At 40.4% G+C, this 111,988-nt stretch overlaps 3 protein-coding genes across 6 annotated transcripts; 1 reads left to right on the forward strand and 2 right to left on the reverse strand.

Moving 5' to 3' along the window:
* Positions 1-4,194: 4,194 nt before the first annotated feature.
* Positions 4,195-31,614, reverse strand: LOC124131531 (ubiquitin-conjugating enzyme E2 Q2-like). 2 transcript variants are annotated; one of them, XM_048398172.1, is made up of 12 exons: positions 31,324-31,614; positions 25,631-25,735; positions 17,113-17,214; positions 16,488-16,573; positions 15,934-16,030; positions 13,727-13,814; positions 13,306-13,366; positions 12,263-12,353; positions 11,090-11,197; positions 10,205-10,300; positions 8,044-8,110; positions 4,195-7,442 (listed from the first exon to the last, which is right to left on the reverse strand). In XM_048398172.1, the coding sequence occupies exons 1-12, from the start codon at positions 31,483-31,485 to the stop codon at positions 7,411-7,413; spliced, it is 1,095 nt and encodes a 364-aa protein (XP_048254129.1). In that variant the 5' UTR covers positions 31,486-31,614; the 3' UTR covers positions 4,195-7,410. The 2 variants fall into 2 exon arrangements, with proteins under 2 accessions (XP_048254129.1, XP_048254122.1); XM_048398165.1 differs by having other exon boundaries at positions 15,934-16,033.
* Positions 31,615-41,481: 9,867 nt separating this feature from the next.
* On the forward strand, positions 41,482-49,238 carry LOC124131530. 3 transcript variants are annotated; one of them, XM_046494830.2, is made up of 7 exons: positions 41,483-41,657; positions 42,074-42,144; positions 45,450-46,730; positions 47,250-47,402; positions 48,305-48,382; positions 48,794-48,889; positions 49,057-49,238. In XM_046494830.2, the coding sequence occupies exons 2-7, from the start codon at positions 42,105-42,107 to the stop codon at positions 49,086-49,088; spliced, it is 1,680 nt and encodes a 559-aa protein (XP_046350786.1). In that variant the 5' UTR covers positions 41,483-41,657; positions 42,074-42,104; the 3' UTR covers positions 49,089-49,238. The 3 variants fall into 3 exon arrangements, with proteins under 3 accessions (XP_048254145.1, XP_046350786.1, XP_046350787.1); XM_046494831.2 differs by lacking the exon at positions 42,074-42,144; XM_048398188.1 differs by lacking the exons at positions 48,305-48,382; positions 48,794-48,889; positions 49,057-49,238 and having other exon boundaries at positions 41,482-41,657; positions 45,450-46,762.
* Positions 49,239-61,555: 12,317 nt separating this feature from the next.
* Positions 61,556-75,158, reverse strand: LOC124131529 (steroid 17-alpha-hydroxylase/17,20 lyase-like). Its single transcript, XM_046494829.2, has 6 exons — positions 73,937-75,158; positions 69,320-69,532; positions 67,749-67,884; positions 64,421-64,683; positions 63,481-63,608; positions 61,556-62,867 (listed from the first exon to the last, which is right to left on the reverse strand). The coding sequence occupies exons 1-6, from the start codon at positions 74,483-74,485 to the stop codon at positions 62,648-62,650; spliced, it is 1,509 nt and encodes a 502-aa protein (XP_046350785.1). The 5' UTR covers positions 74,486-75,158; the 3' UTR covers positions 61,556-62,647.
* Between the last annotated feature and the right edge of the window lie 36,830 nt (positions 75,159-111,988).

Genomic DNA, 111,988 nt, shown 5'->3' on the forward strand with positions numbered 1-111,988 from the left:
AACTAGATTATTTCAATGCCGCCTTCAATATAGCTGAAATATTGCTCATTGCGGCGTTAAATCTAAAGGTCACGAGACCATCCTTCCTAATTTTTGTACCTTTTAATCCATATTCGTGCCTGTATAAGGTAACAAGGCAATTTTTATTCCACACAATCCTTAATTCTTTGCTTTGTGTTGTGCTCAGAAAAAAAGGATAAAACTCTCTTTGCTCATCCATTATCGGCGGAGTGCACAAGAAATCGGAATACAACATTGTTTCATATGTACAGACAAGACTTTAGAGTGTATGAACACATGTAATAGCGAAGTTCACTGTGTCTGATCTTCGATCAAGTATCTTAAATATAATAATTATTAAAGCACTGTCGGAAATGCTAGAAAAATGTTTTTCTGTATTCCCAAAATGTACTTTTACAGGTAAAATGATGATAAACTTAGAAAATCATCGTGTGTTGTCATGCATGTATGAACCGGCCTATAACCTGAGGTAATTACCGAACACCCGCCCCAAAGTTATGACCTCACACCGACCCGTGCATTCTCACAGGTGCAAATGTCACAGAGTTAGGGGTGGTCTCAACATAGTGCCGTTTGTGCTTAATTGATTTTTTTTTTTTGTTGTTGTTTAACGCCGCACTCAGCAATATTCCATCTATATGACAGCGGTCTGTAAATAATCCAGTCTGGACCAGACAATCCAGTGATTAATATCATGAGCATCGATCCACGCAATTGGGATTGATGACATGCATCAACCAAGTCAGCGAGCCTGACCACCCGATCCCGTTAGTCGCCTTTTACGACAAGTCACCTTTTGCGGCAAGTATGGGTTGCTGAAGACCTTTTCTACCCCGGAATCTTCACGGGTCTGTGCTTAATTGACATGAGCAATTTAGGATATGTACTGCATTATATTTGCTTGGGAACATGATGGAATAGTTAAGAGCTATGAAACGGGATGAGTATTGGAAGGTTGCGGTTTTGGAATCAAGAAGTATTTGTTGTTCTACAGATGGTTTCTTGGGGTAGCATTTATTTCCGCTGATGACGTATGTGAATCTGTACTTTTGAATGTCTTGTTATATCTTAGCCAAGATAGGCACAACAGGGTTAAGCTCACAATATCTGATAAGCGTACGTTAGACAACATGACCATGTTGTGCCGCCAGCACATATGTCTTGTACTTTACTGGTTTCTTATTCAGACGAATTTTCTCCAGGAGTTTAACTATCGTTTTATATGGTCTGAAGTCGACGATGTCATATATTCCTGTATGGTCGCCTTCAGACGACTCATGGTTGGGGCGACAGTCTCTGATTCCTGGACGTTATATTAACCGGCGTTATCCATGACAATGACACTTACGGTGTTTAAAATGGACAATAGCTGAAGTTCCATCCAGTCTATGAACACATCACCTCCTAGAACTTCCTTATGAAAATCACCGGTTTTCCTTTTCGCCTCGGAAACTAGCACACATTCATCGATTAGCCCCATATTATGGCTTTCGGCGTGAAAACAATGACACGATTACCTTTATCTGATGGTACCATGGGTGTTTTTTGTCCATTTGCCGATAGCCACATGTAGTCAGTGGAATGATTCAAGGTACATTATCTGGATGCCCTGACTGTGATAGTTATGAATGGTCCGGAGATAATGTGACCTCATGGACAGGATGGAATATTTTCCCCGGAAGACTGCTCGGTCATCGCCATGCGCAGTGTATCGAAATCTCATCTCTTGGAGAGCAAGTCAATGTAGTCCGGGAAACATTAATTGTATATTTAATTTCCTCCCAAATTCTGCTACAAGTAAGGGTTGCCTTCTGCTCACAAAGGCGTGTACACTATACGCCTAATCACCCTATATCAAAGTTGCCCAATACCCTTTTACTTCCCAGTTTGTTTTATGAGACCACCCCATATACCTGTTTTGTTTTATTTATCATACCGTAGACTTCATGGTATGAATTGAAAACCCCATAGCTTGGGCAGTCAGTTAATTCACCCTATCTAAATTAATAAATGGTTTCCCCTTTATCTCTCTTAAGTATAAAGAACGTGTATACATTTCCCAGCACAGACTCCATGTCGTGTAAAATGGCTATGCATGCAAGTGTAATGTAACTTGCTTCATGGGAGCAATGTTAACAAAACAAACGCAGCGTCATTTTGTCATTTTAGAAGATGCACATCTAGAATTTTCTCCAAATGATTTTTGTGAGTTGATTAGATGTTTATGAAGACTACATTATTATCATTATAACGGAGTCACGTGCGCATATTTCTATAGTCCGTTTCAGACTGCCATCATTGGACTTCCTGTTTTCGTTCGAATTTGTCTCCTGTAAAGTTGTCGATAGAACTCCTTGTGACTGAAATACTTCAAACCGCTGGTAGGTCGATCGATAGTTACTCGATATTTCTATAACAGTAGTCTGTGAGAAATAATCATCTTTTGCAACAGTCAAAAATCAATTTTCTAGCATTTCCGACAGTACTTTAGAATTAGAATTTTGTTGGTTCATATAGTAGTGTTTGTTTATTGTTTAACGCCACACTCAGCAATAGTCCAGCTATATGACGGCGGTCTGTAAATAATCCAGTCTGGACCAGACAATCCAGTGATTGACATCATGAGCATTGATCCACGCAATTGGGATCGATGACATGCATCAATCAAGTCAGCGAGCCTGACCACCCGATCCCGTTAGTCGCCTCTTATGACAAACACAGTCGACTTTTACGGCAAGCATGGGTTGCTAAAGACCTATTCTACCCCGGATCGTCACGGGTGTCATATAGTAGTGAATATTAACTATAAAAAAAGAGTCCTATAAAGGGCCGCGTTATGTCCTCAGAAAAAATGATTAAATTTGAAATTAATACGCACAAGATGTCCCTTCATAACTCAGTCTTAAAAGGTGTCTCTTAGATAAGCTAACTTCAGCACATGCACAAAGTAACATAACACTGATCAATTAATTTCTGAGAAAGCTTGTCCCTATTTCACGCAGTATGCACAAAGTTGAAAAGCACGGAGCAAGGCCAATAACTTTGTAAAAAATGAATTTACACCAGTTTTTCAAAACATTTGAGATCAAGGCCAGTAACATCAGTGTGTAAAATTTCATTTCTCTACTTTGAGAAGCGGACGGACGGACGGACGGACGAACTCCGTTCCTATGTCCCCCGCCGCACTTCGTGGTGGGGAACAATAAGTTTCACAAAAGGGACAGTGGTAGCTGAGGTATGCTATTAAAACAAATATGAAATAATAATGCATGAATCTATATGAACTTCACCTGGACTTGACTTGATTGATATTGTGAACAACGATCCACATCGTTGTATCAGCCAAGACACGGAGCGTGCCACCCGATCCATTTGGTCGCCTCGTACGATCGGCATAACTTGCTGGGATCTATCCTAACCCGGAAACACCACGGGTGTCAATTGTAAGTGCAACCAAGTACCTTGTTGGATTCAACAAGAGGTGAGGTGAGGTGAAATGGGGTTTAACGTCGCGTCCAAGATTATTGCACTTATATAGCGACGTGCATGTACGTGTGTGTGTTTGTGTGGCTGCTTGTACTAGTCCGGACTGATGCCGATTTATAGTGCTAGCCCACTGAGATACCATGCCGCAGTTTAACATGAATACCCAACTCAGACACAGTATACTGACTCCGAGCCGACCAGTCCTTGTTTTAGCCCCTTAATGCCGAGCGCCAGACAGGGTAACAACAAGTACCATCTTTTAACGTCTTTTGGTATGACGCGGCCGGGGATCGAACCCCGGACCTTCGGCTCTCCGGGCGGACGCTCTACCATTAGACCACGGAAGCGGTCCTTAGATAACAAATAATCAGATAAAGATCACAGTTTGGATATACTGCACATAAAGTGGGGTGAAAACCTTCTTTGTGTGTTGTTCGAGGAGCAAACTATCGACTTTGTACCCATTTCATCATTACTTGTCGAAATGTGCCCTATGTCCAGTAAACACAAACGACTATTAGATCATTACGACAGTATGTGATTAATGTAAACCCGATTCCAGACATACACAAGGAAAGGTTCTACATACATGTTATGACCAGTTGTATAGTTAACGAAACTTAAGGTAAATTCTCAAGTTACATCACGAGAAAGCGTGACTATTTTTTAGCTAGTTCAACAACTATGAAAGTGACTATAATTTATTCAATATTCTCAAATCAGTCACGAATCAAAACTCGCAACACAATCTTGATTGTTTCATGTATGTACAACAAACAATGGTACAATGGTAATGCACACCTGCTTCCACTGAAAACGTTAATCACGTCATAGTTGTACACTCTCTCCCAAATACACCACACCCAGCAACACAGAACTCCGAGACACGCATAGCACAAATATAGCTGCGGTTACCAATTGAAAGCATTGAAAAAGGATTCCACATTGGATAGCGCCCTCCTCGAAAACACCAGGTTCCAATCTAGAATCCCCTTTCAACGTTCACATTCTGAGATAAAGTATACCTATTCAGAGGTAAGGGATCGGTATGAATATTCATAAATAATGTAATATTTGTAGCCAGTCAGATATGTAGATGGGGGCTGTAAATCCTACTGCGCATTTGGCAGATGTTTCTAAGGACGATCTGTAACTCACAGCAGTTGAAAAACAGACATTAAACGAGGGGATACGGTAACCGCAGCTCAACACAAAAATAGTTCCTGAAGTCCCTGTCAATTTCATACATGTTGTGCAGCCTGGTTCCATGGGTATGCTGCGGTGGCGCCACACCGTCAGTATTGCCAGTGCGACATACACAGGGAAGCAGGTTGGCATGTTGTGATATGTCACCCCTGCCATTACACCTGAAAGCGTAGCCATCATTCGTACTTTTTTCAATATTGTTCGAAATATTAATGATGGAATCATATCAGGATGTTTATTTAGTTTAAGTACCTGCACTTCGCGTTTAGCCCGGGAGTGTCACAATACTTTTCCCAATGATTGTCACTGTTAGTCTCTCATATAGACCCGAAGTGTAGCTTAGTTTTAGGAATGCAAAGTAACCTAACATATTTACCAGCCCTTGTTGGGATAACATAGGGACACCCCTTTAAAAAGTCTGAAATTCAACTGAACCACAGGATACCTTGAATACAAGACAACCACACTCAACAAGTTGGCCAGTGCAAAGATGTATCCCTGAATTTGGCATGAAGATATTCTCTCGACTCCTTTCTATTATACATTAAAAAACATTTTCATTAAAAAAATAAATAAACAAAATGTTAAGTCTCTATTAAATGGTCTCTGGAGTCTAATACGGTAAGTATTGTTATATCGACTCCTCATGGCTGAACCATGTGAACGCTCTTGAAGATAAGAATTAAAAGTTGTGGATCATTGTCGGATGTTAATCAGTCACATCTAGCTCAGATTAACTTAATTAACTTGTGCTGTTACAGGACTTTTGTCGATGATTTTGGCAATGAAAAAGACTTGATGTAAAGTACACTCCATTTTGACAGATCCTACAACACTAATGAATGTCGGACAGTATAATTCAAGCTTAATATTTCTCCATAGTCTGGTTCTTGTGTCTGTCTAGACGGCTAAGTACTAAGTGAATGTGTCTTTGATGTTGCTGGCTACCTAATTCCATGCTGAATTAGATTATTTGTACTTGAATCTGCGAAAACCTAGCCCCAGAACACAGACCAGACAGAGAATCAGCAGATTCAGTCTACTGTGCAACCATGTTTTTCAATACCATTCATTCCAATTACCAACTGCTGACTTTACACATGACAGGTTTCCAGTAATAGCCTCACTTTGCACATATCAGGTTTGGTAATATCCTCGCTTTGCACCACAGGTTGGGGTCATATCCTCGCTTTGCACCACAGGTTGGGGTCATATCCCCGATCTGCACAAAAGGTTAGGGTCATATCCTCGATCTGCACCACAGGTTGGGGTCATATCCTCGATCTGCACCACAGGTTGGGGACATATCCTCGATCTGCACCACAGGTTGGGGACATATCCTCGATCTGCACAACAGGTTGGGTACCAAATCCTCAGTTTGGGTCATATCCTCGCTTTATACATGACAAGATTCGCCATCACATCATTCTGACTGGTCCTAGTATTGTTATCCCATTCCATTAACTTGTTAACTGTGGTTACGAACCTTGGTCAAGGTCAAGGTTGAAACCATGGAAACACAAACAATGAATGGTTAAACATATACAGAAGTTTACTTGATGATGATGATGATGACATGTTCAGAGTACAATATTTGTTATTTGTACATAATTATAATTGTGTGAGAATCTCCTCTAAAAGCATGTACTGAGGGAGTGAAGTCCCACGAGATGGTCAAACGGCATCGTCCATGACGTCTGTTTAATCCCTCACACCACATACACTACAAAATAATCCCAGAATCCCTGTGTAAGAGTTGCATATAACGCCTGTACACACTTGCTGAGATGCAACTGTCTGCCACGTGCTGTATATGCAATCAGATAGCTATGGCTAGAGAACACCTCCAAAGCTGTTTCAATATGGGGTCGGTCATCACTGACCTCTTGTCCGGATTGTAGAGACTGCTGTCTGTGTCTGGAGACATTGCTAGTTCCAAGGAACTTGTGAACACTTTGTCGAGGCAGATCATGATCAACCAACATCAAACTTTGTAAATGTTGAATAACACTCATAAATAAACAGAAAGATCTCAGGATAACCCACATAGCACAATTCTGATTGCTTCAACAGTTGTAAATATGTCCTTCTCTACCCATTCTCGTTATCAACAGATCGGCTAGACGCTGTTGAACTGTACCTTCTCAAACCTGCAATTGTTTTCTTTTGGGGGGAGGGCCTAGAACAAGAAACTAATCATCAAAACAAAATGACACTGATTACCGAGGCAACAAAAAGAAAATTCTACAAAATGCAATGATGAAATTTGGATAATAAAGACAAAATGAAATTGCAGTGAGAAAAGGCTGCAGCATTATTGTCGATGTGAACAGAGTACCAGTTGAAAGCATCCTATTGCAAAAAGTATCCATGGTATACAGACAGAAAATGAACTAAAGCATACAAAGTGTGAACTATGAACAAAGAAGGACCAGGCTGATCCTATGCAGTTGTGGCATCTAAGGGTTATTCAGTATGACTGCCTGATCATGGGAGCAGTCTCCCAACGTTGGGCTGAAGTCCAATCTGATGCTGCAGGAAGAGCTCAGTACATCTGGAAGTTGTCAGACAGCTTGCATTAATCCCCAATAGCACAACATGTGTATATTGTTTATTATGTGTCATCATTAAGTCCTCTCTTATCAAGTTGATGACATCGCAATAACAGCAAAGCACTTGTGAGTGAAGCATCGTCACCTAGCCGTCTTCTTTCGGTGGTGTAAACCAACCTGCAAAGAAAGAATGCCTTATGAAAAGGATCAATAAGTGTTGAATACTTTCATGCTTATGCCGAGCTGCTTTTTAAGGCAGGAGAAGGTATTACCATGAACCCATCCAAACACTGTTGGGTGAAAAAATTTCGTAAGGTAAATTTCAAACAAAGTCACACTTCACGTTCGGACATGACCTTAATGGGATGTCATCAGATCTTCGTGTAGTGGTAGCGAACCATAAGATCTGATTTCAATGAGATTGATAGTTTCCTTGGAATGGCACTCAAAAAGTCCCTTCCCATACCAATCTGTGCTGAATAATGAACAGCAAAAAAAAAAGAAAGTTAGGGATCATGAAAATATTTCGTAGTGGATATCCCCCAAAATAATGACCTACATTTTTTGTCCAGTACACTTTAGGAATTTCTTCATAAGGCCATCATTAATCAGTAGATGTTCATCCCTGCTGCCTACCCAAATCCCTGCCTCACATCATCTTTTAGTCCATGAGACAAAGAAAATGACTATGAAGGTTCCCTTCTTTGATGAAACACACCATACACAGTCCTACCAGACATTCAGTCTTTTTGTGGATCACATCCTGACATATACATACCATTTTTTTCATGTATCTGTACAAGTGATTTGAAAGACTGTTGTGCTCTGGCCAAACTGTACTGGGTCTGTAAGAAACGAAAACAAGAAATCTGTCATTCACATTCAAACTCAGATACAACACTCAAACATGACATTCTGTACTCCGTGTCATTATTGAAGGTCACTTGTATGTACGGCTCAACAAGAAAAGAACTGGTTCTCAGGCAATGGTTTTTGAAAATATAGTGCGGGGACGAGTAATCTTTTGGGGGGGGTGAGGGGTGGGGATGTTCATACTAGAATGTAACCAAATAAACAATGTGTACAATCAACCTCCCTACATAAATGTATTCCTTCAGTTGTAAATTACTGGAATACAGTATTTGACTACAGTTTGACATGGAATATTAAAGGATTTTTTTTTCAAATTTCAAACCGAAAATGAAATGTTGTGGAACTTAATGATGATGCGGGCAGTGCCTGAGAACCAAGACAATTATTTTATTTATCCTTGGGTGTCAAACATGAACATATGCTGCCAACGAGCATCAACAGGTCTGGTTATGTAGACAATGTGAAGAACATCATGTTTATGCTATGTCACTCATGCTTTCATGAAACTGGAAAAATGGCCAATGGCTATTAAAAACAATGAACAATGCAAGGAGGTGACGGAAAAAGCTACCAAAAACACACGTATGAACGCAACCAGTGGGTTTAGCCCATATACATGCAATATGTGACAAGTAAGTCAATGTGGGTATAAAACTGAACTGCATTTTCAGAGTTGGAAATGTGCTGTTTTCTCTTACTATCTGCATGACCCCTCAATCATGAATCGGATATCCCAGTAATTGGTTCTCATGGTATCATGTGCTTGCCTTTTCTTTGAATTTACACTTCATAAGCTTTTTTGTTCATTTGTTTGTTGTTTTATGCCACACTCTGCAATATTCCAGCTATATGGCATAGACCTGTAAATAATTGAGTCTGGACAAGACAATCCAGTGATAGATATTATGAACAACGATCCAGGCCGTCATAAACGAAGTCACCGAATCTGACCAACCGATCCAATTGGTGGCTTCTTATGACCGGTGTAGGTTGCTGGGGAACACTTCTAACCTGGAATCCCCATGGGGTCACATTCTTACTTAGTCAACACTTGATATCTGAAGTGATATCTGTGTCTATTACTGTCAACACTTTGTCATCACACTCCTCTCTCTATGGAGATGTCTTGTCAAAACTTGATGAAGCTGAAAAACTGGCATCATTTAGTTACTTTGACCATTGCACCAGTAACAAAGAGGTGTAACGATATGGTGGGGTTTGGATACAATACATATCCCGTTACTATGAGCGCAATACAGTTAACATGGGTAAGAGACTTGATCGCTAGACCAAAATGACAAAGGCATCTACTTGGTGGGGGTGGGATACAATACATATCCCATTACTATGAGCGCAATAGGGTTAACATGGGTAAGGGACTTGATCGCTAGACCAAAATGACAAAGGCATCTACTTGGTGGGGTTTGGATACAATACATATCCCGTTACTATGAGCGCAATACGGTTAACATGGGTAAGGGACTTGATCGCTAGACCAAAATGACAAAGGCATCTACTTGGTGGGGTTTGGATACAATACATATCCCGTTACTATGAGCGCAATACGGTTAACATGGGTAAGGGACTTGATCGTTAGACCAAAATGACAAAGGCATCTACTTGGTGGGGGTGGGATACAATACATATCCCATTACTATGAGCGCAATACAGTTAACATGGGTAAGAGACTTGATCGCTAGACCAAAATGACAAAGGCATCTACTTGGTGGGGGTGGGATACAATACATATCCCATTACTATGAGCGCAATAGGGTTAACATGGGTAAGGGACTTGATCGCTAGACCAAAATGACAAAGGCATCTACTTGGTGGGGTTTGGATACAATACATATCCCGTTACTATGAGCGCAATACGGTTAACATGGGTAAGGGACTTGATCGTTAGACCAAAATGACAAAGGTATCTACTTGGTGGGGGTGGGATACAATACATATCCTGTTACTATGAGCGCAATACGGTTAGCATGGGTAAGGGACTTGATCGCTAGACCAAAATGACAAAGGCATCTACTTTCACCACTAAGACACTGCAAATGAGGACAAACCTTTGAAGCACTGAACGTAATGCGGGCTTTTCCTTTCACTAAAGTAGCTGAAATCTGCAATATGACGGACTCCAGACTGTATGCACTACTCCAACCCTGAACAAAACAGAAACAATAATGAGTATAGCTCAGACAACATGGTCATTACCTGGAGGCATTCAGTCACTGTTATAATGTGCAAATACATAAAATATAAGAAGACTTGAGATGTAAGTGGCCTGGCACTATATTTCTGATACTGAGGCAGAAAATCAAACACTTGATTTCTCCTGAAACACTGCTTGACCATCAAGTAAAGGGAGATAACTCTAAAAGAAATTGACACCTAATACCTAACATTGAATACAAGGTCTATAAAGCATACATAGCATGGCCATCATTCTTCCCATACTCACTATGTATGACATAGTCATGACATGGATCTATACAGAATCTCCATCTGCCTCATGGAAGTGGTTTCAGGAATCAAGCATTATGTAGATGCACAGATCCACATGTTGAGCTATGTGAGGTGAGGTGAAATTGGGTTTAACGTCGCGTCCAAGATTATTGCACTTATATAGCGACGTGCATGCACGTGTATGTGTGTGTGTGGCTGCTTGTACTAGTCCGGACTGATGCCGATTTATAGTGCTAGCTCACTGAGATACCATGCTGCAGTTTAACATGGATACCCCGCTCAGACACAGTATACTGACTCCGAGCCGACCAGTCCTTGTTTTAGCCCCTTAATGCCGAGCGCCAGACAGGGTAACAACAAGTACAATCTTTTAACGTCTTTTTGTATGACGCGGCCCGGGATCGAACCCTGGACCTTCCGCTCTCCGGGCGGACGCTCTACCACAGGACCACGGAGGCGGTCTTGAGCTATGTCATGGCACCTACCTGTTTTGTAAGAAGCTCCATACATATGGCTCCTCCACCCAATACATAGCCTCCGGATATGACAGGATTCACCACTCTCACAAAAGGAGGATCAAATGGAAAGGAATCCTACAAAGAAATGGTCAACTTCTTGACAGCTGAACAGTGGAGCATTATTCTAATTGGTGATCAAACGTACATTGTTATATTTTGTAAATACATGTATGATCATTTAGTGAATCAAGGTGAAATGGGGATTAACGTTGAGTCGAAGATTATTTCACTTGTACATATATAGTGATGAGCATGCATGTGTATGTGTGGCTGCTTCTAACAGTCTAGACTTGTGCTGTTTTCATTTGGCTAGCCCACTTGGATATCATACTGTAGTTTAACATGAATATCCCACTCCCACACATCATACTGAGCCAGCCTGTTCTTATTCAAGATTCATACAGACATGGAACACTAAAATTCAAGGTTTTTTCAAGGCTGCCAACTGTTTATTTCAAGGCTTTTAGTTGGGTTATTAGCCTTAATCTGTCAATATTTTATTAAATCCAGCAACCTATATACTAGTCGTTAGACCTAAAAAGCAGTATAACCATCACACAATTTCCAACAAGATTTATTTCTCACCTGACAAAAAAAATAATTAAGTTTGTTATGAATTCTTCAGGGTCTTTGGCACACAAATCTATTCACTGTAAATCTCCAGTGAACATCTTTGGTACACATTTTTGGGTGCTTCATACTTTGATTAACAAGCATATGTCATTTTGTACAAATTCAAGAATTTTCAAGGCTTTACAAGGTTGACACTAAAAATCAAAGCTTTTCAAGGGACCTTAAAATTCAAGACCTTTTCAAGAATGTTAATTTTATCCCCTTAATAACAAGTGTTAGGCAGCATAAGTACCATCATCTAACATCTCTTGGAAGCCAGGTTTGAACCACCAACCTGCTTTTGGTGAAGACGCTCTATTTACTACACCACGGAGGCAGCTTAATATCATTTCAATAATGGTGAAAGTGTAAAATGTTGCACTCAGTGACAAATAATTAACTTCACAAACGCCAGTACAAAAGCTCACCTTTATCAGATTATTTTATACTAAAACAGGTATTCATAAGAACAAAAAGGAAAATTTCTGGAGGTAAATTTCAATTATAGCTGTAAATATTCATATTTACTTTGAAAGTAAAACAAAGCTGGATGAAATCCTTCCCCTCCTTCTCCTTGTATGTCTGAAGATCCGAGTGAAGGGGACTGTCTTGATCAACCCTGTGAACATAACACAGTGCCACTGTAGCAGACAGACATCAACAGAGAAGTGGCAACTGCCATTGGAACTGCTCTGTATAGACATTTTCACATTTCATATTTGTTTCATGGATTTCACAAAGGAGGAATGACATCACACATTTACAAGGTCTGCAATAGCAAAAATATCGCCAAAGTGGATAGATGTGGAAAGGGAGGTAACTCTGTTGACTTCTCTCAAACCAACAAGCACATTCCTTACATTTATTTTTAAATTTCATCCCCGTATCCCATACTTTGTAAGTATCATGTCAGCAATGTTTGGACAAAAAAACAAATACTCCAAATTACTCGGCCTTAAACTGTTGTCAATGGCAAGTTAATGACAGCTATTACATCATGCAACGCCTATAAAACATGTACATTGATTATCAATAACTACACAACCATATGTAATTCACTAATTGGTGACAGGAACTTGATGGTAGGTAGTAAATATTGACAACAGAGGGCTGCCAAGACAAATTTCCCTCTCTGTATATAAACAGAGTACCAGCGTACCAAAGTTACAGAAGCTCGCCTTCACACACCTTTTTTCAGAAAACAGCCATAGTGGCCATTTTTTCAAAACAAAACCTAACATTGTAAAGGATGTTAGGAAAGCATTTGAATGCAGCATGTCCAATGGTCCTGTAGGAGAAGCATTGATAGTTCGATGAACAGTTACACCCCTTCTTTCAGTGGCATTTAGAAGTTGGTGTGATGAAGAAAGACAAGTTCTATGGATGAACAACTTCTTTATTACAATTAGTGCGACATGTACATTGCTTGATAAAGGTGTTAGGATCTACACCGAAACGTCGCACTAATTGTAATAAAGAAGTTGTTCATCCATAGAACATGTCTTTCTTCAGTTACATCCCTACAACCAACTACCCACACTTGTAGGATTCTGTAAGGTTCGTTGACTTACTTTTTTAACTTGACACACCATTCATATAGGCAATCATTGACTAGGTCTACTGTATAGATTTCTGAAAGAGATGTAATCCAGTAGTCAGTGTATGTATGACACATTTTTCAATCAAGAGAGAAAGTTGAAAAGTTTGCTTGTTTGTTGTTTAATGCCGCACTATTCCAGCTATATGACGGTCTGTATAAATAATCGAGTCTGGACATTGAAATTGTAGTGATAAGCTCACAGTTACCATTAAAGTACAAACCGTAACATCTTTATAAGAAATTAGTGTTTGAAATTAAGGTGGCCCTCTTGTCTTTGAGGATCACTAACGTTAGGCTTATGACAGGACCCCTTGACTTTCATGTTTAATTTTGAATACTGAATGTATGCTCTAATGATTAAGGTACTGGTAAAGTGAAATACAATATCTTACGTCTTTTAAAGCTTTCAGATTTATATATGTCTCGTAGCTCCTTCATCAGCCTGTCAGTCGCCTGGACTGAACCAGTCACTGATCCCTGCTGAGAATGTAAAACATAATACAATCAGATTCAAAGCAGTCACTATATAGAGAATTTTACTAGTAACTGATCCCTGCATAGAATGTAAAACACCATACAATCAGATTTACAGCATTCAGTAAAAAGAGAATTTCACCAGAAAGAGATCCATCCCTGCATAGAGCGTAAGAGATTTAATTTATCATCCAAAATCATTCTTCCAGCTTTCTCAGTTTGTAAACAGTTGTACTCAGGGTTCTTAGTGTAAAAAGTACTGTTAACCAACTTCAGTAGCAGAGAGATCAGATACAAAGCATTGTGGTTCAACTTCACTGTAGCGATCTCAGTTAGGAGATACCACTTCACATAACCCAAGCAATATCTCCCGTTGAAGCCTGTTTGGGATGATAATTACCGTATTTTCTTGAGTATAGTGTGCACCCATGTATAATGCGCACCCCCCTCAGGGGAGTCAGTATTTTGGAGAGAAAAAATTTGAATGTCAAGTGCAGAAAAAAATTACACCGTAGATCTACCCCTTCAGCGAATTCCAGTCAACAAACGGGTGACGAGAAACTTGGTCAGTACAAATTCGAAATTTGATATAAAAAAAATCACCAGACATGTTTATTTACCGTTTAAATTGTATTTTTGTTCTGCTAGGCATTGTTTTACATCCAGGGATTAAGATTACCTTGTGTATTTTCTCGTAAACTAAGCCGGAAACAGCAATCAGCTGTACACACGTTTTCTTAGAATCTACCGGTGATTCGGTCAAGACACACCCAATGATATAACTTTACAGGATTTTAATGCAAGGATCGGCAAAAATTGTATCTGAAACTTTTTTTTATCAGGAATAATATATCCCAATATTTTGTTAATTTAGCTGCAGCTTTTACTAAACATATTTTAAATAATAATAACGCTAAATGAAGCAGCTGATCGCTATTGCCGGTTATTATTTTTTACATGGAACCAGTCTGACTAGTCACCGTCAAGGGTCCCGCGCACTTGATCGCATGATCGCATGATCGCAAGAACTACGTGTTGACATAGAATCGTCAAACTATAACAAATATGACTTTAAACAAGTCAAAGTATGGCATTTATGATATATGTATCCATTCTCTGTCAACTAATGTTCGTTTCAAGGCGTCAATAGCGGTAATCTGACCGTGGTTGCTAACAGTCAGTTGTGCGATCTTCCGATCGCTTCACACACGATTTCGCCGAAATTAATTAAAACAATATTAAAAGGAATTTTGAATAAAATTAATGAAATAAGTTACATACATAAGTCCAGATATACAAAGAACACTTTTTAGAGTCAGACAGTGTAATTTCATGATTAATTTGCATACTTCAGTATGGATTTGTTGACATGGTATTTCCGGTGTTATGTGCTCACGTTAATATCTTTCCATGGGGGAAAAAAACATCACAACTCATTATTTCGTGTATAATGCGCACCCCCCTTCTACACAGCTGTGTTTTTTGGAAAAAAAGTGTGCAAGTGTGCAAATGAAAAAAATATCAGAAAAGTATCAAACAAAGCATTATTAATGTACCTATTTCTTCCATTTTTGGAAATGGCAGGGAAGACTGTTCTGCTAAGCAAGAAATAACATGTTGTACTGGCCCAAGTTGTTTCTTCCTATAGATATAACATGATTGGATTACAGTTGATGAAGGTTATAGGTTTATCATTCGATGAGCCTGACCAGAGTAATTGCCAAACTGTATTGGGAGATGGGTGAGTGTCTGTTCTCAGTGTGTATTTCAAATAGATCTGGCCTGGACCGCACACCAAGGGCTGACAGTTTAAGCACCAAAACCACACTAGTTATTTGACACAAAATAAAAGCTGTGCGTGTTGGTCAATAGTGGTGATCACCTATTCCAGTAAAGACCTACTTCTGCTGCCTTGTCCAACCAATCCCCAGTTAGGCTATAAACATTTCAGATTTGCTGTTGTTATTGAGTATTTGATGCCCAATCCCATTTAACAATATTTTTAACCAATCACTCCTAGTCATTGACTATCAATTTTCATGCCATATATGGATGAGGTACTGGTGATTTTCCCGTTATGTACATGATGTAGGTCCTAGTCTAGACACTATGAGAGACTAACTACCTTTAGGTAAGACAGACGTTGGTTCTGTTTCAGCCGTTCCAGGACAGCCAGGTTTTCCGTGTCAATTCCATCTATTTCCTCTTTGGCCTTCTGATCACTGCTGGAACAATCATCATCATCATCATCATCATCATCATCACCACCATCATCACCATCACATCATCATCATCATCATCATCACCATCATCACCATCATCATCACCATCACCACCACCACCACTACCATTGCCATGTGAGCAAATATGCCATAGACACAATAACTTATCTTTCTACTAAACAGTCAAACACTGTTGTATCAGAATTAGATGTGTCAAACTTTGGTTGTCTCGAAGTTAAAGCTTGGTCCCTGCTTTCTCTTTCGGTTCTTTGGAGCCTCGGACAACATGAAGTACTTATGTAGGTACTGTCAACGTCAACACAACAGGGTTTGACTGTACATTCCTCAGGCACACAAAAACTTGTCAGTTATAGCCTGGTGCATTCAAACACAGTTTCATTGGATTTATCTCATAGTTGGAATAAATGAAGATCATCCCTTGGTAGTTCTTCCCTACCTTTGAGCATCATCTTCCATGTCATAGTGGAATTCATCTTCATCCTCTTCTTCAGAGCTCTCATGGCGGTCTCGCACTGGTTGTCCCTGAAACAGTGAGTGAGTGAGTTAAATGCCACTTTGAAAGTATTTCAGTTCAATACCATGACTCCTCATGATCACGTGAATGACATACCATCCCATTTGTCATGCATGATTTGGTTGGTTTGTTTTACGCCGCACTCAGCAATATTCCAGCTATATGACAGCGGTCTGTAAATAATTGAGTCTGGACCAGACAATCCAGTGATTGATATCATGAGCATCGATCCACGCAATTGGGATCGATGACATGCATCAACCAAGTCAGTGAGCCTGACCACCTGATCCCGTTAGTCGCCTCTTACGACAAGCATGGGTTGCTGAAGACCTATTCTAACCCGGATCTTAAACAAACAAAAAAATACAACAACAGTAGCTCTTATACGCCTGTAATTTCACTGCAGAGGTTGAGTGTTTTCAGGGTTTCAGATTTCATTACAATCTTTTACACTTTCAAAATAGGGGTATAACCTCTGCACCAGAATCCCCCCTTGGAGATAAACATGAGGTACCGGACAACTTTATGGCTACTCTAAAGGACCTACCCGGTTGACTAAAGCACTGTCAATAAAGGCAATCTCCTCTGGTACAGGGATGTCGTGGAGGGAACAGAGCTCTGTCAGGAGTAGCTTTACCTGTTGTAATATCTGAAACACAACAAACAACTGTACTGTAGTATGCTACAACACTAACAAATGATGAACCATGACTTACAGCATAACATCAACCAGATCCATCTAATCTTGAGGACTAAAGTACTCACGGAAATGGAAAAAAACTGTTTTTCTCAATTTAAAAATCGACACAAAGTGTTACGTCGCTGTAAATACGAAATAACAAAACAACTCGAAAAGTACTAGACTGGATTTGCTAGTTTGATCTCAGTGAACAATACAAAATGTACTTTACAGGAGGTAATTTGTTGTCACTTTCAACATTCAAAAATAAAACTAAGTCCAAATTGACATAGCAGAAACAGACTATAGGCATTATGCACCTCTTCTCACCTGTCGTCAAGGTGTCATAGGTCATGGACATTCACCTTGATCTATTTACACCTGGTTATGCCCTGTTTCACAATAGTCTGTTTTATTCACATTTTTACACACTTTTACTTGTAAAAAGGCATAAAAACCTTTGATACGCTGTATTTGTGCCAAGGCCCAATTAGTACTAATTGAGTTGTTTGAATATTTACATATTTTGTATATTAACTGCATTTATTTAAGATCTGAGGTCGAAAAAACAGGTTTTTTTTCATTTCCGTGAGTACTTTAGTACACATTATTTCACTAGTCCTCCAAGTTTGTAGCCAGTTTGATCGAACGAGATGAAGATGTTTACATTTTCTGACAGTTTTATTCCCTTTCAATTGACGCAAAATTTAAGCACTGGTTCAGAATTATACCCCTCAAATGCTGCTAGTCAATTTGGGCTACCATCATCAGATTTTGACATGTCCTCAACACAACTCAGTAGTCTCTGGCTAGCAACTTGCAGGAAATTTAAAGGCTGCTAATGCTCTCAAGTTATGCATGGTTAGATATGTCTCTTCTGACACAAGTGAAAATGTCACTAAATGACTAATAGGTTTCTCTAAAACTGTAGTAATGCTGCACAGCCCACTAATCCAAAATGTGTCAGTATAGCTGTATTGTACTACACATGACTACCCCTGCATGTCATTGTAATGATAACAAATATCTAACCATGTTAATAAGGGTATCATAATATATCTGAAAAACAACATTTAAACATCTCAAAACATAACATCTCATCTTATGTATCTTATACAAGTTTCAATGTTTGATTGTTTGTTTTCTTTGTTTTTTTTCGTCACACTCAGCAATATTCCAGCTATATGACGGCGGTCTGTAAATAAATTGTGTGATTGTCAGTGATTGACATTATGAGCATTAATCTATATGATGCCAAACGATGACATTGCATCAACCAAGTCGTCGAGCCTGACCACCTGATCCCGTTAGTCGCCTTTTACGGCAAGCATGGGTTGCTGAAGACCTATCTTTACCCCCGATCTTCATGGGTCTTTTTAAATGTAATGGCACAGTCAAACATCAAATATTATGTGAAATGGGTTTTAATGTTGCACTCAAGATTGCTTCACTTCGACAGTGATGTGCATGCATGTGTGTGGCTGCTTGTACTATATTACTATAGCGCCAACCCACTGAGACCTGATACCACAGTTCAACTAGGATACCCTACTCAGACACATATTGCTGACTGAGCCGACCACTCCTTCCTTTCTTAATGCTGAGCACCTGGCAGGGTAACAACAAGTACCACCCTTTAGTAGGATGCAGACAAGGCATCAAACCAATGGCGTTTCACTCTCTGGGCAGACGCTCCATCCACTTCAACAAACGGTCAAACATCAGTTCAAATAACATTGGAAGTGAAACTAATTAGTGTCCTGTCTTTAATGACATTAAATTTGACCATCATGTGTCTACACTGGCACAGTCTCCCTCTAAAGTCAACAACTGACCAACATAAACCAATTGCAAATTCAATGTGGGATTTTCATTTTCTTCACTAACTTGATCAAAACAAGAGACTAAATTAGTGTCCACTACAACACTGACACGGTGTACACCACCATCGTTACAGTGAATCTGACACTCCGGAGCAGTTTCAGTGAGATATTAATACACTTGAATGTTGAATAAAAAAATTCATACAGAGATTAGCACTAGTCTTCCAGCCCATGTCAGTTCTCTTACACACCTGCTGTTTAAGTTATCCTGGGGCTTGCAGGATTTTTCCTCAGTCTTCAGTTTGTATCATATGGATTTCATACAGATTTATCTAGGATTTCAAATAAAGTGCCCTTGGCAGGCAAATTGGGAATTAATTCATCTTGTTTAAAATGGAAAATAAGCCTTTTTAATAAATGAGTCACAATATATCAAAACTACATCAACAAAACTGTACAATAACATTGCAATAATTTAAAAATAAACATTAAAGCCTCTTCCTCTCCTGTTATCAGATATATACAGTTACACTGCATCACTAAGAGGCCATAACATGATTCAAAAGTATATATGAAATGGGGAATTTTCAGTTCAAAATTGGGAATTTTTACAGATATTTGCTCCAGACTTGGGGCTGAATATCTGCCTTTAACCTGTTTCATGCTCAACTTCAAACACTGTTCATGGAACTTTGAACACGGCAAGCTTTCAAAGTAAACTTTCTGACCTTACTATATCAATATGTCCTATCATGTGCTTGCTACTTGACCATGTTGAGTTAGCAAGGGGAGGACAAGTGGTGTCCAGCTGTATAATCTCTCAGTGACAAGGTTCATTCATAGATAAATTCTGCCACAGCAGACATGCCTGTTGGCCCTAGCAAATATCAGTTGGTTGGTTTGATGTTTGACGCCGCACTTAGCAATATTCCAGCTATATGACGACGGCCTGTAAATTACACAATCCTGTGATCGATATTGTGAGCAATAATCCACTCTGTCTGGGTAGAAGGAAACCAAGTCTGACCACCCGAACCATATGGTTGCCTTTATGACCAGCCTTGGTTTGTGGACTTCTGGTAACCCGTAATCCCAAAAGGGAGCAAATATCAGTATTAACTATGATACTTAGTGAGTATTGTTTTAGGTCACTGTCAGCAATATCACAGTAGGGGTTACCAGGAATGGGTTTCACATACATTGTCACAACGCTTTAACCACTAGACTACCACACCGCCCTGAAACAGGGAACACATGATAATCATGAAAACAGAAGGATATGATCCAAATCAACTGGCTCACTAGAAATATGTCTTAAGTAGACAACATCAAAAAAAATATTTTTTCACTCATCTATTCATCACTCTATTGAGTATTTACCAAAATTAGTGAACATCTTAAGATTTAAAAAAAAAATGACATATTGTTTGAGATGTATATAACTGTTCTAAATATATAGGCTTAATAAATAAGCTCGTAAATGTGTTTCAGAAATTAGCTCCTTTGTACGAATGCTGAAAAAACTTCATTGGGTATTTACGCATGTTGTTTTTATACATTTGAGTTTTTCCTTTGATGCATGCTAGTTAATTGAAAGTAACTGGGTTTTGAATATTTTAGGGGGGTATTTTACGCAAATACGCTGCTTATCTGTAGCTCTGATCCTCTCAAATTCAGCATATCCCTCAGGGGATATAAATGAAACATGGGTCATGACAAATGATGAAAACAGTTTGAAATCCTCAACAACTTGTCCACAATCCTTATTTTTTTGGCACCATGGTACAAAATAAAGTATCAAAATATCAAACTCCTTTCTCCTTCATAACAACATTTTCAATCAATGACAGGTCTGAATAATTATTTCAATAATTATTGCCTGTATTGATTTCAGAATAAATTAGCTGATCATGTTCATTTGCCTAACCTGTTACCAGCTTCCATTCTGGACTCAAATGTCAAAATTGTCACAATATAAACATATTGGCATGTTTATGGGCAATAAACTGAAATTGATTGCCAATGGCCTTCGCAATGTCCGATTGTTTATCATCTTGTGACAAACACTATTTAGGTTGCCTATTTACCATGTTAACCATTTACATCTCCTGTCTACGTACCTGGTACATATGTTCCAAATGAAGTGCTGTACAACTGCTGTACTTTCTTGTCTAAAGTGTGCACCCAAGTATAATGCACCCCCCTCTAGGAGATGCAACATTTTGGAAAAAAGGTAGTTTTATGCGCACTCCAAAACTACATTGTATCCCTTCTGGGAACGAGCAGGTGATAAAACTTGATCCATGAAAATGTGAAATTTGCGATAAAACATCACTAGACATTATACAATGATATACAATGAACACTTTTTATAACAAGATAGTGTAATAACAGGAAAGAATTGCATACCTCATGGATTTGTTGACAAGGTATTCCTGGTGTTACATGCTCAGGGTAATGTCTTTGCGGTGGGGGAAAAATATCAAAACTCATATCAAACCCCCCTCTACAAAGCTGTATGTTTTGGGAAAAAAGGTGTGCACTAGAGTAAAACAAGAGTCATCAGAAAGATGACATATCCCCCCTGTAAAGTAACCACAACTAAATGTGCAATTCTGTATGTAATGAGTCAAGAGTTGAATGTTCTTGAAGAAGCATACATTGTTTACCAACAAAAGATCCACCATGGTCGCATCCATATGAAATGGAAAGTAAAACAAGTGTTTCTGTGGGTTTTTTTTATGCAAACAAATGACAAATTTAGAGAAACAACAACTAAACAAGCGTATAGTCTACAAAGTCATCTATATCCCCCGCCCATTTTAACACGTTTTGGTCCCAAACCAGGTAACTGACCCAACATTTCTCTTAGCCCATGTCAAAATAGCAGCAATGGAAATTCTAAAATAAACATTTCTAAAACTCCTGAATATAAAATGGCACCAGTTCAGTATGTGCTTTATATATAGACATGCAATGTTTGGCAAGGAAATATTTACCAGTTTATTTGTTATACTCCATAAGTGAACCCATCCTATATTAAAACTTAAATCCCACTTGTTGCCATGGAAACGTAAAAAATAAAAATTTATAAAATTCCTAAATAGCAAAAGGCACCAATTCAGCATGTGCCTGGTGGACATGCAAAGTTTTGTAAGAAAGTATTTAACAGTTTTTGAGTTATGCTCCTGAAACGAACACCACCCTTATAGAACCTAAGTCCAACTTGTTGCCATTGAAACGTAAAAAATAAAATTTTATAAAATTCCTAAATAGCAAAAGGCACCAGTTCAGCATGAGTCTGATAGATATGCAAAGTTTTGTTAAAAAGTTTTGAATGGGTTTTGAGTTATGCTCCGGAAACGAACTCTACCCTATAGAACCTATGTCCAACTTGTTGCCATGGAAATGTAAAAATAAAAATTTCTAAAATTCCTAAATAGCAAAAGGCACAACTTCACCACTTGAGTGATATAAATGCAAAGTTTGATGAAGAAATTTTTAACAGTTTCGGAGTTCTGCTCCGGAAACAAACATCACTCACAAAGTTAGCCTATGTCCAGCATGCTTTCATCAAAATTGGAAAATAAAAAAATTGGAAAAATTCCAAAATAGCAAAAGGCACAACTTCACCACTTAAGTGATATAAATGCAAAGTTTGATGAAGAAATATTTAATGGTTTTCAAGTCCTGCTCCGTAAACGATTCAAACAGACGGACATGCCCATAGCTCTATCCCCCCACATTATATGCCACGGGGATAAAAAACTACGATATTCTGATTGAAAGAAACTTTCAACTTCAAGATAATGGAAAATATTCTATGAATTGAGAAGTACAAAAAAAGGCTGAAGCTAACCCATCTTCACGAGGTAAGGGAGTTTATTGACAATAAAAGTCCAGTTTCACACTCGAAGAAAGAGGCTGGAATTATGGAGTTATAATTTGGCTGGACTAATGAATCTTTGCATAGTCCAATCAAAATCACTCAACGAAATTGACATTCCGGTTCATAAACTGCTGTGCATGACATGACAAATTAACTATACAGAAAACATCGTTATCATTATCCCCCATAGGCATGATAGGGCACATCAGAATTTTGTTGTTCATATTGTAGTGAATATACACTGAGAAAGGGAGGGCAACTCCAGAACAAAAACATAATGGCATCAGTGGAACTTATCGTGAATAGCCTAATTGCAAGCACTAAAAAAATTATAAAACCCACAGCGAGGAAGTAGGCTGGTTCAGGTGTCACTTGTTAATTGTGGTTTTGTTTTTTTCACCTTTATACCGTGTACAAGTTCCTTTGTCAGGTGTGATACATCTCAATCAGGTAATTATGACAACAATTCTCAAGACAACCCTGCAAAGCTCTTTTTCTAGAAAATCCAAATAGCTTGACAGTTTTGGTACTCTGTTAATATGGGTATAACGTTCCATGGATAATATATGAAAACATTATGTACATATGATCCAGAAATGAACACCACACCATTCCTGACTTTTAAGTTACGCTCTGGTAATGAAAGTAACCTGTATTTGGTTTAAGTCCAACTTGTTACTAAGGAAACAGTAAAAGGCACCAGTTTAGCATGTGTTTGATACATATGCAAAGTTTCATAATAAAATATCAAAGAGTTTCCGGGTTTTGCTCCGGAACAAATACCACATGTTTTTGAGTCCAAGTCCGGTTTGTTGCCATGGAAACATTGTTTTTTGAAATATCCATATGCTGCCTTAAAGGGGAAGTGTACACGCAAAAATCACTTTCTTTCTTTTTCTAAACAAAACGCAATTTTAGAATTAATTAGTATCTGTGTTTGAAAATATACACTCATTTTTTTCACAGTGAACGTAGGAAGCTCACAATAGTGTGAAAATGATATGCCGTTATGAGGCCTTCGTTTTTCGAGCTAAACAGGCCTGAGTTATCCCCCTTAGATTATGACGTAATTGGTGCCAATTCAACTGGGTCCCTGTCTATTCTCAACGCAAAAGATATCAAGTACCAGTTTGCGGTAAAACAACATGGCCTACGACACACTCCGGCGCAGTGGTGACTCAGCATAACACTATGCTGGCTGGCATCTGAGACGCTAGAATCACACACCTGGACCTACACCACGTGAAGCGGCTCTAACAAAGCATGATGACGTCATAATGTTTATCAATTGGCACCAATGACGTCATATTGCAAGGGGCATAAGCCATGATGTTTTTGTTGTGGAAATAGAACACTTGGTAAATGTGAAAAATATAAATCGTTTTAATGCGAAAAATATGTTAATTAATTGTGATATTTTTATATTTTTGTCTATGACACTTCTATGTTAACACTTTTAATGTGGAAAAAGTACAAGAAAAATAGGTTCATTTCCGTGTGAACTTGCCCTTTAAGTGAGTCCCATGTCACATAACCTCTCATAACAGTGATATACCGTATTCGACGTAATAAGCGCCCAGGGCGCTCTCAAAATTAGAAATAGGGGGCTCTTATTAGAATGTTATTTTGGTGAAAAATACAGAGTTGAAAGATAAATTTCGTGGTTTATGCTGACAGCCTGAAATGTTTATGTACGACAGATATATTTTTCCAGAATTAAATGCCCATAATTAAGGATGCATATAACACACGAGTGCGTATTATACGCGAATAAATAAGTCTTGTGTACATTGATCAATCGGAAGGGGTGCTAATTGGGATTGTTCACTAGCCAATATCTTAGCAAATGTCGCCGTGGGCGCTTATTACGTCGAATACGGTATGTCAAGTTACAATAAGCAAGATGTTGCACATGTGCAGCACAGTTCATGTATATGTGATGCCTGTATTCATTCAGTAAGAAAAGATCTGTAAAGACATGCATAGGCAAGCTGAAATAGCTACATTACATTGGCTCAATACACTATGTTATTATACTATTGGGCTATCAAGTTTTTTAATGTGTACTTGTATGCAGGCAACTCAGAAAGTTTGTTTCGTTTTTTGTTTAATGCTGCACTCAGCAATAGTCCAGCTATATGACAGCGGTCTGTAAATAATTGAGTCTGGACCAGACAATCCAGTGATTGACAACATGAGCATCGATCCACGCAATTGGGATCGATGACATGCATCAACCAAGTCAGCGAGCCTGACCACCCGATCATGTTAGTCGCCTCTTGCGACAAGCATAGACACCTTTTACGGCAAGCATGGGTTGCTGAAGACCTATTCTACCCCGGAATCTTCACGGGTCCAACTCAGAGTGAATTGGGTTTTGGTGATTTTGTGAACTCTGACAAAAGCATAAGTCCAAAGGTGGAGTGAAAGAATATTGGTATATAGTAATGTTCCGTACAGTATTATCATGACAACCCCAAGATTATCAAGTAAAGTGAACTAGTGGTCGACATCAGGAGCAACAATGACACACAATCAGCCAGATCAAACACTGTAACCACCTGATCCTCATTTCGTGGCTCTCATGACCATGACGACGTCAAGCATTAGGTACTGAGGGCCTATTCTGCCCCTGAATCCCCAAGTGGGAACCATCATTTCAGTTTCAGCTTACATTGTATTTGTCGGGAGTGGTTTCTGTAAGTCTCTCTATTACAGTGGTGACCACCACTTCCTCTGAATCACTGAACCAGATTGGAGCTGACTGTGGATACGTTTCCTGAAAATAGAAAATAAACTACAGTTTAAAAATGATGTTTTTTATAAACTGATTGACTATCTTGTCACTACTCAAACTTCAGTTCATGAGATTAATAGAAAAAGTATTCGAGTACACAACTTCAAACACAAACAACACAACATAGCAATGTCAGAGATACAACAGTTGCACCTGCAATTAATGAATTATACAGAGAACAGGTACAATGATAAATGATATGTCATCTTTATCATCAAAACACACACTCCCAGTCCCAACAAGCATGAAATACTCATATCTGACAATCTGACCACAACAGCTGCCTGGGACTTGTTCTAATAAGTCAATGACACTGACTCACAAACAGATTACTATGCTGCTAGCTAACTGGTACCTTTAGCCATATTAGTAGGGTTGTGACACAATGAGAAGACACCAGGTAGCAGTAGCCACCATTGGCTACACTGCGTTTTGCATTTGTTACAATTGAATGATTAAAAACAAAAAAGACCACAAAAAAAAAGAAAAAAACATGAAAGTCAATAGCTGACCACTTCATTGCTAAGTGAGGAAATACATATGAACAAATGTTCAGCATGTTACGGAAATGAACCCTTCATTGAAAAGAATTTGTTGTCATGGAAACCAGAAAAATATATAATTTTCAAAATATTCCTAAATACAATGTAGCTAAAGGCACCTGTCTATGGCTAGACTGATCGTTGTGCAGAGTTTGATGAAAGGAATACTGAATGCACAGTTTCATTCACAGGTTGAGCTATGTTCAGGAAACAAAATGTGAGAAGGAAAGAGGGAAGGACAGTACCAAGTACACCATACCCCATGATACCCTGCTCCGAATGTGTGGCTGGGAATAATACATGGAAGCACTTGCCATGAGACATTTTGTTTACTTCATTCAAAGCAAGTTTCATTTCAGTTTTGATGAAACCAGGAAATAATCCCAAAAAATTAATTGTCAACAGTTACAACAGTCACCACCATGATCCTCATCTCAAGACCTAAATAAAATAGTCGACGTTTCTGCAGACTAGAATGCAGCTAGGCCTATTCTTTCAGTCCCACACATCACAGCATGTAGGAAGAACCGCACACTTAGAGACATCCTCATGAAAGCGGCAATTACATGCCCACCACTCAAACCACAAATCAGTGGGTGAACTGTCGCCAACCTGGATGACAACTGTCACATAGACTCACAAACAATCATGTAAAATCTGCTAAATATAAAGTCAGTTAACACCTTCAGTAGAGATATAACAGGCAACAAATACAAATGCCAAACGCATTTCACCTGTAAAAGTAGAAACATAATCTATTTACTAAACTACTCTGAATGTGGGAAACAATATGAATATGTAGGAGAAACGAAATGACACTTCTGAATTCAACTCAAAGAACACTTTGCCGATACCAACCACCAATGGGACCAACCTGTCGCCAAACACTATAATTCTGTGAGACACTCAACCAGAGACCTACACCATCAAATGATACAACAGCTAAAAATGGACCCTGAGTCAGACCAGAGCATGGCTAGACTCTGATCCACTGAACTTAAATGGATTTTTGATCTGAAAACTATCCACCCCGAAGGAATAAAGGATAAGATCTAATCCTGGAATTCCCCATCTTCCCGAGGCAAGAGAGTTAACCGACTTTAAAAGTCCAGTTTCCACCCTGGCCAAACTAGGCTGGAATTACTGGGCTCGATCATAGCGCCACCAGTGGCTATAACCAGTTATGTCCCTCTCCTATGGACCAATCAAATTCCACCTCTCGTATTACTTGCGTTTGCTTCACACAAAATGGTGACACCCAGTCAAGACGATCTGATAGATAATCAAGATCTATATTGTGATAAAACTGGTCTTACATCGCGAAATGCATCAAATCACGTGAGCACCTTGATTAAAAGCATGAAAAGATTTTGAAAATATCTGCTGACAACGAGTTGGTGGTGCACATGTTGTGCAAATCCTGCAGTCGACAAAAAATCTGCACGACAGTTTATTAACCAGATTTCGATTTCGGTGCGCGATTTTGATTGGACTATGCATAGACTCGTTAGTCCAGCCAAAATGTAACTCCATAATACCAGCCTAGTTCGGCAAGGGTGGAAACTGGACTTTTATAGTCAGTTAATTCTCTTGCCTCAGGAAGATGGGAATTCCCCTACCCCTTCATTGTCTATTCTTTTATGCTTGTCGAAACAAGATGTGTCACCTGAAGGGTTAGATATTACTCATAGTAAATATTTTCTCTTAAATAGTGAGTGAGTGAGTATGGTTTTACGCCGCTTTTAGCAATATTCCAGCAAAATGTTGGCGGGGGACACCATAAATGGGCTTCACACATTGTACCCATGTCGGGAATCGAACCCAGGTTTCTGGCGTGATGTGCGAACGCATTAACCACTAGGCTACCCGACCACCGCTTCTCTTAAAAAAATAAATTAAACTATACAACTTTCATTGCAACTCTATCACATCTACTGTGTGCACTATTTTAAGCTCACTGGTGTAACATTTGTCCAATAAACACTTTCGTGTTTATGAAGATAGGTTTCTTCCTTGTTATCACTTGATTATGTTATTATATCTCCTGGTATTCCAAGAATAATTCTGTCCTTTGACCATGAGTATGGTTTTACGCCGCTTTTAGCAATATTCCAGCAATATCACGGCGGGGGACACCAGAAATAGGCTTCACACATTGTACCCATCTGATCTATCATAACATGTTTTGCAGAAGTGAGTGATTTATTCTAAATGCCATCTAGTATTTCAGTTTTAACACAACATGTCCTCTTACTTTGTGGAAGCAAAGCCCAAAGTGATGCAGGTCTTATATGTTACCACTTTAGTAAAACCCATACACATAGGTATGTGGTGAACACGGGTTATAGCTAAAACTGCAACTCAGCAAAACAGCACCAATTTGCGAAAATGTCCCCTCGTCTAAAGCGAAAACGGCACCCTATTTTTTTTTTACCTTGGTACTGAAATACATGGAAAAACAACAACTCATGTAGTCACTTGCAAACACAAATAATTGCGAAATGTTAAAACAAATTTACGTAAGAAACTAGCCTCTACTCCAATTGACTGGGAGGCACAACTAAACTTATTGTGAAAACATCACATGCTTTGATTACCTTTACTCAAATTAACTCAAAATCAATCTGAAACTGAGACTGGCGGAAATGTCAAGATATTGTACTTCAGGTATACCATATACTATATATTTAATATTTATTTTAGTAAGTAGAAAATAAATAGTAATTTTATAGATATTTCATAAATCCCCTTTCTGCCGACAGCCCACATCACAAGAATGTTTCTGCAGAAAACAGACGATGTCCCCGCCCAAGGAAAACATTTATAAACCTACTGGCTGTTAGTGTAACTCGATATCGAGTTTTTGAAATTGTGGTAACACCTCGTAGCAGGTATTACAACGATTGTAACACCTCGCAGGAGGTACACAACGATTGTAACACCTTGCAAGAGGTATACAACGATTGTAACACCTCGCAGGAGGGCTTACAATCATTATTACTTCCGTTCAGATTGTAACATGTTTTGAAATGTAAAATCAAATGACAAATGTTTTCTTTATATTCCCGAGGATTGAACTCTCAACCTTCATATCTGTAGCCCATTGAGTGTACCGCAAGGCTACATAGGTGTTGAAAAGCAGCACTGCTTTTTAGAATGTCCTTTTCCAGATCCGTATGCCAGCAACAGGCTGTACAACGAATGAGCATCAGTCAAAGCAAAATGTGTAATAGTCTCAGCCTACGAGACGCACGTGCAGATTTTGTGCCATTGTGAGACGCATGTGCAGATTTCGCACCTTTGAGAAACCCACATGCTGAGGTCACCGGTTTCACTGAACCGAGTTCACGACTGCAGGCGATATTTCATCTCTGATACAGGTTATACATTTGAGAGTGTTTATGATAGTTATTTCATTAAAAACATTGTGAGGGTTTACAATTACTAGTAATCCCTCGGAGACATGGTTTCTCCTACACATATACCACAGCATAACATAATAACATAACATAGCATGTTAATAAAGCATATATACTACTACATAAATCGTTCTTATCGTTATTAAAAACAGAGGTGCCATTTCTATCTGACAATTTGTAGGCATTTTCGCCAAATGAGGTGCTGTTTTCGCCCGAGAAACCAGTGGTTTTGCTGAGGTGCAGTTTTAGCCTGCACCCGTCCCGTCGACACACACAGATAATGATCGTGGATCACTACAGCTGATCCTGGCACTGTTAACATGGTTTAGGGATGGAACTCCAGCAAATGATCAGGAAAAGACAAACCTCAAACAGTAGCATTGTAAATCAAAACTTTTGTATTGTAAATCTTATATTGCACTAACATACAAATCCAAATTAATAGGTGTATTAAAATTATAAACTATTTAACTCAATAATAATACTGTCTTATCTAAACACAACAAAGGCATTCAAACTAATCATGCTAATGTAAGTTGTGTCCCACGAGGGATATGGCTATATTAGGTATTGTTTTTATCCTTACAATCTGTGCTGAAACTCTCGATTCTACTAGCCCTAACTTGTATAACAGCTATCTCCCAGTATCGTTATTACTAGGTAAAGTATAATATATGGACTAGGGCTCATCGTCAATATTTCAGGGGTTTGTACAAACAACATTCCTCCATCATCCGTCAATACATACAGCTTTTATGTCGACTCTATTTACCACCAGAAATCAAGCAACAGCCTGGTTGGAGCAAACAAGTTTGTGGAAGACATAAAATGCCTGACTCCAGAATTTGTTTATCTTTCCAGAAGAACTATGTCCTAATAATGCTAACCTAGTACTGGTGGTACTAGTAGGGATGTTTCATTGTATCATTTGCTATTTGTATCAAAATACTTTCCTATAATTGGCATCAAATAATATAGACAAGTGCGATCCCTGGTTACCAAATAATGGCACACAATTTTTGGCATTTTGAAACACATAATATTTCAAGGTAAGCATCATACTCTATGCATTGAAAAGAGATGTAACCATATCACGTTACCACTTCTGATGGTTAGAAACATTTCTACATTTCTCCAAGATGATAATGCTTAATGATAGTTTAGATTGATCATTAAGGAACCTTGTGAAACCTTCCACAAAAGATAGAAAACATAAAGGTTCACATGTCTTTTCCTTTAATTTGATTCTATCATGCTGGTGATTTGAGTATGGCATACAACAATAGATTACAGCACGTTTATATCATACAAATTCTAAACAGTCTTACGTGACTCTTACATACTATTAATGTATCGTTATATTTCATGTATTAATAAGTTAATCCTAATATCTAGTTCGGAAAATCGCAGGGCCTTGCTGACATTGTGACAAAGAGGAGTGTTGTCAACTTTACTCATTGCCAGGCTATTGACATCACTTCCGCTTATCATTTCATGCCTAAAACGACAAGGAAACAGACGCAAAAACCGAATTACGTGAATGAAGGATTTGTTGCAACTACTTCTAAGGCATTTCAAAGATGATGGCTCTTTATATGTTTCGTTATACCGTGATATTTGCTTGAATGTCGTAGTGATTCCCATTTCTTCCGATGAATCGACATGACAGTTCATCGAGTGTTGCAGATCGAATCTGAAACCTTTCGTGGTCTTTCGGGAAAGAAGTCTCCAAAAGTTTGATATCCTGTTTCAAGTTCGCTAGACACGCCATTTTCGGTGATAACTGGTACCCTGGTCGGGCACCAGTTTATGTTTATCAATAACAAAACATCCAGAAGGCCTCTCACTTTCCAGAGTTGGTTGCCTTCACATGGTGCGCGCATGCGCAACTAAGGGTCAAGTTAATGTTTGTTTCCACTTCTCGCACTTCCTGTAAGCTATAGCACATTTCTAATTTTATTTTGAGACGAACAAACATAGACGCGAGATATGATTACAGCTGGTCACGATAAAAAAAGAACACGGATGGGAAGATTACGAGTATCTTGTGTTTGTGTACACAATAATTGCCCGATATTTGTGAATATAGCCATAGACTTACCAATGCTTAGGCCCTCACTTACAATCAGAATATGTTCGTTTTGTAATAAAGCCACGTCATATTACTTTTTTTTAAAAATATTTTGATGTGTTCATCATCACCATTAGCACCAGATTTAGACACGGTTTCCATGTTTTCCATCTGTATGAAATCTCCACTTTCACCACTTTACATGTTAGCCGGTGTTCTTATGACGTGTGATTTATACAATTGATAATAATTGTATATGCTTAATTGACTAAGACGACATGTTTTAATCATTTGTGTATCATTACATATACTACGGGAAGTAAATAAATGAAAATAAAAACGCCAGTGCATGATACAGCCTAAAATTTCACCGGGAAATATTTACAGTCAACTAGAATAATCAAGTAACATTTAGTTTGATTGTATAGTATACGGTATGTACTTCCTGGTGACATATGGCTAACATATTCATGATGTCCATGATTTCAAAAGGGGTTTTAGTTGAAAGCAGTGCGTGTGTGTGTGCGTCAGTTCATCCCACCGTCCGTTTATCAGTTTCGAGGGTGCAAACCCCCTTTCGGTACGCCGAATGCCGAGCCTGTTATATTCCGGACGCCGCATTGCAGGTTTTCTTTTTCTTGCAAACGAGTGACTATAATCAATATCATACTGCGTGAACTTCTCAGTCTACTTGATTTGTACCAGCTGTGTACACTGATATGATTCAAGATAATGAATGCCAAGGCAAATTAAGTTGTTTGTCTGACGCCTAGACTAACGGGGAGTTGTCACCATCAGTATCAAAAGGTAGATCCCCTGAACACACGTATATACTGTGTTAGGGTGATATGGAATGTGAACGAAAAGAGTTGCCTCCCTTTGACCAGATGACTTGGGGGACGAACCATTTTGATATTCGAGGAGGTAGGGGGAGGGGTGCAGTTTCTTTTTTCCTACAGTCTGACGCAGAGAATAAAAAAAACTTCAGGGAAAATCGGTATTCGATAAAATCCCAGCCCCACTCCCCCATAATATTCAAATGGTCGACCCCCTTACCCGACGAGTGACCCTAACTTGACTTGTCCAGATCCCACTCCAGTGAGCCCCGGTGTCCAAATAAGACACATATCTTTTATCAAACTCCTGTTAGATTGAATATTCTTAAAAACACTCATTTACAGATGCTTGTGTTTTTTCAGGAAAAAATTCGTGGAAGCTGCAATGTTAGTTTGGCATTCATTACATACGAAATATTTGACATAATCTGCTTCCATAATTTTAATCCCAGTGTATACCATTATCTCCCTTTACGAGAAGCAAATTCTTAAATTGTGTAACGGTCTCTGTCCCCGTTAGATTTTCTGGCAACATATTCCAAAGTTGTGTTGTAGCTGGTATAAATGAATCTGCATAAGCTTTTGTTTTACACTTCACTGTTTAGAGATTAGTTTTATCCCTTAAGTCATAATTTGTGTTTTCCGAAACTATATTAGGAATAAGCCTACAAAGATATTACGGGGAGAAATGGTTATTCATTTTGTAAAATATTACCAGTTTTGAATTATATCTTTTGTCTTTTAATGACTTACAATTTGTTTCATTGTAAATCTTCCGATGACTCGTACCCCGGACACATGTGGTTCTAAGAGCATCTAAGTGTAATTTTTCAATAAGTTAGCTTGTTTATTTTTACAGTTGTCCCAAATATAACAACAATAATAAAAACAATGGTAAAATAAATGATTTATACATAGTTTCAAAGGTAGTTCGGGATAGACGATATTTATAACTTCTTAAACAATTAACCAGAGGCCAACATTTCCTTACAATATCCTCAATGTGCATTTTTCATGTACAATTTCTTTGTAAAGTATTACCTTGGTGCTTATGACTTTGTACATCTTTGATTTCTGTACCATTCATATATAAGTTAGGTTTGCGCCTAGGGTTTACTTTACGGGTAAATTGAATAGATTCAGTATTTTAGGGATTCAATTTAACTTTCCATCTAGCAGCCCATTCTGAAATTCTGTCCAAGTTAGTATTGAGATCACGAGCAGCTATATCAGAATCTTCTATGATATGATACAAAGATGTGTTATCAAGTCTTATATTACTATTTATTCCTTCAACAATGTCATTGATATAGATAATAAACAATAATGGTCCCAGGTCTGAGCCCTGTGGCACACCTGCCAAGACAGCTTTTGGATCTGAGCTATAGCCATTTATAATACCTTCTGATATCGATCTTCTAAGTAACTATCAAACCATCTCAATAAATTTCCACAAATACCATAATGGTGTAACTTATAAATTTTTCCTTTGTGCCAAACGTTATCAAAAGCTTTACTTACGTAACGAAATACAGCCCTAACTTCCTTACCTTCATCTAAAGCCGTTGCCATATAGTCATATAAATATGTCAACTGATTTGAGGTGGAGTTTCCCTGCGTGAATCTTGATTGTAGGTTAGTGAGCACAGTATTATTCCTTAAATAATTGTACACATGTTTAAATATACATTTTCAAATATCTTTGCTGAACAACTTGTGAGCGCAACCGGTCTGTAATTTGTCCATTCATTCACGCTATTCTTCTTATGAATAGGAATGATAAGAGCTTCTTTCCATAGTGATGGGAATATTGCTCGTTTAAGAGAGAAATTGAATAGTTAAGTAAGTATTGGGGCTAAACAGTAAACTGTGTTTTTAAGTACTTTATTTCCAATACAATCAGGGCCAGTTGCCTTTGTGGTGTCCACGGACAGCAGTATATCCCTAACTTCATCTTCCATGAAAATTATATTTACTTATAGATTTTCCACTTATTCTAATTCTTCGCGTGGAAGGTGCATATCAGGATTACATATGCGAGATTGGTCCACAAAGAAGTTATTGAGAGTATTAGCAATATCCATGGAATTTTCATACAACGGGTGGAAATTTGTGTTTTAAGTTTAAGAAATTCCTTTACTACACGCCACCAAGTCTTTGTATCTTGAGAACTATTTATTACAGTATCAATTTAAGATGCATGTGCTTTCTTTGCCTTACGGACATAGTCGATTACTTTATTTCTTAACAGCCTAAGATTTGCCCAATCTCGCTTATCCACCGAAACAGATTCCATTTGATGCAAAAGGCAACATAACGGTGTAATTACAATTACTTGAAGTTGTGAAATTCATGGAAAATATAAAGTAATCATGGCAACATTTCTGCAAGGCAGTTGGCATTTTTGGCGAGTCTGTTACAAAAATGCCAGCTGCTTTGCAGAAATGTTGCCATGGATACCTTATTTGTGAGTGGCTTTCCCGACCTCAGGTGTATGTATTAGAAGATACACAAACTGTGTTTTCAACGCAAAGCTGGGTTACCAGTAGATTTAACATCGCTAAATTGAATTTGGAACCGAGCGGACAGGTGCATAATGTTATAACATTTAGCAGAGGTCACCATCGAGACAAAGGTGTTTAGTGTTACAATAGCAGAAGCCCTCATCGACATACAGGTATTTAATGTTACAATAAAAGAGGTCGCCCTCGACACAAAGGCGTTTAATGTTACAATAACAGATGTCTCCCTCGACACAAAGGTGTTTAATGTTACAATAGCCGAGGCCCTCATCGACATACAGGTATTTAATGTTACAATAGCAGAGGCCTTCATCGACATACAGGTATGTAATGTTACAATAGCAGAGGCCCTCATCGACATACAGGTATTTAATGTTACAATAACAGAGGTCGCCCTCGACACAAAGATGTTTTATGTTGCAATAGCAGAGGCCTTCATCGACACAAAGGTGTTTAATGTTACAATAGCAGAGGCCCTCATCGACATACAGGTATTTAATGTTACAATAACAGAGGTCGCCCTCGACACATAGATGTTTTATGTTGCAATAGCAGAGACCTTCATCGACACAAAGGTATTAAATGTTGCAATAGCAGAGGCCTTCATCGACACAAAGGTATTAAATGTTGCAATAGCAGAGACCTTCATCGACACAAAGGTATTAAATGTTGCAATAGCAGAGACCTTCATCGACACAAAGGTATTAAATGTTGCAATAGCAGAGACCTTCATCGACACAAAGGTATTAAATGTTGCAATAGCAGAGACCTTCATCGACACAAAGGTATTAAATGTTGCAATAGCAGAGACCTTCATCGACACAAAGGTACACCCTCACCCCAACCACCCAAAAAACCGCATAGATTGTTACAATACTTTCAACTGTACATTTCATAGACGGGGAGTATTTCATGTTGGACTAGTGCATGGAAATATAGTTCTTTTTGACTGATGAAGTATCACGAATTTGTTTTATTGCATTTTACCACCGGCAAGCTGAGGGATGTAACTTTCAAGGCCACATTGACGCTTCTCACTCAGTCAGTATTATGTCAGCGAGTGAGGCAACAGTAGCCGCTTGTTTATTGTGGTAACGATAGCAACATGTACTGTTTGGTGCATATTATGTAAAAGGGGAAGGTGGGTGGTTATTGGCAAAGGTGTGTGCGTGGACAACGCGAGTTTGGTCATACCCCAGTTGTTAGACAGCGGAGTAGAGATGGCTTTTTCAAAACATGACAATTACCTGTTGTGGCATTCTGCACAATTAAGATAAAAAAATAAAAAGACGTTTACAGTTAATGGGTAAACAACTGATCTACTCTGATAAAATGGGATTGTATATTGTTTTACTTTATACCCGTATGTATTTAACCAATGAACCATTTGATCATTAACGCCACGTGAATTTGTCAGCTCTCATCTCAGCTTCTTAAGAGAATACTCAATCTAGATGTTTTACGAAAATTGTGCATATATTGTCGGATATATCTTAATTGGTCACAAACATGGCATATTTGCAGAAAGTTGACTGTTGCATCGAAGAGGGGTAAGTCCCAGGTGCATTTTCATCATCACCTCCACAGGAAGAACAAGATCGGACGATTCCACCAAAAGTGGCACTATTGACACATGCCTTCATCATAAATTGAGTTAATAAATTTATTTGTCTGGGCATAATTATTGTAACCTATCTTATTTAACCTCTATAAAAAAAGTACTCAGCACGATATTAATTTATAAAAAGTATATCTAAAATATAAAGTAAATGGTGTTCAAAGCAAAATGAACTTTGAATTAATAACATAAAACATGAGAAACAGTATCAACATCAAATGTGGTTTTATCATTTAATGTACTAGTATCCTATTGATATTGTAGAAACACAGAAGTGAAAATTGTTTTCACTTTTTTTTTAAAACCCACGAGAATAGCATGTTTTAGTACATTTGTGTAGAATGACCCGATCATGAGATTATTTATTCACTGGAGATGCGTCATTAAGACATGTACAGAAATTGGGTTGACGCAAGTAAACGGTTCCAAAGTGCTAAATTATGTACCTTGATGTTGTAATGCATTACCCCTTTTTGGATTATTTATGTGGCTTTTAAGCCTATGAAACACAATGTTTGTTTCTTGTTTCACTCCGCACAATATTTCAGCTATATGACGGCGGTCTGTAAATAATCGAGTCTGGGCCAGACAATCCAGTGATTGACGTCATGAGCATCGATATACGCAAATGGGATACGATGACATCAATCAACTAAGTCAGCGAGCCTGACCACCCGATCCCGTTAGTCGCGTTAGTTACGGGAAGCATGGGTTGCTGAAGACCTATTCTAAACCGGATCTTCATGGGTGTATCTGTTTTTATGTATCTGTTAAATCTGAACTGTACTATGGGCCATATGGCCTTGCATACTGAATAAACTGTCTGCCTGTCAGTCTGTCTGTCTGTCTGTCTGTCTGTCTGTCTGTCTGAAACACAATAAAAATCTTTTCATTTGTTATGATCGATCGACTAATTCATTGGATATTAGTGACAGCCATTGGAACACGATAGCGGTCCAAATGGACACAGAAATGGAAAAGAACGAATACCGAGCAGTCATCAATTTCTTGACTTCAGAGAAAAGTACTCCAAAAGAATATCATGACCGCATGTCACAAGTGTATGTGGATAAGTTCCCTAGCTATCCCACTGTTATACGATGGGCAGCTATGTTTAAGACTGGGAAAACAAGCCTTGATGACCCCAGGTCTGGACGTCCCTCAACTATTATTCATGAACATTTACAGATGAATAAAATATCTGCTCGTTAGGTGACAAAGTTTCTAAACTCCGATCTTAGGGGAAAAATAACTGACATTGCCAGAGAATATTTAGAGCTTATTGAGGAGGAGTTCGTCAAATTTAAAAAGAGATTAGTAACGGGTGGTGAAACATGGGTCTTCCACTATGATTCCGAGTCAAAACGTCAATCCATGGAATGGCTCCATTCAACTTCTCCGGCACCAAAGAAATTCAAGTCTTCAATATCAGTGATGTAAGTTATGACCACTATATTCTGGAATGCAAAGGATGTGATCCTTTTTGATTACTTAGAAAGTCAAAAGACGATGACGGTGCCTACTATACAGATTTGCTTCATCGCCTGACAGATTCTATCAAAGAAAAGCGATGAGGAATGCGGACTGCTGGAGGTCTACTAATTCATGACAATGCCTCTTCTCATACCTCTCGACTTGCAAAGGCTGCTGTGCGACAATGTGGGTTCGAAGAGCTTCCCCACCCTCCATACTCGCCAGACCTGGCATTTCCATCTGTTTCCTAAACTGAAAGAACACCTTTGTGGAAAGCGCTAAGGCGACAACGATGACCTCAAAGCTGCCGTGAATGGGGTTTTCAGGGTGGCTTCAGAAAACTTCTTCGTGACTGGAATTGAAAAGCCTCACTGTCGATATAAGAAGTCCAGTGAAAAGCAGAGAGGTAATGTTGAAAAAACCCAAAACACTTTCACAGTTGTTGGTTTTGTATGTTAGGCTTAGAACTTTTTGACCAGCCCTCGTATGGATAAATCCTGCAAGTGTTAATCCGCTGTCCTTTTGATCTGTATTCAAAGAGAACGCCTAAATGTTAACCTCATTAAAATAATTTCGTAGTTCTTGTTATAGCTTAACAAAGACCTGAGGGCATCCTATTACAGGTCACGTCAGAACGACCTTTTGAAATACAGTAAAGTATGGTTATAACGAACCTCAAAGGGTCTACTAATTTTAGTTCGTTATAACCGTAGCTCGTTATAAGCATATATACAGCATAACTACAGGAAATAGTCGGGACTAAACAAGTAAGTTCGTTATATCCGTCAGTTCGTTATAAGCGTGCTCGTTATAACCGTAGTTTACTGTAACAAGCAAGAAGTCGACATTGGCCAATCAAAACGCATCTTTCTCGAGTATTCCGACTGTCACTTTCCTAATCTGGTAAGCGAGGCTCTGATTGAAAGGTCGTTTTGACGTGATCCGAAATGGGATGTCCTCAGATCTTTGTTTTGCGAGAACAAAGATCTGATTTTTAATGAGACTGTCTAATTGATGTATTATTCCAGACACGGATACGTGATATACTATTAAGAAAGAAACTGAATAGTTTCTTATCAACTACATCTTGGTATCCTTTCCCTTAGTATAAGTTGCTATTTATGTAAGCTTATAGTATCCTGCCACCATCCCAAAATTGAAAATGGTAGTTAGTCGCCTCATACGACAAGGTAGTTGGTCGCCTCATACGACAAGGTAGTTAGTCGCCTCATACGACAAGGTAGTTAGTCGCCTCATACGACAAGGTAGTTAGTCGCCTCATACGACAAGGTAGTTAGTCGCCTCATACGACAAGGTAGTTACCCCTCATACGACAAGGTAGTTAGTCGCTTCATACGACAAGGTAGTTAGTCGGTAGTTAGTCGCCTCATACGACAAGGTAGTTGGTCGCCTCATACGACAAGGTAGTTAGTCGGTAGTTAGTCGCCTCATACGACAAGGTAGTTAGTCGCCTCATACGACAAGGTAGTTAGTCGCCTCATACGACAAGGTAGTTAGTCGCCTCATACGACAAGGTAGTTAGTCGCCTCATACGACAAGGTAGTTAGTCGGTAGTTAGTCGCCTCATACGACAAGGTAGTTAGTCGTCTCATACGACAAGGTAGTTAGTCGCCTCATACGACAAGGTACATGTAGTTAGTCGCCTCATACGACAAGGTAGTTAGTCGCCTCATACGACAAGGTAGTTAGTCGCCTCATACGACAAGGTAGTTAGTCGGTAGTTAGTCGCCTCATACGACAAGGTAGTTAGTCACCTCATACGACAAGGTAGTTGGTCGCCTCATACGACAACGTAGTTGGTCGCCTCATACGACAACGTAGTTAGTCGCCTCATACGACAAGGTAGTTAGTGGCCTCATACGACAAGGTAGTTCGTCGCCTCATACGACAAGCATAGTCGCCATTTACGGAAAGCATGGGTTGCTGAAGACCTATTCAACCATGATTCGTAGTATGGGTATTTAAATATTGATAAAAAAAACCTTCGGATTTGTGAATTTTGTAAAGCAAATTGTGTGTCTGTATTGAAGATGAGTATCATTTTGTGTGTTTTTATCCACAGCATCATCATTACAGAGTTAAATATACTCACCGACAAAAGAAACTCGAATACCATAACGATACATGTTCATTAATATATGAAGAACTACTCACATTCAAGAGATATTAGATTGGTTCGATGCACAAACGAACATACTGGTATGTCGTGTGAACCGCATGAACGCATCACATGTGACGTCACAAATCCATGACTCGAGATACACCATATATGTCTCGTGCAGGATTAGCTGGTAAAGTGTGGAAATCACGTGCAGCATTTCGCGATAAGAATAAAGACACTCTGAGGTAACACTTGACTGATTGTTAGTTTTGTCATTAATTGGTACACATCGGAAACATCTCTTCTTAACGTTCACACTTCTCTATGATTCTATGGTTCGCGATCTTCAGGCGGCGAGTATATGTTGAGCGACTGTATTGGGAATATCCCTCTTATAACACATTTGTCCAGCTGTTACAGTCTAAATCAAAGTTATCTTTACTTATATTTGTCGAGATTTATAAACTGTTCAACGTAATTAATTTCGAGTTATTGTTCAAGTCCAGCCACAAGGCTCTGATATGAATATGTAAATGTAATAATGTTGACGAGGGGTACAATGGGAGCAAGTCGTTCCCTTGAAATAACTTCTTTTCTGGATTGTTTCTTAAACATTTCTGTTGACGGATGACACATTTTATGGATAACAACTTCTTTATTTTACCGTAATGGCGACGTTTCGGTATAGATCCTTACACCGTTGTCAAGCAAGGCTGTATAATGAGTGAGTGAGTGAGTTGGGTTTAACGCCGCTTTTAACAGTATTCCAGTTATATCACGACGTGACAGCTTAATGTGGGAGGAAAGCCCGAAGTGATGCAGGTCTCAGACGTTTACCACTTCGGTGAAACCCACGAGCACGGGTATGGTGCTGACAAACCTAGAAACATAATCGGGGTGAACCGGGATTCGAACCCACAATCATAGGTTTCTGGCGTGCCCAAGGGACGCAACTCTGCACAGCGAATAGCGGCGCCTTAGACGACTTGGCCACCCGTGCCCCCCTGTATAATGAACATTGTACATTCTATATATATATATTGCACATCAACAGACAGTGTGGCTTCACCAATGAGGCTGTGTTCTGCTTGAAAGGATTCACTTCTATTCAAACAGTGTTCACGCGTCCTGTTCGCCCACTTAATACCGACTTGTATAATCACTTGGTTTGTCGGTAACACGTGTTGTAGCTTCCTGCTCTCTTCACCTTCTACTAGGGAGATGTAGACCTTCGTTCTGTATCCATATCACAACAAACGCCTTCCCAGACGAATAAAGACCTTTGAAGGAAAGTGATAAAGGTAGGCTATTGCTAACACCATTTGTAATATTTACTACTCGAAAGAAGTTAAGGACCCTCCGATTCTTTCATATAACAAAAGTTAATCTGTTATGGCATGACTTGTTATCTGTTAATATGTTGGCTGTCGACCCAGTGATGTTCAACTAGCAGTAACGAACACAATCCATATACTTGTCATCTCAAACCATGCATGTTAGGGAACAGGAATATATGTGCAATGTATTTTGTGTGTTGGGGGATACAGATCTTTTTTTCTTTTTTTTGCGTGTGTGTGTGTGTGTGTGTGTGTGTGTGTGTGTGTGTGTGTGTGTGTGTGTGTGTGTGTGTGTGTGTGTGTGTGTGTGTGTGTGTGTGTGTGTGTGTGTGTGTGTGGATACACTACCCAATACTTTATGTATGCCAATAACATTACAGTGTGATAGCTTCTCTGCAAACAACACTCAAGATGAACGTCTCCACAACTGCTCTACTTCTTATGCTGGCAGGTAAGCTACCCGTGTTAAACAAATTATTACTGGTTAGGGACGGGTTATTTATACTTCTTTTGAATTCCATAGCTGACCCTCCAATCCACCCCACAATTATCTTAAAAAATCAAACAACCCGACAAAAAAACACCAAGCAAACACAAAACAAAAAAACAACAAAACTAAGTAAAATACAAAAACAAACAAAAATCACTTTCAGTGAGTACAATCTTTTCAGGACTTATACTTCCTTGCGTTCCCCATGATGTCTAAAACTCTATTTACATTGTTAAGGCTTCATTTCTCATGTAACCATGCCTGCTGACGGATGGAAAGCATATTTGTCTAGTATTTATTTTAATACCAAAGATCCAGCTTCCTTTAAGTTATATGACATTGTGAAAAGGGAAGGTAAATCTCTCAGCTTCTCAAGACGCCTATTCGCTTCAGCGACCTTTAAGATACAAGTTCAAGCGGAACAGAGTGGTGGCTTCAGGCCTCAATGCTCGATGGGATATCGACTTAGCTGATGTATCTAATATAGCCTCGGACAATGACGGTGTGAAATACTTCCTCATAGGAATTAATGTATTTACACGGTTTCTGTGAGTGGAACCCCTAAAAAATACAACACCAGATGCTGTCATTAAGGCCATGAAGAAGATTTTTTCCCATGCTACTTTGCCACAAATTTTACGATCAGACAATGGGCGAGAATTTGATAATAAGAAGCTGAGGTCTTTTTCAAGAAACAAGGGCATCAGTTACTAAGTCACACAGTATGAAACAAAGGATTCTTATGCTGAGAGAGCGATACGGGCCCTCAAGACAACAATGTAGAGATATTTCACGTTCAAACAAACGTATCATTATTTGGATATCTTACAAGACCTCGTCCGGGATAATAACCACAGACCTCACAGATCATTGAATGAACTATCACCCACAGATATTAATCAAACTAATGAAGCTCTGGTATGGAAAGAACAATATATTGATACTTTGACGAGACCAGTAAAATCGAAAGTTGAAATCACACAGAAGTCAATGAAGAAACCCTTCAAGTTTAAAGTGGGTGATCAAGTGAGAGTGTCTCATTTGAGACATACATTTCAAAGAGACTATCAAGAAAAATGGACTGAGGAAATCTTTATTATTAGGAGGCGATACTATAGAGATGGTATAGCCATCTATCAGTTGAAAGATATGGCAGAAGATCCGGTTCAAGGCAGTTTCTATGCAAATGAACTATAGAGAGTAGACACGCCTGCAGACACTGAGTGGAGAGTGGAGAAGGTTTTGAAGACAAGGAAGCGAGCTGGTGTAAAAGAGCTGTTTGTGAAATGGACGGGCTATCCGAAAAGGTTTAACAGTTGGATCCCAGAGACTGATCTTCTGAGTATATAAGAATATTCCTCTTGAGAAAAATGTTCATTTACTCTCCACTCGCTTTGGCGTCCACTTCGTGTCCTGATTGTGAGAAACCGTTTTCTAGGAAAGATGCTATGAAGAGACATTGAAGGAATAAGCATTCACTACCACCACCACCACCACAATTTACTCCACCACCACCACCACAATTTACTCCACCACCACCACCACCACAATTTACTCCACCACCACCACCACAATTTACTCCACCACCACCACCACCACAATTTACTCCACCACCACCACAATTTACTCCACCACCACCACCACAATTTACTCCACCACCACCACCACAATTTACTCCACCACCACCACCACAATTTACTCCACCATCACCACCACAGTTTTCTCCACCACCACCACCACAATTTATTCCTCCACCACCACCACCAACAACAACAACAACACCTAAGGATGCAGAACAGTTCAAGTTTACCATTCCATCCAATGCCATGGTGGTGGGTCTAAGCGGAAGTGGCAAGACTATGTTTGTGTTCAACATTTAACTACAGAATCGCATCAAACCAGTACCCAATAACATTATCTGGTGTTATACGGAGTGGTAGCCTCTGTATCAGATGATCAGTCAACAGTTACCCTATGTGACGTTTGTGAAGGGAATTCCTTACAACCTGCATGAGGATAACTATCTGGATGCTCGGAATAATAATGTGATTGGACTGGATGACCTCATGTCAGAGGCTAAAGATGATAAACGCATCTCCCAACTGTTCACCCGAACCTCTCACCATAAGAATGTCATTATCTTCCTATATGTGTCATTCAAAAGGTGGTACAAGTACAAAAGAAGCAACATAATGTTTTAATAACATAAAGTCCATAGACTCTCAGTAAAGTAAACATTACCTTCCCCAGTTGCAATAAAACTGTGTACTGTGTCAACATTGCTGTGACAATGACACTCCTCCTCTCCTCTGCAACTACACCCTATCCATTCAACTGTTTCAACTACATCAAACTTGTAGCGTTCACTCATCAAGCAGGAGGCTCGTGTTTTATTCACCACATGGGTACAATGTGTGAAACCCATTTCTGGTGTCCCACGCCGTGACATTGCTAAAATATTGCGTAAAACCATACCCACTCACTCACTCACTCGCTTGCTTGATAACGGTGTTATAACCTACACCGAAACGTGGCTTCTAATTGTAATAAGAAGTTGTTCATCCATATATCTTATCCTTATTTAGTACTCCATCTTCTAAATGCCTCTCAAAGAAGGTCTACTGATCAGTGTAATGTGACTATTCATCACACCATGCACAGTTCAACACATACATATTTTTAGCACAAAAAGGATAGTGTTATCAATGCGATAAAACAATCTGGTAAGATTGGTATTACGATCTGGTAAATATGTAAATGTGGTCACCGAACAGGCACTACGTTTAATAAACTACTTCGGCGATGCAATTCCTACAAGCGAAATAAACTAACAGTTTAGAGAGGGGCTTCTGGATGTATTTTTCTGTCAAGGAACAGGGCTGTTACTCGTTTATGTTTTCTTTACAATAGTTGTATGGATCCTTGTGTATATTTCGAACCGCTTTAGATATCCAACGATATGGTCACTTTTATGCGTTAAGATATATTCTCTGACCTTTGAAGGTCGCGATTTGATAAGGCGAAATTATTTTGCTTAACAATCTGTAAATCAAAATTGAATGATTTCAGAAAATTAACCTCTCCCTCCCTCCCCCTCCCCCTCTCCTTCCCCCCTCCCCCTCTCCCCCCCCCCCCCCTCACCCTCCCTTCCCCCCCCCCCCTCCCTCACTCACTCACTCACTCACCATCTTGGGTCCCTATTTTAACCACGGGCAATTCAACAATGTCTGACTGATATAGTGGTAATATAATATAGTTTCTTGCAGGTGCAGTTCAGTGCCTTGAGCTGAAGTATCTGATGATGCTGCCGATGAGTGTGGAGCATGAGTTCCATGTCAAATACTTTGCATCAAAAAGTGTCGATGCTGTGGTTCGGATGCCTGGTTTTAACACCACCCTTTACCCCAACAAACAAGGCGTATTCAGAATAACTGGAAATCAATCTTATCTGGTCGGAGGCAAAGAAAATAAAGCACTCATACTGACTCTTACCACGAATGATGATGTCGTTATTGGACCTTTTGAAGCCACGGTCATGTGCTCCGCCCATTGGGCAGAATACTATGCATATCTGGCTCTGCCAATCTCTGCCCTAGGAACACATTACATCATCTCAACATATACACCAGGAGATGAAGGAAGTGCTCAAATGGTAATTACCGCATCTGAGCACGACACTGATGTGACCATCACATTGGAGTCCTCTAAACCTGTCACAGTTCTTGATAATACTTACAGCAAGGGGCAGATGATTCAGTTTACCTTAAACCAGTACCAGTCCTTGTCCTTTGAGGCAGATTCAGATATTACTGGAACCGTAGTCCGCAGCTCCAAGACTGTAGCAGTGTTTTCTGGGAACTTCAGAGCTCGGTTTCCTTTCGACGCACTTTTCAAAAATATGAGAGACCCAACGTTTGAGCAACTTCCCCCCGTGTCACTGTTAGGTCAAATATATGTGGTTCCCAAAATACCCTTTTGTGTTTACCAAGAAGCTAAATTCATCGCTGCCTATGAAGCCACTGTGCTTCATTTATCAACAGAGGCTGAAAATATCACCCTAGGAGAGACCGATCAGGCCTCATTAGAAGTTAAACAGAGTCTCTATCTTCTGTCCAGCAAACCTGTTCTTGTCACCACAATGTGTCGAGGAAAAACAGGTAATAACCCGACGTCTTTGACATTCGTACCTCCGGTTGAGCGATATAAGAAGCTGTATCCTGTTCCAAGTCCACATGCCAACGAAGTAACACAATACCTGACAATCATTGCCTGCTATGCTGACAAAACTGGATTAATTGTAGACAAGAACCTCCTTTCATTGGAGAAACCTCATTGGGAAAGAATTGGAAACTTTGCCATCACCACTGTGGCTAAGCCCAATGGACAGTACGTCGTTGAAGCAGACTCACCCTTTGCGTTGATGAGCTTGGTGTACGAAACAGGTGTATCGGTCTCCACAAGTCAGCTGTGTTTAGGGTTCGACCTGGAACAAACCCTCGACAGTTTCTGTTCTGTGTCTCTTCCATCACCAAGAGGTACCACTACAGGTAATATGTCGTCCAACCAGACGCGCCTCTGTGTAAGTTGTGCACGTTTACTTTAAGGTTATTTAATTTCAATTGAAAATAGAAAGGCTTTATATTTGTCTCTGTAATGTGAACATATTGCGTTGGGAATGTTGATTGAATATACAATATTATTATTCTAATTTGATATTAAAAAATAGTGATATATGTTTTTCGGCTAGTTACAAAGGCATATGTAGTAAGTCTGGATTAGAAGTAAAATAACTATCATTCTTGCCATACATAACGATTTAGAGGACATTAAACATGATGAAATTCTATAGAAAATGCAGAGCAATGCCATTATGGTCACACCCCTTTAACTTATTCTTCGAATTTGATTTCAGATGTCTGTGTTTTGTATTTTTTCTAAATGCTCATTTCCCTCCAAGAACAAGACATCATATTCGGACTTACCAGAATATCATAACCTTAATTTAAGGTTAACAACGACAACACATGCCTTGATGTATTCAATCTGGTGGTATAAACGCGTTTCAGTACAAGTCAGTTCTTCATACAAGCCCACGACAGAAACGCCAACGAAAGAAACGCCCACGAACGACACGTCAATGACTACATATACTGTTATACCGGTTGTCGTTGCTGCTGTTGCTGTTGTAGCTATTGTCCTTTTGGTTGTCATCATAATCAGTAAGTAAGGGCACCAATCTGTATGATTCATATGTCCTGTATGCGAGGTACAGTGAAACCTTTTACGTCCGGAAACCCCTGGTTCCGGGCGATCTTTCTGGAACGCAATATACTGGATATGGATAACTTTAAACCGTGATTTGTTATTCCGTATCTGTATTCGACGTAATAAGCGCCCCGCTCTAATAAGCGCCCACGGCGATATTTGTTAATATATTGGGTAGTGAACAATCCCAATTAGCACCCCTTCCGACTGATCAATGTACACAAGACTTATTTATTCGTGTGTAATACGCATTCATATGCACCCTCAATTATGGGCAATTAAATTCTGGAAAAATATATCTGTCGTATATAAACATTTCAGGCTGTCAGCATAAACCACTAAATATATCTTTCAACTCTGTTTTTCTTTCACCAAAATACTATTCTAATAAGAGCCCCCTATTTCTAACTTTTGAGGGCGCCCTGGGCGCTTATTACGTCGGATACGGTACTTATTTTTCGAACGATAAAACAGCAAGATAACTGCTCCCTGTTCTCTAATCTATCTTATTGTGGTGAAGCGGAAGGTCCGGGGTTCGATCCCCGGCCGCGTCATACCAAAAGAAGGCTAAAACAAGGACTGATCGGGTCGGAGTCAGTATACTGTGTCTGAGTGGGGCATTCATGTCAAACTGCGGCATGGTATCTCAGTGGGCTAGCACTATAAATCGGCATCAGTCCGGACTAGTACAAACAGCCTGTGTAGATCGGCGCTCGTGATATCAAGCAATGGATTGTCTGGTCCAGACTTGATTATTTACAAACCTCCGCTATATAGCTGGGATATTGCTGAGTATTTATCAGTATGTCTTGTCTTATAATAGACATGCTTTACTAAAATTGTTCGTGCTTTTCAGAAAAGAGAAGCACAAGATCAACTTCCGGTGAAAATCATTTGACAGATTCCCTTTACTCATCCATCTACACCGTTTCACGTACGTATTATCATTGCTTCATCCATGATGTTTGCGCTGCACGTCATCTTATAACAGGGGAAATCAATTTATCAGAAAATAGGCGGCATGCAACCCTCGTGTTCATATAGATATTGACTGTTTGATTGGCATACAAGAAGTTGGTGAGTAAATAAGAAAACACAACTTTCTGGAAAACAACTTCCGGTTTATTGCATTCAGCGACTTTTCGAATCATAGTCTTACAGCGTTATCAGTGAGTGAGTGAGTGAGTGAGTGAGTGAGTGAGTATGGTTTTACACCACTTTTAGCAACATTCCAGCAATATAAAATTATTGTTTGTCTGGATTGCTCATCACAATGTATGCACGCTGCATGCTACTAAATATAATTCTTTATTTTATTTTTTTACATGTCTAATTATGATTTCAGAGCCTGATGACCAATATAATAGTGTACCTGCAGACTCGGGCATTTCCTCAGGAACAAACTCCGAGACCTACATACGCGTTGTTCATTATCCGACAGGTTGGTACTTATGTTTACTAAATGTTTACTGTATTGTTTTGGTATTAGGGGGTTCCCATTAAGCGTCTTGTACAGGCTGGGTTTTGACTAATATTATTATTGCCCTATAACAGTGTTTCCATGTTTTCCACTATGCAAGACTTATATCAACACTCCTTTCTTTCCAGATGGCGTTACAGCTGTGGATGGAAATGTGTAATCTATATATATCTACATCTAAACATGGTGACACACTCTGTGTAGGTGTGTTTGTGTTAGTGTTAGTGTTAGTGTGTGTTAGTGTTAGTGTGTGTTAGTGTGTGTTAGTGTTAGTGTGTGTTAGTGTTAGTGTTAGTGTGTGTTAGTGTTAGTGTTAGTGTGTGTGTTAGTGTGTGTGTGTGTGTGTGTGTGTGTGTGTGTGTGTGTGTGTGTGTGTGTGTGTGTGTGTGTGTGTGTGTGTGTGTGTGTGTGTGTGTGTGTGTGTGTTTGGGGTTTTTGTGTGTGTGTGTGTGTGTGTGTGTGTCTGTGTGTGTGTGTGTGTGTGTGTGTGTGTGTGTGTGTGTGTGTGTCTCTGTGTGTGTCTCTGTGTGTGTCTCTCTGTGCATGGGAAAGCCTCGCCTTGTGTAGGAAGCAAGTGTGTCTCTGAGCGTGTCTGTGTCTGTGTGCATGGAAAAGCTTCGCCATGTGTAGGAAGCAAGCGCGTGTGTTTGTGTGATTAAAAGAACACCATAGACCCCATGCTTCGATTGCACCATGTAGGATCACCCACAGTTTGCCCCAATTGCGAGACAGGAGCGTGAGACACACATTACCTTGTTCTTAAATCCATGGAAAGAATTGAGTGTGCCGAAAGCATTAAAACACGAGCAAGCACCTGTCTCCCGACAGCACTGAAGAATACACCACTTGAAGCCCATTTCTGGTGTCCCTCGCCGTGAATTATGCGTAAAATCATTCTCACTCGCTCACTCATATTGTTTGACAAATCTGTATTTCTTAAATAACTTTGAATATCTCTCAACATATAAAGCCATTTACTAACACAATCTGTTGATGATTTATACGTTATCAGATGCATGTATATAACATTAAAAATACACTGTAAACACGTGTTTAGATCCTAAACGCAAACGTAAACACGTTCCCGCTCCCATAATTTTGACATGTTTAGGTCTTATGTTTAGGATTGTGTTTAACAGCTCAACGTGTTTAGGGTCTCAATGTGTACATGCGCCTTGAAATTCATCGTAGGTAATTTAAAAAAGGGGCTCTTTCTATGTTTTAATTTGCGTTTAATGGGGATACGGAAGTGAGTGTTTGGGGTGTGAGGGTGGATAGGAGCTATATTAACAGCATAAATGGCTTAATTTGGGGGGTGGTAACCAAAGAGAGTTAAGGGCATATCGTAGTAATCAGATATATTTTAAATGTCACCTTCCTGTTTGGGATAAGTACTACTGGTACTACTGTTAAACCTCGTAGGATACGAACCTGGATTATTTTTTTTAATATTTTTTTTTGATTTTTTTTTTTTGGGGGGTAACCAAAGAGAGTTAAGGGTCTATCCTAGTAAACGGATATTGTTTCATTGTCAGCTTCCTGTATGCCACACAGTAACAACACATTTACGAACACAAAGATTTGTCAACCTCAGTGGGATACGAACCTTCAACCTCTCCGTTTGTAGTCCTTCACACTACCCCTTGTGCCACGGAGACTGTTGTCGCCCCAAGCGTCAATTTTCCTCAGCACCATTAGCTAAGCTGTACATATTTATGTTGATATTGTACCATGTTCGTTGTGAGTCCTGGTGGTATGTGTGTTATGCAAGTGCCTGTGAATCTGATTTGCACATCTAATTTCACTATATATCATACTTCTTATCCATATTTGACTAATTGCCAGCTGATACGCACTTTATTGAAACATGTTTAAATTCTAAACATGTTTTAACGTGTTTAAATTCTGAACATGTTTAGATTAATGGGGATGTTGTGTTTAGGTTGGGTAGACCTACGCCCAGGCGTTAGAGTGAGGAGAGGGTTTTGTTTTGTAGAGCTGGGACGGGTCCAGGACGGACGCCTCACAGTCACTATATCTCTGTATTGACCCTGTCGGTCTGTAACATTCCTACCATTGGAAACTTGTGATGTATGGCCACGTCGGTCATGTGTGAGATAATCGAACTGTGATTGGAATACGTTTGTGACCAGGATGAGGATTGTGTCCGATTGGAGGAGTTTCTGCATCACGCTAAGTATTCTCCTCTTTCGCTTTGACAAGGTAGACACAATTTTACGGATAACAACTTCTTTAAAACTGTAAAAAGCGACGTTTCGGTATAGATCCTTATACCGTTGTCAAGCAAGACTGAATGAGGTTGTTGTTGTTGCATTTAGTGTTTAAGAGGTCGCCTTCTGCCTTTTATTATTTTAATAGCATTCAGCAATTATCTTATTTGATGCGGGAAGTGATTTTATAGCCGCTTTTAGCAAGCACATTATACTCTTCTAGTCTTAACATTGTATATAATATTTTTATTTTGTGTTTTATATTTAATAATGTTATATGTTTTAAATGCTTTTAGAGTGTCTCATAAGCCCTAGAGGCTGGATATTGTACTTTTAATGGCAACTTGCTTTTGTTTATAATGTGTGTTATGTACAATATGTGACACTTAAATAAACATTTCTTCATTTCTTCTTCCTAAGCAATTTCGGCTGACCTGTCCCTCTTTGATACTGAATGAGGGTTGTTGTTGTTGTTGCATTAAGTGTTTAAGAGGTCGCCTTCTGCCTAGGCAATTTCGGCTGACCTGTCCCTCTTTGGGACTCCTGTGTGTGAGTAGGGTACGCATATCTATTGTGAGTTTGGTGTTCACATAATTTCTGTTTTTGTATTGATATGATTTCTATTTTCTTATATTGATATGATTTCATTTCTATCCTTGGCTGCTCTGTTTATATACGAATGAGGGACATTGTACAGAATATATATAGTAGGTGGAGGATTAACAGTAACAACAATAGCATACATGATTTGGATAACATGATATCGACAAACTTTGTTTTATTTTCAGTGACTCCAGTGTGTGTTTTATACTCGCCAAAGTCTGCTTTTTAATTCTTAATCGTAGAAAACATCTTTTATATGGATAACTTTTTACTATATCATCTTTATATTATTTATGTATAAATTCTGTGATAATTCGTCTCTCATAATTCTATTGAATGGTTCTGTACATTTTATCTATGTCAGGTTGTATAAAGCTGTTTTATGTATGTACAGGAGTGAGACGTTAATAAACTATTGTCTGTCTGTCTGTCTGTCTGTCTGTGTAAGGGTTGCCAACAGAAGGATAATACCGTCACAACACGATGGACAGAGAACACATAGCTGGAAGCCAATGGGACATGAAGCCAATTAAACAGGATAAGTGATTATTGCTTGATGAGTTCATGGGATGAAATAGACTTTCGCTTTGTCACATATATGTTAGTTTGCCAGATTATGTTTTTCAATTGTGTAAATATTGAGTAATTGTATGCTTCGGTAATAATTAAATATTCTTAATAGTGAAACTGAGATGGGTCGTTCCTTTTTGTTACTTGAGGCACTGTCACCAGCAACAGGAGTGAGTGAGTGAGTTGGGTTTAACGCCGCTTTTAACAGTGATCCAGTTATATCACGGCGTGTCAGCTTAATGTGGCAGGAAAGCCCGAAGTGATGCAGGTCTCAGACGTTTACCACTTCGGTGAAACCGACGAGCACGGGTATGGTGCTTACAAACCTAGAAACATAATCGGGGTGAACCGGGATTCGAACCCACAATAATAGGTTTCTGGCGTGCCCAAGGGACGCAACTCTGCACAGCGAATCGCGGCGCCTTAGACGACTGGGCCATGGCAAGACGCTGTGAGACCATAGCTCATTTCATGTGTTTAGACCAAAATACGTTTAGAAAGAACACACCAAATGTATATTCCGTTCATGATTTAACCATATTAGATCTAAATATGTCTTGTTTGTGTTTACATTATAAACACATATTTCCAGTGTAGTATTGAGAGCTTTGTCGGAAGCCATCACACTATTCTATGAGAAATAAAAGAGGTTTAATTTAGTACTGTACACCATTTCCTTGAGACAACCTGTAACCACCTAGTATGACCTTCGTTTTGCTTTTCACCTGTTTCCATGTGTTCATGACATTTGGTTTATTCTCTTAGCGGATTCTTACAAAAGTTTGCACATCGGTTTTTCGATTCATACCTAAATGAACCGAAAATATTACACAGTCAATGCTTATAATTAAACTCGACAACGAAAACATACAATAGTTTAACCAAAACAGTTGTTTATATCAAAGCAGTCAAAAATGACGAGATTCCAGGTGTAGGAATACACACTGTGGCGTGACATGAATCAGGTGATTGTTTAATTTATGCACATATGCCTACAAAGTCAATAGCCAATCAACGGAGAGTAGAATCAAAACAAAGTTCATTGGACCTGTCAATCAAGGAAAGAGGAGAGACTAGTGACCAATTCAGCTTATCAGAATGCAGGAATTTTCAATGAACCCAAGGAAAATGTAATTATTGTATTATAAACAAAGACCATGAGTCGTTTATTTCTTACATGAGATATCATCATTATGTAGGATTGATGATAAGATGTGCAAGCTTTAAAGATATTTACCCGTGGTTAAATAATGAGGACACCCCCAAAAGAATAAGACTTCAGCAATGTCGGCCAGGTCCAGTTAATGCACAGGTTGGTATTTCCCGCATATTCTATCCTCCAGAAATGACGTTATGTTAGAACAATGCTTTATCGTGAAATAAACCACGCTTCGTTCTTCATTGTTCTTTGCCATTTATCGCGTAGCTATCTTATATAAATTGATATTAACACATAGAAGAAGTTATCACCGCTTACCATATGTTTCGATAAAAAATCTTTTGAAAAATCATATCCTTTTTTTAAAAGTTAATGATCAAACTCATCTTTGGTTGTCACTAAATATGTGGTTACTGGATTTCTGGTTCATCGATCACTTGATTGTCTGGTTTGTTAACAGGTCGACCCAACAGGCAGAAGTATTGTTTGTTTCTTTGTTGTTTAATGCCGTTCTCTTCCAGCCATATCCCAGCTATTTGAAAGTGGTATGTAAATAATCGAATGTGGACCAGACAGTCCATTGATTGACACCACGAGTCTCCATCTACGCAATTGGGATACGATGACATGCATCAACCAAGTCAGCGTGCTTGAACACCCGAACCCGTTAGTCGCCTCTTATAACAAGCTTGGTTGCTGAAGACCAATTGTAACCCGGATCTTCACGGGCAGTTAGACATACTTGTTCTTGGTGTTATTCGTTCAAGGAGATTTGATTGGATTTCTTTTAAAATGTGGTACATACAGTAAATTGGTTACATCATGTTCATATATAAGGTGAAATATTGTATGTAGGTATGCATTTACCTTTGAACTATGTTGTTTAAAAGACTAGGAAGGTCCCACAAGCCATCAAGGCTTGACACTGTATTTATTTGACACTCAAATAATCATATTCTTTTTGTATGTAATTGTTTGTTTATTTTTATAAATACGAAACAGTATGTATTTTTTGTGCCTCATGAGTCGATTTTTGCTGGAAATATACATTTGATAATCACAAATACCTGTATGTGTTTCAGAGGCGGTCGGGTAGCCTAGAGGTTAAAGCGTTCGCTCGTCACGCCGAAGACCCGGGTTCGATTCCCTACATGTGTACAATGTGTGAAATCCATTTCTGGGGTTCCCTGCCATGATATTGCTGGAATATTGCTAAAAGCGGCGTAAAACCACACTCACTCATGAACTGCAGGAGACGATATAATCGTAATGATAGTCGATATAACAACAAGGAAACACCCGTGACCTGCGTCACAAACACACCTTATTTTCCGGGGTATTTTTGTATTTTTCCTTAACGTAATCGTTTTTAAACGAGGAAGAATGGGTAAACTGAACAAATTAAACAGGTGGGCTCTCAAACAGGTGTGCCAAATATTGTTGTCAACATTACAGCCAAGTAGTTCCTCTCTCCATGAGGATATGATCGACAAAGTAGTTGCAGTCCAGTGGATGTGAATACCCCTTTCTCTTGATCGTGTAAAGAGTTATTGAAATTTAGAAGGAAAAACCACGATGAACACAGGTTGTCTCCTTCACTACGTGTTTATCTAATCAAGAGAAACCAGAAATGATAAAGTGTTGCAAGGGTAATCTTCTTCCTTATCTAGTTATATTATATAACGCTATTTTGCATAGTGGTAATTTTCCTGAGGATTGGGCTCGAGGTTTACTTACTCCCCTTCATAAGAAAGGCAGCAAATTTGATGTTAACAATTATAGGGGTATTAAACTTAGTGATGTATTGGGTAAAATATTTACTTTTATTCTTAATAAACGGCTTACTATGTTTTGTGACATTTACGATAAGATACCAGAGTCTCAGGCAGGTTTTAGGGCTGGATACAGCACCATTGATAATATATTTGTGTTGCAAAGTCTAATACAGAAGTACTCATCTAAAGCTAATGGCAGATTTTACTGTTTATTTGTTGATTTTAGAAAAGCCTTTGATTGTGTAAATAGAAAATTGTTGTGGTATGTCATGTTAAATAAGGGTATACATGGAAAGTTATTTTATGTCATTAAAGATATGTATTTAAAAGTGAAATCGGCTGTAAAGTTATCAAATAGCACAGCAACTTGCTTCTTTGAAACGCTAAGTGGTGTACGCCAAGGCTGCACCCTTAGCCCTATATTGTTCTCTTTGCTTATTGTTGAATTAGAATCAACGTTGCACTCCTCCGGCGAGAGGGGAATATTTGTGAGTCAAGAATCTCTAGATATTTTGTTGTTATTATATGCCGATGATTTGTGCATAATTGATGATACTGTAGTTGGTCTCCAACGAAAACTTAATATCCTTAAATCTTTCTGTACTAAATGGGGTTTAGAAGTTAACCATAGTAAGACTGAAATTTTAGTTTTCAGAAATGGTGGAAAACTTAGGAGTACTGAGAAATGGAGGTTTGGAGATGTTAATGTTAATGTATCTACCTATTATAATTATCCAGGTTTGTTATTTTCAAATCGGCTGTGTTGGACGACTGGTATCAACTCTCTTGTTCAGAAGGCAAATAAGGCTCTGTTCGTCGTAAAGAAATTACAGCATTGTTTGAAGAACATACCCGTACATATACTTTTAAAAATATTTGACATTCAAATTAAGCCTGTATTATTATACACTTCAGAAATATGGGGCTATTCAAAAATTGCAGCAATTGAAAAATTTCAGATTAAATTCTGTAAATTTACTATTGGAAATGGAAGTCATGTTACAAATGTTGCTGCCCTTGGCGAATGTGGTAGATATGGCTTATTTATTGATTATCACAAGAGATGTATTAAATATTGGTTGAAATTGTTATCTTTACCCAGTTATAGATACCCTAAGCAATGTTATTTAATGCTGAAATCTTTAGATGAAGTTAATCGCACTACCTGGGTAACTTGTGTCAAAAGACTATTATTCAGTTATGGATTTGGCCACGTGTGGATTTCGCAGGAAGTTGGTAATGAGACCCTCTTTATTAATGCATTTATTCAAAGGTTAAAAGACTGTAACCAACAGGACTGGTATTGTAAAGTTTGTGAAATACGTAAATTATCAATGTATAAGGAATATAAGTCATTGCTAACAGTTGAAAAGTATCTCTGTGAAATCACAAGCCGTCATTATAGACGTATGTTTTGTTTGTTAAGAATTGGCGAGTTGCCATTGATGGAAAATTTAGGTAGAAGATGCGGTATAGTGTACTGTAATAGGCAGTGCAGATATTGTCATTTATAGGAAATTGAAGATGAGTTTCATTTTATGCTTGTCTGCCCATGTTACAGATATTTAAGAAATAAGTATTTACCTATTTATTACTCTTCCAATCCTACCTTATTTAAATATAATACTCTATTATCTTGTAACCGCACTAGTATTGTAACTAATTGTGTTAAGTATATACTGGAAGCACTTGCAATCCGAAATACTGTCACTTAATACCCTCTGTCATCTGCCTCATACTGTATTTTTCAATGAGTATTTGTACGTGGGCCTATGGCCTTTATACTGAAATAAAGAATTGAATATCTAATCAAGTGAAGGAATTAACCACATTAAGACCAGCACATCCATCTGTTCATTTATATTTAATCAAGGTAAAGCGAACACCTCTTTCTCCTCATCTATCAAAGGGTTAATCACGATGAGAGCAACACCCCTTTATCAACATGTACATTGAGATCAAAGTAAAGGGGTACTTATCATTATTATCAGCATATTCTCCTCTACGTGTATTTAAAAATGTTTAGCTCAAAATAACCTTCTCTATACGTGTATTTTTGTCTTGTTAAAATGTTTAACACTTAAAGGTCAACACCTTTTTTACACGTGTAAAGATATCGAAGTAAATAGTTACTCGCATTACGATCAAAAACAGTACAGTCAATAACTCAAGATATTTTACGAAATCGTTAGTGATTTGGAATACGGACAAGAGACGTGCCTTTCATGACGTCTCCTCAGTCCTCATTAGGATGTTATTCTCCTCACAGACGGGCATCAAGAAACCCCTAATATTTAGGAAGAAACGGCAGTAACGATGTGTGACGTCCTAACAGAAGCAGCACTAACGGAGTGTGACGTACTCGCTTCCTTGCAGAAGCAGCACTAACGGAGTGTGACGTACTCGCTTCCTTGCAGAAGCAGCACTAACGGAGTGTGACGTACTCGCTTCCTTGCAGAAGCAGCACTAACGGAGTGTGACGTACTCGCTTCCTTGCAGAAGTAACACTAACGGAGTGTGACGTCCTCGCTGTCTAACAGATGGAGCACTAATGGAGTGTGACGTATTCACTGCCTTGCAGAAGCAACACGTACGGAGTCTGACGTACTCACTGCCTTGCAGAAGCAGCACTAACGGAGTGTGACGTACTCGCTTCCTTGCAGAAGCAGCACGAACGGAGGGAATGTGACGTACTATCTAGCTATCATAAGCAAGTCTAGCGGTGTATGACGTACACGCAAGCTGACAAAAACAGCACTAACGGGTGTGACGTACTGGCTAACTGACGTACGATCTAACGATCATGTGCAAGACTAGCGGTGTATGACGAACACGCTAGCTTACAGAAGAAGTACCAATGAATTGTGACGCACTCGCTAGCTAACAGAAGAAGCACAACCAGGGTATGACGTACTCACACTAGCTGACAGAAGCAGCAAAAAGGGGGGGGGGGGGGGGGGGGGGGGGGGTAATCGCTGGCTAATATAGGCACTACAATCGGAGTGTGACATAATTGCTAGCTAACAGTATAGTGGGGCGGTTAAGGCTAAAATTGTGCACTTTGGGTTAAAAGCACCAAACTTGGCACACTTATACATTGAACCATTCCGAAAAAATTTGGATATAGATCCACCTCAGCAGAGCCCCTCTGGTGGTAGAAAATCCAAGATGGCCGCCAACATGGCTGAACTCTCTAATGGTATCAATATATACTCAATATATCATACTTATCTGATCCATTTATATATATATATATCCATACTAATGCATGCGGAATGAATTGCAGCAGAGCTGTGTATAATTCAAATTTAGTTTCCACGCCCCCTGGTGGTAGAAAATCCGGGATGGCCGCCAGCATGGCTGAAATCTCTAATTATATCAATCTATACTCAACACATCATAGTTATCTGGCCAATTTATACAAATTATCATTGTAATGTATTTAGGAGTAATCACAACAATCCTGTATATAATTCAAACCTCGTATGCAGCACCCCCTGGTGGTCATGGAAATCCAAGATGGCCGCCGACATGGTTGAAATCTCTGATGACTTTGTCTATACTCATTTATCAAAATTATCTGGTCAATTCATTCAATTGATCACAGTTACTTTTTCAGGATCAATTGCAATAATGCTTTATATAATTCAAATCTGGTATGCAGCGCACCCTGGTGATGACAAAAATCCAATTAGGCCTCCAATATGTTTTAGTTTTCAGAAATTGTCCATTTCTACAGCAGATATAGATATCATTTGATATCTTTGGACTAAGGATAATTTGATGATAGTTTTGAAATGATGAAACATTTGAAATCACATTGTATCAATTGATATGTTTTGTCTATGATCTATTCTCGGCATATTATTTTATAAATGGTCTACTGAGAAAGGTTCCAAACAGTTTATATTAGATCACCCCAAAATCACTCATCTGGGAATGGATTCATATCTTAAATCAGGAATGTATGTAAAATAATTATTGACATTATTGACATGAACCTATGACATTAACTTACTTCCTACTGAAGTAGGACCAGGAATATCGGTTCAATGTATGTGTTTACGGTTCTATTATTCACTTACAGTGAACACTTTCCTTCAAAGTATCACATAGCACTGTACTCAAGACAGGCAGTGTAAAGTTTACAAAGGTTTGCAAGACTTCTTTCTGGTGTAGTGTTAGTTTTTAACGCTTCTTTGTGCCTGACCAAGTGTTGTCCACTTGGAATATCTATATATTACTGCATGTCCTCTCCCAACCCCTGACTACAAGATTTGTAGTGTGGGACGTTTGTCAAGCACCTGTCCCAAAATATGCATTGGTGCTGTCTCAGTGCTGACTCTTTGGGTTGAAATGTCAATTGTCTGAGATATTCATGAATAGAGATTTTGCCTTTCATTATCCTTCCAAATAAACCAGTGAGAACGATAAACCGCTCAAGAATCTGCATTGTGTTGTCAGCGATATCTGTTGATGATGGGAAAGCATTGGTGACTTCAGGAAATACTTGACACTTATCCCAAGCATATGAACCGGTGAAGGCATGAAATGGTGACAATGTCTTTTTTTAATACCGTGGGTCTCTAGAAGAAAACTCTCGGCTGTTTCAGTCAATCCAACTGCACCTCCATCTCCTTTCATACGGCTATTGAATTGTTCATGTGTCTGACCTTGTGCCACACAAGAGAATGTCTGCAAATCTGCCTGAGGCAATTCCAGCAGCACAGATTGCAGTTTTCAATCTACTTCCTTTGGGACAGTTTCTGAGAATCCTGAAAGCAACTCTTTCTATATGCAAATCTACCAAACATAATAAGGATGTTCATCACATAAACTGTGCTATATCTGTTCAAATACACCATATTTTACACCATGTTTAATACCAAGTAAACTGGGACTTGTATTTCTCGGTCTCATTGGTGTTTGTGTTGATGAGCTGGTGCACCGAGATTTCATGCTTTGAAGACAAGATGTTCTGAGATACAGTAAACTACGTTTATAACGAACACGCTTATAACGAACTTTGCGGAACTGGTTTTTTGGTCCAAGCCATTTGCTGTATAAATTATGTATATATGTTTATAACGAACTACGGCTACAACGAACTAAAATTAGTGGTCCCTTTGAGTTCGTTATAACCGTAGTTTACTGTAGTTTGGAATGCTTGAAGATTCTTTTTTCATACCTGGTACTACAAATTTCATACTGACTAGAGCTTTCAAAGAGGCAGGTACATACTGTTTATGGCAGCCAGAAGGAAATGTTCCTCTGAAAATTTGTTTCAACTTTAAATTACGTCTGTGGATAAGTGTTGCTAAAAAAATGTCAAATGTTTGTCCACAATATCAGTATCATTTGCTCATTGCAATTATTTTTAATCAAATATGGCTTTACAACATTTTCAAGTAATTTGGGGGTGGGAGAGGGGGTGGTGATGGTCGTGTACGGGAGTGGTGATTGTCACGTGTTGGGGGTAGGAGGGGGGGGGGGGGGGGGGTCGGGATGGTGATGGGTGGGTGTGGGAGTGGTGTTTCATCAATGTTGATGAGCTGGTGCACCGAGATTTCATGCTTTGGCGGCCATCTTGGATTTTCTTCGCCATCAGTGGGCGCTGCATATTAGATTTGAATTATATACAACATTGACGCAATTAACTTTATATAAATGACTAAAATTGACACAATAATGATGATTATGATTAATGAACATAAATTGACGTCATAAGAGATTTTAACCATTTTGGCGGCCATCTTGGATTTTCTACCACCAGGGTGGCGCTGCTGAGGTGGATCTATATCCAGAAATGTTTGGAATGTTTCAATGTATAAGTGTACCAAGTTTGGTGCTTTTAACCCAAAGTGCACAATTTTGACTAAAATCCAGCCTTAACCGCCCCACTAGTAGCAGCACCAGAGTATTGACGTATTGACAGAAGCAACTCCAAGGGTGATTCACATTTGCTAACAGAAGCTGCCTCATTGTCCTTTTTCTTTTTCCATGACAAAATCCCTAAATTATTCACATCTAGAGATCTGCATATAGTATAGTCGAGACATAAATCAAATCGTCTCACGCAGATAAAGTACGCCCAGAGCGTTCATAATCAATGGATTCAAGTTTAGCATTCACCGAAATAGTACGTTGTATAATATTGTTAGTGCGCTGTTTCACCTTCTCATGCCTACATTTCGAAGAGCTCATAAAATATATGATGGTTCCCTTTGGCCGTGAAGAAACTGTCCGCGTACACATGACGGACGTGTTGTTATTCAAAGAAAAGAGGGTCAAGTTTTGTCAATATTTATTGGTACAATAATACAGTCTCATATGAACTAATGCATTGTTTGTGCTTCAAATTGTCGATACATACATGTATATATATTACACTGCTGCCCTTGAGAAACGCATGAAGCATAACGGCAACCCATTCAAAAGGAGGAGTAAATGTGTTGCTTTGATCTGTACTACGTCAGTTATAATTAAAAGGAGGTACCAGCTTAATGTAAGGGGGGGGGGGGGGGGGGGTGGAGGGGGGTGGTAATCGCATAGAGGTGCAAGCCACAGACCTTTACAACTTTGGTGAAACCCCCGATCACGGGTATGGTGTTGACAGACCAAGGATCATAATTGGGGTGAATCTGTGACTCGAACCAATGACCAGCGAATCCTGGCATGGCTAAGGGACGCAATTCAAAGGATATACATGTCTGTACATTCAACTTCAATATATACATATACATATATAAATATTACTTTGTATTTCATCTACGCTAAATCCAATTATCTTCTAAGCAGCTCTTGAGAACTGTAAACATGCAGGTCCTTGTAAGGCATTTGGAAGTGATACACATAAGGAAGAAAAATCAGGGAGTAAGCATGTACTCCGAAACGTTGTGTTCCTCATAATAAAGAAGTTGACATCCATAATTTTTCTTCCTGTAAACATGCAGCGGAGAACTTTACAACTGCCGCTGTTCTACAGCCATGTATATTGCAGTGTGAATGGTTACACCTTTCGTGAGTATAAAGTATTTGGGTACCAAAAGGCATGCTTTACCTCTGATTAATGCATCTCAAAACTATGAACTGATACGATTTACAAAGTAAAAGTGGATCCTTAGACACTGTATCAGCGGGGATGTGCACTCTTGTCGTTGTCTTTCTGTGCCTATTCAAGTCATAGCGACCAAATGGACCTATGGCTGTTTCAATGTCATGAAGTCTTGTTTCACAGGCAATACCAGCAACAACCTCACACCAAGAAGCCCACAAAAGTGTCTTAAGAGTCATTGTCCCAGCACACTTTGTTATTATGTTTCAGCCTCATGTAAAGTTAAGCTTCCGGAGATACTTTCAAATCCCCAGCGCGCCTTTTCAGTTAGTTGACGTTATTTCGTTTCACAACTTTGCAGACGATTTCCGGCAGATGTAAGATGACACCCGGTCGCCATGTTCGTGGATCAGCGGAAGCACCTCGGACTCCCTCTAGTGGTTGGAATTGGAAATTTTGCACCAAGGTTGCGACATACATGAACAAACGGCTTTTCGCAAAGCTCTCGCCTGGACATCGTCTCTTGCCAATACCAAAAGGGATAGATCTGCAAAGAAATATTGAAAGAAGTATTAGTGTGATTGGGGAACGTAGTGTATTCATCCCCGAGAATCTATCATGTCGAATTTGTTGACGATTTACATATATTTAGAATCAATCTATATTTTACGATGACGGGATACCTCTCTGCTTGAAGATCCGACGACACGTTCGTAGAAGGACCATGGACGAACTTTGACCCGCTCAATCAATCTTTGTTGAGCCAATCAGATGTCAGCTTTCTAAAATGATTCGCTTAGCCACCACGATTCTATTTTAGCACAAAAACACGTCACAGAACAGGATATTTAAAATATCCACAACATATGATAGCGCGGCTTTATTTGTTTGCATTTGAAACCTTCCGATTATATTCATTTTCGACATACGGAAATCAGATATACTTTTTTTCAATTCTTCACTCACTCGTACCGGTAGGTTTCCTCAGATCGTCACACACAGAGGTATCGCATCAGAGCAAAATATCTGATCTAAATGAGATTGATTTTGAATAACGGCGGCAAGCATTGCTAACTCATTCTACGCGTCAAGATACATAACTTGGATGATTGTATGCCCTTTTCCTTGGTGATTAATATTAACAGTTAAAGTGATCTTACTTTCTCCTCAAGGGGTGATCTTTGGGCAGCAGCTGGCCAGCAGTGTCCAGAAACCTTTCTGGACGGAAGACCCAGGGGTCCTCGTGCACGCGATAATCATGGTGGATGTTCCACAAGTTGGCTACCAACTACAACATAGACAACACTATGAGCTAAAAGGACAAACACGTCAGCAATATGTGAAAAACATCAGTTACATTGTCAAACTTTCAAATACATGGGCAACAACGTCAGCAATATGTGAACAAGAGTGTGAGTTCATTGGACAACACGTCAGCTACATGGGCATTACTGTCAGCAACATGAGCAACGACGTTAGCTACATGGACAACAACGTAAGCTACATGGACAACAACGTCAGCTACATGGGCAACGTCAACTACATGGACAACAACGTCAGCTACATGGGCAACAAAGTCAGCAACATTGGCATTGGTTAGCTACATGGGCAACGTCAGCTACATGGACAACAAACTCAGCTACATGGGCAAAAACGTCAGCTACATGGGCAACAACGTCAGCTACATGGACAACAACGTCAGCTACATGGGCAACGTCAGCTACATGGACAACAAACTCAGCTACATGGGCAAAAACGTCAGCTACATGTGCAACAGTGTCAGCTATATGAGCAACAACGTCAGCTACAGGGGCAACGCCAGCAACATGGGCAATAACGTCAGCAACATGGGCAATAACGTCGTCAACAACAACAAATGAAGCGATCGCATTGTAATATCAACATTAACGGCAAACAGCCTCTTACTGTACAAATTACAAATTTCATCGTTTTTCAAGTTTATTATGTTAATCAAACGACATCATATATAATCGAATACGGACCATTTCTGGATTTCTTAAGCGCCCATATTGATCGATTCCCTTCAGAAACTTTTATCAATCAAGTGAACAACTGGGTCAGATATAACACTCAACATACCAGGGTGCCCTTGGGTATCGTGTACCCTCGTGTCTCTATGTCCCCGCGGCTGAGGTGGGGGATACTGAAAGGGGTGTGGCTGGTATAGCGCAGGGCTTCAAGAATCACGGCCTCAAGGTAAGGCAGTTTCGGACGATCTTCTAGAGTTACCTCCCTTGAACCGATCTGCGTTCGCAGTTCCTTGTACATGTTCTGTTGTACGTCCTGGTGGTTGATGAGGCAGAGCATTGTACCCAGCAGAGCCCCACGTGTCGTCACGTAGCCTGGCAAGAGAAATACCAGGGGTAAGTAGATAAAAGAATACATGTGGAGGATTCTATTCGAGCAAATGAATGGGTTTGTTTGCTTGTTTTACGCCGCACTCGGCAATATTTATACTCTATTATATGACGGTGGTATGTAAGTAATCGAGTCTGGAGAGAAAATCCAGTGATTGACATCATGAGCATCGATCCACGCAATTGGGATCGATGACATGTATCAACCAAGTCAGACAGCATGACCTACCGATCCAGTCAGCTGCCACTTGCGATAAGCATGTGTTGCTTGGGACTCGAGCAAGTAAGGTATTTGTATTTCACAGAATGCTTGGTATTGATGAAAATTCTGAAAAAAACTACAACCACATGCATTATATCGTCTCCTATCCATAATGAAAATACTCGGGGACCATATTCCACAATGTACATTTTGAGCCGGAATTACACGGAATCAAACGAGCAAGACATACCACGTGGACATCAAGAATGCTTTCACCCTTAGTACCACTTGGGGACTCGAACATGGGACTTTGGCGTGTAGAACGAACGCGCTACCCACAAGGCCATTCCCATCCCCAAACCACTTCTTTATTGTAGATATAATTATGCCTGTTATAAATCGTGATGTTACCTTAAGTTTAAAGCTTTCTGTTTATATAGTTATTTGTATTATACAAGATTTAATTACTACAATGCTGGTTGCTATGATACAGTTACTCGGCAAACTGTTGCAAAAAAACAAACACAAGTCTGTCCTACTGACCCGAAACATATACAGCCCATGAATGTCTATAATAGTTGGCAAGTCTAGATTACTGCAGTTTGAATTTGAACAGAATCTCTGTGCTCCTTTTTATTATATTTTATTAAGATAATTTAACTGGGTTTTTTTCTGAAAATATTTTCATTTCAGCGACTGGATGTCTAACCTAATACATACCTAATCCATACCTTTCACACCAGGGCCCACTTGCACAAAGCGATCTTAGCGCTAAGATGATCGTAACACCCATACTCTAACATAGTCTTAGGGCTAAGATCGCTTTGTGCAACGGGACCCTGGAATATAATGGGACTGTCAGTAATGTATATTCTGTATCAACAGAACAGTCGAGCGTTTTCTTTCATTAACACCAACAGTCATAAGTAGCGCGCCATATTAGGAATTGACAACCGCGTGGGGTTGACATGGCCACGCATGGAGAGCGACCAAGTACGAAGGCAACACGGATGTACTCGATTACACCCCTCCGTTTGAAAGATTCACAAATCAACGCATCCTGTCGGGGGTTCATTGATGTTCGGGAAACTGAGCATCTGAAATTTCAGTATTTTTTCCTGGGCGCCATGTAGAATCGAACTCGGGTCTTCGGGGTGACGATCCACTTTTTTTACCAACTGTCTCTTATTTCAAGTTAGACGGCCATCTTGGTTTCAGTTAACACGCAGTATCGCTTATCTTGACGCCATAGCTCAATGCTTTAAATTCTCGTCAATATTCGCTCTAACCGACCTGGTACCCGGAAAACACCTAAGACTTTGGAGACTTTAAGTCTACTCCTTAGGTTAACACGTACAATTTGGTGGCAATTTGATAAACACACACAATGTGTTTCTCATATATCACAGTTTACCCGTGACGATCCGGGTTAGAATTGGTCTTTAGCAACCCATGCTTGTAAGAGGCGACTAACTGGATCGGATGGTCATTCTCATTGACTTGGTTGATGCATGTCATCGTATTCCAATTGCTCATGATGTCAATCACTGAATTATCTCGTCCAGATTCGTTTATTTATTTTACAGACTATTTCTTTAATAGCTGGAATATTACAGTGCGCGGCGTTGAACAGCAAATAAACATCATGACTTGTTTGGTGAACGGACAAAGTAGAAACTCCTAGATAATTCTTACGAAATAAGTGAAATATGAAGGCAATGACGTCTGATAAGGATTATCAAAAATTAATTTCTTGTTTCTCACGACCCGACCCAAAAATGTATCGCGCCCTATAGTTTTTGTTTTATCTTTAAGCACTATTTTTAAACGATGTTGCAAATTCGTGTTTTTTTCAACGGATTCCACTTTTTGCTCACACCTTTGCACTCATTGTGTGGACTTCCTAGATGTGGACAACATGACATAGGACCCGTCCCTTTATATTTGGACTCAGTGGGTGTGACCAAAAGCCGTCACGATGTACTTTCACAGTCATGTTTACTTTGATAATTAATATTTTCAAACTACACAAAAAATAAAAATAAAATAAAAGCATCCTACAAGAGTCATGATCAACAGTTCTGGCCTGACGCTTGTGATGAAACCTGTTGGACCGAAAACCACCCAGACACTCTTGAATGTTGTCATATAACCCTGGGGGCGATCGGGTAGCCTAGTGGTTAAAGCGTTCGCTCGTCACGCCGAAGACCCGGGTTCGATTCCCGACATGGGTACAATGTGTGACATTGTGCACGAATCCAAATACACGGTTACTTCACCACTTCTTCGAACAAACCAAGGTAAGGTCTTATGAAAACCATTCCACTAAATCATGTTATGTCTACGAATTACATCTTGAAGTAAATTTAAGTTTAAGAATGCTCTTCTGATTACTTATCACAATCGGACGGTCGGGTAGCCTAGTGGTTAAAGCGTTCGCTCGTCACGCCGAAGACCCGGGTTCGATTCCTGACATGGGTACAATGGTGTAAAGCCCATTTCTGGTGTCCCCCGCCGTGATATTGCTTGAATATTGCTAAAAGCGGCGTAAAACCATACCCACTTATATAACCCTGTCTCAGTTTACGCCAATCCTAACATAAACTTCAAACCTCTCTACCCTGTGATCCATAACGCTGGTAGGATATTGTTACTGTGAAGCCAATCAAGCCACCGACCTGGACTGTATTCAAGCATGTAACACCCACAAAATATGCTAATTTGATAGGTTTGAACCAGCTCAACCGTGTTCCTGGTTGTAAATCAACGCAATCCCCGAGCAGGAACAATGAACCTGTTTTGTGAAAAACGTGTTACTTTTAATTGGCCACTTACAGCCCTTCCTTACCTGCGTTGAGAAAATCCAGTATAAAACATTTGATTTGACTGTCGGTGATCCCAGCCTTTTTGCTTCCCTCCCCGCGGGCTTGCTCGGTGAGGACGTTGTATATGAAACCTTGTCCCAGCTCAGCATTGAATTCATTCTGTCAATGAGGGCAAAGAACAGTTTAGTGAACGTGTGGTGACTTTTGTGTGAGTTGGGTTTTACGCCGTTTTGAACAGTTGGTTTGGTTTGTTGTTTTACGCCGCACTCAACAATAATCTGGCGATATGACGGCGGTCTGTAAATAATCGAGTCTGAACCAGACAATCCAGCGATTGATATCATGAGCATCGATCCACGCAATTGGGATCGATTACCTGCATCATTGTCTCGGACGGCTATTTTGCTGTATCATTTTACTCTTAAGTGAGTGGGTGATTTGTGTTTAACGCCGCTTTTAACATTATTCCAGTTATATCGCGGCGTTTTTACTCTTAAACAGACCAGGGTAGAAGTGTTTGCTTAAATAGCAACTGCCATCCGGTGTATTATATACTGGTTGTTTGTTTGTTTGTTTGTTTGTTGTTTAACGCCGTACTCAGCAATAGTCAAGCTGTAATAACGGCGGTCTGTAAATAATCGAGTCTGGACCAGACAATCCAGTTATTGACATCATGAACATCGATCTTCGCAATTGGGATACGATGACATGCATCAACCAAGTCAGCGAGCCTGACCACCCGATCCCGTTACTGGCCTCTTACGACAAGCATAGTCGCCTTTTACGGCAAGCATGAGTTGCTGAAGACCTATTCCACCCCGAATGAACAGTGGTTCTATTATTTCACGACGAGGGGCGGTCGGGTAGCCTAGTGGTTAAAAGCGTTCGCTCGTCCCGCCGAATACCCGGTTTCGATTCCCAACATGGGTGCAATGTGTGAAGCCCATTTCTGGTGTCCCCCGCCGTGATACTCACTCACTCACTATATCACGACGTGTCAGCTTGATGTTTAAGGAAAGCCCGAATTGATGATCTAAGACGTACCACTTTGGCGAAAAACCAAGGGTGTGACCGAATTCATAATCAGAGCGAATCTGGGATTCGAACCCCGGATCATCGGATTCTGTCACGACTAAGGGAAACAACTTCGCAAACAACCAAATACGTGTGACCTATTGAATAACAAATGGGATAATAATTTCTTTTCTTTTTAAAAAAACAGCCAATTATATTAATAACACAAACAAAAAATCATATTTCCTGGTAACATCAGCAAACATGATTGTGATAAGTGAGTGAGTGAGTGAGTATGGTTTTACGCCGCTTTTAGCAATATTCCAGCAATGTCACGGCGGGAGACACCAGAAATGGGCTTCACACATTGTACCCATGTCGGAAATCGAACCTGGGTCTTCGGCGGGACGAGCGAACGCTTTAACCACTAGGCTACCCGACCGTCCGATTGTGATAAGTAATCAGAAGAGCATTCTTAACTTTAATTTTACTACAAGATGAAATTCGTAGACATAACACGATGGTGTTTTCGGTTGTCTTAAAGATATGATTTAGTGGAATGGTTTTCATAAGACCTTACCTTGGTTTGTTCGAAGAAGTGGTGAAGTAACCGTGTCTTGGATTCGTGCACGTCGTCGCAGATGCCTTTGTAATAACCAGGTATGAGGCGGAGGAACGGAAACATCGTCAGCGTCGCGTCCAGTTCATACCGCAGAAGTTTGTTCATGGCGTTGTTGAAATCCAACATGGCGGACAATGACGGCGCCTCGCCCTCGGCACGTCGTCCAATTAACTGAAATCAATAAAGAAATATTCTTTCTCAGAACATGTACCCACTGTGTTGGTTTGCTATATTTGTCTGATTGCCGACACATTTGTATTATTTTATATTGGTATATTGTAAGGATCTCGTTTATCTAAATGTTTTATATCCGTAACACGACGAGAACAATGAAAACAATAATGGATGAGATCTGCCATAAAATTTATTTAAAACAGAGAACACGTGATTTCCAATGAACCAACATTACCTGAACGCGCCAATAGATAGTGTGTAACAAGCGGTTTGTCATATCACGGCTAGACAGCTAGACATCAAGCCCTGAAACATTTTTGTTTGACAACTCAGCCATTTGACTTCAGTGTACATATGTATGTGTGTTGACAGCGCTTTGGGCATGCTTGGTTGCGTGGAAGTTAGCGTCTTATAAGAATTATCTCTCTCTGTCATCACACGTACTCTCATCACCTGTACTCACATCATACGTACTCTCATCATACGTACTCTCATCATGCGTACCCTCATCATACGTACTCTCGCCATACGTACTCTCATACGTACTCTCATCATACATACTCTCACCATACGTTCTCTCATACGTACTCTCATCACACGTCCTCTCATCATACGTACTCTCAGTATACGTACTTTCATCAGACGTACTCTCATCTTGCGTACCCTCATCATACATACCCTCATCATACGTATTCTCATACGTACTCGCATCATACGCACTCTCATCATACGCACCCTCATCATACGCACTCTCGTCATATGTACTCACATCGTACATACTCTAAATAACATACGCCCTCGTCATACGTACTCTCATCATACGCATTCTCATCATACGTACCCTCGTTATGCGTACCCTCATCATACATACTCTCACCATACGTACTCTCATACGTACTCTCATCATACGTACTCTCATCATACGTTCTCTCATCATACGTACTCTCATCAGACGTACCCTCATCATGCGTACCTTCATCATACATACCCTCATCATACGTTATCTCACCATACGTACTCTCATAATACGCACTCTCGTCATGCTCACCCTCATCATGCGCACTCTCGTTATATGTACTCTCATCATACATACTCTCATCACATACGTCCTCGTCATACGTACTGTCAGCATAGTACTCTCATCATACGTACTCACATCATACGTACTCTCATCAGACGTGCCCTCATCATGCGTACCCTCATCATACATACCCTCATCATACGTACTCTCACTATACGTACTCACATCATACGTACCCTCATCATGCGTACCCTCATCATACATAACCTCATCATACGTTCTCTCACCATACGTACTCTCATACGTACTCTCATCATACGCATCCTCATCATACGCACTCTCGTCATATGTACTCTCATCATACATACTCTCATCACAAACGCCCTCGTTATACGTACTCTCATCATACGCACTCTCATCATATGTACCCTCATCATGCGTACCCTCATCATGCGTACTCTCACCATACGTACTCTCATACGTTCACTCATCATACGTTCTCTCATCATACGCACTCTCATCATACGTACCCTCATCATGCGTACCCTCATCATGCGTACTCTCACCATACGTACTCTCATACGTTCACTCATCATACGTTCTCTAATCATACGTACTCTCATCAGACGTACCCTCATCATGCGTACCTTCATGAAACATACCCTCATCATATGTACTCTCATGCGTACTCTCATCATACGCACTCTCATCATACGCACTCTCATCATACGCACCCTCATCATACGCACTCTCGTCATATGTACTCTCATCACACACGTCCTCGTCATACGTACTGTCAGCATAGTACTCTCATCATACGTACTCTCATCAGACGTACACTCATCATGCGTACCCTCATCATGCGTACTCTCACCATACGAACTCTCATACGTACTCTCATCATACGTTCTCTCATCAGACGTGCCCTCATCATGCGTACCCTCATCATACATACCCTCATCATACGTACTCTCACCATACGTACTCACATCATACGTACCCTCATCTTGCGTACCCTCATCATACATAACCTCATCATACGTTCTCTCACCATACGTACTCTCATACGTACTCTCATCATACGCATCCTCATCATACGCACTCTCGTCATATGTACTCTCATCATACATACTCTCATCACAAACGCCCTCGTTATACGTACTCTCATCATGCGCACTCTCATCATATGTACCCTCATCATGCGTACCCTCATCATGCGTACTCTCACCATACGTACTCTCATACGTTCACTCATCATACGTTCTCTAATCATACGTACTCTCATCAGACGTACCCTCATCATGCGTACCTTCATGATACATACCCTCATCATATGTACTCTCATGCGTACTCTCATCATACGCACTCTCATCATACGCACTCTCATCATACGCACCCTCATCATACGTACTGTCAGCATAGTACTCTCATCATACGTACTCTCATCAGACGTACACTCATCATGCGTACCCTCATCATGCGTACTCTCACCATACGAACTCTCATACGTACTCTCATCATACGTTCTCTCATCAGACGTAACCTCATCATGCGTACTTTCATCATACATACCCTCATCATACGTACTCTAATACGTACTCTCAACATATGCACTCTCATCATACGCACCCTCATCATACGCACTCTCGTCTTATGTACTCTCATCATACATACTCTCATCACACACGTCCTCGTCATACGTACTGTCAGCATAGTACCCTCATCATACATTTTCTCATCAGACGTACCCTCATCATACATACCCTCATCATACGTACTCTCACCATACGTACTCTCATACGTACTCTCTTCATACGCATCCTCATTATACGCACTCTCGTCATACGTACTCTCACCAAACGTACTCTCATACGTACACTCATCATACGTTCTCTCATCATACGCACTCTCATCATACGCACTCTCATCATACGTACCCTCATCATGCGTACTCTCACCATACGTACTCTCATACGTACACTCATCATACGTTCTCTAATCATACGTACTCTCATCAGACGTACCCTCATCATGCGTACCTTCATGATACATACCCTCATCATACGTACTCTCATGCGTACTCTCATCATACATTTTCTCATCAGACGTACCCTCATCATACATACCCTCATCATACGTACTCTCATACGTACACTCATCATACGTTCTCTAATCATACGTACTCTCATCAGACGTACCCTCATCATGCGTACCTTCATGATACATACCCTCATCATATGTACTCTCATGCGTACTCTCATCATACGCATCCTCATCATACGCACTCTCGTCATACGTACTCTCATCATGCAAACTCACATCATACGTACTCTCATCATACGTACCTTCACCATGTGTACTCTCACCATACGTACCCTTATCATACGTACTCTCATAATACGACTCTCATCATACATACTCTCACACGTACTCTCATACGTACTCTCATCATACGCACTCTCATCATACGCACCCTCATCATACGCACTCTCGTCATATGCACTCTAATCATACATACTCTCATCACACACGCCCTCGTCATACGTACTGTCAGCATACGTACTCTCATCATACGTACTCTCATTATACATAATCTCACCACACACGCCCTCAATATAGGTACCGTCAGCATACGTACTCTCATCATACGTACCTTCACCATGCGTACTCTCACCATACGTACCCTTATCATACGTACTCTCATCATACGACTCAAATCATACATACTCTCACACGTACTCTCATACGTACTCTCATCATACGCACTCTCATCATACGCACCCTCATCATACGCACTCTCGTCATATGCACTCTAATCATACATACTCTCATCACACACGCCCTCGTCATACGTACTGTCAGCATACGTACTCTCATCATACGTACTCTCATCATACATAATCTCACCACACACGCCCTCAATATAGGTACCGTCAGCATACGTACTCTCATCATACGTACTCTCACCATGCGTAATCTCATCGTACACACTCTCATCACACACGTTCACATTATAATTTAAGCTTTCATGCCTGAAATACAAACTGAAATACTGTCTAAATCCGCTTGCTTATCACAAACACTCCAGGCGCTCGAGTTTACAGTGAAAACGTTCCTGCGTGCCCCTCCACTGATGGTCACCAAGGAGTCGCGATTGCTGGGAAAGGTGTGGGCGGAACAAGTGAGCCGTAGCTGCCTCTTGCTGACCTATTAAAATATTTCCGACTCCATAGGCGCTTTTTTTAGTTGCACATTGAGAACAGAATATAAAATGTTTATTGTTTTGAACGTTGCTGAACTTTAACATAAAACTACAAGCTGACGATGAAATATTCAATATCATCATCGTCGTCGTCATCTATAAGTGAAACAACACTTACCAAGATATGAAGACAGTTCATTAAGGAAGTAGAGAGGACCTTCTCGAGATCCACTTGAGTTTGCTGACCAATCTCATTGACCACATGGTTCATCTCATCCCCGGCGTGTGTCTCATAAGCTTCGACCCCCTCGCCGAACAGGTGGAGCGACGCGTGGAAGAGACGACGCAAACGGGAATGCTCTTGTCCCGCCTGCAGAAACCCCAAGGAACCATTGTCAAAGACAAACTTGGTCGCAAAAGTACCTTGCCTGTCATTCGTCACTTTTTTGTTAACCTCCGAGCTAAACACCTCTTTGACAACGTCGGCATCGTTGAGAAAGACGATGGCTTGACCGGGGAGTTTGAGCGCCAGGATGTCGCCGTATTCCTTAGCCCAGTCGGTGACAGCGACGTGAAGACCCGTCGTCGAGGACGTATTTAGGAGACTTTTAAAGGCTTCTAATGTTGGAGGCCCTGGCAAATGAGTCTTTTTCGATTTCTTCATTCTCCATAATGTTTTCATCAGCAGGATTGCAATACACACAAGCACAGACGTAATAATCTCCATTTCCTAACTTGTACACAACTTGTGGAATGTTAATGTGAGAGGAAATGTGATATATGTCCAAACTTTTGTGTTTCTCAGGAAAGACGTCAAACACAATTATTGACGACAGCAGTCTATTATGAAATATTCCGTGAGCGCGACGTCTTTTCAGAGTCGCGTAACACATAAACCGTCAAAGTGGTTCAGAATGTCACCTTTTTCTGTACAGTTGAAGCCGATGCATATTCATCACTAGCAATAGTCTGCTCCTGAGGACCACGCTTCACTAATCTCACGAGATCTGTGGATTCCGCGTGGGTTAAACGCCGGCTCGCTCAACACTAAACTTTTCCTTCCGAACAGACACCTGTTGACACGGTCTTAATCCACCACAATCCTGCTTCTGTTTGTCAACTGTGTGATGGTGACACCATCAAATCGGGATAACTGTTATAATAGTTCGAGACTCGCATGACCTAGATCGCTAGGTCAGACAGCTTCCGAGGTCAATGTGCTAATATATTACCGACTCATTTTAAACTCGGATCTATGACACACGTGAAGTGCAGCGTACTTAGAAATCAGATGGAGATATTCCTTAATGTTAAGCGGAAGGATATGCGCGTTCGAATCGTCTCAACTGGTTTGCTAATGAGCTCTTGAGCCCGTTTTAACAAGGCACTATGTGCCGCTTGTTTATCTGTTTATGCATATTTTGGAGATGTGGCAAAACCCTGGCTCCTGATTGGTCACGCCCCCTTCATACCTCCAAGTGACGTCACAGATCAAAACAACCTGGGTCGTTTTCTGCGTGGCAGAGAGTGGGGGATTTGGCTCTAAGCCCAAGTAGTGTTCCAGTCGCAGAACGAAAAGACATTAACATCACACGAACCTTGTAGACAGTCTTATCTATAGTTTAACCCAGACTTCACAAATGGTTTGCTCTGAAGGCTTCATCGCCAAGGTGTTCGGTAATAGCATATGCAAGATTACTTTCGTTTTTTTTTTTGCTCTGTCTGTCTGTGTGCGTGCGTGTCGCTATCTGTCTGTTTGTCTGTGCGTGCGTGTCTGTGTGTGTGTCTGTGTGTCTGTGCGAGTGCAGTTGTCCCTGGACAGATTACATCATATATACATGATTTGGATTAACTAAATATTCAGAGACTATATATGCCACATAGACGCACTTCGTGGACAAGATAGATGTACTTTAATTGGGCCATATAGACGCACTTCGTTGGCTAGGTGTACCTACATAAGGTCATATAGACGCACTTTGTTGTCTAGATGTAGATGTACCTACATTAGGTCATATAGACACACTTCGTTGACAAGATGAACCTACATTAAGTCATTTCGACGCACTTTGTTGACAAGTTGTACCTACATCAGTTCATATAGACGCAGGGGCGGTCGGGTAGCCTAGTGGTTAAAGCGTTCGCTCGTCACGCCGAAGACCCGGGTTCGATTCCCGACATGGGTACAATGTGTGAAGCCCATTTCTGGTGTCCCCCGCCGTGATATTGCTTGAATATTGCTAAAAGCGGCGTAAAACCATACTCACTCACTCACTCATATAGACGCAGTTCAGTGACTAGAGTGAGTGAGTTGAGTTTTACGCCGCTTTGGACAGTATTTCAGTTATATCACACCACTCCACACCACACCACACCACACCACACCACACCACACTATACCACCGATGAAAACCTCAACACCACCACCAGTCCTTGTGACTCTCTATGGTCTAAAGGGGCACGGGTGGCCCAGTCGTCTAAGGCGCCGCGATTCGCTGTGCAGAGTTGCACCCTTTGGGCACGCCAGAAATCTATGATTGTTGGTTCGAATCCGGGTTCGCCCCGATTATGTTTCTAGGTTTGTCAGCACCATACCCGTGCTCGTGGGTTTCACCGAAGTGGTAAACGTCTTTGACCTGCATCACTTCGGGCATTCCTCCCACATTAAGCCAACACGCCGTGATATAACTATAATACTGTTAAAGCGGCGTTAAACTCAACTCACTCACTCACTCACTCACTCACTCTATGGTCTAATTCATCTTCATATCAGTACCTGTACCTCCGTGAGAGAGCATCTTCCATAGCTGTACCGAGAGTATCATTTAAACACTGACGCATATACAATGGATATGACGTTCGCACCAAGCTCCATTCAAATTAGAATCTGGTTCATGGTCATAAAGAACACAGGTGCGCGATAATAAACCAAAGGCTGAGATAACGTCAACCCTATCAACAAAACCATCAAGCACACTCACTTCCCCTTTTATATTGTGACTTAACCTAGTCCTACAGAGTCCTACTAACACTACTTGCAGTCATGCGGTTACCTCTACTCTAAGCGTAAGAGGCATTGCGGTGGTAAGTTGAGTTCTGAAGACTGAAGATAGAGCAAGTGTGGTTGTACGCAGCATTCAACAATACCAACAATATCATGGCGAAAGAATCGGTATAACTGATTGAACTGTGGGGAATCGAACCGATGTCTTCGGCGGCAAGTGAACCACTTGACTCCCCCACCGACCTTAACATAATGTATTGTTGCAGTGCTTATTGGGTTTCTTGTAGTTTTGAAGATCCAGACTAGAATAGGTCTTCGACAACCCGTGCTTGTAAGAGGTGACTAACGGGATCGGGTGGTCAGACTCGCTGACTTGGTTGATGTATGTCATCGTATCCAAAATGCGTGGATCGATGCTCATGATATCAATCACTGGATCATCTCGATTATTTACAGACATTCGTCATATAGCTGGAATATTGCTGAGTGCGGCGTTTAAACAACAAACAAACAAACAAAGTATGACTACTCATTAACTTATGGGTAGTCAAACTTTGTTTGTTTGTGTGTTTACTCCGGAGTCAGCAATATCCTGATTATATAAATACTGTACGTATTCGAATCAGGAAAGGCACACCGGTGACCGTTCAACGATCCACGCAATTTGGTTATGATGACATGCACTTTGCCTGGCCACCCGATCCGCCTTTTAGTCGACTCTTATATACACAAGGGGTTCTTGGAACATTTCCTGCCCCCGAATCCCTACATAGGTATAACTTCCCCGTGGAGATCCGGGGTAGAATACCCGACCGCCCCTCGTCGTGAAATAATAGAACCACCGTTCATCCGGGGTATAATAGGTCTTCAGCAACTCATGCTGGCCGTGAAAGGCGACTATGATTATAGTAAGAGGTGACTAACGGGATCGGGTGGTCAGGCTCGTTGACTTGGTTGATGCATATCATCGTATCCCAAACGCGTGGATCAATGCTCATGATATTAATCACTGGATTATTGGTCCAGAGTCAATTATTTACAGACCGCCGTCCTATAATTGGAATATTGCTGAGTACGACGTTAAACCAAAAAAGAATCAAATATGGGACTGGTATAACTCACCAAACTAAATAAATAAATTGAGAATATAAATTACCGCAGTTACCGAGATCAACCCCCTTGAAGATCACAGTTAGAATTGGTCTTTAGCAACCCAAGTTTGTCGTAAGTGGCGACTAACGGGATAAGGTGGTCAAACTCGGGTGATGCATGTCATCGTATGCCAGTTGCGAAGATCGATGCTCATGTTTGTGGTGGCACAGTCATCTAAGGCGCCACAATTCGCTGTGAAGAGTTGTTTCCCTTAGACCTACCAGAGGTCGATGATCGCGGGTTCGAATCCCAGATTCGGCCCGATTATGCTTATATGTTTGTCAGCACCATACCCGTGCTCGTGGGTTTCACCGAAGTGGTAAACGTCTCAGAGGTACAACACTTCGGGATTTCGTCTCCAATCAAGGGGGCGGTTGGGTAGCCTAGTGCTTAAAGCGTGAGCTCGTCACGCCGACGATCTGGGTTCGATTCCCGACATGGGTACAATGTGTGAAGCCCATTTCTGGTGTCCACCGCCGTGATATTGCTGGAATATTGCTAAAAGCGACGTAAAACCATACTCGATCACTCACTATTTAAGAGAAAATATTTTCACTCACTCACTACAATCAAGCCAACACGCCGTGATATAACCAAAATACCGTTCAAACCAAACTCATGTACTCACCAACTGTAAGTGAGTGAGTGAGTGAGTGAGTATGGTTTCACGCCGCTTTTAGCAATATTCCAGCAATATCACGGCGGGAGACACCAGAAATGGGCTTCGCACATTGTACCCATGTCGGGAATCGAACCCGGGTCTTCGGCGTGACGAGCGAACGCTTTAACCACCAGGCTACCCGACCGCCCCCACCCACTGTAGACAAGCATGTATGCAAACATTTATGTCTTAAGCTGTCAGGAAAGGATATCAGGCAACACCATCGTTATGAAGTGGTAACGGCGTACACATATGAATGTTGAATAAGCCCAGCATATCGTGTTTATAATGAACATAAACTAACCAAAGTTTTAATACGTTCATTGCGTAAGTGTTAGATAACATATACTTCATTGGTAGAGTTCCTCACTTTATGATAGTCGCACAAAAATAATCTGCGCAGTTATACCCAAATATGTCAACGGTCAGGCGTTCGCGACTAGGTATATTAGCTGTCCCCAACTCACAGCTTGGTTTTAAAGGTCACAACACTTTATTATTTATAGCAACAGTAATTTGTTGTGTGTCTGTTTCCGCAACTTTCCGCCTTGACTCAATGGCTACTGTTGTGTTCAGCAGGAATTCCACCAAATCAAGAAGAGAAGGAATGCTGGCGCCGAGCCTTCATAACGAGACGACTGTAAATGACCGAACAGCTGTGTTGTTGTATTGAAAACATGCTATCCTGCCACTGGTTGCCACGTTGATTATGAGTCATAACGTGATATATAATAGCTTGGGTATTTATGTCCAGTAAGAGTATTCTATGAACGTACAAGCAAGCATCTTGTTATAGTTTTGGTTTGGTTTGTTGTTCTACGCCGCACTCAGCAATAGCATCTTGTTATAGTTTTGGTTTGGTTTGTTGTTTTACGCCGCACTCAGCAATAGCATCTTGTTATAGTTTTGGTTTGGTTTGTTGTTTTACGCCGCACTCAGCAATAGCATCTTGTTATATTTTTGGTTTGGTTTGTTGTTTTACGCCGCACTCAGCAATAGCATCTTGTTATATTTTTGGTTTGGTTTGTTGTTTTACGCCGCACTCAGCAATAGCATCTTGTTATAGTTTTGGTTTGGTTTGTTGTTTTACGCCGCACTCAGCAATAGCATCTTGTTATAGTTTTGGTTTGGTTTGTTGTTTTACGCCGCACTCAGCAATAGCATCTTGTTATAGTTTTGGTTTGGTTTGTTGTTTTACGCCGCACTCAGCAATAGCATCTTGTTATAGTTTTGGTTTGGTTTGTTGTTTTACGCCGCACTCAGCAATAGCATCTTGTTATAGTTTTGGTTTGGTTTGTTGTTTTACGCCGCACTCAGCAATAGCATCTTGTTATAGTTTTGGTTTGGTTTGTTGTTCTACGCCGCACTCAGCAATAGCTTCTTGTTATAGTTTTGGTTTGGTTTGTTGTTTTACGCCGCACTCAGCAATAGCATCTTGTTAAAGTTTTGGTTTGGTTTGTTGTTTTACGCCGCACTCAGCAATAGCATCTTGTTATAGTTTTGGTTTGGTTTGTTGTTCTACGCCGCACTCAGCAATAGCTTCTTGTTATAGTTTTGGTTTGGTTTGTTGTTTTACGCCGCACTCAGCAATAGCATCTTGTTATAGTTTTGGTTTGGTTTGTTGTTTTACGCCGCACTCAGCAATAGCATCTTGTTATAGTTTTGGTTTGGTTTGTTGTTTTACGCCGCACTCAGCAATAGCATCTTGTTAAAGTTTTGGTTTGGTTTGTTGTTTTACGCCGCACTCAGCAATAGCATCTTGTTATAGTTTTGGTTTGGTTTGTTGTTTTACGCCGCACTCAGCAATAGCATCTTGTTATAATCTATAAACTTACAAGCAAGTATCTTATTATAAAGCATTTAAGCGTGTTGAAGAAAACGTATCCCGCGAAGTTATGTAAACCGCCGGGCAAAATAAACTATACGTCCATGTTTGATGGCGGCTAAAACGAGGTGGTTAATATTCGATGGTGATATATTTGATACTGGTATCATAGTTGTGTTTTGGACCTTATATTTGCAGTGTTATGGAGACTGTTTTAAACCTGGTAACGTTTTGATAAGGTTGGATTTCTTTGGTCAAATCCAATTTTCAAGCGTTTACTTTCATTTGCCTGGCAGTTTGAATGATTATGTCAAATAACCTGACTTGTTTATGTCATCGAGTGATATTATCATGAGCATATCTGACAGTTATTTGACAAGAAAGATAAATATTCTATTTATAATAAGCATTCTACCATGACTTGAGTAAATACTTTATTCTGATTATTTCATTACAGTCAATCAAAGGTATATAATGACATTAAACCGATATCTGATTTTCGGCTGTGCAATTACACCATGTGATTTATGTATGTATTTAGCCATATTTAATTCGCTTTGTGTCAACAAAAAATAGAATTTGAAAAAAGTATATAAATCTTATCTAAGAGTAAGCTGAATGCATTCTTGTGTATATGGAGATGGGTTTTCCACCACAATTTAAACAATCAACACTGTAGCTCAGCTACGCCAAAAGAAGAAAGGAAAGTTATAATTACTGAAAACCATTATATTAACGGTTTTGCTAGTTTTTGTTGTTGTCTTTTGTTTTCTTTTTCTTTTTTCAAAACGTAAAACTTAAATTTATTTTAGATTTTGATTTTCCTAGTATGACAAATAATTCCATAAGTTTCATTGATCTACGTTCATTATCTATTTCTAAATGTTCATTTTGTAGAAGAGGATGAAATGGGAAACTTTACTTGAAATAAATACCCAGCGAGGTGGCCCAGCATTGGTTACTGGTGGCTTATAGCCCGTGTACAGTTGTAAATAATTTTGTTATGTCAAAAATTGTTTGACAAATTTGTTTTTAAATATAGCTTTGTATCCATGACTCTTTTTATATTTAAGAAATAAACGTCGAGTGGGAGTTGTTTATCGTACAGTAAAACACTGCAGGGAGAAAAAACCATGAGGGGCGCATGTTCTCGTCGCTATATGGCTGAAATAATGCCGATGCGACATTAAATTTTAACTCACTCACTTGAAATAAACGATCACGAAAGTCCTGAATTGTTACATGAATATACCAAGGTTTAAATACAATTTGAAAGTCGCATTTATAAAAAAGAATACGAAAGAAAAAGTTTTATTTTCAAACCCTTTCATTCTTTATCAAAAAGTTTTATCAGATGGTTAACAGGTTATGTGTGATATTTATATCCTTATTGATCACTTTTTTTATTTACCAATAATTATGAACTGTTTTAACAACCAGAACAGGGTCCCTTTCAGTAACACAATGTTAGCACATACTGTTTACCATCATCTACTTAAAGTTAGGTGTGACAAGCAAAATTAATTTCAAGTTCCAAAATGTTTTAGAAAAAAGGGACTGATAATACAAAATATAAATAAATTGCACACAACTTTTTGCTACGAAAGAAGAAATAACTTCTTGTCAAAATGTTCATGATGTAGATCTATTGTTTGTAATAGAATGTTTAGAAATTGGTATTTCTTGTTTTAATTTAAGAGTTCAATTTTGATTCCATTTTAACTTTTAGATTAATTTTCTAAAGGTTGTATAATATATTGTGATTTCTTCGTATTGTAGATGAATTCGAACCCTCTCAAACTCGCCGCATCACCTAGAAAGTAGAAAAGGACAATCTTTGTCTTTGTGCCATAAGTAAACCACAATGTTTGAGAAAATCTATGCAGGAAGGCAAAGCTTCATCTTAACGCAGCCAAGTCATCGAGACTTTAAATACCACCAGATCCCAGGCGTCGTCTTACGAAAAGCATGGGCTGCTGAAGACAAATTCAAACTCGGATCTTCAGAGCCAATTTGTCAGGGTGTAAGCCTCGCACACATGGTACATCACACCCTATATCCCGAAGGACCGGTTAACAAAGAATTTATTTTACCGGCATATGTTTCGCCCGCTTATCTAAAACGGCTTTATCGCACACATGGTACATCACACCCTATATCCCGAAGGACCGGTTAACAAAGAATTTATTTTACCGGCATATATTTCGCCCGCTTATCTAAAACGTCTTTATCCTATGGCGAGTAAACCGTTTCATGAAAGTTTTGACACTTGGCAGATGACGTAAACACATCCAGTGTTATCACCCTTGTATTGCTATCGGATATCCTCGGTTAAGTTCGCTAAACTGCATTTAATAGGTATTCAGTTCTGTAATACACGGAAATAGACCGCACTTTTGTCTCAGTGTCTAATCGGGCAAGCGGCGGAAACCAGCTAAGGTATTCAGTTTCGAGATTATACAATTGAGTCATTGTATTCGCAATGCCTAGAGTTTCGTCTTTACCCGGCTGGGTGTATAAAATTTCTCCCTTACCTGTCAATGGGGTACATGAAAAAGTATTCCCATACGGTAACCAGTCAGAACCGACCATCTTAATGCCAGATAAAAAAGGATATTACTTTAATAGTATATAAAATTTAGATTACAACACACTGTGTACATTAGTAGACGAGGTCAAAATATGTAGTGTCTGCGTGCAATCTCATTAACATCAGGTCTTAGTTCTCGCTACCGCTAAACAAAGATCTGAGGACATCCCATTATGGGTCACGTCAGACCGCGCGTGCATGCGTGCGTGCGTGCGTGCGTGCGTGCGTGCGTGCGTGCGTGCGTGTGTGTGAATACATCACACATTTTATAGAATATTTTTTCATTTTAAGTAGGATAAAAAAAAAGTTAAAGTAAAAAGGAACTTTGAACTAATAACATAGTGTTGAAAGATAGAAGTGAAAATTGTTTTCATTAAAACAAGAGAATAGCATGTTTTAGTCAGTCACAATATTTTGCCATTTTCTGTAGAATGACCCAATTATGAGATTATGTGTCCACAGAAATTGGAAGTAATATCAAGTAATCGGTTCTAAAAGTACTAAATGACGTACATTAAACCTTACACCTTGTTGAATTACTTACGTGGCTGTTAAAACCTAAGATACAAATGAAAAACTTTTCATTTATTTATTATAAGTCTTATATTCTCATGAGATGTTTAATGGAGTATGATCTGGACCAATCCATTTTACCACTTTGGGAACAAACAAAGGATAGTGGGACAACTCAAACGTGCAATTGTGATGTTAAGGTATATGAGAAATGGGGTGAGACGCCTGTACTGTTAGGTTTGGTTTGTTGTTTTACGCCGCACTCACCAATATTAGAGCTAAATGACGTCGGTCTGTAAATAATCGACTCTGGACCAGACAATCCAGTCATTGATATCATTAGCATCGATCCATGCAATTGGCATCCCTGACATGCTTCAACCAAATCAACAAGCCTCTTACGACAAGAAGTGGTGGCCCAGTCTTCTAAGGCGCCGCGATTCGCTGTGCAGAGTTGCGTCCCTTGGGCACGCCAGAAACCTATGATTGTGGGTTCGAATCCCGGTTCGCCCCGATTATGTTTCTAGGTTTGTCAGCACCATACCCGAGCTCGTGGGTTTCACCGAAGTGGTGAACGTCTAAGACCTGCGTCACTCCGGGCTTTCCTCCCACATTAAGCCAACACGCCGCGATATAACTGGAATACTGTTAAAAGCGGCGTTAAACCCAACTCACTCACTCACTACGACCGAAGAGTCGCCTTTTACCTCAAGCATGGGTTGCTGAAGACGTATTCTACCCTGGATCTTCACGGGCCCCGATGTATTGACCAGTAGAATCAGTCAGTCTACTTGACACCACACCCGTCGTAATTCATAAGAGTCGACTAATGAGGATTGGTTGGTTACAATGTGTGACCTTGTTGATGGCGACCGTCGTGTCTCAACGCTTGAACATGTTTTCATGCTATTAACCATGTTACCCTTGAAGATAATGGGGAGAAAAGGGCTTTATGCAACCCATGTTTGTCGTAAAAGACGACTAACGGAATCGGGTGGTCAGACTCACTGACTTGGTTGATGCATGTCATCGTATCCCAATTGCGTTGATCGATGCTCGTGATGTCAATCACTGAATTGTCTGGTGTAGATTCGATTATTTACAGACAGCCGTCATATAGCTGGAATATTGCTGAGTGCTGCGTTAAACAAACAAACAAACAGCAATGGCATACTCATTCTGAAATCCATCGTTGATTTCGTTACATTTATATTATACTGTAGTGTGGCTGCAAATGACATAATCATTCTGTTGTAACGAAGTGTCATTAGGGGAAGTGCTCTTAAAATATCAGGAGTGACACCTAAACAATATACGTGAAAATGCAGCTGTAATAATGTGGACTTCGGCGTTAAGCAATAAACCATTACTAACCATGGCCAGCTGGTTTGGGGTTCATTATCAGTGAGTGAGTGAGTGAGTGAGTGAGTGAGTGAGTGAGTATTCCAGTTATATCGCGGCGTGTCAGCTTAATGTGGGAGGAAAACCCCAAGTGATGCAGGTCTTAGGCGTTTACCACTTCGGTGAAACCCACGAGCACGGGTATGGTGCTGACAAACCTAGAAACATAATCGGGGCGAACCCGGATTCGAACCAACAATCATAGATTTCTGGCGTGCCCAAGGGACGCAACTCTGCACAGCGAATCGCGCCGCCTGAGACAACTGGGCTAACATGCCCCCGGAGTTCATTATCAACGGGTTGCCAGAAATAGCTGGAATCCTGAAAAAAACCCATTCATTCACTCGCACACCAGTCTCACACCTATATAGGCCAATACTACATATGATACCACACCAGTGTACTTAAGCGCTACGTACGTCACTCAAACTTGATTTAGACCTAGACTCTTTATCCCCAGCCTGGCTTGATCCTTCCGTCGGGGATGTGCGTCGTTGGAGGCGTGATGAAACATGCACTGACTGGCCCCGTGAACGTTCACCACACGGCAGCTGGCAGCGCTGCTACACAGACTTACAAATACTCTCATTAACACTTGTATACTTAGCACATTCGACGTGTGTGGTTGCGCCCCTTACGTAAACCAGGATCGTGTTTCACAAGCGATCGTAGCCCTTCGACTATCCAAACTACCTTAAGAAAATTAAATATAGTTCCTGCAACAAATTTATGATTAACGTTAAATAGAAACAATTTTGTAAAGAGACCCTTAGTATTAAGCTTACTATAAGTCATTTGTGAATGGGATGCGCAATAATAGTTTAGTAGGCATTTCATAGAAGTTGACAGTTGAGAAAGTAGAAAACATATTTTATGGATAACAATTTAACTTCTTTAGGTTAGAGTAATTGCGACGTATCATTATAAATTCTTATACCGTTGTCAGTCTTGCTTGACAACGGTATAAAAATATATACAGAAACGTCGCACTTACGGGATAAACATCGGCTACTTGGGCTGCTTGTGCTAAAGAAAGTACAGTAAACTACGTTTATAACGAACACGCTTATAACGAACTGACCGATATAACGAACTTATTTTTTAGTCCCGACCATTTAATGAATATATGCTGTATATATGCATAAAACGAACTACGGTTATTACGAACTAAAATTAGTGGTCCCTTTGAGTTCGTTATAACCGTAGTTTACTGTGTACATCCATGTTTGACGGTGGCTAAAAATGAAACAATACGGGTTTCACAGTTGTGTTTTGGACCTTAAGTTTGCAGTGTTTCGGCGACTTTTTTCAAAGCGCCTTGCAAAGTTTGGATAATTGTTTTTGGTCAAATCCAATGTTCAAGTGTATACTTTCTTTAGCCTGTCAGTGTATCTTTTTATAAAGTTGTTCAAATCAGCTGTGATTCAAACCTAGAAAAATAATCAGGGCGCGTTCGACGATGCGTGTTTAGTCTATAAAGCTGAAATGATGTCACAAACAATATTCATGCCTTCATCGGGAACATGTTTTTTGTGGAGAAATTGTGTCAAGCTTCCTCAATGCAACGTTAACTTCTAATTATATATGTCGATCATAAAAAAACACACGATGTAAATAATACGTAAAATGCAATAAAAACTAGTGACCTGGTTATTTTTTGACCGAGTTCCTTCGTATAGCAGTGTGTGTCGGAGAGATAGCCAATTACGAAAACATGAATTTTAGAGCCCCTGGATTTATCAGCTGAGCGTCTTGGTGCGTTCTCGTCATGGATATCGTGCTGCAGTGTTTGTGTCTGGTCTAGGAGGCGATCAGGATGGAGGTGGAGATGAAGATGAAGAGTTTTGTTATACACTCTATCACCCTATAATACATTAGGTTCCTGACAGCCTCGGTTAAACCCAGGTTTTAAAATGGTTGACTTCTTAAACTAGGTTTTGAAATGGGTCTTTTGTAAAACCTGCCTTGACGTTTTACATTTCAATTGTAAGACCTTGGTCACAATTCACAATGTCCCACGTATCACTTTCTACAGCCTTGTAGAATGCATCTTGAAAAATACATTCGCGTTTCTATTTCATGAAGTATATTTCCATATAGAAGACTCATTTTTAAACATCGTATCTGTAATTATTTTCTGACACGTTCATTTTGTTATAAAAATATTTACATTGTCATACGGAACAGGATATCGATTGTCTTGAGGGATGAGCTCATACCACAGATGCTCAAATGGGTAAATCATCTTTGTTTTTAACGACACACGCAGCAATATTCCAGCTATTATGACGTCAGTCTGTAAATAATCAAATCTGGACGAGACAATCCCCTGTAGTTGACATCATAAGCATCGAATCACGCAATTGGGATACGATGACATACGAACAATCAACCAAATCACCGAGTCTGATTAACCGGTCCACTTAGCTTACTGCGACAAACATAGGTTGACTTATGTTCTTACACCACGGTTCTAATGAACTTTTGAGACGATTTAGAACGGTTCCATGGCAATGGGTATTTAACGACTTGGTCAGTTGTTTCTGTGCATCATATGAATCTCATTTGCCAGCATCTGGAAACACATTCGGTGTTCCTGTATCAACGTTTCCTCTGGTTTCTGTGGCATCTTAGATGTGTGTTAAAATGAGATGAATATAAACTAAGCGGCAAAAGAAAGTATAGGTTGGCAATTTGTAATTTTCCTAAAAACAGCGATAACTAGTGGAAAGTGGGTATTGGGAATATGACTGCCCAGGAACAGGTACCAAAAATCACCTCACCCGAACGCGCCACCTTTGACGGCGCTCGTGCGGTGACAAAAAAATGGTGAAACAGGTTTCCCGCCTATGGCATAAACTGCACGTGCATGTTAGCTGTATAAATGCGTTCGTCTGCAGGGTATATATAACCACACGTGATGAAAGCACACAAAAGAAATGCCACGACTGTCACAGGAGCAGAGAGAGAGAGCCATCGTTATGGCCGAAATGGGGGCAACACAGGTCCAAGTTGCCAGAAGGTTTGGTTGTACACCATTGACAGTAGCCAGGCTGATTCAACAGTACAGGCAAACAGGGAGGACACAGGACAGGCCTAGAACCGGACGACCCCGATTGACAGCACCACTGGAAGACGGTCAGATACGGCTCATTCACCTGCGAAACAGATTCGTAACGGCGACGGCGACGGCAGCAACTGCGTTAGGACATCCCATTAGCCAACGTACAGTACAACGACGACTTCGTGCTGCTGGAATCCGAGCGTATCGTCCTTTCCGAGGAATGGTACTGACGGCTCAACATCGACGCCCGAGACTGCGATGGGCGAGGCAGGTACGACGCTGACAAGTGAGAAATTGGCGTTGAGTGCTAGAAAGTAGAAAAGGACAATCTTTGTCTTTGTGCCATAAGTATACCACAATGTTTGAGAAAATCTATGCAGGAAGGCAAAGCTTCATCTTAACGCAGCCAAGTCATCGAGACTTTAAATACCACCAGATCCCAGGCGTCGTCTTACGAAAAGCATGGGCTGCTGAAGACAAATTCAAACTCGGATCTTCAGAGCCAATTTGTCAGGGTGTAAGCCTCGCACACATGGTACATCACACCCTATATCCCGAAGGACCGGTTAACAAAGAATTTATTTTACCGGCATATGTTTCGCCCGCTTATCTAAAACGTCTTTATCGCACACATGGTACATCACACCCTATATCCCGAAGGGCCGGTTAACAAAGAATTTATTTTACCGGCATATATTTCGCCCGCTTATCTAAAACGTCTTTATTCTATGGCGAGTAAACCGTTTCATGAAAGTTTTGACACTTGGCAGATGACGTAAACACATCCAGTGTTATCACCCTTGTATTGCTATCGGATATCCTCGGTTAAGTTCGCTAAACTGCATTTAATAGGTATTCAGTTCTGTAATACACGGAAATAGACCGCACTTTTGTCTCAGTGTCTAATCGGGCAAGCGGCGGAAACCAGCTAAGGTATTCAGTTTCGAGATTATACAATTGAGTCATTGTATTCGCAATGCCTAGAGTTTCGTCTTTACCCGGCTGGGTGTATAAAATTTCTCCCTTACCTGTCAATGGGATACATGAAAAAGTATTCCCATACGGTAACCAGTCAGAACCGACCATCTTAATGCCAGATAGAAAAGGATATTACTTTAATAGTATATAAAACACTTGGTGTTAAAATGAGATGAATATAAACTAAGCGGCAAAAGAAAGTATAGGTTGGCAATTTGTAATTTTCCTAAAAACAGCGATAACTAGTGGAAAGTGGGTATTGGGAATATGACTGCCCAGGAACAGGTACCAAAAATCACCTCACCCGAACGCGCCACCTTTGACGGCGCTCGTGCGGTGACAAAAAAATGGTGAAACAGGTTTCCCGCCTATGGCATAAACTGCACGTGCATGTTAGCTGTATAAATGCGTTCGTCTGCAGGGTATATATAACCACACGTGATGAAAGCACACAAAAGAAATGCCACGACTGTCACAGGAGCAGAGAGAGAGAGCCATCGTTATGGCCGAAATGGGGGCAACACAGGTCCAAGTTGCCAGAAGGTTTGGTTGTACACCATTGACAGTAGCCAGGCTGATTCAACAGTACAGGCAAACAGGGAGGACACAGGACAGGCCTAGAACCGGACGACCCCGATTGACAGCACCACTGGAAGACGGTCAGATACGGCTCATTCACCTGCGAAACAGATTCGTAACGGCGACGGCGACGGCAGCAACTGCGTTAGGACATCCCATTAGCCAACGTACAGTACAACGACGACTTCGTGCTGCTGGAATCCGAGCGTATCGTCCTTTCCGAGGAATGGTACTGACGGCTCAACATCGACGCCCGAGACTGCGATGGGCGAGGCAGGTACGACGCTGACAAGTGAGAAATTGGCGTTGAGTGCTGTTTACTGATGAAAGTCGGTTTAACATGTATCGAAATGACGACAGAGAACGAGTTTGTCGGCGAAGAGGAGAACGTTTAACTCCGGCGTGTATTCGAGAGGTCAATCCATTCGGCGGGGGAGGTGTCATGGTGTGGGGCGGCATTTGTGGAGATCAAAAGACTGATTTGGTGATTATACAGGGAAACCTGAACGCTGTGCAGTACAGAGACCAAGTGTTTCAGCCAGTTGTGCTTCCGTTCTTACAAAACCAACAGCAGGGGACATTGTTTCAACACGACAATACCAGGCCCCATACTGCAAGACTGACTCGGAACTTTCTAAACCAGCAGAACGTTGACGTTTTGCCCTGGCCTGCCCACTCACCCGATATGAATCATATTGAATATCTGTGGGACCATCTTGACAGACAGATTAGAGCAGGCCATCAGCCTCCCGTCAACAGACAAGAATTGCAGCAGGCCCTGAGAGACGAGTGGCAACGGATTCCAGTCCACGTCATCAGAAGACTGACGTCATCGATGAGGCGATGTATCACAGCATGCATTGAGGCAGCTGGAGGTCATACACGTTATTGAAGGGAGCTGTGTCGACAATGAACTTGTAGTGTGTCTGACATTTTTTGGTGACATTTCAGACAACTTTTGAAAATTAAATTTCTTACCCCAACATTGTTTACCTTAATCTTACATTACCTGTGATAGCACAATTTCATTCAAACTGTGGTTGATCAATCATTTGTTACCCCTCTTTAGATTAGATTATAATTCACAACAAAACCTCTTCTTGTTATTATTTTATCGATCATGGAACTCGACCTATACTTTCTTTTGCCGCCCAGTCTATATATATATATACATTTTATTTATAAGGAAATTAATAAGAAGTAGACATCTTGGAGTCCTACATTATTATTTGGATAGATCTTTGTACAGAGACTGGGTGTATTTAGCATGCCGTTCCACAAACAACATTATTTATAGGACAATCGCCATACTCAGCGAATAATGTTTTATCATTGTTATTATTATTTCGTTGAAAAACATTCTTTTTCCATTTGTTTACAGTTGTCCTAAACGTCCCAAGGTAATGGATCATAATATGTAATAAAGGTTTGCTTTGTCCGCAGAGTATCCATGTTTGGGAGTTCATCATACACCGAAGACCTACATTACGCCGTGTGTACCTGAAATTCTGTCACGAATGTGTGTCAAGAGAGTTAAACCACCTCACTCACTCACTGTAATGAAGGTGTCGGCAATTGTAAACGACGATTGTATGTTCTCTTTCTCGGGATTCTCCTTTTCAGAGAAATTTCAGAGCGCATATAACAGAATAATGAACCGTAATATAACGGTAAACACCATTAATATTCTGCACGAACCCATGCCTCATTTTCTGGCTAGCCACTCCTCATCAATCCGAACTGTATGAATAACGCTTAGGAGTTTTGAAGAGCGTTATACATTGATTTTTGCTGGCGTATAGGCCATAAATCGTGTCAGCACCTTACAACACTAAGAACATGAGTAAGGGTGGCCTAGTGCAACTTGTATGGCAGCCCTGTCTCCGGGTCATCGACCTTTACGGTCCACGGCCCTCTTCCTGTCAACGTCTAGACGTTGAAATTAAATGCGCATGCAGTTGACTCATTGTATGACTTTTACTAGAGTACCGCGTTATTGTTACACCCTTAAACCCATATCCTTTAATCTTTCAAACCCTATTCAAACCTCTATTCTGAATCTTTCAAACCCTTATCCCGTATCTCAAATCTTTATCCTGTATCTCAAACCTTATCCCGTATATCAAACCCTAATCCCGTATATCAAACCCTTATTCTGTATCTCAAATCTTATCCTGTATCTCGAATCCTTATCCTGTAGCTCAAACCCTTATTTTGTATCTCAAATCCCAATCCTGTGTCTCAAACCCTTATCCTGTATATCTCAAAGCTTCATCACGTATCTCTCTAATATCTTTATTCTGTATCCCAAACCCTTATCCTGTATCTCAAATCATTATCCTCTATCTCAAACACTTATCCTGTATCTCAAACACATATCCTGTATCTCAAACCCTTATCCTGTATATCTCAAACACTTATCTTGTATCTCAAACCCTTACCCTGTATATCTCAAACACTTATCTTGTATCTCAAATCCTTATCCTGTATCTCAAACCCTTATTTTGTATCTCAAATCCCTATCCTGTATCTCAAACCGGTATCCTGTATATCTCAAAGCTTCATCACGTATCTCTCAAATCTTTATTCTGTATCCCAAACCCGTATCCTGTATCCCAAACCCCTATCCTGTATCTCAAACCCTTATCCTGTATCTCAAACCATTATCCTGTATCCCAAACAATTATCCTGTATCTCAAACCCTTATCCTGTATCTCAAACCCGTATCCTGTATCCCAAACCCCTATCCTGTATCTCAAACCCTTATCCTGTATCTCAAACCATTATCCTGTATCCCAAACCCGTATCCTGTATCCCAAACCCTTATCCTGTATCTCAAACCATTATCCTGTATCTCAAACCATTATCCTGTATCTCAAACCCTTATCCTGTATCCCAAACCATTATCCTGTATCTCAAACCCTTATCTTGTATCTCAAACCCTTATCCTGTATCTCAAACCCTTATCCTGTATCTCAAATCCTTATCCTCTATCTCAAACCCTTATCCTGTATCCCAAACCCTTATCCTGTATATCTCAAAGTTTCATCACGTATCTCTCAAATCCTTATCCTCTATCTCAAACCCATATCCTGTATCTCAAACCCTTGTCCCGAATATCAAACCCTAATCCTTTATCTCAAACCCTAATCCTGTATCCCAAACCTTTTCCTGTATCTCAAATCCTTATCCTCTATCTCAAACCCTTATCCTGTATCTCAAACCCTTATCCTGTATCTCAAACCCTTGTCCCGAATATCAAACCCTAATCCTTTATCTCAAACCCTAATCCTGTATCTCAAACCCTTATCCTGTATCTCAAACCCTTATCCTGTATCTCAAACCCTTATCCTGTATCTCAAATCCTTCTCCTGTATTTCAAACCCTTATCCTGTATCTCAAACCCTTATCCTGTATCTCAAATCCTTATCCTCTATCTTAAACCCTTATCCTGTATCTCAAAACCCTTATCCTGTATCTCAAATCCTTCTCCTGTATTTCAAACCCTTATCCTGTATCTCAAACCCTTATCCTGTATCTCAAACCCGTATCCTGTATCTCAAATCCTTATCCTCTATCTCAAACCCTTATCCTGTATATCAAACCATTATCCTGTATCTCAAACCCTTATCCTGTATATCTCAATGTTTCATCACGTATCTCTCAAATCCTTATCCTCTATCTCAAACCCATATCCTCTATCTCAAACCCTTGTCCCGAATATCAAACCCTAATCCTTTATCCCAAACCCTAATCCTGTGTCTCAAACCCTTATCCTGTATCTCAAATCCTTATTCTGTATCTCAAATCCTTATCCTGTATCTCAAATCCTTATCCTGTATCTCAAATCCTTATCCTGTATCTCTAAATCCCCACAGAGGACCAGCTGTCCCCTGACTGTGAACTGGGACACTGGATGTGTGTGTTGTATTTATATACCACGTTACATAATTACAAACCTGTTAAATATTAAAAATCATTACAGATCCCAAGTCCAAGCCAAATCTGAAGTGACATCATGTCAATAAGAACAATGACAAATACACTGCCGGACAAAATTCACACTACTCTCTGATCATTACTGTGTTTTGTGAAATTGAGACCCTCATGTTCCTTGATCATGTGACGTCACCTGGTATACTCAAATGATTAAATCGATTTGAACAGGAATGGTTCTATTTACTTGTATAATGAATTTATAACTTCTTACTTACGTGCGAAGTTCAGGGTTAGAATAGGTCTTCAGCAACCCATGCTTGTCGTAAGAGGGGGGGGGGGGGGGGGGTAACGGGATCGGGAGACTTGGTTGAATCATGTCCAAATTGCGTAGATCGATGCTCATATTGTCAATCACTGGATTGTCTGGTCCAGTCTCGATTATTTAAAGACCGCCGTCATATGGCTGGACTATTGCTGAGTGCGGCTTTAGGGCTCAGTCACACTCATGTTCCTTGATCATGAGACGTCACCTGAGATACTCAATGGCATGATGCATGTAATATCGTCTATGATACCCGTATCAAATGCCATCGCATAACCATTTTTTGTTTGTTTCATTGTAAGCAACCATCAGATATGGGTGCAAACATTCTTTTGCCCGGCAGGTGATAAGCAAAACAATATGGTATATCAGGTAGCTTGCAACCATCACATACGCCTAAATTCACAACCAACAGAGAATTACATGTTGTTACATGGGTGTTATCAAATTGAGGTGGAGGCAGAGTGTGAAGACACCATACGCACAGTCAATGTGTAAAGTATGGCTCACTTAAGCAATTTACCAACTGACTAGATATAATTGACTGCAAAATTTGTCCATTTATTTGACAGATTCGCTGAAAATAATTAAGAAGTTCAAAAAGGCTTTAAACGTCAATTTTATTATTATTATTATTATTATTATTATTATTTAAAGATTAAAATAAGTATCGGACAACTTGATACTTGGGATGCAAGCGTGACATTTCGAAAGCGAGGTCCGCATATTTGCCATGTTTTTCCACAATCTTGTCAATCCCTTTACTGTCAAAAGGGACAGAAAATTCAATGACATAAATGATTTCACTGGATTTATCAAAAAGGACAAGATCAGGTTTGTTGGCCTGGATATGCCTGAGGCTGTATACGGGCCTATTCCAAAGGATTTTGTATTTATCATTTTCCATGACGCCCTCTTCATATTCCGGTTCGTACCATGGCTGGACCTCTGTGTCAAAACCACAAACATGGCGAAGACGTTAATAAAATGATCGAGCTACACCATAATGTCGTTTAAGATACTGTGTCTGTGCCAAAGCTGGTCAACCACTCACAATGTGTTGCACAGGCTCATTCAGTGTATTACTTAATCTACATTTCATATTTACATTTTGATGCAAAATCGCACATTTCGAGTTGGAAGTGACTGGTCCTGAGCAGCAAACAGAAAGCCTTCTGTTTCACTTTTCAGGCCAGACGACTTCATCCAAGCGTAGGACTCTGCAGGATTGCTGATCTTCTTAACACACTGCGCATAACCTTGATGCAGTGGTCGTTCAGAAAGCCTCTCCTTGAAAACTGAGCCCGATTTGATATGGCACTTCGCTTGGTTGACATTCATTTCTGTACCGTCCAGCAGGACAGAACAATCAACAAAATCAACAACGACATTGAGATTATGTACCACATCCTGGGCTCGTTTTAGAAAACAGTGGAATGTCTTGTTTGCATCATGAGTCTTGACATGCTTCACAAGAGGATCATCAGACAAATAAATGTGTGCAAAAGTAAAGAGGATATCATGAAGAGCCTCCACATTAATCAAACCACGCCCTCCCTTTATAATTGGCAAATATAAGTGATTGAGGGAAGAGCGAGGGTGGTGGGTTCTATTGTCTGACATGATTCTTCGTGTGAGCGTGTCAATACCCTGAATTTCTTGTTTTGTCCAATCAACAACACCAAAAGAATATGAAAGGACGGGCACAGCATAAGTATTTGTGACTTTGACTTTGTTGTGAGCGTTCAGCTCTGAACTCCAGATTTTCTTAAGTCTACATTTGTACTCTGCCCGAAGTGTTTCCTTGGTATGGGCATTCTGGAGTTTGTCCCTAATCTCCACCCCTAAGTACGTATAGGCATGACCTTCCACGAGATGGTCAATAACTCCTCTAGTAGTAGTAGTAGTAGTAGTAGTAGTGGTGGTAGTGGTAGTGGGAGTGGTAGTAGTAGTTGTAGTGTTGTTGTTATCATCATCATCATCATCATCATAGGATTAGAAGCCAAAAAAACATATATGCATGGAGATGAAATTCAGCATCAAACTGTTTGTACTTTGTTATCATAATAGAATAAGATGAAAAATAATTGTAAAATAACTGAAATATTTTGTAAATTTATTGAGTGAAAATTTCAGTCATTTCCACATTGACTGTAACATACACTCGGCCTTTCAGCATCTAAATCCGTACTCACATATGTCACATGTGTCACTTTATTATTAGACGCTGTAAAGAATCCTTTGTGTGAATGGAAGTAATGTCGTTCTCATGGCCCTCCGGCAGTTAGTCAGGGACGTGCACAGTGCAAACTGAGTCACCTGTGACATGGCTAGTACGTGACCTCAAGTGTTATGACGTTATAATCTCTGAACACATTGGTTTACATAACAACATGCCTGACTAAGCAGAAAGCTAGACTTAGCAGAAAGCTAGACTTCATTACTCACTCACTATTGATAAGATTTATCCTCAACATACATTTATCTCGTTTGATGGGGTCACGGTAGGGCCCGTATTCCAAGGTGCTGCAATTCGCTGTGCAGGGTTGCGTTCCTTTGGCACGTCAGAAACCTATGATTGTGGGTTCGAATCCCGGTCCCGGCTGATTACGCTTGTCAGCATCATACCCGTGCTCGTGAATTCAGCAAAGTGGTAAACGTCTGAGACCTGCATCACTTCGGGCTCTCCTCCCACATTAAGCTGACACGCCGTGATATAACTGTAATACTGTTAAAAGCGGCGTTAAACCCAACTCACTCACCCACTCACTCATTTGGTTGTATTCTCCTGTAAAAGATCCACTGTTCTACTTTGCTATCATTACACAGGGAAAAGGGAGGCCTTTGTCGTCCAAGACGCCGAAATTGGCTCTGCACGACTGCGTTCATCAGTCACGAATGGATCACAAGCCCGGATTATAGTTAATTCCATGTTTGTCATCTTCCCGAGGCAAGTGGGTTAACTGACTTTAAAAGTCATGTTTCCACACTTGCCGAACTAGGCTGGTATTATGGAGTTACATTTTGGCTGGACTAACGACTATATGCATAGTCCAATCAAAATCGCGTAAGGAAATCGAAATCCGGTTTGTAAACGGTCGTGCTGGCTTCGGTCGATTGCGGGATTTGCAAAGCATGTGCACCGCCAATTCGGCGTCAGTAGATATTTTCCAAATCTTTTCATGTTTTAAATCAAGGTGCTCAAGTGATTTGATGCACTTTGCGATGTAAGACCCGTTTCGTCACAATATAGATCTTGATTATTGATCAGATCGACTTGACTGGGCGCCGCCATTTTGTTTGAAGCAAATGCAAGTGAAACAAGTGGTGGAATCCGATTGGTCCATAGGAGAGGCACAGAAGGGACAAAACTCGTAATAACCACTGGTGGCGCTACGATCGAGCCCAGAAATTCCAGTCCAGTTCGGCAAGTGTGGAAACTGGACTTTTATAGTCTGTTAACTCCCTTGCCTCGGGAAGATGATGTTTGTCAGCACCGTCATCCTGTTCGTCGCTATAACCGTAGTGGTAAACATCTAAGATCTGCATAAGGTTAATATTTCGACTTATATTAAGGTGTGGAGGCCTTACGCCTTCGGTGCGTTAGGTGATGTTTGTTGTTCTTTAATCATGTAAGATGGGGCACGGGTGGCCCAATCGTCTAAAGCCCCGCGATTCGCTGTGCAGAGTTGCGTCCCTTGGGCACGCCAGAAACCTATGATTTCTGGGTTCGAATCCCGGTTCGCCCCGATTATGTTTCTAGGTTTGACAGCACCATACCCGTGCTCGGGGGTTTTACCGAAGATGTAAACGTCTGAGACCTGCATCACTTCGGGTTTTCCTCCCACATTAAGCTGACATGCCGTGATATAACTGTAATACTGTTAAAAGCGGCGTTAAACCCAACTCACTCACTCACTAATCATGTAAGATCGGGTGCAATGAGGTAGCCTAGACATTAAAGCGTTCGCTCGTCACACCAAAGACCCGGGGTCGATACCCCACATGGTTTCAATGTGTGAAACCCATTTCTGGTGTTCCCCGCGGTGATCGTGCTGGAAGATTGCTAAAAGCGGCGTAAAACCATACTCACTCACACTACATTTAGACAACACGACGTGATATATTGAAAGATTGTTCAAAGAAGCGTAAAATCACTTCAGCGATTGACGGTGACGAGACTGGCGCACAGTGATGGACACAGACAGAGTTACCTGAGCACCAGCTCTCTGGTTCCAACGACGTCCCATAACATATGTATGTATGTGAGTGAGTGAGTGAGTGAGTGAGTGAGTGAGTGAGTGAGTGAGTGAGTGAGTGAGTGAGTGAGTGAGTGAGTGAGTGAGTGAGTGAGTGAGTGAGTGAGTGAGTGAGTGAGTGAGTGAGTGAGTGAGTGAGTGAGTGAGTGAGTGAGTGAGTGAGTGAGTGAGTGAGTGAGTGAGTGAGTGAGTGAGTGAGTGAGTGAGTGAGTGAGTGAGTGAGTGAGTGAGTGAGTGAGTGAGTGAGTGAGTGAGTGAGTGAGTGAGTGAGTGAGTGAGTGAGTGAGTGAGTGAGTGAGTGAGTGAGTGAGTGAGTGAGTGAGTGAGTGAGTGAGTGAGTGAGTGAGTGAGTGAGTGAGTGAGTGAGTGAGTGAGTGAGTGAGTGAGTGAGTGAGTGAGTGAGTGAGTGAGTGAGTGAGTGAGTGAGTGAGTGAGTGAGTGAGTGAGTGAGTGAGTGAGTGAGTGAGTGAGTGAGTGAGTGAGTGAGTGAGTGAGTGAGTGAGTGAGTGAGTGAGTGAGTGAGTGAGTGAGTGAGTGAGTGAGTGAGTGAGTGAGTGAGTGAGTGAGTGAGTGAGTGAGTGAGTGAGTGAGTGAGTGAGTGAGTGAGTGAGTGAGTGAGTGAGTGAGTGAGTGAGTGAGTGAGTGAGTGAGTGAGTGAGTGAGTGAGTGAGTGAGTGAGTGAGTGAGTGAGTGAGTATGGTTTTACGCCGCTTTTCACACATTGTACCCATGTCGGGAATCGAACCCAGGTCTTCGGCATGACGAGCGAGCGCTTTAACAACTAGCCTTCCCGACCGATTTGGGTTTTGTTACGACTTTGTTGCTTTTAAAAATTACCGCTGATATATATCTTATAATTATCTACGCCTCATATCTTTTGTTTTAAGTGAGAAATGGTGCAGATCAAATAACCACTACCCCAGATCAAAAAACGTTGTACATTGTCGGTCAGAGGAAAGTATACACCCATGTCTGAAGGCGGCTAAAAATGAAACAAGAAATTATTGCAGGTGGCGATGCTTGGCAATACAGGCACAATGGTCGAAAGTCAAACTTCACCTCTACACCAAACAGTATTTTGCATTTATATACTGTTCCAACGCTTTTAAAAAATAACATTCCTGTCACATTTCACAAACATGCCAAACCCACAATAGATTTTTTCCCTTTTTGTCACCCTACCGGCCCTAACTTCTTACCGAGTCTTGATGTATTTCGACCACCGAAAAAAATCTTTAAATAACTAAAAGAAAAAGATTGACCAAATATTACTAGCTTCAATATAGTGAGTGAAGCAGTCATACAATCATTTTTTGCTGTCGTGAAGAAGATAAATCTACAACAATTTTGTTATGATATTCCATTTTATTTTACAGGAAGACGATAAAACAAAGTCTTCATGGGACGAGTGTAAACCAAAGATTTAGATTTTTTTCTATGTTGCCATCACAAACACAGTCCTAGTAAAGGTATGCTGGAATGCCTTTAAAAACGGCTTTTACATAAGATTGCATGTGGCGATCGAGCAGTATTTCGCCAGCAAGTAATTTGCCTCTCTAGGATGTGCTAGGACCTATGATCGTGGGTTCGAATACCAGATTCGACCTGATTAAGATCCTTGGTTTGTTAGTACCATAATGTGCTTACGTGGTTCATCCAACATGGGGGGGCACGGGTGGCCCAGTCGTCTAAGGCGCCGCGATTCGCTGTGCAGAGTTGCGTCCCTTGAGCACGCCAGAAACCTATGATCGTGGGTTCGAATCCCGGTTCGCCCCGATTATGTTTCTAGGTTTGTCAGCACCATACCCGTGCTCGTGGGTTTCACTGAAGTGGTAAACGTCTGAGACCTGCATCACTTCGGGCTTTCCTCCCACATTAAGCCAACACGCCGCGATATAACTGGAATACTGTTAAAAGCGGCGTTAAACCAAACTCACTCACTCCAACATGGGTGGGCATGGGGACACCAGTCATCGGAGGCGAAGCAATTTGCTGGGCAGAGTTGCGTCCCTTAGGCGTGTCAGAAACCTATGATGTTGGGTTCAATACCAATTTCGCACTGATTATGTTTCTAGCTTTGTCACCAAAGAGGAAAATGTCTAAGACCTTCATCCCTTTGAGTTTTCCTCCCGCATCAAGCTGACACGTTATGACAAAACTGGAATGTTGTTCAAAGCGACCAACGCTCATCCCACATTAATCCAACACCCCGAGATATAACTCTTCGGTTTTTCGAGGAAGTTATGCAACATATTTTTAAAAAATTAAGACAAAACGGAATGGACAAAAGTGATTCACAAGCGACTTCATCCATACCAGGTTGTATTACACTGTTAATCAAAGCCAATACAGACCCGTGAATATCCGGGTAGAGAATAGGTCTTCATGCTTGTCGTAAAAAAGGCGACTATGCTTGTCGTAAGATCGGGATCGGGTGGTCAGGCTGGCTGACTTGGTTGATGCATTTCATCGTATCCCAATTGCGTGGATCGATGCTCATGATGTCAATCACTGGATTTTCTGGTCCAGACGCGATTATTTACAGACCGCCGTCATATAGCTGGAATATTGCGGCGTTAAACAACAAACAAACAAAACAAAGCCAATGCACCCACTATACTGCACCTGTTGTCATATAGCTGGAATATTGCTGAGAATGGCGTTAAACAACCAACAACCAAAAATATGGCACCTACATGCCTGAACACTCCCAGTAGGAAAGGTGAGCACTGCTTAACAACACGCTCCTGATCTACTGGTTACAGCGCTAACCCCATGGGTTTACGTAAATGGGATGCTTGGCCAGGTCAAGGCGATAAGCATAAATCATTGCGTAAGTTAGACATTAGGCACAACGGACATTAAGCTTAACGTCCACGTAACGGGAAGGTTCGCAGTACTGTTGAGTAATCCATGTAGATTAGGCACCCCCGTTTGTGGCACGGCCTGTACATGTATATGATTAACATATATATTACCTCATTTACCTGTCTGTATTGCATAGTGTGATTTGACCACAACAAATTAATTATTTGTTCTCCGAGGTGAGGTGAATTGGGGTTTAACTTAACGTCGCGTTCAAGATCATTGGACCTGCGTGCGTGCGAGCGTGTGTGTGTGTGACCTAGGTCATGGCAGTTACGTCAATAACGTTGTCACGTACACAATACATAACGTAATAATAGGCATTATGACGTGCATAAAAGCAACAGCTACGTAACTGACTTTAGTAAACTTTCACACCAAGAAGGGAATTTAGTTCGTAAATCACACGAGGAGGGTACGTGAAGTTATCAGGTATATCACCACACGTAATACGGAGGCGACAATAGCAGGTACTTCTCATCGGGTTGTACGTATGTGACAATATTACACGTCTTACGTTGACCTTCATTGCTACAACTACACGATAACAAGTGTTACCACGTACATGTCAGCAAGTGTCACCTGGTACATGTCAGCAAAGGTCACCACGTACATGTCAGCTAGTGTTACAGTTACCATGTACATGTCAGCAAGTGTTACAGTTACTACGTACATGTCAGCAAGTGTCTCCACGTACATGTCAGCAAGTGTAGCCACGTACATGTCAGCAAGTGTTACAGTTACCACGTACATGTCAGCAAGTGTCACCACGTACATGTCAGCAAGTGTCGCCACGTACATGTAAGAAAGTGTTACAGTTACCACGTACATGTCAGCAAGTGTCACCACGTACATGTCAGCAAGTGTCACCACCTACATGTCAGCAAGTGTCACCACCTACATGTGAGTGAGTGAGTATGGTTTTACGCCGCTTTTAGCAATATTCCAGCAATATCACGGCGGGGGACACCAGAAATGGGCTTCACACATTGTACCCATGTCGGGAATCGAACCCGGGTCTTCGGCGTGACGAGCGAACGCTTTAACCACTAGGCTACCCGACCGCCCCACCACCTACATGTCAGCAAGTGTAACCACGTACATGTCAGAAAGTGTCACCACGTACATGTCAGCAAGTGTCACAACGTACATGTCAGCAAGTGTAACCACGTACATGTCAGCAAGTGTAACCACGTACATGTCAGCAAGTGTAACCACGTACATGTCAGCAAGTGTCACCACGTACATGTCAGCAAGTGTTACAGTTACCACGTACATGTCAGCAAGTGTCACCACGTACATGTCAGCAAGTGTAACCACGTACATGTCAGCAAGTGTCACCACCTACATGTCAGCAAGTGTAACCACGTACATGTCAGCAAGTGTCACAACGTACATGTCAGCAAGTGTCACCACGTACATGTCAGCAAGTGTCACAACGTACATGTCAGAAAGTGTCACCACCTACATGTCAGCAAACGTAACAGTTACTACGCATATGTAAGCAAGTGTTACAGCTACCACGTACATGTCAGCAAGTGTAACCACGAACATGTCAGCAAGTGTAACCACGAACATGTCAGCAAGTGTAACCACGAACATGTCAGCAAGTGTAACCATGTACATGTCAGCAAGTGTTACAGTTACCACGTACATGTCAGCAAGTGTCACCACGTACATGTCAGCAAGTGTAACCACGTACATGTCAGCAAGTGTAACCACGTACATGTCAGCAAGTGTAACCACGAACATGTCAGCAAGTGTAACCACGAACATGTCAGCAAGTGTAACCACGAACATGTCAGCAAGTGTAACCACGTACATGTCAGCAAGTGTAACCACGTACATGTCAGCAAGTGTAACCACGAACATGTCAGCAAGTGTAACCACGAACATGTCAGCAAGTGTAACCACGTACATGTCAGCAAGTGTTACAGTTACCACGTACATGTCAGCAAGTGTCACCACGTACATGTCAGCAAGTGTAACCACGTACATGTCAGCAAGTGTAACCACGTACATGTCAGCAAGTGTAACCACGAACATGTCAGCAAGTGTAACCACGAACATGTCAGCAAGTGTAACCACGAACATGTCAGCAAGTGTAACCACGTACATGTCAGCAAGTGTAACCACGTACATGTCAGCAAGTGTAACCACGAACATGTCAGCAAGTGTAACCACGAACATGTCAGCAAGTGTAACCACGAACATGTCAGCAAGTGTAACCACGTACATGTCAGCAAGTGTTACAGTTACCACGTACATGTCAGCAAGTGTCACCACGTACATGTCAGCAAGTGTAACCACGTACATGTCAGCAAGTGTCACCACGTACATGTCAGCAAGTGTAACCACGTACATGTCAGCAAGTGTCACAACGTACATGTCAGCAAGTGTCACCACGTACATGTCAGCAAGTGTCACAACGTACATGTCAGAAAGTGTCACCACGAACATGTCAGCAAGTGTCACCACGTACATGTCAGCAAGTGTCAGCACGTACATGTCAGCAAGTGTTACCACGTACATGTCAGCAAGTGTCACCTAGTACATGTCAGCAAGTGTCAGCACGTACATGTCAGCAAGTGTTACCACGTACATGTCAGCAAGTGTCACCAAGTACATGTCAGCAAACGTAACAGTTACTACGCATATGTAAGCAAGTGTTACAGCTACCACGTACATGTCAGCAAGTGTAACCACGAACATGTCAGCAAGTGTAACCACGAACATGTCAGCAAGTGTAACCACGAACATGTCAGCAAGTGTCACCACCTACATGTCAGCAAGTGTTACCACGTACATGTCAGCAAGTGTCACAACGTACATGTCAGAAAGTGTCACCACCTACATGTCAGCAAGTGTAACTAGGTACATGTCAGCAAGTGTAACTACGTACATGTCAGCAAGTGTAACCACGTACATGTCAGAAAGTGTCACCACGTACATGTCAGCAAGTGTCACCACGTACATGTCTGCAATTGTAACTACGTACATGTCAGCAAGCGTCACCACGTACATGTCTGCAATTGTAACTACGTACATGTCAGCAAGCGTCATCACGTACATGTCTGCAATTGTAACTACGTACATGTCAGCAAGTGTAGCCACGTACATGTAAGCAAGTGTTACAGTTACCACGTACATGTCAACAAGTGTCTCCACTTACATGTCAGCAAGTGTTACAGTTACTATGTACATGTCAGCAAGTGTTACAGTAACTACGTACATGTCTGCAATTGTAACTACGTACATGTCTGCAATTGTAACTACGTACATGTCTGCAAATGTAACTACGTACATGTCTGCAAGTGTAACTACGTACATGTCAGCAAGCGTAACTACGTACATGTCAGCAATTGTAACTACGTACATGTTAGCAAGTGTAACTACGTACATGTCTGCAATTGTAACTACGTACATGTCAGCAAGTGTAGCTACGTACATGTCAGCAAGTGTTACCATGAACTTGTCTGCAATTGTAACTACGTACATGTCTGCAAGTGTAACTACGTACATGTCAGCAAGCGTAACTACGTACAGGTCAGCAAGTGTTACAGTAACTACGTACATGTCAGCAAGCGTAACTACGTACAGGTCAGCAAGTGTTACAGTAACTACGTACATGTCTGCAATTGTAACTACGTACATGTCTGCAATTGTAAGTACGTACATGTCTGCAATTGTAACTACGTACATGTCAGCAAGTGTAACTACGTACATGTCAGCAAGCGTAACTACGTACATGTCAGCAATTGTAACTACGTACATGTTAGCAAGTGTAACTACGTACATGTCTGCAATTGTAACTACGTACATGTCAGCAAGTGTAGCTACGTACATGTCAGCAAGTGTTACCATGAACTTGTCTGCAATTGTAACTACGTACATGTCTGCAAGTGTAACTACGTACATGTCAGCAAGCGTAACTACGTACAGGTCAGCAAGTGTTACAGTAACTACGTACATGTCAGCAAGCGTAACTACGTACAGGTCAGCAAGTGTTACAGTAACTACGTACATGTCTGCAATTGTAACTACGTACATGTCTGCAATTGTAACTACGTACATGTCTGCAATTGTAACTACGTACATGTCTGCAATTGTAACTACGTACATGTCAGCAAGCGTAACTACGTACAGGTCAGCAAGTGTTACAGTAACTACGTATATGTCAGCACGTGTAACTACGTACATGTCAGCAAGTGTTACAGTTACTACGTACATGTCAGCAAGTGCTACAGTTACCACGTACATGTCAACAAGTGTCTCCACGTACATGTCAGCAAGCGTAACTACGTACATGTCAGCAATTGTAACTACGTACATGTCAGCAAGCGTAACTACGTACAGGTCAGCAAGTGTCTCCACGTACATGTCAGCAAGCGTAACTACGTACATGTCTGCAATTTTAACTACGTACATGTCAGCAAGCGTAACTACGTACAGGTCAGCAAGTGTTACAGTAACTACGTACAGGTCAGCACGTGTAACTACGTACAGGTCAGCAAGTGTTACAGTTACTACGTACATGTCAGCAAATGTTGCCACGTACATGATACCAGAAGGTGTGTATAATCTTGAAAAATATCACTTTACCAAGAAATATTTTCTGTGAAACAAATAGCATGTGTAGAGTGTATTATTATAGCACAAAACTAATTCTGCCTCCAACAAAACTATCAATCCCCCAAGGAATACCTAATTATCCCAAGGCGCAAATTGTGTAAAGCATGGTTTGTTTTGTCAACAGATAGCACTGATTTATCAAAGGTGCGGCTATTATGTCACAGGCTTTGTCAGAGACACCAACAAAGCCCTCTAATTGTCCTTCACCGTAACCTGTAGCATATGGCATCAATCCCACTGTGAGCCCTGTCTTTGTAGTGGACCGATTTACCCCCCTCGAAGAATGGAATCGGTTGGTGCTACTAGGTGGTCCGTTAACGATCAATGATGGCAGAAAACGTGGTTTCCCTGTATGACCGACCTCGTGGAGAGTAGCTTATACCTTTCAATGTCTTGGCGCTGACTCAAGAAGGCGTTTACATTGAAGGATCTGCCACGTCGAGTTGCAATCGAACATAAGGCAAGATCGAGATGCTGACGTTTTAAATCTACTATGCTGTTCATTGTTAACGTTCCATCAATCGCGATACGGTTGGGGCCTTACGCAATGACACGTTAACGTCTTAAAGTTTTTATTTTATTTCACAGGTACATATAGATTCAGCACCTTCTGATCATATTATGTCACTTGGAATTCGGCATCTTTATGTGCCTAATAACGTTAGTTATGAGGTCTTGACTAAATTTCATAACCTGCAGAGGGGGCGGTCGGGTTGCCTAGTGGTTAAAGCGTTCGCTCGTCACGCCCAAGACCCGGGTTCGATTCCCGACATGGGTACAATGTGTGAAGGCCATTTCTGGTGTCCCCCGCCGTGATATTGCTGGAATATTGCTAAAAGCGGCGTAAAACCATACTCACTCACTCACTCACTCACTGATAACCTGCCGAGGGTCCCTCGCGAACAGGTCGCGTCTGGATCACAATTGAAGCGCCGTCATGTAAGGGAGCCGTTCAATCAATATCAATATATAAAGGATAAAAGCATACCTTAAGGTTGGAGACAAATCAAAACGAAAGGAAATAATATTAATGTTGATTAATTAATTAAAATTTATTAATATGTGCATATACTTCACAAACTGATAACAATACATTTATAAGCACGTTGGCACACGGCTGATTAATCTTCGGACCTGACGGTACCATCTGCACTGAATGTTCCGCTACTTGCGTTTTATAGGGTAATAAAAGGGACAAAACCATCCCCAAAACAACCCATTCACACATTTGCTGTAATGTATCATCAACAACATGTTATTTAGTATGTCGGAAATGCAGCTTGTGTCGAGTCGAATTAATTCATTATCATGGGATCCTTGAACACATAAGGGATGCAACTCTGCACAGCGAATTGCGGCGCCTCAGACGACAGTGCCGCCTGACTTTACAGGCAAATCATGAAGCGCCAGTAAAAGCAAAATATTAACGCAAAAATTGGATTATGTAAAATGCAGTCAGCTGATGCACATATGTATATATATAAAAGTACGAGAATATTGGCTAGCGCCGTGTATCTCTTTCTTTCCTTATAATGATCTGTCTCATGAGTGTAGTGTGGAGAACAAAAATTAATTCTTGCGCTCAAAGTGTGAGTAAATATTTTACGCTGCAGTCACCAATACTCCAGCTCAACAACTGGGCTAAAGAAAGTTTGACGGTGGCTAAAAATTAAACAAACAAGAAATGGTTATTCTATTGTGAGTGAGTATGGTTTTACGCCGCTTTTAGCAATATTCCAGCAATAACACGGCGGGGGACACCAGAAATGGGCTTCACACATTGTACCCATGTCGGGAATCGAACCCGGGTCTTCGGCGTGACGAGCGAACACTTTAACCACTAGGCTACCCGACCGCCCTTTATTCTATTGTGATGTATTTGATACGGATATCATAGTTGTGTTTAGGACCTTACGTCTGCAGTGTTAAGGCTTCTGCCTTCAGCTTGGTAAAGTAACAATAACGTTTGTAAGTTTCTGGTCAAATCCAATTTTCAAGTGTTTACTTTCTTTGCCCGGCTGGTGTTTCACTGCAGTCTGGAAAAACATGAGTGTGTATGCGATCATCGATGACCCACAATAAACCAGATCGCTCATTGTGCCTAACCAATCCTCATTATAATAAGTTCCTGGGGACCGCGGGACCTTATCTGCTCGGGTTCGTTGTCCGTTTGCCGTTTTTGATTTCCAAACTTGCCAGATCTTTTATTTCAGTTTTGTTAAAGAGATGCAAAATCTGAACAGAGCAGAGTTGTGATTTCATATTTTCTCCTTCCTCGAATATTGTTAAAACTATACCATTCAGGGGTGGATGTTGTGTTATAGTCAGTTATATTCCTTCTCATCCCGTTAACATCCGGGTTAGAGTTGGTCTTGAGCAACTCATGTTTGTCGTAAGAGGCGACTAACGTGATCGAGTGGTCGTGCTCGCTGACTTGGTTGATGCATGCCATCGTATACCAAATCCGAAGATTGATATTCGTCATGTCTGGTCCGGACTCGATGATTTACAGACTGCACTCACTGTTGAGTGCGGTGTTAACAAGCAATTGGGATACGATGACATCAACCAAATCAACGACCCAGACTACCCGGCCCCGTTACTCGCCTCTTGTAACAAGCATGGGTTGTTTGAGACTAGTTCTAACCCGCATCTTCACGGGACCATTTTGAATATATAAATGAGCTACAATTTACGTTACATCTTAGCATACATTATCCGCGTGTCCATTTAAATGTAAAACTCGAAGACTCTCTAAGGTGCGTATATCTCAGTAACTCATTAAGATGCTATATGCAGTTAATGAAATCACAAACGCCTCTCCAAGAAAGTATGTTTTTATTTTATTTGGCACTGTCATTTTATGGCCAGGATGAAACCCTCATTTATGAGGGTTTATAAAATTTTATGAAGTGTGGCAAATACAGCCTTAAAATCTCCCAGGGGGCTTTATCCAGCTAATATATATGCATGTACTCAAACAATACCAGATTTATAACAGTGTATAGAGCAAAACCCCATTATTACGAACGGAACTTTTTCACCGAAATCGTCGGGATTAAAATACTTTCGGATTAACGAATAACGGTTTCAGAGTAAGTTTAGTTATATAATCGCTCCCAATAACCCTCCGAAGGTACCGTCCGGATCGACGGTATCCAGACTAACGAGGTTTCAGTGTATATTCGATGTTAATAAGCTGAACCTGCACCTATCGGTAAATTTTCCCTCGCGGCCTTAAAGTAACGTTGTCGGTAAATACACGAAGTCCTGTTTAAACTTATCTCTAATGGTGTTAGGGACCGATGTCTGTATATAGTAGCCGAGATGGTGCTGTCCGTCTCCGTCAATAACGGGGCTCCTACCTCGTCACCATTGTGGGTCTATAATCTCCTCTAATATACTGGGGCCCTCTCAACTCACATACAGATGGTGACTTTATTAGTGACTGTTTGTGAGTCTAAACAGACAGTTGACAATCTCCTTCCTCCATTGTTCTATCATGCTTGTATAATTGGCTAAATTTACACCGCATTCGATGAATATTTTGTAACTTGTCATTTTAACATTGTTCCAGGTAAATTGACACGTTGTTGGATGTGGACTATATGTTATGTTACACGGTGGTGTCTAGGGTTTGTTTTCTTGAAGTAGTGATTTTGGCGATGGTGGTGGTGGGGGGTGTGGTGGGGGGTGGGGGTGGGGGGGTGGGGGGGGGGGGGGGGGGGTATTGTGTGTCATGTTCAAGAGAGGATGAAACATGCACTGGTCTGTACTCACACACTCACATACAGTGTGTGAAACGGGTGCCCGTGTTTAACTGGGGCATGGTACATCAGTGGGATAGTACAGTAAAACTGGCATTAGTCCGGACTAGTACAAGCACACCCATGGTCTAATGGTAGAGCGTCCGCCCCGACCGCGTCATACCAAAAGACGTTTTAAGATGGTACTTGTTGTTACCGTCTGGCGCTCGGCATTAAGGGGCTAAAACAAGGACTGGTCGGCTCGGAGTCAGTATACTGTGTCTGAGTGGGGTATTCATGTTAAACTGCGGCATGGTATCTCAGTGAGCTAGCACTAGAAATCGGCATCAGTCCGGACTAGTACAAGCAGCCACACACACACACACACATCTCCGGGCGGACGCGCTACCACTAGACCACGGAGGCGGCCCACTGATAAGGATGAGATGTATGCAGACAAACGTATTTTAATATACAATCAGGCATTTTATCATTTATTTCATCTTCACATGTGGAGAGGATCAATACGATATTGTCCCTTGACAAGCATGTCTTATACGACGGGGGTTATTAAGGTTTTTTTTAGTTTCTGCACAATGGGGACACCTGTAGTTAATCCGAAATTACATGCAGTACAACGCAGTGCTACAACGTCACAACTATATGGTAACTGTCTCGTAATGTTAAACTTAATTATCTATTATGATGGAGAGCGTTTTGATTCGTATTTGCTCCATAAAAGTGCAAACTTTTACTTAAAAACGTTCATGTGTAACATCCTCGGCGTGTCAGGGAAGATTTACCGACGATAATAGTTATTATGTAAATATATAAACATTTATTTGTATTTCATTTTAATCTTGCCAGTTTAGATTATGCTTTGTGTCGTTAAACTATCTACTTGTATACAAAGTAAACATGCATAATGATGTCATGTTATCATACATGAAGCTTTATCTTATTACCATCGCAGAGACCATAATACTTTGTTTGTTTGTTTGTTGTTTAAAGCCGCTATCAGCAATATTCCAGCTATATGATATCGGTCTGTAAATAATCGAGTCTTGACAAGATAATCAAGTGATTGATATCATGAGCATCGATCCGCGCAATTGTGATACGATGACATGCATCAAGCAATTCAGCGAACCTGACCACCAGATCCCTTTAGTCGCCTCTAACGACAAGCATGGAATATTCTAACTGGATCTTCGTGGATACCAGATTACTTCAAATAAAGAAATATCTAATAGATTTAATATGTTAATGTCTTGGTACGTATATGCACTTGCATTTTAGGTAATGAACCTATTGCAAAGATTCGAATGCAGAAGCTTAAACCCAATACATCATTTCAAATTGAAAAAATTTCATCTTTCATGTCTGTAGAAGATTTTACCGATGAAATAAACCAAACGAAGAGCCAGTGCATGATGATGATGATGATGATGATGATGATGATGATGATGATGATGGTGGTGGTGGTGGTGGTGGTGATGACGATGATGGTGATGATGATGATGATGATGATGATGATGATGATGATGATGATGATGATATTTATCATGAGTTAACCCGAGAGCAATGTGAAACGTGTATTCACTCACTGACTCAGTGGGGCGGTGTCTCCTCTCTCCGAATACCCGGGCTCGACCCCAACATGGGAACATTATGGTCAGGCACTTGTTGCCCTTCGCCGTTACTTTTGTTGATTAAAGAGGCATTAAACCATACTCATTCGCAAATATATTTACACGTGATTACCAGACTGAGACAAAAGCTTGAAAGTTTTAAATTTTCTATTGCGGAAATATGTATTACACGGACAACATAATATAAGCGTGCTTATAGTCATAAATGAAAGGGTTATTAAACCCATGGAGTGGTTTTACATACAGAGTAACGGTTAAATCATCACTCATCTTCGAGTGAGATCGGGGCCAGTCACTCTTCACGCCAAAGGACCGGGTTCGATTCCCCAAATGGATACAATGTGTAAATCCAATTTCTGGTATCCGCCGTCGTATTGTTGCTGGACTATTTCTAAAAGCGGCGTAAATCCCAATTCCCTCACTCACAAAAGTGGCATCTGTATCAAGGGGTGCGTGGTATGGATTTCTTCATCTTCGGTGATCCAGGGGATTATATCTCCTTTCCAATAGGATAAATACCCCTGGCCCATCTACAATCCATGATGCAGCAGGATAAAACTAAAATATAAACTTAAAACAAATTTATACTTCCAAATCCAGATCTTGATGGTCTATCAATTTTAATGCAACAACAAAATATTAGATTATTTAAATATCTTTGGAGAAAAAAACAACATTGTTTTATTTTTTTGTAAAGATTATATGTGTAATAAAACCACCACCCAAAAATTAATTCTGCTATAGAAAAGTAGCGGTTAGTCCGACGCAAAGCAATAAATGTGTTGTGCCTTATAAACAGCAGGACAAAAGGAAGTATACAGCCACTTTTGCTGGTGGCTAACAATAAAATAAACAAGCGATGGTTATTCGATGGTGATGTACAGTAAAGTACGGTTATAACGAACTCAAAGGGACCACTAATTTTAGTTCGTTATAACCGTAGTTCGTTATAAGCATATATACAGCATAACTACAGCAAATAGTCGGGACCAAAAAGTAAGTTCGTTATATCCGTCAGTTCGTTATAAGCGTGTTCGTTATAACCGTA

Source organism: Haliotis rufescens, unplaced genomic scaffold (assembly GCF_023055435.1).
Source record: "Haliotis rufescens isolate VD_foot unplaced genomic scaffold, xgHalRufe1.0.p SCAF_1, whole genome shotgun sequence".
NCBI lineage: Eukaryota > Metazoa > Mollusca > Gastropoda > Lepetellida > Haliotidae > Haliotis > Haliotis rufescens.

Bases quoted from the DNA above. Each gene is read 5' to 3' on its own strand.
- LOC124131531 (XM_048398165.1), bottom strand. From the start codon at position 31,485: ATGGCGTGTCTAGCGAACTTGAAACAGGATATCAAACTTTTGGAGACT. The intron at 17,215-25,630 runs GTAAGCTGAAAC...GTTGTGTTTCAG, and splicing joins CCACTCCCGACAAATACAAT to ATATTACAACAGGTAAAGCT. The intron at 13,815-15,933 runs GTAGTTAGTCTC...TTACATTCTCAG, and splicing joins AACGTCTGTCTTACCTAAAG to CAGGGATCAGTGACTGGTTC.
- LOC124131530 (XM_046494830.2), top strand. From the start codon at position 42,105: ATGAACGTCTCCACAACTGCTCTACTTCTTATGCTGGCAG. The intron at 42,145-45,449 runs GTAAGCTACCCG...AGTTTCTTGCAG, and splicing joins TCTACTTCTTATGCTGGCAG to GTGCAGTTCAGTGCCTTGAG. The intron at 47,403-48,304 runs GTAAGTAAGGGC...CGTGCTTTTCAG, and splicing joins TTTGGTTGTCATCATAATCA to AAAAGAGAAGCACAAGATCA.
- LOC124131529 (XM_046494829.2), bottom strand. From the start codon at position 74,485: ATGGAGATTATTACGTCTGTGCTTGTGTGTATTGCAATCCTGCTGATG. The intron at 67,885-69,319 runs GTAAGGTCTTAT...CCTCATTGACAG, and splicing joins ACTTCTTCGAACAAACCAAG to AATGAATTCAATGCTGAGCT. The intron at 64,684-67,748 runs GTAAGGAAGGGC...TTCTCTTGCCAG, and splicing joins ACTGGATTTTCTCAACGCAG to GCTACGTGACGACACGTGGG.